The sequence below is a fragment of the Mytilus californianus genome, unplaced genomic scaffold (assembly GCF_021869535.1).
Source record: "Mytilus californianus isolate M0D057914Y unplaced genomic scaffold, xbMytCali1.0.p SCAF_4, whole genome shotgun sequence".
NCBI classification, from domain to species: Eukaryota; Metazoa; Mollusca; class Bivalvia; order Mytilida; family Mytilidae; genus Mytilus; species Mytilus californianus.
The window spans coordinates 56,920,122-57,055,118 of record NW_026262690.1 but is presented as its reverse complement, the minus strand read 5'-3'; the positions used below and the strand labels follow the sequence as shown (position 1 = coordinate 57,055,118).

The 134,997-nt window shown below is 32.5% G+C and overlaps 3 protein-coding genes across 3 annotated transcripts; 2 read left to right on the top strand and 1 right to left on the bottom strand.

Moving 5' to 3' along the window:
- Positions 1–58,521: 58,521 nt before the first annotated feature.
- On the top strand, positions 58,522–69,406 carry LOC127736986 (uncharacterized). The gene is made up of 9 exons (XM_052247542.1): positions 58,522–58,796; positions 59,070–59,213; positions 63,281–63,416; positions 63,903–64,064; positions 64,576–64,724; positions 66,145–66,309; positions 66,983–67,023; positions 68,341–68,454; positions 69,342–69,406. Exons 1-9 carry the CDS (start codon positions 58,522–58,524, stop codon positions 69,404–69,406), a joined length of 1,251 nt encoding a protein of 416 aa, XP_052103502.1.
- Positions 69,407–77,974: 8,568 nt separating this feature from the next.
- Positions 77,975–115,682, bottom strand: LOC127698447 (codanin-1-like). The gene is made up of 27 exons (XM_052201900.1): positions 115,596–115,682; positions 112,742–113,412; positions 110,698–110,952; positions 109,705–109,886; positions 107,927–108,025; positions 107,234–107,312; positions 105,616–105,736; positions 104,567–104,679; positions 103,992–104,157; positions 103,490–103,587; positions 99,891–100,050; positions 98,177–98,242; positions 97,769–97,912; positions 95,785–95,951; positions 94,365–94,446; positions 93,530–93,625; positions 92,891–92,945; positions 90,830–90,957; positions 90,335–90,535; positions 89,380–89,462; positions 88,885–89,030; positions 87,951–88,120; positions 87,223–87,321; positions 84,522–84,585; positions 83,708–83,853; positions 82,346–82,453; positions 77,975–78,817 (listed from the first exon to the last, which is right to left on the bottom strand). Exons 1-27 carry the CDS (start codon positions 115,677–115,679, stop codon positions 78,650–78,652), a joined length of 3,951 nt encoding a protein of 1,316 aa, XP_052057860.1. The 5' UTR covers positions 115,680–115,682; the 3' UTR covers positions 77,975–78,649.
- An 11,174-nt stretch (positions 115,683–126,856) lies between these two features.
- On the top strand, positions 126,857–132,756 carry LOC127698494 (deoxyribonuclease-1-like). The gene is made up of 7 exons (XM_052201999.1): positions 126,857–127,057; positions 127,297–127,385; positions 128,061–128,144; positions 128,908–129,011; positions 129,504–129,774; positions 130,753–130,849; positions 132,565–132,756. Exons 1-7 carry the CDS (start codon positions 126,917–126,919, stop codon positions 132,706–132,708), a joined length of 930 nt encoding a protein of 309 aa, XP_052057959.1. The 5' UTR covers positions 126,857–126,916; the 3' UTR covers positions 132,709–132,756.
- The last annotated feature ends 2,241 nt before the right edge of the window (positions 132,757–134,997 follow it).

Here is a 134,997-nt window from a genome sequence, read left to right as displayed (position 1 = left end):
TCTTCCAAGGTTTATCACTACTTTTTAGATACACAAAATATAGTGCATTGATCATAACATTCTGAACATCCCATCCATGAACATTTCCAGAAATTTATCAATGAAATATATGCTCAGATATTCAAGTTACAAAATGATGTTATACTTGTGAAGAAAATTACATAACTTGTGCAAGGTGCAGGAATCTTATCACTATATATATATAAAAATATCAATTTTCGCGAACCATTTTGGTCACGGAAATTCCAAAATTTCCCAAGAGTAAGGAGAGTTGTACAAATGATGTGAGTACACAGAACCCCGATCCAATCCATCTTTAATAAAAAGAGTTAATTATTCCCTGTTTTATATCTATTTACAGCATTCCGTTTTTTTATAATTCCTATTTAATTGTGCAAAATACTGCATTAAAAATAGATATTCCCAAAGTCAAAATTCCGCTGATTGGTTGAACTACTGAGGTGATCCCTAAGATTCACAAACATAACTATAAATACATTTCATCCGCTGAAATGTAATTCTTACGTGAAGCTACTGTAAAGGTAATATATTAATCCCGATGTAATCTTCGATATCAATTGAAGCGGAAACTGTATACCAGAAGAAGAGAACACACTGACAGATTGTTAAAAGAACGTCTATATAATGTTGTTACATAAAATCCGATAGTGAGTAAGGATCTGTCCCGCCATAAGGAAAATTCCATGAAGGATACTTCTTCGACTTTGAAAACGGAGAATATTATCTGTTTGTTTTCAGAAATTCCGTTGAGTATTATTTACAATTCATTTGTATTGAATTTGGGTGCTGTTGACTTTTGTCGTTGAGGGCGGTAAGTTACAATCCCATTTCTTAGAAATGTCAACAATGGACAAAAATGTGAACCTTGACGATATGGGTCACTGACATTTTTCTCTGATTTTAATATCTAACCATTTAATAATTTCTAAATTATCTGTATTTGCAATATCTTTGTATTTAACGTGTAATCATATCTGTTCTAAAATATTAATGATGTCATTAATATTGTTAAAGTAATCTTAAAAATTGGAGTTATCTCCCTTTGTCCATAATTGTAGTTGAATCAACTACAACCGATGCTTTATACAATGCAATGTTTAATTTTACTTCCCATTGATAAATTAAAGCAATCTTTACCCTTCAGTGCTTACACGCACTTTGATTTATAATGTGAAATACTCTCTTATGAGTAATAGGATAACTATATTTGGTGTATGGGCAGTGGCGAATCCAGAACTTTTCATAAGGGGGGGCCCCGCTCCAGTCATGCTTCAGTGATTCCCTATATAATCAACCACATAAGTGGGGGGCCGTCAAACAGGGTTCACCTGTCCTTTATCTCATAATATGGGTCAGTGATCCAGGTTAAATGGTCTATTTGTCAGATTCTATAAGCAATAGGGCAACAATATTTGCTGAATCGAATGATTGTAGTGAGTAGATGACTGTCTGGCAGGTTTCATCTTACCTTGACCTAATTTTCATGTTAAGTTTTCATGGTTTTGCCATTATTTGGTGTATGGAATGATCGCATGGTATAAATGTTGTCAGGTAGGGTTCATCTGACCATGACCTCATTTGCTAATTGGTCAATGTTTATTTTTTTTGTAATAAGGTCTGTTTATTGGATACTATAAGCAATAGGCTAACTATATTTGGTGTAGGATGTACATGTCTGTCTGACCTTGACCTTGTTTACATTAATTGTTGATAATGTTAAGTTTATGTGATACTGGTTGTTAAACCTTCATATTACACACTTTCAACATAAATTCAATCTTGATGAGCAAAATATGCAAGACATTTTAGATTGTGCACTCTTTTCTTCTGGGAGTAGGACAAAGGTCAAGGTCACAATGACGATAAATAGAGTACAATTATTGATTGACTACTGTTATGAATTGAGTATACTTTTTCTGAACAATATCTAGTGAGCTTTATATCAGAACTTTACCAATCTTATGCATGACTGCCTATCATCATGACTTTTTTTGTATTTAGACAGAAAGTTTTAGAAAAAATATCAGCAGTACAAAGATCAAGAAATGACCTAAAAGATACGCAAAAATACCAATTTGACTGATCATGAAACCAATAATTGACTCTTGATAGGATTTTTGTTCATAAAATGATATTTTTTATGGGTTTAAGGGCTTTTGCCTGCTATCTTGAATCTAGATAGACAAAAGTTGATGAATGCCCAGCAAGTCCAGATTTTGCGGATGCCCTAAATGTAGATTTTATTTCCAACACAAACATGTTTGCCCGATATCTGGCAAACTTTTAATCAACACGACAGCTATGACTTAAAATATAGCAAATGATGAAAGTGTAAATAAGCGTTTTCTATTACAAGTACCTTGAAAATACAGTAGGTAGGGAATACGCTAGAAAAATCAGGATCAATTGTAAATCTGTCAGTTTTTGTTTGGTTTATGTTTTTTGGGGATTTTTTTTTTTTTTTTTGGGGGGGGGGGGGGGGGGGGGGGGCTTTTGTAAATAATGTTTTTAAAGCAACAGACAACTGGTCACAATCGTAAATATAACAAATTTGTACTGTCGGCACTGCTATATATAAGAATATTTCATCAGTTTGTGTATTATATAGAAAACGTAGTGTTGGATAATTTAGATTGAACTGACCCATAAATGCAACTTAACGAAAACAGTTCTGAGAAATAAAAGCGAGATAATATAATAAAAATCTCTTTCAAATATCTGATAGTTGCATGCAGACACTATATTTCAATTCATGTATTTCAAGCCTAGCCATAAATTAGTCCAAAATACCATTGTCTTATTTTTTATCCAATAAAACGGGGAATAATGTAACTGTGGTATATTGGATATATAAGAACCATACCTATGTCGTACATATTTCACTACTTGTACGATCTGCCGGAATGTTAGGTTGCACGGGTGTCATTCGGTATATCGAGAAAAATGATTGCGAAAGAATAACTAACGGTGGTCAAGCACTGCGATTGGATCGTGAATGCAATTAAGTCTTATTCTACTTTAAAATCTGTGAAAATCTGCTGTATTTTCAAAAGGTGGAACACATTAGACTGAAAAAGAAAAATGCCTGTCAAAGTGATTCAACTTTCTTCATAATACTGTGCACTACGTTAAAGAAAAAATACATTCTTTTTAAGAAAACACAAAAGGCGACACAACTTGTATCTATAATGGTCACATTCCAATATATCATGATACATTTGAAACTTAATCTTAAGTGTGTCAGATAGTCCAGTAAAATTAAATTATGTCATTTTATTACTTGAAAAAGTTCATATTTTTTTTGAAAAAAGTATAATTTATTGATTTTTAATCGAAATTGATAGTGAAAGATCAGGCAAATCAGTTTTTTTATCGTGAAAGATCAGACAACTCATTTTTTTTTTATTGTGAAAGACAAGGCATGACCAGGCTAAATGACCAGAAAACAACATTCATTTTACCAACTGATATACTTGTAATTGGTTGAAGTTTGTAATTAATTACAAAGAATTAATGCATCCTTTTGGGGGAATATATATACACATATATACAAGTCTAAATTGAAAACAACGTTCAAACCTATGGTTGCGTTGGATAAAAACCGCAATTTTTATACGTGTGCATGCAAAACAAATTTCTTGGTAGAGGGGTCTAAATACAGCACAAACAACATTTTCCAAAAGACCAAATGAGTGAAAAAATATATTTTAACAAAACGCATTTGACTAGCAGGTCGAACAACTGATGTTCTTAAACCCTGCTGACTGCCATTGGCGATTGCCAAATAAACGGATCACAAGATGTAACAAAATAGATCTTATTATTAATTTATTACCAAACAGAAAACAATAAACTTGCGGAAAAGATGGTATACCGTAAACATGAGGTGCAAAAATTTGTACACCATATTCGGATTTCGACAATTAATGTCTCTTCAGTGATGTTAGGAATCGAAACGGTATTTGGAAGGCCATATAATTTACCTCAATTTAGGATAGACTCTTGAATTTTGAAAGAGTCAAAATAGCATGAACGGATCATATAAACCCGAAGGCAAATACAATACAAGCCCAAACGAAAAAATATAAACAAGTCTAAATTGAAAACAACGTTCGAACCTATGATTGCGTTGGATAAAAATCGCAATTTTTATACTTGTGCATGCAAAACAAATTTCTTGGTAGAGGGGTCTAAATACAGCACAAACAACATTTTCCAAAAGACCAAATGAGTGAAAATGTATATTTTAACAAAACGCATTTGACTAGCAGGTCGAACAACTATGTTCTTAAACCCTGCTGACTGCCATTGGCGATTGCCAAATAAACGGATCACAAGATGTAACAAAATAGATCTTATTATTAATTTATAACCAAACAGAAAACAATGACCTTGCGGAAAAGATGGTATACCGCAAACATGAGGTGAAAAAAATTTGTAAACCATATCCGGATTTCGACAATTAATGTCTCTTCAGTGATGTTAGGAATCGAAACGGTATTTGGAAGGCCATATAATTTACCTCAATTTAGGATAGACTCTTGAATTTTGAAAGAGTCTAAATAGGATGAACGGATCATATAAACCCGAAGGCAAATATAGTACAAGCCCAAACGAAAAAATATAAACAAGTGTAAATTGAAAACAACGTTCAAACCTATGATTGCGTTGGATAAAAACCGCAATTTTTATACGTCTGTATGCAAAACAAATTTCTTGGTAGAGGGGTCTAAATACAGCACAAACAACATTTTCCAAATGTATATACATATACGTAGGACTCGGAGGTGCGATGGGGACGCTGAAGTGCGATGGTCACGCTGAAGTGCGATGGTGTACGCTGAAGTGCGATGGTCCTTTCGCTGATGTGCGAGTGGTCCGTCTAAGACGCGTGATGGCTATAGTTAAAATCTACAGATGTTCAATTATTCCAATTATAATGAGATTTTGTTTTTTATTAGTTATTATATACTAGTAAGTACGGAGCATTCAATATTTTCTCCTGTTTCTGTAAAAACTATTTCGTTCCTTGTTCTAATTCACATAGATTTTCCGCGTATTTTGTTCATTCTGACTAATCAAGTAGTATTTGCATTTCAAATAACTTCTACGTTTTTCAGTCATTGCAATAAGTACCGGTTTTAAAGGAAAATAACCTTTTGTGTAGACTAGCGTTTATAGTGTTCAATATCTAAACGATTGTGTGAACTATAATAAATAATTGCTTTTTTGTCTGAAGCTATTTACAAAGTACACTACAACTTTACAGTTAGTATATATAAATAAGAAGATGTGGTATGACTGCCAATGAGACAACTATCCATCCAAGTCACAATGTGTAAAAAGTAAACAATTATAGGTCAAAGTACGGCCTTCAACACGGAGCCTTGGCTCACACCGAACAGCAAGCTATAAAGGGCCCCAAAAAGACTAGTGTAAAACAAATAAAACAGGAAAACCAACGATCTAATCTATATAAAAAACAAGAAACGAGAAACACTTATGAACCACACCAACAAACGACAACCACTGAACAACAGGCTCCTGACTTAGGACAGGTGCATAAAAATGCAGCGGGTTTAAACGTTTTAACAGGCGCCAACCTTCACCCTAACCTGAAACAGTGGTATAACATTACAACATAAAAAGACATAATCAAATATCAATTGAAATGGCTTAACTCGATCAAAAAGACAATACACAAAAACAAGTAAATATACACTGAACGAATAAGTTTGATCTATGACACAATATAAATAAAAAGACAACTTTAACCTAGGACAAAATGGCGTTAAATAAAGTAACGTACACGGGTAAATTTAAATATAAAAATTTTGTTGTTAGGAGTACAGAAATTTTTTTTATAAAATAAATTTGTTATTCGTAGTACTAGTACAGAAGTGAAATCCCCCCCCCCTTTTTTCATACTAAATACTTTTCAAAGGTGGTACATATTAAAAATAGTAAGACGAGATATAACACCAAATAAGTAAACATTGAATAACAGAAATGCATTACAAATTGTGTCACCAGGTCAAATTAATACGAAAGTACGATTTGAGAGTACTCGCAGTTACTGAAAGCTAATTAAAGCCAAATCAATTAATAATAAAAAATCATGCATCAGAGACTAAAATCAATTAAGACACATCCTGGGCAGGGATAAGGACTGGAAATGCAATGACTATTTAGCATGACTGTTTTAAATTAAACAGGTTATGCTCTCGATGTTTTATCTTAAAAAAAAACCTGAAAAGCTACTTCCAGCAAACAATGGGTCCCAGTGATAGTCATAATCTAGAGATTACAGCCACCACAAATACAGCTTCCTCAGCCTCAATACATGAGCCTATGACTAACGAAATGATTTCAATTCTGAAATTATAAATTTTCCTCACCTTAACAGCAATTTACCAACATCCGCGTATGGATTATACTTTTCTCAACTCATACGATATTGAGGAGCTTTAAGCTGCTACTCAGAATTTGTAAAACGTCATCAGTGTCTGAGCGGAAAGTACCAATACCTAAGGGACAACATAAAAAGATCAATGTAGTCAGGGGGTTGGGGTCAAACTGGCTGCAAGTTTCGTTATCCTACATTGATTTTTCGGGTTAAAGAAATACATTTGAATCTTCGATCCTAAATGTGTTTGGACCTTTCATGCAAATAAATGAAAGGTAATAACACGAAGCGGATAGTAATTTTTTTAAGCGAATACTTAATCAAAGATACCAGGCGGAACAGTTGAAAAATGAAATATAGGATATAGATTTAAATACATATAGATCATTTTATTTACACTACAGTCATTATGGATTTTCCCATGGCCACAATTGCAGAGCCCAATCATATTTAAGTTACCATAAATTTACAGTAAAAATGGTTCCTCAGTTCACATCTACTAGTTAGAGCACTGACATAAACAAGTCAGAATCATCTGACTTCCATTGATCAAAAATAGACAATAATTTCATTCAAATATAAGCTTTAAAAACTAAATATAACAAAAACAATTCAATTGAGAAAACTAACGGCCTAATTTATAAAAAAAAAATACGAAAAACAAATATGACAGACATGAACCAACGACAACCACTGAACTACAGGCTCCCGATTTGGGACAGGCACACAATGAATGTGGCGGGGTTAAACATGCTTGAAGGCACCAACACTCCACTAACCTGGGACATTGGTGTGACAGTGAAACATAAGAACAAACTATAAAAATCAGTTAAAAAGGGCTTAACTCATCAGATCGATACAAAGCAGAAAAACATTTAACAAAAACACCAACTAGACGTGGCAGAGTATTTATACATCACTCACAACAAAAAAAACACAAAGTAAAGATATGAGAGTACTCGCAGTTACTGACATCTAGTTTAAAGCCAATAACAACTTATAAAAAAAATTCATGTATCTTTAAGATATAGCCCTATTCACAAAGAAAAGTGAAGCGGAATAAGTCGTACAAATCCAATTATTTGCTATACCAATTACAAATATAAATCATCATGTTACCCCATTAAAGAATGATTTGATTGTTTTCGTGGATTTTTGCAATAACGAATAAGTGGCAACAGGTCTTTCAAGATCCAATTCACGATCATCAAAAAGCGGTACCCGATCTTTCACGATCCGAAATATCAAATTTTTACAAATATTCCCATTCAGTTTGCAAAGTTTTAGATCAAGCTTAAACAAAATAACGTTAAGAACCATTTTAAACAGTGATATGGAATGATCATTTCAAGAGAACAGTAGTTTATGAATTCAAAATATGAAAACAAATTATGTTTGTTTACGATTTTATTTTCTTTGAGATTTCTATGAGTAATATGCCTTTTGTAGTTTTGTAAAAACGGTGTACTTTTGAATCTCGATTTTTTTCTCGGAAACTGATCCTAATTTTGAACCATTTTGACAGACAGTTTCATTTTTCCAAATTTGTCATTATAATTCATTAAATTATATTATTTACTGACGTTGCATGTGCCTTCTCGATAAGATTTCCTTCACGATCCTATACCAGATCTTTTACGATCCAATCGCAATACTCGACCACACTTGCTTCTTTCATGATAATTTTTCTCGATATACCGATTGACAGCCGTGGGTTGAGTTAGGAACCGATTAATTACGAACGTAACAATAATATTTGTGTCTATTGTTACGTTGCGATATTGTTCATTAGATTATTTTAAAACTTTTAATGCTTATAAGGCGATACTAAATAAACCTGTTTGTTGCAGATGCATAAACCGTTTTGGCTGACAGGCTTCCTGTGTTGACGGACACAATTTGGTATAAAATAAGGATATGTGGTATGCGAAGTGAGACATGACAATAGGACGTGGATGTCATAGGTACTTGGGGACAGGACATTTTTTTAGCCCCATTTTTTCCAAAATCCGATGATTTTTTTGTGTTCTTTTAAATTCAATTATTTTTGCCCTTTTCTGTGTTTTATTAACATAAATATGCTAGAAATAGCATGTATTTGCTATATAGGACTACTACCAATTCCTAATTGTTTACTATCCACAGTGGATACTGATTAGAGACTCTCTATATATATCGCTGTGAAAAGTGATAGTATATAGCAAATACATGTTATTTCTAGTATATTTATATCATTATAACACAGAAAAACGCAAACATATTTGAAATTTAAACAAAACAAAAATATAAAATTTTGGAAAAGGGGAGGGCTAAAAACATTGTCCTGTACCCAAGTACCTATGGTAGATGTAAATCCATTAAATTCATTAAATCTGTATGTATTTATGGCAAACAACAATCAACGACAGAGGCTGGACTATGCAATAAATTCTCTGAGTACAACATGCTAGTTAAAAGCACAATTTCAACTAATAATTTGACTTTTTTTTCTTAAAATAAAATATCAATCTATAGCCTTAACGGACTTAGTGTTAAAAAAAATTAAAACAATAATCAAAGATCCTACTGAAATGTTAAGTTCATATCCTCTATGCATAAGTTTGGATGTTTGGACTCATAACACATCTTAGTATCATTTTCTTAACAGTGTGGACGAGACCATTTTTTGTATAGACATTTAAACTGTGGGGTCACCAAAGGTTCTCAACGCCTAAATCATTGAATAATTCGAAAAACTGATAAAAACTAGCACAGGAATAACCTTTGTGTTTTGATTAATATTGAATACTTAAACTTTCTTTACTTGCGTTTTTGTTATGTTTTGATAAAAAATATGACTCATATCGCACGTTCTTTAATCATAAAAAATAATTTAACTAGCTTTAAAAGTTACAATGTATGTGTTGGCTATTATCTTTTTCGGACGTCAAAGAGATTAACCCATTACGGTTGTCTAATTTTTTTCACTTAGTATCTTTTAACTTTTATCTTGTGTAAAATTTTATTTTAGAACGAATGCATGATCAGCTTTCAATAGTTGTGCAATTACAAAACATAGACAAAATATACTTTCGTACGGTCTTTTTCGTACTTGCAAGATATTGGACAGTAAAAAGCTATTTGGACCAAGCCTTATGAAATTTGCATTTTACTTCACGAAATACTAGTAGGTAAAATGTATAGTTTGGTGTATTTTGGAAACTGGAACTTTTCTGCTAACTACTATACTTGTGAAAAACCCTTGGTAGCAGAATGATTATACATCGACTATTCTTCCTTTTCTTAGTGTGTGTGTGTGTGTTGGTCTTTTTTTTGTGAGGGGGGATTGGTTTTTTTCTCATGCACATACATGAACATTTTTTTTTTGATTTACAACATTTTTTTTCAAAGACCTCATTGTGACTTCGAGATTGAGTACAGCCATGACAGCACTTTTTCTTTTCTTTCCTCTGCTGTTAGTTTAACTCAGTTATTTTGTGTCATGAATTGGTACAATCTAATTAAAATATAGTTCTCTGATTTCATACGAGTATGAAATCAGAGAAACTATATTTTAATTAGATTGGAATTGGCATTGATGTCATCTCGTATGTTTTTAAATATGAAGAAAAGGGGATCCGGTTGCATGTCAATGAGACACAAACGACAAAAAAAATAAAAAAACGGGCAACAGTCATTCTTCAACAATAAAATACGTGTCAAGAAAATAAGTTTTGTAAGTAAAAGACCCAAATTCGTGAGATACAAGAATGATATATCGACGAGTACTACAATTTAGTGTATGACTAACTATCTTTGGTCAAAGAGACAAAAAGGATCACACACACGCGTAACAGTTTCCCCTTTACAAGAAAGCATTATACAAACAGAAAAGTCTTTGAATTAATTAGATATACATATAGATATATACATAAATAGAGGCAACTGAGGTGTGTAGTACTGGAATATCCAAGGCAAACTAATCATACGAGTTCTCTGTATGACTGAATGATTCAAACGATGATCCATGTGAAAAATATCCAGTTAAAAAATGATTTTTTTTTTCATCGTCGGGAACTCTTTTCACAAACAAATCCTATGCATTGAATAAATGGTAGGTTACTCTTAAATGATCACAACGTGGGAGTATTTTTTTCTTCTAAGAATTTTTGTGAATTAACCCCATCGACTTAAAGTTTTTACAATGAACACCCAAATGTTTAAATGTATTTTTCGATTTTTTAATGATATTAGTTCTTAACATCTATTATTCTCTAAAATGAAACTGTTGTGTCTGCTGATATAAAGAATATTTCAAACAAATTTCTTTAAAGTTTTGTGAAAAGAGTTTCAGTTTATGTATCGAAATGTGTAACAAGTGTTTATTTAAATCCCCACCGAAGGGCCTCTGACAGACTGAGTGAGCGTAAAATCATTGTTAAGAAAAACTATTTATTAAAAACAAATAATATATACAAACAATTAAATGAAATAAAATCTTCATTTCTTTTATATCACATGAACACAAAATAATAGATATATGCTTGTTTCCTTGCACATCAGGCGTTAAAATAAAGTAAGTTAACCTGAATCGGAACTTTCGTACGAATTTCTAGTAAAATCCTCATTCATCTTTCTGTTCATATCTTCACGGGATTTTCTTCGTGCTAGAGAATCGCATGAATCTGAATCGGAACTTCCGTACGAATTTCTAGTAAAATCCTCATTCATCTTCCTGTTCATATCTTCACGGGATTTTCTTCGTGCTAGAGAATCGCATGAACTTGATACATAAGCAGGCAACTCATCATCCTTTTTTCTTTTCATCTCTTTGTGTAGAGATTGTAAAGACTTTTCTGAAATATCTTTGCTTTTGATATTATTCTCGACAAATTCTTCATCTGAACTCTCGTAGGAATCTATAACGAAGTATTCGTCGACTTCTTTGAATCTTACATGTTTGAGAGACTCGACGGAATTACTTGACAAGTGGTTGTTTAAATCAACGCTAACATTAGTATCCGACCCGCTTAAATTATCGGTGCTTTTCAATGGTAAATCTCCTGCCAATTCAAACGACGGCATTGAAAACGAGCCAGTACTGGAATCACAATGTGTTTCTATTTCAACTTTTTTAGGTTCTGGCCATTGCATGGTTTCCTTTTTGATATCTTTAGTTTTCTTCTTTTTCTTCTTTTTTGATGTTTTATTTACTGATTTACTGTTATGATCTTTTTTGTTAATTGTTTCCTGATTAAGAGAAATTGGAGCCAGCATCCCTCGACGTTGCAGAAAACCTGGGGCTAACAAAGATTGTGACGGCGCTTGCAAATGCTTATGTACTTGGTTAAATGATTCGCAAGACCGATTAGCTGAAATACAGGGAAATGCTTGAGCACTGTTCAATATCTCGGATTTTGATATATTTGTTGTTTTCAGATGCGGTTGATTAGAAATTTCAGAATTCGTTCCGATTTCAGTGTTCTCGTTTCGGAAAGACCCTTTTGTAGTGTATGGTGTAAGAATATCGTCAAGGTTTTGGTTACATTCAGTTTGGCGAATTTTGTTTTGGATTGTTTCTCTTGCAGTTTTCCATTTTTTCAGTTCTTCTTTTGGCATATCAATAACTGAGCCATCATCAGATGTTTCGTCTCCGCCTCCATCCGTAATAACCAATGCCCCATTATATAGCACACAACTTCCTGGCATACTGACACCAAGAGATGGATCAGCCTTTATGTTTGACAGTGCATCATCGTGAAATGAACCAATAGTTTCATTGTGAATACATTTCTCCAACATGACATTTCTTTTTGACAGGCTATTATCTGAATTGCTCTCCATTTGCATCTCTCTACCTACAATTATAACATAGATTTAAGCGTGCTTTAAGATTTTGATAAAAAAGACATGAAAAATGAAGTCCTGAAGTTCAACTGAAGAATATATTGCAGGATTGTTTATTGTAACATTAGACATACAAGTATATGAAAAATAAAAAGTTGTGATTCACAATCGAGAAAATAAGACAAGATTGAGTTTACGTCAACAGGAACAAATGCATAGTTATTTGAGACACAGATATTCCATAACAGTCAAACAACCCATCATAGCGACCTTCAAACTTTTAAAGGAAGGACTACCACTTTACCACTAGGAACCCTTTGTTCAATAGCTTTCCTGAAAGCAGCAACTCTCTATCAAGAAATCATAAATGGAAACATAAACTATATTCTTAGCTTCTCTTTATCTAACGATCCAACGGAGAGAACTTTATAAATAAAGGTTTTGCAAAAATAATTAGGAAACAGTAGGAAAGGGCTATTTAAGTAAGAAAAGATATGATATATTCAAGACGTGAATCGCACAGAAAATTTTGGTTCTTAGGTCAATAACTCATCAAGTATTTATACAGTCCTGGATTTCAAATTAGGATTGCGACCGATCCTTATGAGGTTAAATCCAGAAAAAGCCCCCCCCGGACGCCCAAAATTTAATGTGTTATTTTCATTAACACTTTTTTTAAGAAATGATGTTGGTTGCATACGTAAATTTAAAAAAAAGAGATCTATATCTTTAAATTTCTTTTTCTCGTCTTATTAAAAAGAAGCATTACTCACTTTTATGATCTATTAATCGGGGTTTTTGATTTTGTCGAATGCCATCAATATCATTTCCATGTTGCTCACATGAAACAGAATTCTCAGTTGATACATCATCACTGCCAGAAATACCTTGGTGCTTTTCTGCTTCTGGTTTATCAAATTCAACGCAATCATTCCTTTTTATAAGCTTCCTCTTCTCGAACTTTTCATCTGTGAATTATGAATGTTGCAATAAAAAAAAACAACAAATCTAATGTATTCTAAAATGTTAAATTCAAATCCGAATTCAAATATCAATAACATTTTTGGCATTTAATTTTTCCAAATTGAAATTTTTCCATTTCAGGAAATATGCAAATAAGCGGTTGAGCTATGTAAATAAACAAATAAACCTTCTTGAGAGTGTATTGCCGGAGTTTTGATTGGCTGTCAGTGTTTACACAATATTCTGTTTTGTATGTTTATTGTGATTTAAGTTCGTTAAGATGAAAACTATATTGATTATGATCCATTTAATAATTTGTTGAATGTTGAAAAAAAATTCATATTTTACATACCTTCATTTTTTCGCGAGAGATTATTATGTCCAATCCGTCTTTGCCTTACAGACTCCATAACCGTTCCAGTGTCACTATCACTTTTAGTTGTCATAGGTATTTTTGATGCATTCTGTTTTAATGGCTCCTTTTGATCACCACTTTCAATGTTGCTGTGACTTTTTATTAATCTGGATATTTTACTTTCTTTGGCTACCACATCAACCAGGTTTGTTGCACTTTGTTCGGTAATGCCTGTATCAGAATGACGTTCGTTGTCGTTCATACTCTTATTTATTTTGGACGAATTTATTTTCCTGTTATCTAATCCAGTACTTCCATCACTACCATTATTGCTATGCAATTGAGTTTCTGTAGATGATGCCATTTTATTCTGCTCTGATGACATTAGTATTGTTGATTCTTTTAGATGATGCTTATTGGTGTTGTTTTTACTTTCAATTACCAGGGAGGCAGATAAGTTCTGTTTTGTCGAACTTATATTTTCGTCATAAGCAATTTCTTTATCAAATTTAGTTTCTGTGTATGGTCTCTCCACATGGTCAAATGACATTTCTTTTGTCAATTTTTCATGTTTCCTTCCAGAGTCATTCTGTTCTAGTTGTTTTTTATTTGTACTTTCATTAGATTTTGACCTCAACTGAGTACACTGCAAACTAATGTCTGGTAATTCCTTTCTCGTTTCTACAAAAAAAAAGATTATTGAGTTGTTTTGCGTTATTTGTAAATGAATTACAAGTTTCTTATTGGATGCATGGAATATATATTTACATAAATCGGAACATATACATAATAACACTGAATTAACAATTTTCAACAAATAAATTGTATATATTGTAATACTAATATGAAAACCAACCTGTTAAGAGCTCTGCTGATTTTTCATGCAGTTTGAAACCTTGCTGTCTATTGTCTATTGGGACTTCATCATTTTCGTATGGCATATCATTGTTTCCATCATCTGGATCATCGTAACCAAAAAAACTGTCCCATGACGCTTTACTAATAGTATTTAATTCTTCGTCCATTGTGTTTTCCTCTTTTTCTGAATATTCATTCTCTGAGAAAAGAGCTCCATTGGCAGCTGGAAAATCACTCTTCGTGTATATATCCTGCAATCTTTGTTTGTCTCCTGAAACAACAAATCAAAAACAAATTGTTTAAATATGACACTTTTAGTAAAACACTTATCTTCGGAATTGTTTCGTGCATTAATAGAATGAGTTATTACAAGATGGTTTTTTTGTGAGACGTTATCTCAAAAGTTACGGTAAAAATCACGATATATCTATTTCAAGAGACAATTTGCTGATGACTTAAATTTTTGGTTCCTTTCTGTTTTATGAAGATTTCTTGTTTCTTGCTCTTTAGAATTCAATAATTTCGTATTTTCTTTATTTAGTTTTGAGCATCGATAACGAAAAATTGTACGATTTTTAATGTGTATGCATAAAATGCGATTTCAAAATAGTCAGCAATGTTAATAGAAATACATAGTTCGTTTAAATGTAGAAGTAATATTTCGGATTTCGATACCTTCTTTGTTTCTCAATTGGTTATCATTTCAAATCTGTCAAAATAATCCACAATGCTAATAGAAATACACAGTTCGAACTTCTTTACCTTCATTTTTTCTCAATAGGTTATCATTTCCAAACTGTCTTTCTCTTAAATCGTTGCTTATAGTTACAGTACCACTTTTAGTTGTCATGGGTATCTTATCGTTCTGATTCGATGACTGCATTTGATCATCAGTTTCAGCGGTGCTGTGTTGTTTTATTAATCTGGATATTTTACTTTCTTTGGAGACCTTCTCATCTAGGTTGTTTGTACCCTGTTCAGTAAAGCCTGTATCATGATGGCGTTCGTTGTCATTATTACTCTTACGGCTTTTTGGCGTTATTATTTTCTTGTTATTTAATCCCGTGCTTTCATCGCTATCAATGTTGCTATGAAATTCAGTTTTTGTTGGAACCTTCTCGATCTGCTTTAAAGGGGGTAAGGTTGATCCTTTAATATGATGATTTTCGGTATTGTTTTTACTTTTGGTCTCCATTGATGTAGATACATTCTGTCTTGTTGATCGACCTTCATCATCAGAAATTTCGGTATCAATTTTGATCTTCTCTTTATGCTTTAATTGGTTTTCTTTTGCCAATCCAATTTGATTAGCTCCAGTTTTATGTTGCAATTGCTGTTTTTCACATGTACTTTTGTTAAACTTTCCCCTCAACTTATCATCTTGCAATTCGATGGCTGGTGGTTGTCTTTCAGTTTCTGAAATTAAAAATAAGGAGATAGGGTATGATTTCCAAAGAGACAACTATCCACCAGAGTCCAAATAACGATACCAGATTGTTATCGTTATTATCGTTTTGATAAACAAAAAAGAGGCCTTGATTATACTGAATTTATGTATAAATTACTTGTCTGTTTTGGAGCTACACAAAATAGCATTGACAGAAATTATCACATGCTAGAAATGAATATATATATTGCAAAATGTAAACCCACCTGTAATGAGTTCCACTGATTTTTCATTTATTTTGAAACTGTGCTGTCTATTTTTCATTAGGATTTCATCTTTTTCGTATGGCATATTATTGTCTCCTTCATCTGGATCATCGTACCCAAAGAAACTGTCAAATGACGCACTACTAACAGTAAATGATTCTTCATCATTTGCATTTTGTTCTTTTTCCAAATAAACACCATCAGAGGACAGAGCATCGTTGTCAAAACATTGGTTTGCAGCTTTGGAATTATCAATAGGATACATTTTATGAAAGCTTTGTTCGGTTCCTAGAAAATCAATGACAAAATGTTAAATTATGTCAATTTAACTAGTATGATAGTCTACTGATGTGGTTGGTTGCGCGCACTGTAACAATGAGATGATGGCTTTTATTGTGAGATTCTATGCCGTTGCAAAGGTAACAGATGTCGATTTTAAAGACTGTAAAAGCAACGGATGTCTTCTCTACAGACTTTTTACAATGATTTTTTTAGATTTTATGCATATTGCTTCTAGATATTTGTTACGATATACAATAGGGTTAACAAGTATCGCCAATATATATAACAAAGTACAACAAACCATATCACCCAAAAATCACCCGACTCCTTAAAAACCCAAACATAATAAAAGGCAAACAACGAACAAAACCAGTTCCAGATAGCCCTACTTGAGGCAGGTACAAACTGGAATGGGGTAGTTCCGATATTTGATTTTAAACATTTGATTAAAACTGAATTTTCACAATGCGCGCATGTGGTGCATTAAATACAATATGACATCATTTAATTTTATACTTATACTACTGTAGGAATGTGACTACTTGTGGAATAAAGGACTCCAATTAATATGTTCTCTCCTGTTAGTACTTTGATATTGATACTTTTTCTTTTTCTTTTTGAGTTTACTTTGGTGAGTGCTTATAACCTCTGGGTCGACAACACTGCCGGTGAATGCTGTAGTCCTGGAGTCAGCACTTTCATTAGTAGGGTAATACTATGTTAATTTACTTTTCGTTAAGGTTGTTTCAATCAAAACACAAAGGTTTTTTTTTTCATTCCCAAGCATAAAAAGACCCAGCCAGATTTGGGAAAACATCAAAGACATGTTTGACCCTCAATGTTCTTCATTTCCGTAATTAATCAACTGTTGATTCAATGTAATGTTTAAACTGATGTTCAAATGACTGTGTCTAAAAAATATAAAATTATCCAAACATGTCTCATACCTAATATACTATTTCTAGTTTTAGCCTCATCCGCCTCAGACAAATTCATTCTTGTGTAGGCATAAGCTGTTGGTTCACTATCGACTGTTTTAACGCCTTCAACCATTTGTACGACATCTTTCAACATTTCCGTTCCATTTGTTTTGCTTTCTGCATCTTTTTCGGGATTATAAACTGAAACTTGCTTTTCGTCACAAATATCTTTTTGTGCAACAACTAGTTGACATGTAGTAGTTACGTGTTTTCCGGAATCACCTTCCTGAAGTTCTTCACTGAAATCAGATTCATATGAAGGATATTCAGAAGAAACTGTTTCTGCGGCAGAGCTTTCTGTATTCTCATCACTGTATTCCTCCTCACAACTTTCTGTTCTTTTTGAAGTTACATTTTTGGCATATTCATTTGTTTTCGTTTCTTTGTTTCCTCTATCTTGATTATCTTTTGGTGTAGCTTTTTCTCTGAGAACATCTTGACTTCTATGATAGCCATTGGGTGGCAATGGTGGTTTTCCAAATACGATTCTTTCCACTTGTTCTTTAGGTTTTGTTGTTTTGTTTACATACAAAGTTTCTGGTTGTTTTGTTTCATCTGCAATAATGTCCTTTTCTGGCAAATCAAATCTGGATTTATCAGTCAACTTATTGTCAATTGTAGCCTTGGCGGCATCTCCCTCGCCTTTATCAATATCACTTCCTAAGATAGACGTTATGTCAATATCTGTGGAATCCATACTGCCACAATGACTGTTAGGAAACATGTCACTTCTCTGGTCTATAATTTCTTTAGGCTGTTCAGCGTCTCCTATGACCTCTGCAAATTTTCGCTCTTCTTCATTCAATTCTACATCACCCATTCTACCTAAATGGTCTTCTTTATCTTGAGAAGTATCTGATTTTATCAATGGTAGCGGTTCAATATCGGAACTGCTTGTAATACTTGTACCACTTGATCCTAAGTCATATTCACTCATATCTCCAATCTTGAATAAGCTCTCGCTTTCCTTCAGTGCTTGTTTCCTTTGCAAGTAAATATCAACGGCTCGAACCCAATTAGCCGCTTTTAGTATTCGTCTTTCTCTATCTGCCTCTAATCTTGGACCTATATCCTCTGTGTCAAAAGGAGAAGATTCTTCGTTTGCAGTTGCAATAACAATTTGATTGCTAATTTCGCCATTTACTGTTTTCTTACGTTTAGCAATTTGAGGTTCGACGTTACCCTCATTGTCTCTATTCTCTGTAGTATCATCAATATTTACAGCAAGGTCTGTTTGTGTTGTATCATAGGCTCTTTTTAGCATTTCAAGATTAATAACTTTGTCTTTTTCCTGACTATGATAATTTGTCATAGTTATCAATGCTTCATCAATTGTGTCATAGTTTATTTCTTCGGATTCTGCAAAATATAATCGGTATTTTTTTTCAGCGCAAAATTTTATCTCCAAAATTTCAGTTTAGAAAATATCTAGAAAGTTAAGAGCAGGTGGCGCATATTCGCCGTGGACACAAATTATTCAAAATTCATGACGTAACCCAGTGTACTATCAAAAACTAAATTATTCGTGATATTTTTTTTCTCCATGTTTATTTTAATTATTTTTGTAGTTTCAATGCTAATGGTATGTAAAGCTAGGATGTGTGACATTTTACCAATATCCCCATATTTAATGGTCATTTGTTTTTTCATGCACTACTTACAAATTTAACTGTTGCATGCATTATTTTATAGTATCATGCAATTGGATCAAAGATAAGCATCACTTCACAAAAAAAAAATATGTAATTACCTTGCAATTTTGTAGAATCAGTTTCTTCTGTAAATGCTGAATCTATGCTTGCCTTAGACAACAAATTGCATGCGTCACTTTTATTTATTTCCTCTGGCTTATAACTATCGTCGGTGTTAAGCCAATTTTTAAAATCGTCGTATGTTTCACAGGAGCTTAATACTGATATTGACCTAAAAGTATCAAGTGCATCAGACTGAGCTGTATCTATATTCATGCTCCTTTCAGTAACTATGTTTTCATCAATCTCAGCCATTTCTAAGACGTATTCTGTTTTCCTTTTCTCGTTTAGTCTTCCTAGAATCCTACGTTTGACATCTTGTTCTTTTTCATTTAATTTCTGTCTAATATATCTTATCCTTTGAACTGTATATTCTGAAACAGAATCATTAATATCATCTTTCTTGTCATCTTCTATAAAAAAAAAAGCTATTCTTATGAAGAAAAAGATGCATATCAAAAAAGTTACTTACTTTGGAAAACAAGACGGAAAACAGATTGAAATAAATCAAAAAAGTTACTTACTTTGGAAAACAAGACGGAAAACAGATTGAAATAAGTAGCTGTAGTTTGTTTGTCTTTTAAATGTTAATTAAGAAAAAAGTGCATGCTAGACAAGAAACTATTAGATACGGTCTTTCAAATATTAGATAAAGACAGAAAAATGAATGTCGAATACGAAGCCATTATTCATTCGATTTCAAAAAAATAAGATAATGAAGAATTGGAATAACGTAAGGTACCTAAGCACATACAATAAAATCAGTACAGATAAAGCGCTTAATTATGTGTTGCCGGTATAAAAGTGTAGGTTTTCAGCAACTGAGATCTATTATATTAAAATCAAGTTTAATTCTTGTATAAAGACACAGTTCGGTTTTTGCTTAGTGTGATAGGATGTATCAAAAGAATTAACTGTCAATAATGCAATCAGGCTTTGAAAGCAATCTGGCAGGTAAAACTTGTATTTATACTAAATCATTTGCACAAACTAGTTTGTATAATATGTATTGAAAATTACCTTTACAATATGAGTCATTAAAGGACATTTTAAAGCCCTCATCATCATTGGAACTCTTCTTCCCCCTCGGAGCCTTGGGAATGGACGAGGATATACTGCCTGAATCTTCTGACATGTACATGTCATTCTTTTTCAACCAATTCTGAAATGCTCTCTCTGATTCACAAGGGCTGAATGACCATATGGAACTGTCTGTGTCATGGTCGGATATCACCGGAGGATTGTCATCCATAAAAGAAAGATCTAATTTAGGAACAAACAGCTTTTCTCTAAGGTATTCATCGTCCGCTATATCATCATATGGGTCCGGGGCATCGGCTGCCCAGTTGTAAGGAATGGCACTAACTGGCATATAGTAGGAAAGGGTTGAAGGATGTGACCAGGATTCGGTAGGTGGGAAGTCGCCTCTCTGAACATTAGTCCCATGCATTTGGCGTCCCGATGAGTGATATTCGAAAGTTGATGGCATTGAGGTAATTGTAGAATCCATTTGATGAATATCTTTATCCCGGAGGTCACATTGGGAAGCAAAATATTTAAATGTGGTCGGTGGTGAAACTGATATACTCTGTATATTTTCATTCGTGTCATCAATTCTATATCCGTGATTTTCTGGAATAACTGTTGCAAATCCAATCAATTCATATTGACTAATATCTTCCTGTGGGGCATGTCCATATTGTATTGTTTGTGCTTTGTCTGGATTTTCCATGCCGTACATATTGGTAGAAAATTGTTTTTGGTTCCACTCACATCTATGGTTGACGATGCTTTGGTTCGCTCCTAAATGGTCGAACATCATTTCTTTGAAAATACTGCGTGCCATGCTTTCCATTCGATTCGTACAAACATCAATTATTTCAGCAATAATTGGTTTCATCCGCGTTTCAAAATCGTTGTTGTCATCCATAAAGTTTGGTTTACTGAATCTGTGACTATTCATTATTTCTGTATCATGACATGGCTGGTCAATCGGATTTGTCTATAATGCAACCAATAAATTTGTATGAATTAAGGGAGATATTTGGTATATGCCAATTAAACGCAAAAACTAGTTATGCTAACATTTTATCTGGTAAAAAACCCGTTTTTATTCAAATGTTTCTGCATGTGTACTTGTTATGTCTATAAGACTGTTTATACGACATTTCCAAAAAAAACAAGATTGTAAGAAATTGTTTACGTATACAGTATTTCATGTTTTTTGTACGGTTATATCGTTAACAGAGAAAACAAGTTTAAAGATTTCCATTTGACTTCTCTTTTTCCTCAATAAACCTAATAGCATAAATCAAGGTTCAAGCTCCCCTATTTAAATTATAATTTTACACCTTTAATTTGGACTGAGATATACTATGGTCATTTTGGGAAGCTTTGCCCTGTTGCGTATGCAATTTATTAGTAAATACACAACCAAAGTAGACATGTTTTCTATATTATCAAATACATTTCTTTGCGCCATCTTTCTGTAACTGATGACCGGATAACATTCTTTTATAAGGTGTAATTAAGTATTGGTGTTAATGTAGATGATTGGTTGTTTTAATTGATACCGATATATGTGTTCAGTTTTGTTTTTTTTGTAGATAGAAATTAATAGTTTTAACCAACCACATGATAATGTGCATATCTCAAATCGTGAACCTTGTTGCTAGTACTAAATGATACGTCTATTTAAGAAGTTAGCGTTAGTGGCGGATCTATAGCAGATTCTGCTTATTTCATTCACAACGGTCTATACTAGCTTGACTTATTATTTATATGGGCACTTGTCTTTCACTAAGGAACACATTTTGTTTCTATTTCATTTTTGTTGAGGTCTGTCTTATCTCTCTCTTTCGACGCACAACTATGTGGGATCAAATACTCTTACCAAAAGTACGGCCAAAGAAGTATGTTTGGTCTTATTTTGACATCAATAAGTAAGCGGTAAAAAACAGCAATACAATATGGGTTAAGAAATGAAGGAGGAATGTCGCCAACAGATTTTTAAAATCTCAACCCTATCCCTATTTTGTAACTACATACAAGTCTAGTATCAACTGCTATCTCTTTAGTAGTAAAACAAAGGATGTGGGGTATCCATCCATGACACAGTACGTCCATAGCAAAAAAAACACAAAAAGCAAAGGAACAGAGCTTTTATTTCTGTTCTTCGGTCTATCCTAACAGTACTTCCTATTGTGAGTTGTTCCTTTTGTCAGATGTATGTCTTTACTTCGTCTATTCTATTCCTTATCATTTTAGTAATTATGTTTATTTTGATTTATAGTGTTGAGTGCCCTTAATCTCTTAATGCATTTTTTAGATACTATAATATTCTTACCATAGTGCTATTGTTGACTATTCCATTCAGAGATGATTGTAGGAAATCTTTTATATAACCAACTGCCTGGTCTAAAAAAATTAAAATAAAACGGCTTTCTTATTGATTATCTAAAAAATCTTGAAATTACAAGGAACAAATTCGACTATATGCAAGAAGAAAACGACCAAAAAAAGCTTACTTATCCCAATCAAATGTTGTTTTTTTACAAAACGGGCCAATCTCAGTTGCCCTTACAAATGGAAACATTTTAAAATTCTGAAACAAAGAAGACAAACGGTATTGATATTATGGCAAAATCACAGCACAATCACAGAAAACAAACAAGAACAATAATATGAAATTAAATCAACCTTAGAACGGAGGGTGAGAACATCTTAGTATTTGATGTAATTATTGTATTAATAGTACCTGGTACTTTAACTAAAGCATCTCCCATCAATGTTGTCAACTTGTCGGTACTGACTGTATTCTCGCTTTCTGTTTGTACAGATGTATCGACAGCATACGTTTGATCAGTTTGGGTTTTTTTATCTTTCAATTGACGAACGAAGTATTTCGGAAGGATATCCTGCAAGATTGCTGTTGCTTTCAACAACTTGTCTCCATCTGACTCGTCGGCGGACTCGTACTTCCTATTTGACTTCAACTGATCCTGTGAACGGTTCTCATTGAAATCCTAGAAAATAAGAAAAATATTAAAATATTATTTTATAGTACAATGACTGCACTGAAGTATATCCATTATTCATTTTTAAACAATTTTAATACCACATAAAGTCTGTCGCATTTGCGTATCTCATACATAATCAAAAGCTCATAAAATGTTGCATCGACTAACGAATGTTGAAACACCAATTGATACCGCTGTCATAGGAAAAATGAACTATTCTATTATCCATGCACTGTTCGTCTTAAATATTGAAAGATAAACTTTTCATTATTCATTGGTCATTATCAAAAAATATGAATAATGAATATTAAACATTTTTATTTACTATTTGAATTTTGAAAATTGAAAAAAAATAAATAATGAATGCACTTCATATCATAGCTGCCTTGGAGATAAAACGTAAACTTTATATTACATGGACCGTATTATATCTTTCATCATATAACTTACTAGATTTAGGCATTCTCGTGCTATTCTTTTTGCATCTGCAATTTGCTGTTTAAACTCCTGATCCCTGATTAGAACTTGAAACATACTCAGTTCTGTAACAACGAAAATCGAAGCAATGTGTTAGTTATTATTCTTTGATGAATCTTGTCATAAATTAAAGATGTGCGACGAAAAAAGTAATATAAAAAATGTTTGTGTATTAAACTTTGTCTTGAAATGAAGCTAAAAAAAGAAAGCGAGATATTGTTTAAATCACTTGATGAATCGTTGAATATCTTAACAAGACTTGCAAGAAGAAGAACAGTAATATAGCTAAATTTCCTAAAGTAGATATTTTCAGTATTATTTAAGTTGTAAGTCGAAAACGTCCTTTTTTTATTCACAGGGTCGGGTTGTATTTATCGTATGCCTTCCAAAAAGTAGCGCTTATGGCGTTTAGAGGATGAAAGATATTGCTTTTATGTATTTAACATTTAAATATGAGTACATATCCCGAATTCAAAAGCTTTTTGCCATTATTTTCATAGAAAACAATCTTAATTATCTTATATAATTGTTGTTACTGTTCGGGATATATTAACATGTGAAGCATGATCAGACTCTAACTTTCGTTTCTGGTTGCGTAGTAAAGTTATATATGTTTTGAGTTCATACTTACGTTTTGGTGTCATAGGACCAGTAATGTTCATGATATCTATTAGATATCCAGAAAGTTTACAATGCTCATGGATATCTAGAAAATATAATGATACATAGGTAATTGTGTCGAAAGAGTGGGGGGATGCAACACAGTTTTTGTCAAACTCCTCAAAAATTTAAACGAAATTATTGAATGATAATTGAATAAGGTTATACGATGTGTATTTTTCGATTTGTAATATATCTTACTTTTCTGTTTGCAGCATCATAGTTTAGGGCAAAAATAGCACATCTTATCACTTCATAGAACTAATAATTTTGCAGTAAAAGAAGTTACTTCAACAATTTGACTAAGATGAAACATATCACAATTAAAAAAAAAACATGCAAATTATAAACGGTTCAATACTATCAATTTTTTGTTAATCATTACATTTTGTTCGAATCGGCGAAAAAGATGGGTATGTAACTCAAAATCATTCAATTATATCAAAACAAACAGATTTGTATGGCGATAGCATTTTACATAGAAGTATTCTATACAGAATAAAAACTATTCTTATACCTTCACAGCAAAATATGTCAAAGAGAACAATCTAATATCTTATCGTATCCAGACACAAAATGAAATGAGTGGTTTTTGTGTGTGTGGCAGTATCAAAAATATTTTGTCGGTCATAGATAAGTGAAAAAAAGACCGCCTTCATATGTAAAGTATGAGTATCGAAAAAATATCTGAAGCAGTTTTGTTTTTAGTTTTTTTTTTTATTAATCTTGTTTGTTCATATTTGCACATTAGCTCTTAAATAGTATGCATACATTAGAAATAAGTTTGAAAAAGCTAATAACATTATTTTTGTGGATTTTCTCTATAACACAAGCCTTTTTTTGTGATTTTTCTTTAAAAAAAAATGGAAACCATAGTTGGTAACAACAGTATGTTATCATCGAATATCGATGAAATATTGTATAACTGAAAAAGATACGGACAAGATAATGCATGTAACTGAATAAAATATATTAGGAACTCACCCATTGTTGATTTTCATTCACAATCGGATAGTGTGTCATACGATAATTAACGATAAACGATAAAAGATCGCAGAGTGGGTTGCTAGAAATCTGTACGCCATGACGATTTTTTCGCAAACGACTTGGGCGGAAATCGACGTTAACTCGGAAACGTTCTATGACGTTGCTTCATTGTTTGCGAAGAAAACACCTTAGCCGTGAAACAATTCCTTAATGGTACGAGACCTCTCTCGCTTAGCCTCTGTAGCATCCCTTAACGTTGCAGAATTGTTGTAGAATGATAAAAGTCGTATTTACAAGGGAAACGGATTGCCATTCGTAAATGTTTCGGAATATGATTGACAATATTTTTTATGGGACAGACATAATGACAATACGTAACCGTTGTGGAATCGAGTAAACTTAATTTATTTGTATAAGAATCATTTCTATAGTATGAATAATTGCAACATGGGGAATAGAGATTTATAGCAACCGGCAACAATAAATTGTTTTTATATCAAATAAGATTTTTACAGTCATTATTGTCATATGTACTTGTTTTGTAAATGACCCCAAAACATTATAAAACCTTCTTCTTTTAAAGACCCAGTCTGCCATAAAACCATGCAAAATCCCAAATATCGTCCAAATTGGTAGTTAAAACTTGGCAAAAAAAATATTATCTTAAACTGCCTTCACCGAAGGACAGCAGATATTGCCTCACCGTCAAATAAATCTAAGGAAATAGATAACTTGTCCAGAAAATGAGTATTAGTTGGTATAGGTTCTATTTCAAACAAAATCTATCATTACCGATTCACTTTGGGAGGCGGTTTTCGGGGAAAGCAGTATTAATAGTCAGAACAAACATAAATTTTGTTTTTCGTTTATGATTTTGTACATAAACCAGGACGGCGGTCTTGTCGTTTGAATTTGTCGTGTACGGACAATTTATAGCCATATACGGTATGGTTTTTTTCTCGTTGGTGAATGCCGTGCGGCGACCTCTGTTCGTCATTTGGTGACTGGTGGATAGTTGATTCACTGGCAATCATACCACATCTTCTTATTTTTATATAATGCAACGACTAAAAAAATAAAGAAGTCAGAATTTTCATTTGAATATCCATGAGGGCCATATGAGTTGCCCACCTTCTGTAATCAATTACTAATCGACAAAAACAAACTTGACCTCCATGTTTCGAGGTAGACTTGATCTTACCTCAATTTTGAGGTTTCTTGATCTACTCCGTTTCTTGTGCAATGCACACAGAAAGTTATTTTAAGCGACCTGAACATTTTTAGCGAAAACTTCAATTCTTATTTTGTGGCGATTCTTTTAGTTATATAACAAATGTTTATAACTTGTACCAAAATTCAGCATTAAACAATGAAGCCGCCTCAGTTAAAAGGACACATTTCGTGGAAAACTTGAATGAAAATCAAAATGATCAAAAAACCAAGTTCACAACATGTTTATAAATGATATTAAAATGTATCTACTTTTTCTAAAACAAAATTATTTTTTTATAAAGATAACAATATTGTTTCCGATAAAAAGACTGCATTTACAAAAGTTTTTCAGCAGAAAAGCTGATGTCTACTTACAAAACTCTCATAAATTAAAGAATGTATAAATTAACAACCACAGCCGCTGCGTTTTCCATGTAGTCGGATGGTGATGGGAGAATTCGATCTATGCGTTTCATTTGAATTATTTGCCATATTCATGCATTATATCCTTCAAACTCCTTGTGGCACTCCGGCCTTGTCTAAAGGTTTTAATTGTCTTTCTATTCAACATTGAGATTGTGACAGTATTTTTAATATCTTGGCTCATTATAATCTGGGATTTATCATTACTCCGTTATGCGTGCTTCAATACTACAGGTATCAATACTACATATCAAATAATTTTATACAAACCGATGCTAGACACCGTCTTTCATAGGGAACGCAAGCTCTGGGATCTTGTTTTAGCTGGAAGATATCTACATGTATCTATCATGATTTCCTTGATAGAGGGTTGCTGCTCACAAGGAAGTTATTAAACCAAGAGTTCCAAGTGTTGAAGTTGAAATCATCCCTTCGTAAATTTTACGGACGCCGTCACGTGTTGGTTGACCGTTATGGAATATCTGTTTCACAGATGACGACGGATATGTTCCAATTGTCGTAACTACAATCCCGTACCCTTCCCCCGAATGTGACCTACCGAATTTGACATATCACCGGGTTTGTACTTACATGAGCATCACGACGGGTGCCACATGTGGAACAGAATCTGCTTACCCTTCCGGAGCACCTGAGATCACCCCCAGTTTTTGGTGGGGTTCATGTTGCTCAGTCTTTAGTTTTCTATGTTGTTTAGTGTACTGTTGTTTGTCTGTTTGTATTTTTCTTTTTTAGCCATTGCATTATTAGTTTATTTTCGACTTATGTGTTTGAATGTCCCTTTGGTATCCTTCGCCTCTCTTGTATATACTATAGGTGGTGTTGAAATGATAATATATAAAGACGAAATAGTTGTATCCCAGAAGTATGACAATGACAAAATTTTGATATGGATCTGAAAGGTATACACGTATTGGAAACAAAATAAGAATTTAAATAAAAGAGTCAAAACTAGAGAGTATAACACGATTACCAATTTTGACTGTGCGGTATGGGCTTTGCTCATTGTTGAAGGCCGTACGGTGACCTATAGTTGTTAATTTCTGTGCCATTTGGTCTCTTGTGGAGAGTTGTCTCATTGGCAATCATACCACATCTTCTTTTTAATAATAAAGAGTTAATTTGTCATGTCTATGCTAACGTGCAAATATGACACAATAGGGCACCCGTTGTGTTGCTCGTTGTGATGTATCTCATTCGATGATGTTACAATCGAGAAAAAAGAAAACGGGATTGTGGTTGCGACAATTGGAACACATCCGTTGTAATCTGTGACACATATATCCCATATCGCGGTGGCCTTCGTAATACTTTGAAGGGTGGACTTCAACTTTACCACTTGGTTCAATGGCTTCCTTGTAAGCAGCAACCCACTTTCAAGGAAATCAGTGGAGGAATCGCAAGCTCTGGCATATCGTATCAATTGAGAGATACATATTCTATATGCAGGCGCTTCTGGAATGTTGCTACATAGAAATAAAACGCTTAAATAAAAAAAAAATGTAAATATCTACCAAAACAAAAATGAATAAAAAATATCTTGGCATGTGATTAGTGGATGCAAACATGCCAGGAATAAGAGTCTTTTTTCCTAGAATAAAACATTTTACCGATTTGTACAAAAGCGAATTCTGTTTTACAATATTTGCCTCCCAAAACAAGCTTGCGCAATCCTCAATATATTCCAATTACATTTCACAATTTGATTATGTACTATATGAAATAATACAGATAAAAATACCTGTATTTTTCTTCTTTGAAACAATTATTACTTTTAGGTGTTATCACCTCTTCAACGTTTGTATTAGGTTTTGGACTTTCAAATATTTAGATCTCGAGCATAATAATGAATTTGAAGGCGCGTTAATTGTCGAAATACCAATCTGGTGCAGTAAAATTGGTACCGTTAATGTTATTAGAAGCATCGTTAAAAAAGTTGGGAAAAAAAGGTGGCACAAACTGAGAGGGGGTCATAAACGAGGAAAAAAGAATATATTTCGGTTACTTTTGTTCCTAAATACTTTTGGTAAATATGCTAGATATTAAAAACGGCACACGGCTCGGATGCAAATCGTATTTGCCATAAATCTTGACAAATTTCTTATAATATATATACAAGTACACAAGACTCGCGTTTCGTCTACATCAGACTCGCCAGTGGCATTCGAATCAAACAGATGGAAGGCTAACTCAATTAAAAAGTAGAAGATGATTCAAAAAGCCAAAATTGCACAAAAAACAGGATCGAATTTCAGTCCTATGTTATAAATTACGGGCATCATCAACCCTTGGATCTGTACTGTACGCAAGTCAGTAGCTCCTTCTTTTCTCTGTATTTTATTAAGATAGAAAACCACCATTCCTTGTGATCTGAGATCATTCTCAGTTTTTGAAGTATTTTCGGACATTTCACGTGATACCGTTTATCTTCTCTTTTTTTTTGTTTTGTATTTGAAAAGGTTTGTTTTTGCCCCTTTGTATGCATACTTTATAAAAAAAATACACCAGGACAATAAAGTTGTCTTATTCATTTTTAATCTATCTCAAATTTTATAAATTTTTCGATACTAAGCATTTTGATCATTGTTGATGGAATGTTAACAAAGGGTAAACATTGTAACATTATTGTATCGTCAATGGGTCAAACAATACAGTATTTCGAAAGTTTTAAATCAATTTGGATGTGTAATGGAGATTAAAATTAATTGAAAAAAAATGCATTTAACGACTAATACAATACCACTTTTTCATTGAAAATTGGAGTTTTATTAAAACTTTTATACAAAATTTTTGACCGTTTAATTCAGTATGTCAAGTAATCAAAATTTATTAAAATCAGACTTGAGTTTTGCAATTTTGAGAGGGGAGAAATTGTATGTATCGTAACAACAAAGTAATGCACATTGTGCAAGTTATATGTACACAAACGTATGATACTCAGTTCAGCACGCATGACGTGTTTCCATTACAAAATACTTAGGAGACCTAAAGTTTGTTGAGCCAATTGTATTAAACCTTTGAGAATGTTAAAAGCAAATCAATTTTGCCTCTATTCTTTGCAAAATGTCTTTATAAAACAAGAGGCTCATGATAGCCTGATATCGCTCACCTGCAATTTCAGTTTCAGGAATTTGACTTATTTGTAGATCTTTCTTTGCTGAACAATTTTGTTATTTACACTTTCTCTCTTTGTATAATAATATCAAAGATAATACATAACCCAAAACTGTAAAATTTCCTAAAAATTAACTATTTCTGGACAGTAACCCAACAATCAGTTGTCCTATTGGTCTGAAGATTACTTGACAGGTAGATCTAAACCTGTTTAACACTTTCACCTATGTCAGTTTTGCTCTTACTGCTTTAGTGTTTGAGATGAAAGCCAAAAACTTCATTTGACCTCTATGTTCTATTTTAAGAAACTGCCGCCATTTTTTTAAATGGATCAAATCCCCGAATACAATCTATAAACTTAATACCCTAAGGAACATTCAATTAAAGTTTTTATGTATTTGACCAAGTAGTTTCAGAGAAGAAGATTTTTGAAAAAGTAATTAGACTTTCACAAAAAATGTTAAAAAAAAACGTTTTAAGGGCAATAACTCCTTAAGGGGTCCATTGAATATATTGATCATGTTGACTTATTTGTAGATCTTACTTAGCTGAACATTTTTTATTTCCAACAGTAACCCAACAATGGGTTGTCGAACTTGTCTGAAAATTTCATAACAGATATATCAGGACCATTTATCACTTTAACTCCTTTCACTGTTGCTCTAACTGCTGTAGTTTTTTAGATATAAGCCAAAGACTGCTTTTGTCCCCTATGTTCTATTTTAGCCATGACGGCCATGAATGTTGATGGATCAAAACTTCGGATACAATCTATAAACTAGATACCATAAGGAACATTCAGTTAAAGTTTGGATATATGTGGCATAGTAGTTTCAGAGAAGAAGATTTTTGAAAAAGTAATAGACTTGCACGAAAAAATGTAAAAAATAAACGTTTCAAGGGCAATAACGCCTTAAGGAGTCAATTGACGATTTTGATCATTTGACTTATTTGTAGATCCTACTTAGCTGAACATTTTTGCTATTTACACTTTCTATCTATCTATTATAATATTAAAAATAATAACCAAATTAACTATTTCTGGGCAGTAACCCAACAATCAGTTGTCATATTGGTCTGAAGATTACTTGACAGGTAGACCTAAACCTGTTTAACACTTTCACCTATGTCAGTTTTGCTCTTGCTGCTTTAGTTTTTGAGATGAAAGCCAATAACTTCATTTGACCTCTATGATCTATTTTTTAGAAACTGCCGCCATGTTTTTAAATGGATCAAATCCCCGAATACAATCTATAAACTTGATACCCTAAGGAACATTCAATTAAAGTTTTTAAGTATTTGGCCAAGTAGTTTCAGAGAAGAAGATTTTTGAAAAAGTAATTAGACTTTCACAAAAAATGTAAAAAAAAAAACCGTTTTAAGGGCAATAACTCCTTAAGGGGTCCATTGAATATATTGATCATGTTGACTTATTTGTAGATCTTACTTAGCTGAACATTTTTTATTTCCAACAGTAACCCAACAATGGGTTGTCGAACTTGTCTGAAAATTTCATAACAGATATATCAGAACCCATTTATCACTTTAACTCCTTTCACTGTTGCTCTAACTGCTGTAGTTTTTTATACGACCGCAAAAAATTTTTGCGGTTGTATATTGGTATGACGTTGGCGTCGTCGTCGTCGTCGTCGTCCGGCGTCGTCCGAAGACACATTGGTTTTCGCACTCTAACTTTAGTTTAAGTGAATGGATCTCTATGAAATTTTACCATAAGGTTCAATACTACAAAAGGAAGGTTGGGATTGATTTTGGGGGTTATGGTACCAACAGTTAAGGAACTAGGGGCCAAAAAGGGGCCAAAAATAAGCATTTTTGTAACTTCCAGACATAACTTGTGTTTTAGTGTATGGATCTCTCTGACATTGTACCACAAGGTTCCATATCACACAGGGAATGCTGGGATAGATTTTGGGGGTAATTGCCTCAAAACATTAGGAATTAGGGGCAAAAAAAGGGGCAAAAAACAAGCATTTTTCTAGTTTCATGACAATAACTTGTGTGTAAGTGTATGGATCTTTCTGAAATTGTACTACAAGGTTCCATATCACAAAGGGAAAGCTGGAATTGAGTTTGGGGGTAATTGCCCAAAACGTTTAGGAATAAGGGGCCAAAAAGGGGCCAAAAATAAGCATTTTTCTAGTTTCCAGACAATAACTTGTGTTCAAGGGTATGGATCTCTCTGAAATTGTACTGCAAGGTACCATACCAGAAAGGGAAGGCTGGGATTGAGTTTGGGGGTGATGAATCATAAGGGGGTTCAAAAAATTTGGGGGGGGATTTTTTCTTTTTTTCTTTTTTTTTTCATTTAAAATTTTCCATTTTAAGTTGGTTATTTCTGTTTTATATTTAAAAGCAAATAATAATGATATGATAGGAGATACACACCAAACAGGATTTGTAAATTATTATATAATAAGTATTGAGCAATAGCAAGAAATTTTCAATTGTACAGTATTGCACAATAGCAAGAAATCTTCAATTGCACAGTATTGCGCAATAGCAAGAAATCTTCAATTGCACAGTATTGTGCAATAGCAAGAAATATCCAATAGCACAATATTGCGCAATAGCAAGAAATTGTCAATTGTACAGTATTGCGCAATAGCAAGAAATATTCAATTGCACAGTATTGTGCAAAAGAAGATACTTCGTATAAATTGCTTATTTCTTGACCAATTTCAATGGGGTTTTATTCTTGAATTCTTGGGGTTCTATAATATGCTGATTCTAACCATGTATTAAGTTTTTGGATTTTGGGCCCCGTTTATAAATTGGTCCACATTGAGGTCCAAAGGGTCCAAAACTAAACTTTGTTTGATTTCATCAAAAATTGAATTATTGGGGTTCCTTGATATGCCGAATCCAACCGTGTATTTAGATTCTTAATTTTTGGTTCGGTTTTCAAATTGGTTTACATTAAGGTCCAAAGGGTCCAAAATTAAACTTAGTTTAAAATTGAATTCGTAGGGTTCTTTGATATGCTGAATCTAAACATGTATTTAGATTTTTGATTATGGGCCCAGTTTTCAAGTTGGTCCAAATCGGGGTCCAAAATTAAACTTTGTTTGATTTCAACAAAAATTGAATATATGGGGTTCTTTGATATGCTGAATCTAACCATGTATTTAGATTTTTGATTTTTGGGCCCCATTATCAACTTTGTCCACATTGAGGTCAAAAGGGTCCAAAATTAAACTTTGTTTGATTTCATCAAAAATTGAATTCTTGGGGTTCTTTGATATGCTGAATCTAACCATGTATTTAGATTTTGGATATTGGACCATAATAGGTGAATGTCCAATTTAAAATTTTTAAGTTCTTAGACCACATTCATTCTGTGTCAGAAACCTATGCTGTGTCAAATATTTAATCACAATCCAAATTCAGAGCTGTATCAAGCTTGAATGTTGTGTCCATACTTGGCCCAACTGTTCAGGGTTCGACCTCTGCGGTCGTATCAAGCTGCGCCCTGCGGAGCATTTTATTTAGATATAAGCCAAAGACTGCTTTTGTCCCCTATGTTCTAGTTTAGCCATGACGGCCATGTTTGTTGATGGATCAAAACTTCAGATATAATTTATAAACCAGTTACCCTTAGAAACATTCAGTTAAAGTATTAGGCCCAGTAGTTTCAGAGGAGATGATTTTTAAATGTTAGCAAACATGATGAAGAAATTGTGTAAAATTGTCTTTAAAGGGCAATAACTCCTTCAGGGGTCAATTGACAATTTTGGGCATAAAATTTTTTTTGTAGATCCTACTTTGCTGAACATTTTTGCTGTTTACAATTTATCTTTATCTTCAATAATATTCAAGATAATAACAAAAAAACTGCCAAATTTCCTTAACATTACCAATCGTGTCAGATTTGCTCTTAAAGCTTTAGTTTTTGAGATATAAGCCAAAAACTGCATTTGACCCCTATGTTCTATTTTTAACCATGGAGGCCATATTTGTTAATGGATCAAAACTTCGGATACACTTTATAAACTAGATACCCTAAGGAACATTCAGTTAAAGTTTGAAGGTATTTGGCCCAGTAGTTTCAGAGGAGAAGATTCTTGAAATAGTTTACGACGACGACAACAGACGACGACAGACGACGGACGACGACGGACGCCAAGTGATGGCATAAGCTCACATGGCCCTTTGGGCCACTTGAGCTAAAAAGTACTGGCAAAAAAATGAAGTGTGAAAATTTAAAAAAAGATAAAAAAATATATAGAATAATGGCATTTTTGTTTCTGATACTGACTTTATCAGCAATAATATTAAGCGAACCCGCTAGGGTAAGCTGATGAAGTCAGTATCAAAACATTAAAATGCCATTATTCTTCTTATCCACAAGTTGTATTAACAATATGTTTTTGAGATTGAGAATATGACCAAAAAAAACTGAAACAGTTCGTAAAACTATATTTACGAGTACAAAATGTCGTTATATAGTTGTTAAGTTGTATGAGTGATGTCGCATTTCATTGAAACCACGTATTCGTATTCTAATATGGTTGTTTTACTGCTGAACAAAGTCATTCGTTCTAATAAAAAAATGTCTTCATATTTCTGTCGTCCATATTTAGTCTTAAACAAATATCTAGTTTTGAACATTTTTTTTTACTGTAAAGTCGGAAGAAAAAAATACAGATTTTCGATTGGACCTATATAGACCTGTATAAATACGTAGAAAAGTTATGAACCATATGACCAATGAGACATAAACAGAACAACCAAATTCATCGTAGGTCAACTTTGTCTGATTTGCCAGTTATTTTAAAGCTTTAGTACAGATCTGAGAAATCCAGCCTATTTCAATTGACTTTTACAGTCGTAATGTTGTACTGCTGCACCAATGTCCCCCACAAAAAAGATGAGCGCTTCAAACATGTTCACCCATTCTATATTCTTTTTTGTTTGTCTCAAGCTATATGATAGAAGTCCAGCTCTTGCAGTCGGTTTTTGACTTCCATAATTTCTTTTTGTTTTAATACTATCAGCTGAAATTTGTCTATTTGGTTTTCTCTTTCGAAATGTTTCTCATTTGGTTAAGCCGAAGACTTCACTAGCTTACTTGGTGGCATGTATACACCACTTATGATTGTGAGAACTGTTCGAGTTTTTTTTTTACACTAAACGAATGGGCTTATTATTCAGTGCAAGTAATTGTGTACGTGCTGTCATTTTTTTCTTATAGTTGTTTTATTTTCATTGATGGAGAATTTAAAATTCAAAATTCAAAAATTCTCACTTTCAATGTTTTTTTTAGGGAAACTTTAGTAAAATTTAAAATGAAAAATGTATAATTTTTCTGGTTTGTTTGTATTGTTCATTTACTGCCTCATTTACAAACAGCCTAGATATCTTGATCATATGATAGTGAAAGAGAATAGCATCCGAGATCGCATTGTGGAATGAGCAAAATGCATTATTAGTCAATTACCATGGGGGATGCAAACATGTGTGTTTAAGTACATTTTTATCAATTTCACTATCCCCCTTTATTTATCGGTGGGCGTTCCGCATCTTTTGGAAATCTTAAACCGACTACTAGTATGAAGTAATGAATGTATAAACGTGAAAAAAAACATTGCATAAACTCGCGGCTTCCTTTACACACACTGTGCAGTAGCTCGTTGAAATACTTTTCCTGAAATCATTTTAAATTTTGTTTTTGGAAGAAAGAACAATATAACAATATGATTAGAATTCTCCTGATTGAAGCGTATTTAGTGAGGATAGTGGTACGGTACAGTGATGATTGAAACAATGTAATTTATAAAATGACATTGTCATAGTTTTAGGACGTTGCTATATCAACATCAAAGCGTAATGTACTTCATTGTCGAAGAGAGGCGAAAGATACCAGAGGGACATTTAAACTCATAAGTCGAAAATAAACTGACAACGCCATGGCTAAAAAAGAAAAAGACCAACAGACCAATAATAGTACACAAAACACAACATAGAAAACTAAAGACTGAGCAACACGAACCCCACCAAAACTGGGGGTGATCTCAGGTGCTCTGGAAGGGTAAGCAGATCCTACTCCAAATGTGGCACCCGTCGTGTTGCTCATGTTAGTACAACCCCGGTTATAAGTCTAATTCGGTAGGCCACATTCGGGCAAATGGGACGGGATTGTAGTTACGACATTAGGAACATATCCGCTATCATCATATATATTGAATCATATAAAAGTGCTTTGTAATCGCTAAAAAAACTTCAGTATAATAATTCTCAATCTGTCCAGAGACATGTATATTTCTTTGATCTGTCACATTAAATTTATAGTTCGAACATTGATCGAAATGTTTAGTTTATTATTCAATAATTGACAATCCACATCAGTTTGAGTATATCCTTATGACATCACCACCCCATTATAAATGCCAAATTATTTTTCTTTAACTGTAAATATTTTAAAGTTTTTCGTTATTGCAGATCAAATCAAACCATACTCAGGGTCTATAAAAAATAAAAACAACACGTTAATAATTCCATGCGTCCGAAACGCTTTTCTGGATTTACTTGCATCAGGAACGCTCAAAGCCTAATATTTGAAAGCCAAGCATGTATAAGAACCGAAACAGTTGAAAAGTCCACTAGTGTCCAAAATTAGTTTGTTTATAGATATAAGAAGATGTGGTATGAGTGCCAATGAGACAACTCTCCATCCAAGTCGATATTTATAAAAGTAAACCATTATAGGTCGAAGTACGGTCTTCAACACGTAGCCTTGGCTCACACCGAACAGCAAGCTATTAAGGGCCCCATAAATTACTAATGTAAAACCATTCAAACGGGAAAACCAACGGTCTAATCTATATAAAAAACGAGAAACACTTATTAACCACATCAACAAACGACAACTACTGAACATCAGATTCCTGACTTAGGACAGGTGCAAACGATTGCAGCGGGTTTAAACGTTTTAATGGTGCCAAACCTTCACCCTTATCTGAAACAATAGTGTAACATCACAACATAGAAAGACACACTATAAAATATCAATTGAAATGGCTTAACTCAATCAAAAGACATATTAACACCAGTGAACATACACTGAACAAATAAATTTGATCTATGATACAATGTAAATACAAAATAAAAAAACTAAGGGAAGAATAATTAAAGTAACATGTTATACCGCTGTGAAATGTTAAACAATTTAAGAAAAACAATATGATTGAACAAAAATATCAGCCATTTGCAATTACTTTAAACACAGTAAAATGAAAATAATTTAGTTGTAAGGTATACGTGTACAGTTCAAATGGAGAAAGGAAATATTTTTACAAAATAAATAATTTTGATGTTCACAGTACGAAGAAGTGAAAATTTACAGTAATATCCAACACTTATCAAAGCTGGTATATAGACCAGATATAACCCTGAATAATGCTTTGCGTTGGAGAAACCAACAGAAACACCAAATATTTCAAAAACTGATGCCGGTTGTCCGGCGGTATATTACAGAATATGTCAAAAAGAAAAGACACAATCATGAGAATATATAAATCACACGGAAAATAGTTCTAGAGAGATAATTCGCCTTTTCTTTAAACAAACTACAGCTAATCATTTGTCAAAATTCAAGATAAATCGGTATAAAAATTACAATACACATCAAACGATTTTTATTACAGACAAATTAAAAACTAATTGTTTACTAAAAATCTAAGGTAAGTGAATAAGTAACCAACATAAACAGGTGAAAAAATTCTATCTCAATAATATGCGATTCATTTATTTATTAACTACAGAGTCTAGGCAAATAAACTTGATCTTTGGTATTTGAATATAACAATTCATTCATTTGACATACAGACTGTTTGAAGCAGTATAATTTATCAAAAAATATTTTGTTAGGTAACATTGTTTTTGGAGTAATTGACATATGTATACTTAAGATGACTGAAATGTTGTTAACAAATATCATATGCTTCTTAACCTTTCATTCCACTTTACTCAAAGAATACTGGTTACATTTTTTTTTTATTTTCCCTGTAGAAAGTTTCTTTTATTTATCAACCGTTTTTTATTTTTTTTTTTTGGAAGAAGCAAATTATCGCATTGTATTCCGCAAACATTCAACAGACATCGTTAGTGTCACGAGTTGAAAAAGGAAGGTAATTTCATCTGCTGGTTAGCGGTATAACTGTCAGCAATAAACCAACAACTCGAACCACATGTAGAGAAAAAATACAATCTTCGTTTGGCTTTTTTTGGTCTTCGTAACCTTGAATATGTACACAAAAGTATCAAACTCTAACTTGAAAATTATACACAATGTATTTAAATGACAATTAGCTTAAAAATTTCTGTCATCTAACATATCGTTTGTTTAAAAGTTTAAATATACAATTATGTTCCCTAGCATCTACATTGAGAAGTTTTATAGATCCAACTTATATTTTGTTTAACTTTAATGCTGATTTTTACAACAATGAATTATATAAGAACGGTGTTTGATTGACGAAATTGAAGAACTCTGGGAAATTTAATGTTTATTTGTCTTATTTCACAAATTATAAGTTTTGCATGGTTCTTATCTAACGAATGTATTTAAGACATTATAAGACAAAAATATTGAAATTGATTGATTAAATCTAAATCCCGTTCTGTTTTTTTATACACATCCACCACAAAAACTAAAACATGAACCGATCAGCAGAACAAGAAATTCTCACATCTAGATGTGTAATAAATCATACAATTGTCAACGCTTAGTCAGTAAAAATCGAATTATGACAACTTAGATTCACTTAAAAAATTTGTATCTGATAGAGTATATTTTGCAATTTTGACGAATTGATCAAAATGTTCGAGGAGTCCCCCTTCTAAGTGATTCACTTCATTATCAAATAACGTTATCTGTGGCATGTTGATATAGCATGAACTATTTGAGTGTATACTTCGTGCATGCAAATGAGGTTTTCTTGTTTGTAAGCTGAGCCACGATTTTATTATTAGCTCTTATTGATTTCATTATTCACCTAAATTACAAGCAAAAAACCAACTTGAATTGTTCTGTGTACATATTTTGCCATGCAGCCATTATTTCAATATTCGATATATGTTATCAAAATTTGCTCGATTTACCCGGTCAATGGATTCCTGAATGTATCTTCTGCTTCAGATATCCCTTCTTAAAAATATCAACAATTGTTTGGTCCAATCTGATTATCTACTACAGATTGTTTTAAGTCTTATGTGTTATTTTTGTTAACGATAGAACTTCATCAGTACGGCGCAGTATTTACTAACAAGAATGAAATAAAATAAAGTAAAACAATAGTTAAAGAAATTAGATGAATAAATAGTATTATTTCTTTATACATCGGTTTTTACATTTTCTAATAGGAAAGGCCGTTAAAGTTTATTTCAAAGCTGAAGACATATTAGTAAAATATTCTAATGTACTCAGGCGTGGTTGTGAAATCATCTTAAGGATTTCCTTTTAATCATTTGATTGCATTGTTTGATAAATAAATTCCTAATGTTTGTCATATTTTGATTCAACTGTGTTTTAAATAAAAAAATGCCACTGCAAAGGGTACTTGATCTTTGACCTTAATTACAATATACTATTCATTTGACAAATCAAAGTTTTAAAGTGTGATATAACTTTAACGTTTAAAGTTCTTCTGTTTCAATTATCATAATCTTCAATGACAAAAAAAAATTAATAAATAAATTGAATAACTTATATAACTAGCATCTAACTAGACATGGAAAGTGAACATAAACTTTTAAAACTAAACTAAAAGTGATCTGCTACCGAAATCATAATAACAAAATAGTATCCGAATTTTTTGTCAGCAAAGTGAAGGACCAGTTTCCCATGAATTTATTTCTTTTTTGAATATAGCGTCACTGACGAGTCTGACCACCTCCGGGTGCGGAATTTTCTCGCTGAGTTGAAGACCCATTGGTGGCCTTCCTGCTGTAATCTGCTCTTTGGTCGGGTTGTTGTCTCTTTGACATATTCCCCATTTCCATTCTCAATTTTATTTTGTAGACGAAACACGCGTCCGACGTACAAAATTTTAATCCTGGTAACTATGATGAGTTTATTCACATTAGGATCGCTTTTTAAAAATCTTACAATCTTTATTTAAATTCCCAATATTACAGCTCCATGTGTGTACTTTGAGACAATATTATGGCTTATTTCTAGGAGAAATGATTACCCTGTCATCTCACCCAGTCTCGCTCCTTATTGGAGGGTATGCGATTCCCTCAGTTTTAGTTTGTTACCTTGATATGCCTTTAACTAATCGATTTTCGAGATTTGAAAATCGGTAAAATTATTGAAGAATGCTTTAATTATATAATCCTATGTTTATACCGGTTCGTGTGTTGTTGGTGTTAATAAAAGGATCAAGTATAAGCAATGTACGCTAATAAACACTTTTGGGAATCCGAAGGTGAGAAAAATAAATTGATTTGTGTCAATATGTAGCATATACATAACTATTTTATATTTGAAGAATACTTGATCACTATGATAATGACAAAATCTACTCTATTATATATGTACATGTCTGCTTTGATGTTTCAACACTTATTCTATTTCAACAAGGCGTACAAAAATGTAGCATGACAGCATATTGCTTTCTTTATTTTTTTTTTTTTTTACGTATGTGATCTTGTATTCAGACATTTGAATTTGACAATGAACATTATTTTGTTTTTCTTGTCAGATTTTACACAAAAAGCAAAATACATTTAAATCATTCTTGCGAGTTTCTAAACTAAATATTGACGTTCAATTCATTTGACGGACTATTTCTATTTTTTTTTCTTCTTTTGTATTCCAAATGAGTGTTAAAATGAACTTTTATGCCTCTCTTTCATGTTTTCTGAAAATGCTAATACTTTGAACATAGGAGTATTAATTTCAATTTGAGCTCTGGTATAAATATCCTTTCTTTCAATGTATGATCATTTCAAACTAAAAATAATAGTTCTTAGTCGCAATTTTATTTTATTTTGCAGAAATTAATTGTCACATATAGAACAACGTTGGAGAAAAATACAGGTCCATGTAGAATATCTTGTTCATTATTAAATATCAACACACTGACAGTTTCAACAGAATTTCAAAGCAAATGTTGGCAAATAAATAACTGAAAACACCACATCAAAACAAGTTATAATCTCAATTATTATTTAACATCACTAAATGACAATCGAGATTATGAACAGGGCAATAATAGATTCATGATGACAGGAACGAAAAATGACGACTTTGCAATCAGGTATTTTTTTACGATAGATTCTTAAACAAGACAGTTTGTATAGTACGTCTAAGCATTATTGTTTCTTTCAATAATCGTAATAATTCGTGAATTTTCACATGATTCTGACTATGTACACTTTTTTGTATAAAACCATTATTACGATGAAAATATTTTTTTTTTCACAATTAAAGGTATGTTATTATTGCACTTCATAAAAGATGTCCGAGACATTTTACTACTTTTGTTATCTTGAATTTAAAATTCTTATTTTCATATTGTTTTAGACAAAATTCTGTAAAGTGGACCTTCAATCAACATATAACAGTGTGATGTTAAAGACACAAATGACATCCGGCAGTAGAAACGATACTGGCCAGTCAAAGGAAGTCCCTTTGTGGCACTTCCACCATACACGGGGAATACATATTAAACATCCTTCTAATTTTTTTAAAAGTTTTTCATACTATTTAAAATCAAAGATCTTTATGCAAGATATCATTAAAATTTTACCTAAATAGAAGTTATGAACATAAAACAATTTAAAACTGAAGAAGTTATGAACCTTTATATGAAATTTTGATGTCTGCGATTGCATTCCTGGCTGAATCTTTTAATATATATTAGTAAATAGTCTGTGTACATTCTATTTTGTTATATATTTGTGCTGTTTATCTCATGAAGCTTCTTGATACTATTTTATTAAAAAATGTTTTTCAGAATAAAGATATATAAACATTAGATTCGTATTGGATTGTTTCCGCTTTTCGGTATTTGTAATTAAATTTAATGATGTTCTTTCTAAAACTTTGTCGTAGATACATTTTTGCAAGTCTGTGTCAGTCAATTTGCTACCCAAAGAGAGGCGGAAGATACAAAAGGGATATTCAAACTCATAAGTTAAAAATAAACTGACAATTCCGTGACAAAAAATGAAAAACCAATAAAAAACAAAATACAGCATAGAAAACTATAGAGAGCAACACGAACCTCACCAAAAATCAGGGGTAATATCAGGTGCTCTAGAAGGGTGAGCAAATCCGTCTCCACATGTGGCACCCGTCATGTTGCAAATATAATTTGGTAGGTCGCATTCGAGGAAAAGAGGACGGTATAATGGTTATGGCAATTGGAACATACTCGTCGTCATTTGAGAAAATAAATATTCCATAACGGTCAACCAACTCGTGATGGCGTCCGTAAAATTTTCGAAGGGGTGATTTCAACTTCACCACATGGAACTTTTGGTTTAATAGCTTCCTTGTAAGCAGCAACCATCTATCAAGAAAATATTAAAAGGAAATGCAAGATCTTAAAAATCGTATCAACTGGTATATATATGTAATGCATAAGCAGGCGCTGCTGGAATTTTGCTACATAGATATGGAAAGTTCAAAATTGGTTAGCTGAAAAAATCGCTTTTGTCGTAAAGTTTTGTTCACAATCGTTCCTCAAAACATTTTCAAGATGTCAGTCAAGATATGTGGCAAACTTAAGTGTACCTGTTGTATCCTTCGTTTCAAGTTCGATGGGATTGTCATAGAATGGATAATTCAACATGAAACTGTCGAAGAAGTAATAATTTTATTAACTGATCCAGATGGTGACATGCTAAAATACAGATGATAAAAAAATTGAAGAATGTGACCAAGCATGCTCTAATTTGCCGCATGCTCAATTAGAAAAGGGGAACACACAATAATTCAGTCGTCTTGATATAAAGAAACAAGAAACTTAATGACTTTAGTTTCTACTTCTTCGCATTAATTTCAGAAATAGTAAAAAAAATGTGAAGTTATTGTCAAGAACTTTTACAACAGTTCATCAAAGAGATGCAATCGTTATGATAATTAATTCAAACAAAGACATAGTATGTTAAGAATTTTAGTTCCGTTGTGTTTGGAAACCAAATAAAAAAAAAGATAAAATAGAGTCATACAAGAAAGTAGCCATTTTATCAAGCTCGATTTCGACAGTATGAGTAAAGTTAGGTTGTCACAATGATTTCAAAACATATATTGATAATTAATCGTAAAAAAAATAATTACATAAGAAAGATGACAAGCATTTGTTTTGGCGATTTAAAATATCAACAAACTGTTCATGATCTCATCTTAACAAATTACGCATACATAACTTAAAACAATTTGTTACGCGTTTCGAATATATGAGACTCATCATGGCACTCGAATCAAAAGTTGTAAAACCAAAATCAAAACCAATTTGAAGACCATTGCAAGCCAAAATTCCCAAAATTTTGCCAAATACGGCAATGTCAAAATGTGCCTGGGGGTAGAAAAACCTTAGTGTTTTGAGTAATTAAATATTTTATAAACAGAAAGTTTATGGAAAAAAGGACAAAGTGCCAACTACTGACTATTCTAGGGGACGATACATCCACCAGCAGTGAACAATATACATACGTTGTTCTGATACAACAACAAATTATATTTTCTTAATAAACAAGTGTGGACACAGATGAATGTGGATAGTATGTTTGGATGTTTGACAGTGTTTTATATGACAAAAGGAGTTCTATGTTTTTCCTACATGTTGTTATTAACTGTATGGCACGATGACAACCAACCTGAGCATGAGGAGTGTTGTTTATTTAATATTTAGATTTTATGTTCAAGACGGTCATGGAAGAGACACTAATTGCATTAATTACCAAATGATTATGATAGAATATTTTCCACATCTTTGATTTTGGATACATTTTGTAGCTAGGAGAGTAACACATAATAGGTTCATTTTTTCATGTGATTTTTTTTTAAATGGGATATGATATCTGAGAACATGATATCAGGAGGCTGTAATTCAGTGGTTGTCGTTTGTCTATGTGTTACATAATATTTGTTTTTCGTTTATTTTGTGTACATAAATAACATAAATGACTATGTGTTATGGGCTTTGCTCATTGTTGAAGGCTGTACGGTGACCCGTAGTTGTTAATTTCTGTGTCATTTTGGTCTGTTGTGGAGAATTGTCTCATTGGCAATCATACCACATCTTTTTTATATGTATTTGCTCAATATTTGTATGGTTCTATTTATATTACTTTGTGGTGGATTTTAAGTATCATCAGTAAAATATTTTGTTAAAATGCCGAAATTGTTTCTCAGATTAGAAGACATTTATTGGTTTTTAGTAATGACAATGCCTGACATGATGCTTGGGGCTAGAAGAGCTAGAAAGTAAACTTCTGTGTTGTTTTTTATCAATTCTTTGATAACATCTCCTCCAAAGCTGGCAGAAGCAAAAAAATGTTTTGACCAATATGAAAATGATATCAACAAAAAAACCTTTGTGAGCATGCTTCAAAGACTCATAACTGCTCCAAAAGTAATCTGATAGAATTTCAATCATGTCAAGTGGGTATTATGAAAATCTACTTAATATGTCTAAATATCAAAAAAGTTATAGTATTCAATATGAAAAAGGTATTGCAAAATTATTCTCTTTTCAATTTTTTTTGTTATATGGATACAAATATAAATGATACCAATACAGTTTTTGTTGTGGTATGAAAGTGTAGTAATTAACATTTACTGTAACAATGTTAATTCACACAAATTAAAAAATAAACAAATGAATGAAAAATGTTGAACATGTACAATGAAATATAGTTTTAGAAATCAATTAGGCTAGATAGGCCTTATAAATTTTGCCCTTTTTTTTTAACATACTGAATGACCATTTACACTCAGGACCGAGTCATCAGTAGGCAGTACAGATGTATTAAAACAACCTAGCATCATATTGCTAGTAGCCAGTGTAGCATTGTCGGGTAAATTTGTTCTTTTTTTTAAATTTGGTTAATGGACAAGAAATGTTTGGTTCAAATCATAATAAAATGCTTTTATCTCCTTATTACTTACATTGTACATAGAATGGATACTACCTTGACAAATCCTTGTACATGAGAGTTGTCTGTCAAATCTTTATTTCACAAAGAATGAATTGCATAACAATGAACTGAGCTCAAAGCAAAGCACTTTAATAATACACTTAGACAAAGAGCTCAATCCAGTGATATACTTTGTACTACAGGTCCTTCATGAACATCCTATCCACCAAAACCATATCTCACAAACATGCCATACTACATGGTTGGATCAGAGGTCCTGAAAAAGACATGAATTTTATTATCGTATTTTAATTATATATACACAGGTTAAAAGTTATATACTCCAATGGCAGTCTTTCCTGCTAAAATGTCATGTGTAGAATGTGATATATCATTTTTGGGTCTATATGGGTACTGTTCTTTATATTTATTAGGTCATTTTGACACAGCAAAATATATAGAAAATGTTAACTTTGATCTGGAAATTGAGTTCTTTTTCGCAAAATAAACCCACTAAAACTAAACTTCAAATGCAAAAGACCCCTAAATGGCTAACAGATATTGCTATAAAGAATAGTCCATGATGATTCTTGTTATTAAAGAGTTCATGAAATGTACACCGATTCTGTCAGTTGAATGGACTAGAATGAGATAAGTTAAATAAACATAAAGGTTTTTTCAACAGTTGTGGTGTAAATTAAATCAGTTTTATTGTATGGTTGACATATTTAAGTATATATGTAGATCATTGGCTTTTCAACACATTGATATTTTACAATATCGATTATCTATTTATTGTTATGTTGTTGGTATTTTTCACCTTCCTAAAACAGTTTTAACGCAACATGAACACAAGCTTGATAGATCTTGATAGGGTGTCCTCACATATTTTGACGTTGCTGAAAAATTTTGGTTGACACATGTATCCTCTTCTCATCATTTTTCGTGCTATTAAGAATGCATACTGTCGTCACAATTTCCATTGAAAAGGCATGCATAGTACAAATTCATATGACGTTCGAAAACATATGATCTGACCATATACATGTACATGTATGTATAGGTTATCAGCTTTTCTACACATATTAGCCAGTAAGCCGCAATGAACCTATTATGGCGAGTGAGCGCAGGTAATGAGCTAAAATGAATCAAATTGTGTCCTCAGTGGGGGATATTTTAAGGGATCTATATGAAGAAAACCTGATCATCTGTTTATCGTTCTATTACTGGCTTTTTCACCTCCCTAACTTGGCCTGAGACAGTTTTTACAGACGAAAGGAAGCTTGATAACTACTCCTCACACACATGTATAGATTATAGGCTTTTCTACATGAGTCATGAATATCGTAAAATGTTAGCCAGTGAGCAGGCCCGCAATGAACCTTTTTAGCGAGTGAGCCCAGCTAATGAGCTAAAATGAATCAAATTGTGTACTCAGTCACAGTTGGTGATATTTTAAGGTATCTACACAAAGAAAACCTGCTTATTTAAATCTCAGTGGCGGATCCACAACTTTTCATAAAAGGGGGGTGGCCGCTGACTGACCTAAGGGTTGCCCACTCCCGTCATGCTTCCCCAGTGGCGGATCCGGGGGAGTGTTTCGAGGGTTGAAACCCCCCTTTTTTTGGACGATCAATGCATTTGAATGGGGACACATAGTTGGAACACAACCCCCACACCCATTGTCCTGAGTTGGGAACCCCCCTTTTATAAAATGGCAGGATCCGCCCCTGCTTCCCTATAAAATCAACCAAATTTTCCCCACCCCCTGGATCCGTCTATGTAACTGTTTATCGTTCTGCGTAATACTGGCTTTTTCACCTCCCTTACTTGGCCCTAGACAGTTGCTTATCTCAATATCTGTTTATCGTTCTGTCACTGGCTTTTTTTAGACTAGAGACTCCATGTGTACAAACCTGACGTCAAACTCGTGTACTATAAAAGAAGAGACAAATGATTTCACATTAAATCCTGTAACATTACATCTAAAGATAATTATAATCCAAAGTAAATTATATTACGATGTCAATGGACTAAATTCCCGCGCAAATGTCATCACTGGGATAGACCAAAACGAATTTTAGGTTTATGTATCATTCACATTCCGATCAATTTACTCAGTTACATAAAATATATGTGTTAACTATTTTTATATTGGTTTTGAATTTAGTTAATATATCCGAAAAAAAGATTTATTTCTCGCAGATAGCCCTCAATACTATACACCAACTCGACACTGAAGCTAAAAAACCCTAAAACATAATAGTATATGGAATCGTCCAAACGGATTACCTAATATTGATATAGGTGAAATATGTAGATTCAGAATTGTGTACACAGAAATAAGATCAGAAATAAAGCCCTATGCAGAGACATATATACACATGTGTATATATGTCTCTGCCCTATGTAAGGTGAAAACAATAACACAACTGTATAAAATCATTGTTTATTAAATTTGCTTGCATAAGAACCATGAAGTTAAAATTTATAACGATTACGTTTATCCTGTCAACCCCTTTTCTTCATTGCATCAAGGCTTCCGTTGCTTTACATCGAGCATCAATTCAACCAATCGGGGAATGTTAAGTTTGGACATACCTCTATTTTTGGAAGCGTGATCTTTACATCGAGGCTTGCGTTGCTTTACACCGAGGCCACAGTAGTTCGACCAATCGGGGAATGTTTATTTGGGGCATGTGACCTATTGAACTGCAGGTTTTATAATATTTTAATCGAAATTGTAAAAAAATGAAATGTTGTTAGTACATACAAAACAGAAAATGATGAATACTTTTAGTAAAAGATAATTTGGATCCGGGTTCTGTGTATTCACATCATTTGTACAACTCTCCTTACTGATGCCATTTTTTGGAATTTCTGTGACCTAAATGGTTCGCGAAAATTAATATTTTATTATATAGTATATTAAAAAGACAGTAAAGGTTGAAAACATGCAAAAGAATGGCCTTCGTGTGTACGAGTTTCTTGTCACAGGGAGTGACCAATCGTTCTTTGATTCAAACAAAAAATTCTCTGAAACTGACATTATCAAGATGCTTGATTTCTTGATTGATAACATATTTGTTACTTTTGGAGGTCGTGTTTTTCAACAAGCAATCGTCATTTCCATGGGAATCAACTGTGCTCCTCTTCTTGCCGACTTGTTCCTTTATTCATATGAGGCTGACTTCATACAGGAACTTGGTTAGCAGTATCTTTTAACTTCACTTTCGGCTATATAAATGATGTTCTCTCATTAGATAATTCAAAATTTGGTGACGATGTTGAATGCATCTATCCCATCGAACTTGAGATAAAGGATACAATAGATACAGTTAAGTCTGCCTCATATCTTGACTTACATCTAGAAATTGACAATGAGGGTCGGGTGAAAACAAAACTTTACGACAAAAGAGATGAGCTTTCCAATTGTGAACTTTCCATTTCTATGTAGCAACATTCAAGCAGAGCCTGCATACGGAATATATATCTCCCAGTTGATTCGATATTCCATTCGATAAACCAAGAGTTCCAAGTGGTGAACTTGAAGTCATTCCTTCGTAAATTTTACGGACCCCATCACGAGTTGGTTGACCGTTATTGAATATCTGTTTAACAGATGACGATGGATATGTCCCAATTGTCGTAACTACTACCTCGTCCCATTTCCCTTATGTGGCCTACCGAATTAGACATATCATCAGGTTTGTAATTGCATGAGAAACACGACAGATGCCACATATGGAGCAGGATCTGCTTACCCTTCCAGAGCACCTGAGATCACCCCCAGTTTTTGGTGGGGTTTGTGTGGTTCAGTCTTTGGTTTTCTGTGTTGTGTTTTGTGTACTGGTGTTGGTCTGTTTGTATTTTTCTTTTTTAGCCATGGCGTTGTCAGTTTTATTTTTCGACTTATGAGCTTGAATGTCTCTTTGGTTCTAATTCTATCCTTTTTTGGGGAAATTTCAGAAATTCTAATGTGACGTCACTTTTTTTGCGTTGATCTCTTTGGCTAACTCGACTATGAATTTTTATGTGCTGGTTTATGTTGTTTTATGTATCCGTTTTTATTCTGTAGTTAGTCACCACTTCGGTGTTATCATGTTATCTATTATATAGTCATTTTTATAAGTTTACTGTTTGCAAAAGTATGAATTATTCTTAATACTAAGGATTTTCTTATCCCAGACATATAACCTTAGCCGTATTTGGCACAACTTTTTGGAACTTTTGGTCCTCAATGCTCTTCAACTTTGTACTTGTTTTGGCTTTCGTACTTTATTTATCTGAGCGTCACTGGTTAGTCTTGTGTGGACGAAACGCGCGTCTTGCGTATTAAATTTTAAACCTGGTACCTTTTGTTAGCTATTATTCGTATGTTTCTCTGTCCTATATGTTCTCCCATTTATTTGTATTGTAGTCCTGTCATGTAATGTTGTCATTTTAATGTTATATTTAACATTGCCATACAAGCGGGAGGTTTGGCTAGCCACAAAACCAGGTTCAACCCACCATTTTTTTCTTAAAATGTCCTGTACCAAGTCAGGAAAATGGCCATTGTTATATTATAGTTCGTTTCTGTGTGTGTTACATTTTAGTGTTGTGTTTCTGTTGTGTCGTAGATATCCTCTTATATTTGATGTGTTTCCCTCAGTTTCAGTTTGTAACCCGGATTTGTTTTTTTCTCAATCGATTTATGAATTTCGAACAGCGGTATACTACTGTTGCCTTTATTTGGTATCCTTCGCCTCTCATTCACAGTATGTCGTAGAATGTAAAGAAAATGTTTTATATCTACACTAGATTAGCTTGGTTGTGACATTTGCGAAATACCGTTAAATCTACTCTACTATAAGTTATAAATGAAACAACAAATATATTCTTACTGAAAAAGAAACGTCAAAATTTACAATAAATGTAATTCAACATTAAATTCACGAGTCAATTTTTGTCAAGTAGAATGTTAATATTGATTTGATTATTATTCATTATTAGTATATATCAGAGTATGGTATTATCTCAATATTAATACATATGTTTATCGTTTCTGAGTGATTTGCACTTTGTCGGAAAATAATATGAAAGTAAAAATTCCAACTGCACATAAAAATCTCCATACGTAACATCAGGAGGATATAAATAACGTATATCAGAATCATTTGTTTAAAAACAGATATAACCAATGGATCAAAGGGTTGTTATTTTTGGCATGCTTCCATACTTATTCTTTGTGAAAGCACATTTTCTCGGCGGTACGATAAGCTGGAGAGTTATTCCCAAGCATCATGTAAGTATCGATGTGAGATAAAAAGAAACTATTAATTTGTATGTAACATTAAAGTATCTTAAATTAATGTATATTATGTTGCCTATTTTTTTTATATATATATATATATATAAGAAATGCTATATATAAGCAAAGACGGTGGCTATTCAAAGTGATGATATCAATTTCACAAGCATAGACATATTATTGTTCTTTCTAACTACTTAAACTAAACGTTAAATACCACTGTTATGTTGAAAAATACTATTTAGTTGTTTGACAATTTTAGTAAAAATAGTTAAAGAACATAATTTATTTTTCTTTATCTAAAAGGAATTCACAATTCTTCTTGAAAACAGTTAATCGTATTTAAGAAAAAAATGTATAAAAAAAATACTGAACTTCAATGTAGATTCAAAAAGGTTAAAGTCCATAAAACATGACTGACAAAAACAATTTTTTTCGTAGTACTTGATATGCCAAGTCACATCCAAACTAATGGAATTCAGAAGGATAACCAAAAGTGTGTTCTTTTTTTTTCTTATTTGAAATTAAGATGCCGAAATTTAGTGTTTTTATAATCTTGCCTTGTATTAACAAAAACAAAACAAAAAATCTCCCAATTTGTCGGTGCATATTGAAATTCTGGGCTTAGATTAGATTTTTATAGTTTTAATTTGTTGCATAAAAATAGATCAGCCAATTTTTTCATTAATTATTTACTGAACTTTGATAAAAGCTACAAGTTCAAATGATATATATGTTAAAAGTATTTGTTTCCAACAATTTTTTACATGCCCGGTTTGTAGTCATCATTCTACCCTTCATTTCTAATTTGAGCTTCACGTATATACGGATATTGTTTTGCTGTTACAAAATTATGGAAGTTATCTTAAATTTAGGATACATCTTCCTCAATCAAAGCTCTGATTCTTTGCCCGACTTTGTCTATATTTTTTGTCCTTTTTTGATTTGATCAACTCGTCAATTTTGAATAAGTTTTTGATTTAAAATATTTTGACCTCGAGCATCACTGAAGAGACATTAATTGTTGAAATGCGCATCATCTTGTGCATTTTAAAATTTGCACCGTTAATGTTACTATCATCGAAATCATATAATCACAATTTTTTACTTCCCAAGAGCAACACAATGGTAGCACTAGTGGAATAAGAACTGCATACGTTTCCCACCAACTAGAGGTCGCTTTCATTTTGAAGGGGCTCATGTTGATAAATCTTTTTGTATGTAGTGGTTTGTAAGATGTCGTCTTTTGTCTTTTTTGTTTGGCTTTTATGGTGTTGATATCAAAGTGATCATCTTTCTTTTTCTATTAACATTTCCCCTAAATGACCCTTTAAAAAAGTTGAGTTTGTCTAAACCTCTAGGTGTAAAATAAACTTGGTAACATATACTTCCATTATTAATATTTCAAATAACATTTATTTTGACGAAGTATAATGAGATTAATTGATCTAGAATATATCCCAATATACCTTTATGTGTTTTCTCCTTTCTTTTTTTCTTACTGTTGATGTTCATATATAACGTTAATATTCATAAATATATAAATTCTGTTTCTGAAGATGTAATATTCGGAAACTTGTCATATACACCTAAAAAATAATTCCTCGATTTCTCTTGTCATTCGCTTCGAGTTTGTTAAATTGTTTTTACACCAAGTAAAAAGTAGATCGTTCTTGTGTTTATCTAATTCATTGGCACAATTTATATCAATTTTGACAAAATGATAGTGGCTTTGATAAAACTTCTATTGTGTCTTTTTAATCACATTTGTCTCGATACTTCATAACGAGCTAAATCTACTGAAAATATTAAAAATCTTAAAAACAACTTTTAAACGCAGTTTTTCAAACTGGATTTCCTATTATAACAATTTCCAGAAAGTGTTTATAAGCTGGAAGATTGAATATATAAAAACCTGGTTCCCTGATATCTCTATTTTTCGACTCATTTTATGGCGATTTTATGTTGGGTATTTTTAAACCACAGTTTGAAATAATTTACCAATAGTTATTCAATATTTGCTATTGAACAGGGTTATCTATTTTGAAAATAAATTTTAGTAACATTTTAGAAAATTCCTGGCTTACTGATAATATATGTAAAGTTTTAAAGTAATATTAAAAATGTCACATTCTTTATTCAAAATGGTTATAGCACACCTTAAATTTTCTTTCATAACATGCTAATAAAAATAACCTATGTTAACATTGGTCGTGCCTGGAGTCTTATCCACGAATACTGCAGGGGTTAACGATTATTTCTTTATTCAAGTGATGTCAAACAAAATTACATATATTTAATAAATCTGTTGATCAACAAAAATGACAAATAATCCCTTTAGTGACAGACACGAATGGCTTAAAGATAATATCAACCTTATTAATTTATCAAAAGTAAAATCTTCATGTTTGAATTCGTCATAATACATTCAAATTATAAAGAAATGTGACAAATAAGGACGACTACTTTTTTTTCTTATTTTGGTTTAAGTGAGAAACTTATTGCATCCTTGTATGCATATCACACGGGTATTTTTATGGTACCATACCTTAGCTAGTTTATATGATAATTCTGAAGTTGAACTGTCACTAAGTTAAGATAAGTTGATTAGTTATCGCGCTGGGATATTTCAAGATCCCAGTCTATAATCTTCTTTCATGAACATGATACAATCCTGATAAAAGCTTAAAAGAAAAAAAAAACGAATGCAGGGTTTAAAGTGATTTTATAAACAGTAAACGATATAGCACTTCTGTGAAATTGTACAATGATGGCTTTAATAGTACAATACTGTAAAATTGTTCGAAGCAAAATATGTTTATAATATCGTTTTCATTGTAAATATAACAGAAATGTTTTCTAATAAAGACTGCACTATTACGAAAACCGGAGCACCTGAAATCACCCCCAAATTTTGATGGAGTTTGTGTTGCTAAGTATGGCAAGCCGTTCTCGTCAAAACTATGTTTAAACCATTTTTCGAACAATTTACACACCGAGAATTAAATAGAAACACACTGAGATTACAAAAAATGAAAAACACACACTGAGAATTGAAAATTACACACTGAGAATTGAAAATTACACAATGAGATTTCAAAATGCCACACTGAGATGAAATAAACTGAAAATCACACACTGAGAATTTGAAGTTACACACTGAGAATTTAAAATTACACACTGAGATTTGTGCGCACTTTTTATGCGCACATATCTAATTAGCATACTTAATCTGAATCTATTACAAGCTTAAAACAACTAGGGTACAGAACTCGTTAGCCCTTCAATTTGGCGTTCAATGTTTTATAAAAAAACATTAAAAATACAACGTATAGAAAAGCTACGTTATTAAAGACCAATAGAACAAGAAAAATACCCACCTACTCTCATTACAAAATATAAACAAATGGTGAAAAACTTTATTAAAATTATAAGAAAACATTGGACATTTCTGCAAAAATACAATTAATTTTTTCCCAAGTGCCTATTATAGCATATTAACATGTCAAAAATATTAAAGATTGCCTTGCAAAATCAGGGTAACAGTTGGAAGACTTTTGAAAAGGGACCATGCTTAAACAGTTTTAAGCAAAAAATACCGATAAACTGTTAGTAATAATCTGAATTATAGGCAACAAACTTATGAATATGAGATAGAAAAAAAATTTAATTAGTCTTGAAATTTAGTACGAATGTTGGTTGTAGGAACCGCATTCCATTATAATGACAACAGTTCGGGACACCAAGATATTAATCTGTTGAATTATTAATCTCATGAATATTCATTAGTAATTTGCGTATTAATCTTAGTGTGTATTTTTGAAATCTCTTTGTGTAATTAACAATTCTCAGTGTGTGTTTTTCAATTTATTTCATCTCAGTGTGTCTTTTTAAAATCTCGGTGTGTAATTTTAAATTCTCAGTGTGTATTTTTCATTTTTTTAAATCTCAGTGTGTTATTTTAAAATCTCAGTGTATAATTTCGATTTCTCAGTGTGTTATTTTCTGAAGTTATTTTAGGTTCTTAAATCTCAGTGTGTAATTTTTTCGAAAAAATTGTTTTAACAGAGTTTTGACGAGAACGGCTTGCCATAGCTAAGTCTTTTTTTTTTTTTTTTTTGTAGGCTTGTTTGTCTTTTTGTCGTTTTTCGTTTCTGTGCCATGGAATTGTCTGTTTGTTTTCGACTTTTTGGTTAGAATGTCCCTTTGGTATCGTCCACCTCTTGTTATATTTATGTTTTTAATACTGGTTATTGAAAACATAACATTGTGTACTGGCTGGTCATTATCGCGTTTGATACGATTTTGACACGTCTACATAGATATTGAATATTCACGTGTAGCCAAAACTGGGAGTGGTAGATCTGTAGCGTAAATGCATATATGTAGTTTATAGAATAGAAAATAAGAACAGAACTTACAGAAGTATAGTTAATAATCATTTAAAAGCCAAGCGAGTAAAACACGGATCTATTATGGTGGAGGACGCGGTCAAAGTTTAATGGTCAAATTTGACGACCAATGGTATCGAACATCTATGTCTGGATATTCACAGAGAGATATTAATGATGTTGTAGTTTCTACAGAATGAGTTCTAATGAGCTTTGGTGGGTTAGGTTACTTGATTTGTAACTATAAATGTTATGCACACTTGTCATTTTGACAAATCAGATAAACAAAGTTTAAAAAACCGAAAATTAAACTGCAAGTTAATTACGTTGTTTAAACCATGATCATCAGTACTAATTAAATGATTTTTTATTGCTTTCTGTTTTCGTATCCATTTTGTACATAGTACTTCTTTTAACTGCATATTTTTGTGAAGAAAAAGAAAATTTTATTCAAAATCTTTTATATATATTGTTTTTATTTTTGGTCAACAAAGTTCGTACAAGTTTTAAATTTAAAAAAATAAATTAGAAGTACCTATCTTAATATCGTTTTTTTTTAGTATGGTGTGTATACAATTAGTTTGCTTATAGATTGTTTCAGTTTTTTTATTATTGTTGATTATCTTTATATACAGATTTTATTTACCAGTAGGAAATTTTTAGAAATTTCTAATTTGTGGGAGGGGATTAGAGGAGGGACGACACTCTGCACACGGCACGCAGATTTGTCTTATATTATCGATCGGTCGCGGTGGTATTGTGTCATTTATATCAAACTACTCGTGTTGTGGACATCACCGTTAATGATACCTGACAAGCGAAATTTGTTGAATTAATTAAAAAAACAAGTAATATACAGAAGGGCTGGTCATGCAATATACATATACTTTGTACATACATAATAAACAAATTTGTAAGTTATTTCTTGGCAATAAACATATCTATATCCAGGCTGACTGTTTATTACCAAGGGCAAATTTCGACATCGATAATCACTGAATTCTCACTTTTTTCAGTCGGTTTAAAGTTTCTAATCGGGACAAAGTTTTGTAAAATAGTAATTTTTAAATATTTCATTATTTCGTCATTTCTCAGTAAACAGAACAGAGATAACACTAGAGAGAAGGCAATTAAGCAAACCAATACACATATAATGCACGATTCAATTATAAAAAACTATATTTTTTCATGATGGTTATTCCTAAGACAAAATTTTCATTTTGTTTTCAAAATAATTAAAATACATAAGAGTTTATATGCCTAAAATAACATAATTAATCGCGGATTTAACAAATATTTTGGATATTTTACTTACCGGAAATCATATTTTAGCGACTTTTTACGAAGCAACGGCTGGAGACTTAAGGAGACTTAAGAATATTTAGAATGTTAGAATAGTGTTCTTTAATTGACATAAATTTGAATGATTTTCACGTGCTGACATTTGTAAAATTTACAAAAATCTGTGCCTCGTGATTTCGCAGAGACCGAATACAATTTCCCGCCATTACAGTGCATTTCTTTATTGATAGAATTTACTTTAAAAGAAAAAAACATAAAGAAAATAATTCATATAAAGTGATCTTCTATCATTGATTAATCTTTTTATTTCATAACTTTCTATATTTTCTGCGAGTGCAAGAGAGTATATTTGATATAAAAACATGAACAAATCGATCATTTCCAGATTCAAAATTGTCGAGGGATGCTAAAATCGTACCACGTGACCTACAAAAATTTGTACACAGCACCTAAGGCTGTCGCCCCACCTCTGGGCGGGGATGTTATATTTATCTTTTTAAAGGGGCATTACCTACGAGATATAAAAAAAAATGATACAGGATTTTTTTTTGTTCAATCATTAATGAAAGTGTAATAGTGAAATAATAATTTGCTTTTAGCACCAATTTGGTTCAATTTTGTCAAAATAAGCAAAGAAACATCGCTGATGAATTATTCGCTTTGCAAGTGAATAATTCGACCTCATTGAATCCGTATTCATGTGACCTTCTATTTAACCCCTTAGCTAGAGATCGGTTACGCATGATTTAAGCGTGTTCACCTATTAAAAGGAAAAGAATGAGAACATTGCAAGTGAAACAAGGATGAACCATTTGCTTGAATGATTCGATCTACCAAAAATTATTCTTATACAGGTAAAAACGATGATAAACATACTTTTTAACCTATAATATGAAATCAAACAGACCTAGAAAAATCCGATTGCACGTGGTCGCGATCCATTTATATTTATCGAGTCCATGCATTATCGATTGTTTATTTTAGACTTTTTTGTAAATCTGATATATGTTTAAGTATGTTATAAATCAAATATGAGAATTTGAGTCAAATAGGTGAACATGAATTTGATAGCTAATGTCCCTTTAATACTGGTTAATGAAATCATAGCATTGTGTACTGGCTGGTCATTATCGCGTTTGACACGCCTACATAGCTATTGAATATTCATTACTTGATAGATAAGAACAGCACGTGTAGCCAAAACTGGAAGAGGTAGATCTGTAGCGTAAATGCATATATATAGTTTATAGAATAGAAAATAAGAACAGAAATATAGTTATTAATTATTTAAAAGCCAAGCGAGTAAAACACTAATCAATTACTCTGATTAACTTTGTTAAAAGTAAATACCGTTGGACAATATCAACTCAATAATCATGTGGCGTTTGTACCAAAAACCGTTGCGTATATGTACGCTTTATTACTATCACTGGGGCGTTCCCGAGGGAGCATTTCGCCACTCGTCATTACTTCAGTACCGGCATGCTTAAGTTAATTCATTATTTTCTGTAAATTTCAAGTTTAGGAATTATGTAATTGTACTAAAACTAAGATAACAACTCCGTCCGACGAAGACGTATGCCATTATCTCTCCGTGTACAGCACGTGTTTTGGGATAACCTTCATCGGAAAGCTAGATACCAACATTTTTGAAAGTCAAAGATATATAAACAGATTTTGTTTTTGCTTTTAAATATTTTGTGTCGAGCGAAACTTATGAATATAATTCTAAAAACTAAATTAATCAGATGTAGCAGGATAAAAAAAGTACGCCAGACCCGAGTTTCGTTACATAGGACTAGTTTTTGGCGCTTGAATTTAACCCGCTGGATGGCAAAAATCGAGTACGAGTTGAGGAGCATCAGAAACCGAAAATTCCGAAAGGCTTTTGCCAAATACGGCTACTGCAATTTATGCTTGTTGGTAGAAACATTATTTTACTTCGAATAATTTAACATTTCATAAACAGTAAACTTTCAGAAAATGAACACGTCAATGGTATTGCATGTCAAAAGTGCTGACTATTGGGCTGGTGGTACATTCGTGGACGAAACTGCCACCAGCAGTGGTATTAACCCAGTGGTTTGAAACACTCATCAAAGATATCAGGTTCATAATTTGGAATGCCATACGCGCGTATCGTGTACATAAAAATCAACAGTGATCCTCTAATCCAGTAGGAAGGCTAAAATCAAATACGAAGTAAGAAAGAATTTAAGACACAAATTTTGTACGCCTGGAAATCTGCATCACCATGTTTAATAGCTACCACTGGGGTCGGTACTGCTACTAGTGGACTTTTAGTATCCGAGGTTACCAATAAATCTCCTAGAAGCAATTGCTAATTGACTTATTTTTTAGCCTTTTTTATTTTTGGATTGAATATGGTTTTAATCAATCATTATCTAATTGTAACATTATGGATTTTTTGCAGCAAATACAGTTTATATGTAGGACAACATGGGAGAAAAACACAGGTCCTTGTGGGAATCCTTGTTCATCATCAGATATAGGAAAGACTAAACCATCTAGTATCTATGACAACATTTTCTGGCAATATGACAATGGAACAATCACAGATACAAAGTACAACCTAAACTATGTTTTGACCACAGTTAGCAATACTCCATCATACGAACAGGGAGAAAACAAGTTTTTGATTCCCTTGTCAAACATACCCAGATTTACGTTAAGGTATGGTATTAATTGAGTGAATAAACTGATTTAAGGTTGAAATGTCAATCTAACAAATCTATTATCGATGAAAATTTGATATATATCAATGAATCAGCAAAGAAAAACAAGACAAGTTTACCAAAAATACCCATTTATTCATATAATGAAACTTTACTACGACAACAACTGATATTCGTATATTGTTATGGGACAAATAAAAATTGAAAATGTGGTGAAAGCTTTGTTTAAACTGTTTCAATAAATAATAATCTTATTATCATACGCTTTTAGGCTGAATAATATTTCCTGGATATTAACGGGTACTGACAAGACCCCAATGAGTGTTGTGCTGAAGATTGCAGTAAACACATACATTAGAAATGATACCAATATGCCAAATGCCAGTCCTATATCTGCGTCGCCCCCATATATAGGGTAAGTTTTCAATTCGTTTAAAAATAGTTTGAAAAATTTAAGTTTATTCAAAGCAATTGGACGTTAATGTTAGATGAAAAAATGGACTGCAATAATTATGAGCTACTGGAGTTTTTCAATAAATGATTTAAATAAAATTCTAGGCAATTTATATTACTTTTTCGTCTAAGCCTGTCACATATAAGTATTTATATTTTTGAATTTTGTCGGCAATATTTTCTCAAAACTTTTAAATTTCTTGTACCTAAATAAAACTGCGAAAATGTCCTCATTTTTAAGAGTTAAACTTACCTTAAAAGCTATTATGGTACAAAAAGTCTTGTATAAATACGTTTATCTTTTTAGGTAAGGCTTTTAAATATATTTAAATGTATCCAAATTATATGTAAAATGCCAATTTATGATCAAATATGTCAACTTCGACATGTTATTGACGTCACAGTGACACAACAAATTGCATTTTCTTCTAAAGAGAACACATCATCCTTTCAATTCTGAATAGAAAAAAAAAGATATTGATAAAATGGTTCAGAAATATAATATTTTTACTCTTGATTATCTTTTTAATTGAGAAATGTATCTCGTAATTCAGGACACAATCTCTTTCAAGGGCTAGATAATATAAGTAAAACACTATTTAAATATTGAGCGTCTGAAAAGTTTTTTCTTTATTTTTCTTGACCAAAATATGAAATTTGAAAGAAAAAGATGAATACATTCTTGAATACCTATATAAGTGTAGTATAAGGACATTAAACGAATAGCCAAAACCACCAATTCAATCCTGACTGGTTAAGAAACGTTATATATAAAATATGAAAACAACACGTTATCAATTTCATGCGTCCGAACCGCTTTTCTGGATTTAGGTAGCAATACACAGTTAGAAGTTTAGTTTGACATTTTGGCCATGGTGAATTTTTTAAATATGAAAGTTTTTGTACAATAAAATTGATTTTTAGATAGTTGAAGAATGATATAGCCTTCTAAGTGGGTTTATATGAACATCAAGATTGTTTTTTTGCATCTTTTATAGGCCATTTTTCTGTTTGACAATCTGTATTTTCTCATCCGTACCGCCCATAGGTCCAGAAATTATTGTAGTGTTTTTCAAAAAAGATTTGACCCTCGAACTTTTCAATTCAGTTTTATGGAAAAATGAGCAGAAATGCATATGATTTTTTTGGACCTCTTGATAGATAAATGTCTATGGTTTCAGGAAAGGTATCACTCTAATGGATTGAAATTCTCCTTTGGACTAAATTTTGGGGACTTTTGTGACATTTTCACCCCCTTTTTGCAATATTTTGTATTAAATAAATGCAGAATGTTGCCATGGTTACACTAAAAAGAGATTATATTTCACCATTATAACTATTGGAAATCAAATCTATGGAAAATGCTCTTTCCATAAATATACACATGCATAACACAAATATTAGCCTTATTTGTTAGAAAGCAAGAGAAAGAGGGTGGTTAAAAATTATGAGTGTTAATTTTAAGTTTTTTTTCTAACTGTGTATTGATACCTTATCTTCGTCGAAAACGCTATAAGCCGGATATTTGAAAGCCGAGGATGTATAAGGACCGATACAGCTACAAAGCTATATGACCAAAAATTTCCTAAAAAAAATAGCCAAATTCATCTAAGGTCAACTTTGCCTGAGGGAGTTGGAACCTTATATATAACTTGCAAAGCATTCAAAATAGCTGGACTAATGATACTCTCGAGGACTAACAATCTACCAGCAGCGGGATCGACCTAGTGCTAGAAAATTAAATTTAACTAATGTGATGCGTCTGAAAGTCTTTTTTTTTACTTACCTTAGAGCATAAGGAAAATATTTCAGCCGCAGCAAACAAAAGAGAACACTAGCGCGAACATTTTGCCCTTTTTCTAAGTTGTTGTCCAAAAACTCACCAAAGATACCAGGCTTATATTTTTTTACGCCAAATGCGCGTTTCGTCTACAAAAGACTCATCTGTGAAGCTCGAATCAAAAAGTTATGACACAAATAAAATACGAAGTTGTTGAGCATTGGTGGCCACAACATTTGAAAGGTTTTGAAAATCTATGACAAACGGGATGATTTCAACTTCCTAATTATCAATTTACCATTTCTCAGCAGTAACATACCCTCTGCTCCGTCGTATGGTGTTTACATATCTGAAATGATACGTTATGTTCGTGCATGTTCACACTATACTGACTTCATATACAAGAGTGTGCTCCTTACGCAGAAACTGCTCCAACAGAGTTATGAGGAGGACAGATTAAAAATGACACTCCGTAAATTTTATGGACACCATTACGAATTGGTTGATTTATACGATGTATCTGTCTAAACTAACTAATGACGTTTTTACCACGTCTTAGATTGTGGTTTAACATCTAGGTTGTCAGTCTCCTAGTACCGCACGTGACCTATTCCCGAATATGACTGTTATACCGAGTGTGAATTTGCATTGCTATACGACGTGTCTCGGTATTTTGTACAGCCAACATTCATGTATCAATTTTTGGTGTTTCTGTTATGGTTTTGGTTGATTAATGTGTTATGTCTAATCGTTTGTTGTCCAAATAATTATATAATTGCCTTTCAATACCATCATTGTCATATTCCCGAATATGACTGTTATATCGAGTGTGAATTTGCATTGCTATACGACGTGTCTCGGTATTTTCTACATACAACATTCATGTATTTATTTTTGATGTTTCTGTTATTGTTTCGGTTGGATAATGTGTTATGTCTAATTGTTTGTAGTGCAAATAATTATAAAATTGCCTTTCAATACCATCATTGTCATGAAAATTGCTTGGACTAGTATTGTGAAAATAATTGTATAAAGTTCGAGATTGCATGTTAGTTACGTAAGCGCGTCACTGTTTTTGATATCCTGTGGTGTCTGTCGTTGATGGAATATGTTCGTTGATGTTTGCATGTTGTGTTGACTATTATATTATTTGTTTGTGCGTTTCTCTGTGATGAATGTTCTTACGTGTGTTTGTGCTGTATTTCTGTCACGTAGTGTTGTCATTTTAACGATATTTTTATGCATTGTCATAAAGCGGGTGGTTTGGCTAGTCATTAAAACAGGTTCAACCCACCATTTTTTTCATAAAATGTCCTGTACCAAGTCAGGAATATGGCAGTTGTTATGAAATAGTTCCTTTCTATGTATGTTGGCGTTTGTTTTTCTTACACTTCAGTGTCCCCGTTGTTCTTTTGTTTTTGTCTTGTAGTCGATGTGTTTCCCTCGGTTTTAGTTTGTAACCCGGATTTGTTTTCTCTCAATCGATATATGACTTTTGAACACCGGTATACTACTGTTGCCTTTACTTGCCAAATACAGCTCCAGTAATCTATTTCCGGGGTAGAAAATCCTTAGCTTTTCGAACAATTCAAATGACATGCTTAGTAATATTTCTTTTCCATCGCGTACAAATCATTTTTTTTTATATATTTTGTTAGTTCTACATTACTTCAAAGGACTGTGGATTCACCTAGTAATATATTTTGATCCCAAATCTGTTCAGTTATTAGTATCTGGAACATGTAGTAATGTTATCTAAGTTACACCTGATGATCTGACTTCTATAATTAAATGAAAGCATGAACATGATTTTACAGTGCTGTGTCTTTAGCTTTTAGTATAGCAGTTAACTCCTTACAAATGCCTTGACTAGTCAGACAAGTCTGTAAATAATAAAAATAATCCTTAAGGTTTTTTGTAAAGTTTGCAAGTATGTTAAAGTACAGCACAGTAAAAAGGAGTAAGTTTGGAGGTTTGAGGGAGGGGCAAAAAAACTTTCAGTTCAAAAAGAAATTTGAACACCATTTCCAAATAGACAACATGACATAAATAACGAATATTACAAAGTGTTGAGTTTGCTAAATCCAACGCTTCCAAATGGATTTAACGACCTGATATATTGCATCGTCCTTAAAATATCGCCTAAAAAGAAAAATTGGGGGAAATGTTGACCCTGTTTGCTCTATTCATCTGATCTTACCATTTACTCATCATATAACTTCAAACATCACAATAATTTCATCTTAAAGAATACAGCACAGTTGTCAGACAGTGATAAAAATACCTGTAATTGATCCGGATGATGACAGGGTGGCTTGCAGATGGGCGGAATCCAAAGACTGTGGTCAGTCGTGTACAGACTTGCCACATGCTGAATTAAACCAGGTACACAAAGATGGTAGCTAAACATTTCCTTATCTAAAGTTGTTTGACAATTCGCTTTAAAATATGCTGTTGAACTTTAACAAACAGGAAGCTTTTCTGTGTTACTGCTATTGAAATGTTGAATTATTCGTTCCCCAAGATATGGATTGTCTTAGCCTTATCTGGAACATTTTTTTTTAATATTTGGTTTTGGCCTTCCAATCATATTAATTCAAGCGTGCTGATGAGTCTTCTGTAGACGAAACGCTCGTCTGGCGTACTAAATTATCTGCCTGGTATCTCTGACGAGCTTTTTCAAAATAGACAAAGTATCACTAGTCAACTTTTTTCAAAATTATCCGGACACTCTTTTGAACTTCGATAATTGATAAGAAGCTTTTTTACCTTTGTAAAAAATTTACCTGTGAAGTGTTACAGACTGTTTATATTGCTTTGTCATAAATCTAGTTGTTTTAGTTTTTACATTTGAATATATATATCTTTCAGAAAGCATGTACAATTGAGCTTTACGCTAGCACTCGAAATGGTTACCAGCCTGGTCAAAGGTACCGCGTTACATTAATGGTAGACGATTTCCCAAGATATGGTATTTTCGTGAATAATAAAGCTGTAACACCACAACAAAAAATAAGTAGCACTCCTTTACAGGTAAATAGATGTAATTGAAACAGTAACGAAACTGGAAGCAAAATATAGTATCAATAATTTTATATTTTCAATAGCGTTCAAGAGTATACAAGTATTGTTTCTGTAATTTCGTAATAGCCAATATCACTATTTTTAGTATTTTTAATGAACTACTTTGACCTGAGTTTCAGTTTTTTTTTGTAACCATTTTGGTACGATATGTGTAGTATTTTTGTTGTCGCCTGTAACATAGGTTTTGATTGCATTAATTGCCTTTTCACGTGGCTGCTATTGAAATGTAGGTACATTTGTTAATTCAACGGATTAAGACATGATGTCCCTGCTCTGTTTATAAAAAATTGTCAAACTCCATTCAGAGCTTGACATATGGTATGGAAAATCCTATTTTTGATCGCTGTCTCATGGATGTGTGAGTCACGTATGCCTTTTATGAAGTTAAAGATTATACTTCACAAACACCAATTTTACATTTTTATATAATAAATATTTATTCTGATTTTATTTCTTACAGTTTACTATACATATTGTAAATGGACCAACCAGTTGTGATACCAATATGAAATTTGTGTCATTGACGGTACCTGAAAACCTTCGAGTACCATACCCTACAAATATGCCACAACTTCTTAATGGTGTATATTTGGAAACGTTAGATGTAAAGTATGTGTGTACAACTATTACGGTCATATAGCCATTATAGTTGTAGCGTATTTACATATCCGTGGCTTTCAAAAACACCTCACCAAAACTACCAGGCTTATAATTTTGTACACCAGACGCGCGTTTCGTCTAAACAAGACTTATCAGTGGCGTTCGAATCAAAAAACGTAAAAGACCGAATAAAGTGCGAAGTTGAAGATCATTGAGGACCCAAAATTCCGAAGAGTTTTGGAAAACACAGCTAAGTAAAATAACAAAAATACCGAACTCCTATGAAAATTCAAAACGGAAAGTCCCTTATCAAATGACAAAATCAAAAGCTGAAACACAGAAAACGAATAGAAAACAATTGTCATATTCCTGATTTGGTACAGGCATTTCCTTGTGTAAAAAAATTGAGGATTAAACCTGGTTTTATAGCTAGCTAAACCTCCCACTTGTATGATTCATTATATTGACAACAATGTATGAGCAAATCAAATAGACATAATAGGTAAAATGTAAAACATTTTGGTACAGCAGTCAACATTGTGTTATAATCTTAATCACTATAAAAACAAACAACTATGCTAAAAAAGAAAAACAAAATGGCATATAGACACTCTATGGACAAAGCACATAAGCAGAAATGAAAGACAAGAATACAAAAATGACCATAGCACAATAACACAATGGCGGGTTGTATAAATACCGAGCCACTCCAAAAGGATATTACCAAAAATGGACTTAATTGTAAAGGTTAAAAATAAACACAAAGCCAATAAAAAGATCACTATAGCACCAAGTCAGAAATATAACAATTGTTTTTCTTTCGTTTGATGTGTTTGAGCTTTTGATTTTGCCATTTCATAAGGGACTTTCCGTTTTGAATTTTCCTTCGGTAACTTTTTTCATTACTTAGAATCTATACTTTAAGACCATCATGTATTATTTGTGAAGTTGATTCGGAATATTTGTCAACAAGGTCTTTGTATCTTCCGATGATTTTTTTTTAGAAAAAGGACGAGACGTTCTTTGACATAACCCTGGTTCATCAACTTTCTGCTCAGACACTGATGACGTTTTAGTTTGAGTAGCAGCTGCAAGCTCTTGAATATCGAATGAATTTGGAAATGTATATCCCATATGCAGGTGAAGTTGGTACATTGCTGCTGAGGTGGGGGAATTTATAATTTCAAAATTAAAATCGTCTCGTTTGTCATAGCTAAGTAATCTTTTCCTGGGGTAGAAAATCTTTAATAGGTTAAGGTTTAGTGTTCCTGATAAAGGTATATGTCTCTTCTTTGTAAAGAATTAATCAATTCTAGTGAATGAAATTTCTATTTAAACTCAATTTAAACATAGAAAGAAAAAAATGTGTGATCTACTAATCATAAAAGTTTTAAAATCAAAATGATTTTTTTATTTGTTTGCTTTTTAGCAATACATCTTTTCTGGTTAGTTTATCTAAGGGTTGCACATACCAGCAGCTACCAGATGACAATGGAAGAAAAAATGTAACCCGACTTTACGAGATTTGTAAAGTTACCCCTAGAGACATGATCGGTGATGCTTTATTTTGTGTCTGGGGTATGAATAATTACGGGTAAGTTTTGAGTATTCATTATTTTGTCTAAACACACTCTTTCACTAACTTGTTTTAGCACACAGGACTGGTGTCCTTTATTTAGCAGTTTATTTGAATGTTGATTGTATATTAATAACAGTAACACATAGTTACACTACATATTATGAAAAACAACGTGAAATAGGTTCTACGTAAAATATCTCTTTATTAAAATTTATAAAGTGGGAAATATCTTTCTTTGAAGGTAAAAACGAAGTTACCACGTGGCTTTAGCAAAAAAAAGATAGAAAAGCTTAGTTATTGCGTGCCTTTTTGATTTGTTTTCATCAGATACGATCAAACAACAATTATGAAAAGACATTAAAAAGATTCGGAAGTACAAAATCCAAGAAGCACCCCCCTCCCCCTCCCTTACAAAAAAGGGGAGATTTCACCTTTACAAAAAAAGTATCGTGTTGATATGCCAGAACTTACAATGATTAACAATTCTGATGACAAATTGTCAGATCAGAAGTCAGTGTATCTAATAAATTTATGGCATTTTCTTGACTCGCCACATATATAATTCGAACTTGCATATCATAGATGAAATCTTATTTGGAATACGAAAGAATAATGAATTTTCATATAAGAATTATTGTTGGGTTTCCTTTTTTTAATGAGAAATTTGATTTATATTATTTGTTTACAGAATAACAAGTCAACCAAGGTGTGTCGATGTAATTGTTGCTGGTAAGGTTTTGTGTTCCCCCATAATACTGATGTATTAGGTATTTGAAGGAGTGTTTTACTTGTGTGTTGCATAGAAATTTGTTTGTGTTAGATATGGATGGATTGATGGAATTGATTTAATGAATGAATGAATGGGGGATGAATGTATACACAAATGTTTTGATTTTAGCTTCTGAATGATTGTTCCCGAGACTCTCATTGGGGATAGGCGAAATTTATTACATTTGGTTATGATCTTTTAATATACTTTGAGTAATTGTAAAGATGAATAGCATCAAAAAAATCACAGCAATCATAAAGCAAAATTAAGTCGGTAGAATTATACAGATAACTGTGATAAAAAATTGAAAACAACACGTTTAATAGTTTCATGCGTCCGAAAGGCCTTTTCTGGATTTACCTTCATCAGGAACGCTCAAAGCCAAACATTTGAAATCCGAGGATGTATAAGTACCGAAACAGTTGAAGAGCTATATGACAAAAAATACCTTAAAAAATAGCCAAATTCATCTAAGGTAAGATTTTACATGTTAATCTACTCCTGCAATGCTAGTATTATATCGAGCACTAATGGCATATAAAACACCAATTGAAAGGTTTTCTGCCAAGTTTACACATAATCTCTTTCAAAACTGTTAAAATTGAATTTGTCTATTTTAAAGAAGGACTGCAGAAATATTTAAACTTAACAAAACCCAATGATTTATATTTTATTCTCGAAAGTCGCGATAAAAAATGAAATTAACTATTTATGAATTGCGTGTGTCCGGAGCGCTTTACTGGATCAACCTTCGTCAGGAACGTTCAAACACAATCATTTAAAAACTAGGGATGTATAAATAATAAAAAACGTTAGGAGCTATATTACCGAAAGAGACATAAAATAGAATAGCTATATTCATCTCAGGTCAACCAAATTTTTCACAGTTATACTGATATGCAAATGGAACAAGTATAAGTAAGAAGCAACAATATTTTATCGATGTTCAAATCCATTTTGAAAATACAAAGTGAAAACAACTGAAGGATTCGCATGAACCCTAAAAGCAACGAGACAAGTGCATTGACAGTTTAGGCGTCGCCTGCTATAGACGAGTAACATGTAAGAATTGTTTATTTTTTTAACCGACTGTTAGATACTGTTGGTTTTTGGAATCTTTGGGCAATGTATATTTTTGGGATATGTCAACACACTATATTCATAGGAACATCAAATTAAATTTTCAGAGGAAAAACACAATATTTTATTTTTAATGATGAATACTAGTATCGAATCTCAGACTTTTCTATACATTTAATTGAAACATGTTTCTTTAGGTCGAAATGAATGTTCTACATCACCATGCACGGGAAACGAAACATGCTACAATCTGTTTATGAGTCATTCCTGTCGATGTAAAAACGGATACAAACGTCCATTCTGTATACAAGGTTAGTTATGGTTGTTCGTGTCATATTGTCCCAAATAATCCTAAAATCTTTCCAGAGGTAAATTGCCGATTACATCTCAACGTATGTGGTATATCTGTTCACCAAATCTATACTAAGATATGATTGATTAATGTCGCTGGTCGACGATAATTTGTTTATAAATTGTGAAAATTACAATTCATTCCGATATAACAAAATCATTGTTTTTTTACAGCGTTGGGATTAAGATAATGTATATAACTTATGGAAGGAAAATATAGGGAATTATCATATTTGAAAGTGAAATTAACAGATAGATATCTAACACAAAGTGTATTCTCAAAAAGTTTGATAAGATACCTTTTCTTTTTGTCTTTGAGATTTACTATGCATTTTGCTTCATACGATTAAATAAAACCAAACCAGGCGGTGCACACTTAGTACCCATAGGAATATCGACTGTTTGTTTAAATATCAACCCTGAAAAATGTTTTTTTCTAGAGTCGGATCGATTTAGCGCTTGACATATCATATAGATACTTGTGTATTGTTTAAGACCGTCTGTTGACTTCTATAGTGACAGGTTTAGAGGGTGCCTCTGAAATTGCTAACATGATTAATGCAGAACCTTTTTTTCGTTTTACCATTTTTGCTCTTTTGCCTTTCTGCTGCAGAGGTCTTTTTGTGTCGCTATTTTATTGGAGTCATCAGTAAATTAATAAAGTAATGAAAAATGTTCAGTCACAAAGAAGGAAAGAATTTTACTACTATATATATAGACATAGTACTTGAAAACTGAAAATTTCACTGTTGTAATTATTAAGCTCTATACATAAATATATTTTCTTTAAAAATGTAACAGTTTTCTAACACTCAGATATCAAAGATAAATCATTCTTAATTAATAGTCGTACAGTGGCTGTTGAGTAGTGAAGTTAAAGATATTTTAAATAAGAAAAGTATTTACCTGTAAACAGTTATATGTTCCGCAAATTTTAATATGTAAGTGAGGGTGGATGATATCAAACATTTGACAAATTCTAAATGTCAGTAAAATTCTAAACAAATATTCTCTTTTTGAAATATCTCACTGAATACAAAAAGTATTTGGAATTGTCTGTTAATTGTCACATTCAAAAAGTCTTTTTAACGGGTTATGTTCTTCTCGTATAATTTATGATGGCATGATGCTAATTTCCTATCGGGAGGGATTGTGCTTGGTTTTCATATGATGAAGACATAATCTTTCGATCAGTTTAATTGAGGGTTGGAGCTGGCATATAAGTTACTGGTAGTAGTCCTTTGTTAATTTATGTTGATCATTGTCATTTTGCTTAGGTTCTTCTGTTACCTATTCTAACATCGGACTCGGACTTCTTTTAAACTGAGTTTTACTGTGCGTATTGCTGTGTGTTCGTTTACTCCGTATTGGTTAGAGGTAAAGGGGGAGGGTTGTGATTTCACAAAACATGTTCAACCTTGCCGCATTTATGCGCCTGTCTCTAGCCTTTGCTAGTCTTGTGTGGTGTGGATTTTCTAGCTGCATTGAAAACCCATTAGTGGCCTTGGGCTGTTTTCTGTTCTTTGATCGGGTTGTCGTCTCTTTAAAACATTCCCAGTTTCCATTCTCAATTGACAACAATTTACAGTAATGTTTTCTTGCAAATGAAATTTATAATGCTCCCAAACAAAGATTGTCTTCAAGTTCTTACATAAATGAGGTAAAATTATTATGATAAAATGACATATAAATTATGTGTATGTAAAGCATCAAAGAAATAAATGTTTCAAATTGTTTAAATTTATATTTTTTTTCAGAACCAACACACGTAACGGTAAGTAATACACGGGTTTATATATAAGTATTTAAACCTTGAAAATAGTAACGATTCATGTTTTAGTAATATAGTCAATTTGAATCTCTATTATCTCCAATTATTTTTAGAATAGCTTTTGCTTTATGCTGATTTCAAAATAGTGTTTATTTTGATTGTTAGATTCTATTTCAAGCAGATGTAAAGGTCACATAAAAATTGTCAAATTTTCTACTTGGAATATGGCATTCAGATCCTTAACGCGAACATAACTACCCAGTATATTAAAAAAATAAATCTCTTTTAGGAACCTAAAATTACTATACCTTTCATAACTGGAATCACAACTGGCAGCATAATTCTTTTGGCACTAATGACTGGACTGATGTGGTATTTGTACAAAATCCATAAACGATCCTCCGAAACAGGACCAGCTAATCAAGAGACTTGGGCTAAATAAACAGGAATGTAAAACTATGGATATTAACAAGATTAAAGACAATTCTTGCAACCGTAGTCTTTCGATAATGAAGCTCGAAATAAAAATGAATCAAAAAGATGTATCTGATTTAATATGTTTAGTTGCTTGGGGAACTCACAAGTCTCACAACACAGGTAATGAAATTGAATGCTAAGTAAAATATTAATTGTCACAAATTTGGAATCAAATGAGCGAAACAACAAAAAAAGGATTGAATGTAAACATGGGATACTGGTGTCGATGTGTATGACACGTTTTTATGGAAAAGCCTTCATCGGGTACACTAGAGAAAAGTTATTGCAAAGCCCAACATATACAACACTCGTTTCAATTTCAAAATTTATCAGTCAAGTTTTAGGGTTAGAAAATTTTCCATGACCGATGGTTTAAATTTGGTGATGTTTTAAGGTTAGATAAGAGTCAATTACCAATTCACTATTGCGTGAAGCCCAATCTAATAACTTAAAATATTTTCTTGGAGCATAAGGACGGATTTCACAAGTGAAGCAGGATCTGATCAACCTGCCTGAGATCACTCCCAGTTTTTGTTATGGGTTCGTGTTGCTCAGTCTTAAGGTTTTTAAAATGTTAGTCTGTAAACTAAAAGTTTTTTGTCTTTCGTCGTTGTCGTGGTATTGTCAGTCTCTCTCGAATTTTGATTCTGCTTTTGGTTTTTTCAGCCTCTTTTTAAGAGAGTAAAAACGAAAAGGTCAACCATTTGACCATTTGCGTAGAGTATCGTAAAAACGGAGCTTATCAAGAAAACTTGACGTTGATCAATGAACCATGAAAATGAGGTCAAGGCCAGTTTACCTTGCAAGTACCGGTAATCTAAATACCAACTATAATTGTAAAATTATTCGTTACTGAAGAAAAAAAAAATCATTCGTTTTTTTTAAGTGTTCAGTGAAAAACTAAAAATGAAAGTCAATAACACTTGACATATGCAATATGAAAACCTCACATCTGTATATACCAGATATAGATTATAATACTCTTCTCCAATCTGAAATCTGAAGCTTTATACAAAGCTCAAACACCATAGGACTAGCATCAATATGTTCCACATGCTTTAGGCCAGACAAAAATGAGTAAAAATCATATAGACGACCAAATTAAGGAAATTGTACAAGGATATAGTTCATGAACCTAAAATATCAAAAGCACCAAAAAATTATCAACCTGGACATTTTTTACGAATTAGTGAAAACTTAAATGGCGTCTCAGTTTACACAAATTGGGAAATGGACAAATAGACTCCCCTTCTATCAAAACTCATCGAAGATACCAGGCTTATTTCTGTTTTATGCCAGATGCGCGTTTCAAATATTTGAAAAATTTGAAACAACAAATTTACATATAATGATCGAATCATTGATATTCATGTCAACACAGAAGTGCCGATTTCTGGGATAATGATACCCTCTGGGACAGCAGTGGTATCGACTCATTGGATGTAGAAATTAACTCCTCAAAGATACCAAGCTAATATTATATACTAAAATAGTACGTTATATGCGCATTTCCTCTAAATGAGAATCATCATTGGCACTCGAAACAAAACAGTAAGAGGGCCAAATCAAATTGTAAGTTGAAGAGCAAAAAAAGTGCCAAATACGACTAAGGCCATCTATTGCCTGAGGTTAGAATAACCGTAGTGTTTTGAAAATTTAAGTTTTCTTAACAGCAAATTTTAATCAAAGAGCTGAAAGCTCTGAGGAAAAATGACGCCACTGTCTCTAATATTGTGATATTTTTTATGCAAGTCTTGATTTTCACATACCGTAATTAGTTTAACATTCCAACATGTCTCGTAAGCATATAATTGATATTCGTATATGTGTGTGTTATGTGAAGATGACAACTGGCTGTTTTTTTAGTACAAATGTATAGGTCAAGACTACCTGAATGATCTACAGTATCCAATGACTACTGGCTGTTTTTTTCTATAAATAAATAGGTCAAGACTACCACAATGATCTACAATATCCAATGACTACTGGCTGTTCTTTTGTACTAATAAATAGGTCAAGACTATTTGAATGATCTACAATATCCAATGACTACTGGCTGTTCTTTTGTACATATAAATAAAGACTACCTGAATGATCTAAAGTATTCTAAGTAATGTGATTTTTGTCTTGCAATTACATTTTTCTAAATCAAGAATATAGACTACTAGTATCCTTTTCAAACCAAATGATTATGAAGAGCCTGTTGTTATCAAGCTCTTATACCCCACATACTCATTAAATAAGTACTAGTGACCTAGTTATTTCTGTTACTTGAAGCAAATTATATTTCTGTAGATTTAGACAATAGTATAATATTGTTTTACTAGTTTTATTTCACCTTGAAGATTAGACAAATAGGGATACTCCTTTGAAATTCTATTTCATGTCAGTCAGGTCGCTTTATATGAAACTTGAAACCACTTTTCTGCCATATTGTTATTTCATAACAACTCTGCCCTTGACCATGTTGACCCATGTAATTGATATTCATTCTTTAACCATATATCATAGTCAGTTAGTTTTTGGTTTTGCACTCCCACAACACCTTTCAGGTCAAATGTCTGTCTCCATTTAAGTTAATGACATTGAACAATCATGGTATTAAACACAAATCCAATAGTGATAATGCTGTTCTAGTAGGTCACCATATATTCAACTCGGGTAGCATTCCAGTTATTGAAATTTGTGTCAGATTAGAACAATGATCTAGACCTTTAGGAATGGATCTTACAATTTAATATGGAGCCATAGTATGGGACCCCTACACGGTAACAAAAAAAAACAAGCTTGAAAAGATACAACGTCAAGCGGCAAAATCTATCACCAGAAATTACAAGTCAAGAGAGGATGGACGGGATACGTCTCTAAAATGCTTGCCTAACTGGAACTACAACAAGATCTCCAGACAAGACGAACAAGGAGTTGAAGCCAGAAGTTAATATTTATGTAAAAAGTAGTTGAGGGGCTGATTCCCGCTATTGAACCATACTGTCATTCTATAATATTATTGCGTAAGTATTTCTGTATTGTCCTTGTTATGGGTCCATGTCTTGGTGTATTGGTCTGAGGCGAAGCCAAAGGCCAATACTGAAGGCCGAGGACCAACAATAAGGCCAATACAGAAATACATGTAATAGTATCTTTATTAATTAACTACAGTGTTACAATATTTTTTTATTTCATTTCACAAGAGATAAACATTTTTACCTTGAAGTGGAACTATCCAAATCTCAGTTTCTTTTTATAAGATGCAATATCTAATGATTTGGTGCCGTTTCCATGTATCTTCAGCCTTTTCTCATCTGATGAATTTTTCTACCCTTTCGAGTCACTATAAAGTGTTACAACTTTAATTTAGACACAACACATAAATAGTAATTGGAAAGGTACTGCCATTGCAATTGTGTAATGCAAATATATTTAAAAAAAAAATAATGTAAGAGTTGAAATTGATACAACTATCCATAAGCCAATTGACCAAAGAACGAAGATTTGCGCAATTACAGAATGCATATGCCTGGTTCGGGTTTTAAAATAAAAGACCGTTTACAAAACATGAGAAGCGAAAGTGAACAGTAAAAATCGACATGATGAAATTATGAGGTCGTCAAGAAATGAATTTTGTGATAATTTACTCGTTCCCTAAACCTGAAATAATCCCATCGTCTACTTTCAAAATGCTTTTCAAATGAATGGGACCGTCTTAAACCTAAAATATATGCCATACTGAACGTTTCAGCTTGTTTATGGTGAGTAAATAAAAACTGCGTCGTACAAACAACTGGTTTTCCTTTCAGTTTGTGTTTATCGTGACTTACGATCTAAAAACTAGAGACGTTCCGAAATCCTGTTTTGGCCGGATCAGAACTCGGCCAATACGGAAAAAAAATCTGTATTGGCCGAGTTGACATCTTATATTGCATATGCAGTTTTCATCATTTTAAGTACAATAACAGTGTAGTTAATTAATAATGATACAGTTACAGACTCTGCTGCTATAACTTTGTGAACAAAGATTCATACGCACCGCGTGGGTATAACCGTATTACTAATTTCCGATTATTAAAATCTTCGTAAATCTGGATAAAGACCAGTTTCTATCCAATGGATATCAAAATGATTCCGATTATTACTTTTTTAATGATTGTAAAGTTGAAATGGCATGAAAGGCTGACATTATTTAGGAGAACTATTTTGTCTAGCGATTGCTGATCATTGGAGGGTAAAAAGTCCAACACCATAACAAAACGGATCTATTTATCATGTATACATACCGATTGTTTACGATTGTAAGACATGTGCATAAAAGTGAAAGCTCGAATAAATATGAAAAATATAACAAAGGGATAGCTCCAAATACCATTTAATAACAAAAAACATATGGACAGGTCAAGATATCTTTTTGGTAAATAAAATAACGTATGTAAACTGGTTCCCGTCCGACTACAACACTTTAACAAAGACTTTGTTCGAGTGTAGCGTAATACAAGCAGATTCCAGTTAGTATGTAAAATAGTAAATATGAAACCGAGTGCGGTAGGCGGAGGCATAATCAACTTCCGTTAGTTCTGGTCAATGGTATCGGAAACATGCCGCTGATAGCGTCATTTTCCAAAAATTGACCTCATAATTGATATTTCATGTCAACAAAAATACTGATTACTGCGCAGTGGTAGGATACCCTCGGGGACAAAACGTCTACAAACAGTAGTATCGACCCAGCAGTTTTAAAATTTAATCAACATTACCAGGTTTGGGTTTTTTTTTGGGACACACGAGCGTTTCATCTACAAAAGACTCATCAGTGAAGCTCGTATCAACACCATTAGAAAGCCAAACCAAATTCGAAGTTGAACAGCATTGAAAAACCCAAAATTCCATAAAGTTGTACCATAAACGACTGAATCCTCCCGTGTCTGGGGTAGAAAATCCTGAGTGTTTCGAATATTTGAAAATTTTACCAACAGCAAATTTACAGAAAATGACCGCATAATTGTACTTCATGACAACACGGATGTACCGACTGTTACGATGGCAATACCCTCGAGGACGTCCACCAGCGGTAGTATCGACCCAGTGGTTGCAGAAACTCTTAGAAACCAGGCTTATATTTTTTAAGCAAGATGCTCGAATCAAACCAATTAGTAGGCCTATCAAATACAAATTTGAAAAGCAATGAAAAACCCGAAATTCGTTGCCAAATGCGCACGCAACTTTGGACAGCATGGTTTTATGGAGATCTTTGTAATAATTTACATTGTTAGACAAATAATACTAGTACCTATGTCTCAATTCACTTTTGTTCCATCCATTTATACCTGCATCACCAGCAGCTCTAGTTACTACTAATTCCCATTTATGACTGTCTAAAATAGAGGGTATCTAGTATGTGTCATGTGCTACTCCAAAACTTTCTTTCCAAATTATTGATACTTTGCACATGTTTAAAATGTGCACCTATTTTAAACACAGTTGATACTTTTTTCTCAGATTTTCATGTGTGGAATTCGTTATCTTCGTCACTGCATGGTATAGAGGATACCATGGTTTTGTCTCTAACTCGAACTTAACTTTCCACAGTAATTGCAAACAAATTGTGATTAGAACCTTTCATTTTGACAGATTTGATTTTATTTCTTCTGTCTGGTATGTGTAGAACCTAGTCATGTTTTGTATACAAAGTTATTTTCGTATATTACTACAACAGATTTCTTCAAGATTACTCAAGCTTTGTACTTGCGACCAAATTTAGACTTTATGATTTGTCATAATGATAAGGATCATTTATGATTTTTATTTCAATTGCACTGAAACTTTTTTTGGAGTGAAAAATAATGATAGTCTTGTTTTATATATTCCTAATTTAAATAACAAACTAGCAAAACACTTGCCCAAATTTATTTAAGAGCCTTTAACAGGCCTAGTGTATTGTAGTAAAATTAAATTCATATACCTAACAAGAGACTGTTCTCATCCAGTTTGAATTTGAGTTTAATAACCTTTTTCTGTATCATCAATAGTAATACACTTTGTTTCCCTACTATTACTTACCAAAATGTCCAATATTTCAGCACATAGCAAGAAAAAGAGATGCCTAAGAGCTTGAACCTGTCACCTGAGAAATTTTGATATTCATTTTAACCTTTACGGCAATCAGTTATGGTAGCTTACTTTAAGATCTTATTTAGTAGCACTTAGGCTTTGTATTGATCATTTTTGCTAATTACAGTTTCTATGCCAAATAGATAAAAATTTGTCAAAATCATAATTTAAGGGCAATAACTCCTTAAGGAGTCATCCAATGGTTTTGCTTTTTTGCCATATTTGTATATCTTATATTGCTGATCACATTTTGCTTTTAGATGTTTTTATCTATCTTTAATATTTTAAATAATAGGCCAAAGACATGGAAATTTGACAAAAAACATATTTAAAATATAAAAATAAGAAGATGTGGTGTGATTGCCAATGAGACAACTCTCCACAAGAAACCAAATGACACAGAAATTAACAACTATAGGTCACTGTACGGCCTTCAACAATGAGCAAAGCCCATACCCCATAGTCAGATATAAAAGGCCCCAAAATGACAAATGTAAAACTATTCAAACGAGAAAACTAACTACCTGATTTATGTACAAAATAATGAACGAAAAACAAATATGATATACAGCAACAAACGAAGGCAACATTTCCAGTAAGGAGTTTTCTGATAATTTTGGTGCAAACATGAATAAGGTAGATCTTGACACACAGGCCATTTTTGCAACTGTTAGACTTTCTTTTTTACTTTTCAAAATATACAGACAATGCATTTCACCCTTCTGTTCCATTTTTAGCTGTGGCCACTATGTTTGTTGACTGACAGGAATAAAAAACACAAACTTTAAACTTTATACCCTAAGGATCATTCATTTCAAGTTTGGTTGAAATTGGTATTTTTGTATTTCAAAGGAGAAGTTTTTTGTTAAAAGTTTAGGACAAGGCATCTAATGATGGCTTTAGCTCACATGACCTTTTAGGCAAAGGTGAGTTCAAAAAGGGAAATAAAGGATCTCCCTGTCTACAATATCTCTCTATAGTGAAGAGTTCTGACAAAATAATTTTGTATCAGAGCAAGTGTTGTATTGTTATAGAAAGTTTAACTCATAATATAAAAGTTTATGCCAATAAGCTATATTTTTAGTTCATCACTGAAATAACGTATGGACATCAGAACAAACAAACAAAAATACCAAGAATTGTATATTTACAAATTGTGTAGTTAATATATGAATGGGTCATGTTCTTATCACAGTAATTATCAATAAATACAATATATAAATGTCAAAACATACCATTCATCTTTAACTATTTCCCAAAGTGGCAGCTATAAATATTCTGAAACATGACTGTATTACCTTTTTCAATTGTCTCAAGATGGTATTACATTTAGTACTTCTTAACAATAAGGTGATTGTATGCTAAATAAATCTTACAGTTAAAACACTTAAAGACTATATACAAAATGTTATATTGCACTATTTCATATGACAGCACCAATCTAATTTACCTTGCTAAATGCATGCTGAGGTAATAAGAATACAATTATTCTTTCCAGAGCCTTACCCCATTGTCATAAAATGGTCTGCAGTTTCTTACAAGCAGGTTTGTTCAAATGTAAAATCCCAAACAAACAAAAAGTTTGAACTTGCAAACGATTGCTGGTTTTATATAAAATTAAACTAGATCTTATATATATTTTTGTAGTATTTTGCATTAAAATCACATTTCAAAATTTCTATAAATGCATTATGAACAAATGCTTCAAAATTACACTATCCATAAATCTAGTTCCCTTTATTATTGACATCACAAAATTACTTGCTGGCCTGATAGCTGACAATATTTTGAGGAATCATTTAAAACTATGACACAGCACTTGATAATAGTTTATCCTCTTTGGAGTCACCATCATGACTGCAAGCCAAGGTTAATAGCCAGTCCGTAACTTCAGAGAAATCACAGTCAATCTCTGTATCTTCTAAACCTTCTGTTATACACTGAATACAGAATGATAGGTTTTCTAAACATTTCTAAAACATATAAAAATAATATAAAAAGAAGCATAACATTCAATACATTGGCAATTACAAAACTAAGAGTGCTCTTAAAACGTTTTTAGTCTTTTGGTTATGTTTTTTTTACGTGCTTAGTGTCCATTTAATGAGTCAAGCCTTTTCCAACTTATTTTTATAGTTGTTTCACCACGGTCCCAGATTAGGTGGAGGGGTTGAGCACTCACAAACATGTTTAACCCCACCACATTCTTTATGTGCATGTCTCAAGTCAAGAACCTGTAATTCAGTGGATGTTGTTGGTTGCTGTCTGTCATATTTGTTTTTCCTTGATTGTTTTTATCATGAATCAGGCCATTGGTTTTCCATTGAATTGTTTCACATTTTGACTTGTTGGAGCCTTTTATAGCTTACTATATGCTATGCTTTTTCCTCATTGCTGAAGGCTGTATTGTGCCAAATATTTGTTTACATCCTCATCCTTGTGTGTCTAGTGGATAGTTGTCCCATTGGAAAAAAATCATATCATATCACCCTATTTATATACATAAAGTAAGAACAGGCTTTAAAAATGACAGCAAACCTATTTTTAGGTCTTTCCACTTTTCCATGGAAAAACCTATTGATTTTGTTCTGATTATTATTACCATTATTTTTTCTTTTCTTCTTCTTCTGCCAAACCCTTTTCTTGTGGTATAAAGTGGTTTCAGAAGATGTTGCTTAGATGTTTTGGATATTTTATAGAACAGTCATTGCGCTTTTGAAACTCACCCTTTTTAGTCAAAGACTTTTTAGTGTAAGAGTTATCTCCCCTATCACTGTTTTTCTTGTGAGTGTATCGCCTCCATAACCAAAAAAGATAATGACAAAATTCTTTTATTATTTGTTTGTTACATCCTCAGGAATTTTTGGCTGATTTGGATGGAAGCGATCTGGTGAAATTTTATAGTTGTAATCTACCTTTACCAAATAAATTTGTCGTTATGTTTTTGTAACTCATATACCTAGTCTTTTTATTTGAGGTCCTTGGGTCCTAAATTAGAAAATGGGGTCAAGGTCATGTTCTCAATTTTGACTTTTGCTTGTTTTTGCATTTTCTCTAGACACTTTTAAAGATACATACAAAAGAACTAGTGCAAAATGTTTGCTTCATTGTGATGAAGATATGATACATTTGGTCTGAAACAATCCATTGACATCTTATAGGAGTTAATCCGCCAGAAATGTTTTAATTTAAGGTCAATTGATTATTACTTCAACTTGGTTCATAATAAAGCCATAGGATATTTTGAAAAATGTTGGGTGACACATGACCTTGAAAAATGTCAACCAGAATTGACCTTGAATAAACCAGAAGTAGCCTTATTGCACTTTTTTCATGGAAAAGTACTTAGAAACCATATATCTTTTAAATAGGCATACATAAACCTATCATTTGAGACCAGATTTGACCTTCAATAAACTGGAAGTAGCTAATTATCTCCCTTATTAAAGGCAAAAAGTATTTAGAAACCATATATTTTTGGAATCAGTGTGAATAAAGCTATCATATGCGACAGGAAGTGACATTTTCTAAACCGGAAGTTGGCAATTATCTCCCTTTTTTCAGGCAAAAATATATAGAAACCATATATTTACGAAATCAATGTGAAAAAAGCTATCACATGTGACCTGAAGGAACATTTATAAACCGGATGTAACAAATTATATCCCTTATTTCAGACAAAAGTATATAGAAACCATATATTTATTGAATCAGTATGAATGAAACTGATTGGACACCAGTAGTAACTTTGAGTAAACTGGAAATGGCAGCTTATCAATTATTCAGAAAATTGATGTGTTCTCTTAACAATTGGTTTTTAATTTTTCTTATATTGTTTCCATTTGAAAAAGAATGGAAAGTTTCAAGAAATAGTTACTGGACAAGAAACACCTTCAACTATTTTTTGTTAGCAGATATTATTATTTCCATGTTATGCTATGTGGAAACTAAAAAATAAGTCATTCTAAAGCATTATAAAAAAAAGTGCACAATACAGTTGTGTTAACCTGGTTTTTAAAATCCTCTTAGTTTATTATGAGGAGTTACAGATACCAAGGCAAAACAAGAACAAACTACTGGACAGACAAACTTTTACTATACATCCCAATGTTGCTAACAGAGGAGAGTGTTTTGCAAGAATGTCAACAATCACATCTGTTTTGTTACATCATTTTGATACCATTCAAATTATTTACTAATATTCATAAATTTAAAGAAATCAACAAGCCCAATATCAATTTCAACTGGAAACACAAATTCAATCTGTATCTTCTAAATTTTCTTCAGTGTTTTAATATTGTATGTTTTTGTAATTTCTGCATAAAAATACCCCACCATGAAAATTGTTTTTTGCCAAGAACAAAACCTTGCCAGGTTTATTCTAGGGAATTGTCTTGTGATCATTTGCATGAGAGATGAACATGTAATTTGTAACCAGTTGGAATTGACACAATATCTTTCAACACATCTATATTCTGCCTTCATCAACACAATTAGATGTATTCCATATCAGTTTTCTGACTTAACAATAGTTTCAAAGGGACTGTCTTTAAAAGGGGATATGTTTTATATTTGGAACACATTTTTCAACAAATTAAAACATTTCCATCACTTTCACATACCAGACAGACTGCCCTTAGTCACATAATCTCTTCTCTGTACTGGACCAATACTGTCAGATTTTTAAAAGCAATCTCACAAGAAGGGATGTCAACCTACCAGACACATTATTCAGACTCTGATATAATGTTTTTGCACAACCTTTAAATGTTGCATGCTAGGAGATGAGGAAACTCACTTATGATTGTTCTCCTGTACATAAGGGGAACATGATACTGACACAACCAATGCAGTTAGATAGACAAATAAATTTAAAAATAAATATAACAAGCATTCTGTGAGTATTGCCTGGCAATACATAGTCCCTTACCGGTTAAAAATTCATTGTACTGGAACAAAATGCTAACTTGATCTATAATTTGTCATGGTGTAAACTATATAACAAATATCAAGTCAATATCTTCAAGCATGACGAAAAAAAATGTGGAAAATTGATTATTTGAGTGAATTTTCTAAGTCCAAGGACCATAACTCTTGCACAAAATCATCAGACCGGAACAAAATTTGAACTTGACCTGTAACTTTAATTGTCATGATAAAACTATATACCAATCATCAAATCAATATCTTCAAGCATGACAAAAAAAAGTGCGGAAAACTGATTATTTAAGTGAATTTTCTAAGTCCAAGGACCATAACTCTGCACAAAATCTTCAGACTGGAACAAAATTCGAACTTGATCTGTAACTTATCATGATTAAACGATACAACAAATATCAAATCAATATCTTCAAGCACGAAGAAAAAAAGTGTGGAAAACTGATTTGCCGGACTGTCGGATGGATGGATGGACGGACAGACAGACAGACGGACGCGTGCAAACCTAAAGTCCTCTTTGACTTCGTCGGTAGGGGACTAATAAAAACACATTTGAAAAATACCTGATTATGAGAAATTAAGCTAAGGAAACTTTTCTCTAAAACTTCACAAGTCAGTAGTTCTTCTTTAAGTAATGATGCAAGTAAATGAGAATATTTCTTCCATGATTCCTGAAAAAAAAAAATATAATACAAATGAATAGACTTGGCAAGACATTTGTTTTAATCAACATCAGCAGGTTATTTATCACTCTAAGCAAATCTTAAAATCTGAATCTGATTACTGTAAATTCAGAAATTATTGCGTGCATTTATTATTGGATTTATCAAGAATGGACAAAAATGCGAGATTAATTATTGCGATATCATGAAAATCTGCATACAGATATCAGAATGCGAGTTCTTATTATTGCGATAGTCACCCAGTCGCATTATTCGCATTAATAAAAACCTCGCAATAATTTCTGAATTAACAGTATCTAATTCAAAACTTTAACCATATTAATCAAAATAATTACATTTTTACCTTTTTAAAAATGTATGCTCATATAACAGTCTGCAGGAAGACATATGATACTATCCAGAACATATTTTTTTTGTCTGAACTGACCAGGTTTTTGCTGTGGCATACTTAGTGGTGAAGCAGTCAAAGCCAATTTAAGTGTCTATAGTTTGACTCTAAGAGAGAAACCCACAACATACCACACTCGAGGTGGGCAGGGTTTATTACTCGTGCTGTGTGGATGCAGTAGAATGTGTACCCCATGCCTATAGTTTATGCCCTTATATTTTACAGTAAGGGTTTTTTGCTTGTTAGAAAGCCTCTTGTAGCTGACTATGCGGTATGGGTTTTGCTCATTGTTGAAGGCCGTATAGTGACCTATAGTTGTTAATTTCTGTGTCATTCGGTCTCTGGTGGAGAGTTGTCTCATTGGCAATCATACCACATCTTCTTATTTTTATATTATAAGTTACAGAGAGGGTGGTTCAGTAAAAAGGGATATAACTAGGTATTTGGGTTATGATCAGACTTTTCTCAATATATAATGAATGTTGGGTTTACTGACGAAAATAATAGTTACACTTGTAAATGCATTTTCACACTGAAAACCCAATTGCCATTTGATTTGTAATCATTTATTCCAGTCACTCAATTGCAGTTAATTCAATTCTTTACAGTTACATCCTGCAATGTGAATCTATATCTTTTCCATTGATGTTGAAATCCTGTAAAGAGCAATCATACTAAACCTTTAACATTATAGTATCAATGGCCAACAATTGCTCAACAAATTCTTGAAAAATTACCAAGAATCTGAACAGAAATATATCAATGTTCCTTTTCAGGTTTCAACCATTTCAGTTTAACTCTGATCAAAACAACTCTTTCAGTATGAAAATCCCAATACAAGATTTAATACAAACCGATGGATTTTTAGAATTCTCAAGTAGTTGTACAATAAATGCACAGATACACCTATTAAATGGAGTGACAGGCTTCAACTCTTGTTTCCATAGTGACATAAACATTTCTAACTGGGTTTCCTCCCATTTATCTGTATCATTTGCCACTGAAAAATAAACATGTTTAATGTAACCTTTATTCATTGTTAAATTTGCAAAACTGTGAACTTTTGAAAACTGCATTTACAAAATTTTTAAGTAATTTACATTAAAACAAATTCATAATTCTTTGAAATGGTCAATTTCTTTTAGCACTTAAAAAGATTTTTATTGCAATAATCATTCATTGGTGTGTACATGTGCTATCCCTGAATCATTCAGAAGTCTTCTAAATTTTTATCTAAAAAAGTTTTTGATGATGAAGATGGCTGTTTAACTTAAACTTCAAATGGATTATTAAATGCATATTCAGGACGAGAAAATGTTAATGGGATATGAATATGAAACCTGCTTTGTACAAGACAAACATGATTAACTGATTAAATTGACTTGTTCACTGTAATTGTCAATCAACCATTCTGTCTGGAATCTGAATATTATTTGTCCTGGTGTATAAGAACATAACATGAAACATTGACAGAGCAATTATCAAATTTTTGTGGTGATTGCAACAGTTATGGAATGGGACCTAATGCTTCATTCAAAAGCACTTAACTTTGGATAGAAAACTAAAGATGGGTTACTTTCAAAAGATATTCCTTCTGCAAATGTAGCATTTCTGTTCAGACCTGACTAAATTAGTTAGATAATACAATTATAAAATATCAAATCTTACCTAATGAAACTGCCAAATCAAATACCAGTCTTCCCAAACAGTTATATATACTGGGTATAACATCCTGTTTGAAAATAGTAATCTTATAAGTAAATTAAAGAACCTTAGTGAGCGCGCTCACATACCCCACGTCCCCACATTGTCACTGAAGAAAAAAAATAACTGTAAGAAAAAAAAATGTATAAGAAAAAAAAATTGAATCATAATTTCCTGTTGATATGCACATCTACATAGTATGTCCTTATTATCTACAAAGTTTCGTGAAATTCTGTTGTGTGGTTTCAGAGGAGTAGCAATGACAAACTGTTACAGTAGTATATTGAAGCAAATAAGTTCAAAGGGGCGTAACTCCTACAAAAAAAATTGAATCGTAATTTCCTGTCGATATGCACATCTGCATAGTATGTCCTTATTATCTAAAAAGGTTCATGAAATTCTGTTGTGTGGTTTGAGAGGAGTTGCAATGACAAGAAACAGGACTGACGGACGGACAGACGGACGGTTCAAAAACATTATACCCTTCGCAAAAAATTTGCATGGGGTATAATAAATATCAAACTAGTCAGGAGGAAATACAAATCTAGCTACGAGTTATTCATTGGGACAAATAAAATTGGTCATTAAGAATGAAATTCACAAGTCATTGTTTCATGCACCTCAAATGTTTGTTACAACAATATTTTTCGCTAGATTAATTTTTACAATATCTGCATTTAAAGTAATTTCTGATTCACTCCCTCCCCCTCAAAGAGTCAAGTTATAGAGTAAAAAAATATGAAACAAGAGACAGACAACATGATTAGATACTAAAGATTAATAAAAAATTACAGTGAAATCAAGTCACTAGTTTAATTTGAGTTGCTGATAAAAATGTACTGACATATGAACTCATTCCTTGCCTATTAAGCAACATGTCTTTTATGTTAAATTGTGTATAATTTATGTTTTAAGACATGTCCCATGATGTTTATTTGATATTTTTCTTGTCTTGCCTGTTTTACTGACCATTGATTTTAAGTTGAAAGTCTTAAAGATAAAGGTTTTACTACAAGTATCACATAAACTTAACATTTTTAAAGATACAAGACAATGAGGTCAAGATCAGATAAAAAATGTCAAACAGACATGTACACCTTACAATCATTCCATACACCAAATATAGTTGACCCATTGCTTATAATAATTAAATAACAGACCAAAACACAAAACTTAACGTTAACCAATGAACCATGAAAATGAGGTCAATGTCAGATGATACTGGCTAGACAGACATGTACATACTAACAATCATTCCATACACCAATTATAGCTGACTTGTCGATATTAGTATTTGAAAAACAGACCAAAACACAAAAACTTAACATTGACCAATGAACCATGAAAATGATGTCAAGGTCAGATGACACTGGCTAGACAAACATGTACACCTTATAATCATTCCATAAACCAAATATAGTTGACCTATTGCTCACAGTACTTGAAAAACAGACCGAAACACAAAAAATTAACAATGACCAATGAACCACGGAAATGAGGTCAAGGTCAGATGAAACCTGTCAGCCTGACATTTACCCCTTACAATCATTCCTTTAACCAAATATAGTTGACCTATTCCTTACAATACTTGAAAAACAGACCAAAACACAAAAAATTATCAATGACCAATGAACCATGAAAATGAGGTCAATGTCAGAAGAAACCTGCCAGCCTGGCATGTACCCCTTACAATCATTCCATACACCACATATAGTAGACCTGCTGCTTGTAGTATCTGAGAAACGGACCTAATCATATAACTTTAACCTTGATCACTGATCCATGTATTGAGGTCGAGGCCATGTTAACCCTGTCTGACAGACATGTAGACGTTGCAGGGAACCCATATACCAAATATAGTTGTCCTATTATGTATTACTCATAAGAAGTGAGAAATTCACATGACAAAAAACTGTAATTTTTTTTTCAAGCAGTCGCTGAACCATGAAAATGAGGTCAAGGACAATGGGCATATGGCAGACGGAAACTTCGTAACATGAGGTATCTGCATACAAGATATGAAGCATCCAGGTCTTCTACCTACTGAAATATAAAGCTTTATACAAATAGTTTATGCCGCCGCTGCCAAATAGTAATACCTATGTCTCGCATACTGTGACTTTCGTCGCAGGTGAGACAATAATATTACCAGATTAATGTATGTGAATTATTTATAGATGTTACACAACTGACAATATACATATAAACCTCTGTAGTAATTTGCACATATATAACTTCACACTAACACAATTTATCGCACCGCGGGTAAATTATCACGTTGTGATTGGTTTAACACCGTCACGTGGTGACCCCCTATGGATTCGTAGGGGGTTAGTAAATTTCATAGGGGTTCATGACGTCACGTCTACTGTTAATGGTGATGTCATCTAATAATGTTGTTGTGTTTCATTGCTTATTTTTCTACAAAACGCAACAGAAAAAGTCCTGCGTGCGATAAATTCGTTATACGGTTCACTACTGACCCCTACGGACCATAGAGGGTGAATAAAATCCATAGGAGATTCGGCCTTTAATGTTCAAATATAATAACATGAACTGAATTACAAACTTACTGTGTTTTTATTAGCAATACAGTAGTCTGAATGTAATATATAGAAGGAACAAATTAGTACTTACAAGCCTTTATAGCAAATTATATTTATACCTGTCTATTATTGATGATATCTTTGACTTCCATCAGCGTTAATGATATCTTATTCCATTCAACATGACATCCTTTAACAAACAATTCTCTAACAACTTCCTAAAAAATAACAACTATTTTCAGTGGAAGTTTTGAAAAAGTTAACCAGGTCTACTGTGATAGCACAAGACTGGCTTCCAGCATAGCAGTGCACTGTCATTCATAAATGCATCGCATTAGATTCTTTTCAAACTATACTGTTATCATGTAATATATCTCTGTGATTTCAAACTGAAGTTGGTAAGAGATTCTTACTAAGGCATTATGAATGAAATGACATCGCATTAGCTTGCAGACACCAATAGAGGAGACAATCACTACTCCATCCAAACAAAAATATAATTTTGAGTTTTGTTCAAAAACTATTTTTTTACATCTTACCAACACTAAAAAGTTCACTAATCAAAATATCTGTGTACTACTGGATTTCATCCATACACATAACTAGCCTTTAAATTCACAAATAATTCCCAAATAAGAATATCCCTAGATAAAGTTTAAGAGCCTATCCAACTGTTCCATACATTTATAAATTGCATTAGAATTGTATTAAGTTATTCAATTAATGTGAACAGGAGGGAAGATTTATTTCGTAAAAATTACAATAAAAACCAATGTCCTTTCAATTAAATACAATTTACTCATGATTTTTGCAGAAATAATGAGACTTATTAAGTTGAAGATCTTACTTTTAAATCAATTAAAACTTCTGAAGGATGTCTGACATTATCATCATGCTGCTTAGCAACTGATATAAAATCTGGTTCCTTGACTGGTTCTGCCTGACAGGACTCACTTGGGTTTGTGATTCTTTTGAGAATTTTATCATACTCTGTATGTAAATCATTCTGGTACATATCTGAAAACCAAATTGAAAACATTACAAATCTCATTTAAATGTCTTACCCAGAAATTATTACCTTTTAAAATACATAACATTTGGTGCAGGTACTTTAGTTGAGTGCACTCTTCTATAAGAATAACTATATATATATTATTTAGGCTTTATTTCAGTTTTTATCTTGTTTTACTCCCTGTTTGCTATATATTTCTAAGCACCAGCTACAAGGTTATATACTTATTGATTTGCACAATAAATTTTACTGTCCAGAATAGTGTAAAGGAATCTAAAATTAACACCTCAGTTGTTCATTGAAGTAAACCCCATATCTACTTATATCCAATAGAATACTTTTTGTATTACAAACTAAAGTGTTCTTAATTTTTCTATTAATTGATGGTAAAACCCCATACCAACACATAAACATTTTTTTTATTGCTTAGGTCACTTATGATACAACCTCAGTCAATATCATAGGACCAATTCATGACAGGATACCTAAAATTGTGAATATTATTGCCTGTAGTGCCCCCAATGTAAAAAATGACAAAAATCACTGATTTGTACTGGTTGACTATTGAAATGACTTGCTCATTGTAAATTTTTCATTTCAGCAAGCCCTAAGAGCCAGTCTACTGAGATATGATATTAGCTGTTAATGACTCTTTAATTGATGCAACTAACAATTATGTGTTTATTCAAGAAGGCCTCCTATTTATTCACTGACTGATCCTTTTTTCAACAAGTCAACTAGACATATGTAACAGCCATGGCAGACTTACTTGCTGTGATGTGTTTGTTAATCCATTGACTGATCCTCTCCTCGGCCAGTCTCCTGGAGATGTCTACTGACATGGCTTTAACAGCTTTTGTTTGCTCCTCTGGTAGAAGTAATGGTAGGATGGCTTCAACTTTAATTTTGCAAAACCTAAAATCAAAGAAATTTGCAGCCATTAAAATTTCTTACATTGGGATCTATTTCAGTTGTTTTTTTTTTTTTTTTTTTAAGTAGCCAGTCACTTAGAGATCCAAGTCTTTATCTTATATGTTTGTGTATATATCTACAGCAACATTTAATTTCATAGAATTTTTTCTGTCCCAAAGCTTATGATGATTTATCATGTTTTTATCCTTTTTTTTAATCTAATTTTGTATACATTCACTTATTTTCTCTTCCTGAATAAAAAGTAAATTGCTTTATATTATTAACTGATATTTCTAAAGAACATTTCATTTAATACTGTAAAAGCTTCTTCTTCCAATTTATATATACAAACCTGCTTGCATCTTCAAATGTAGCAGATTTAAGCTGGCTCACAGATTCCTGAGACAGTTTTACAATGTCTTGCAGATGTTTATCCTGTAAAATTGAATAAAAAGATATTTGGAATAATTATCACATAGACAACAACCAAGCAATCAAGACAAAATAACATACATCTAGAGGTAACTATGCAGTCTTCAATGATATAAATAATATTTTATTTATGGGTAATTTTTGTTTTCAGAGTGATTTTCAGGGTGATTTTTGTTTTCAGAGTGATTTTCAGGGTGATTTTTGTTTTCTATTTACTCAAATTTCAATTTTCTCCGGCAGGTCAATCATAATTCTTGAAAATGATATTGCGGATTCATTGTTATTATGCGTTTTTTTTTGTTTTGTTGGCAAAAGTATACCATAAATTCAAATGTACAACAAAGTATAGATTTTCTTAAGGCTTGTACCAAGAATTTGACTAAACCACAAAATCAATTATTCACAAAATACAATTTTTCCTCAATCCACTAGAATTGGTATCCAAGAAAATAAATATGAAAATGAATCCAGAGTTATTATATACATCAACAGTTTGGAAAATTGGTCTATCAGATTTTGTTTTATTGAATTCTTTTTTTTTTGGCAACCATGTTGGTTCGATGATGTGATATCGGACACCAACTTCTGAAGTGAACATTCAAAGGATGATGCCAGTCAACTTTATTTCTAGTTGATTTAGGAGTCCATTCTTTTTTTTAATTTTAAAGATCTTAAGTGATGTCAAAAGCTGACAATGGTCCTTTGAGCAAAATGTTCAACAGCCATCCATCATCATGATGCTTTTGGGTCAGGTGAGCTTAAAAACATTGTTTTTGTCATTGGGAATGGGTCTGCATGTCAGACCTATTGAATGCTAAAAAAAGTGAATGAATCCATAAACAGAACAAATATTTCTAATATTATCTAGTATTTACCTTAGCCTTGCTACTAGGAGAGCAACTAGCATAAGATTCCATTAATTTCTGAAGTGCTATTCTACAGGTTGCTATTGATTTCTGTAAAGCAGCAGATCTAAATTTCTTTATGAAGTTTGATGCTGTCCTTTCTGCTACAAAGTCTACAATTCTCTTCATTGAGGCAGGATGGTTGTGGAAAAAGTTTTCTTCTAACTGAAGCTGTACAACAAATAATGAAGGTTATATTAACATGTTCAAACTGATTTTAACATCATGTATCAACATCACAGGAGTTATATATAAAACAATTTTATGCTATTTTAGTACACCATCACAGTTCAAAGATATCCACTGTTCTCAGAAATTAATATCATCCCATCTTATAGTGAATACATTTTCCCAAATATTTACTTTATAAATATGCAAATCAGGGCCAACAAAAGCCCATCTCCTCTGATCAATAACAACGGATAAAAGGTTTATCTGTAATCCATTGGAAGTTAAATATTTTACCTGTATCTGTCTATCAGTAACAGACTGTGGTGTCTCTGTTTCGGCAGATACTGGTGTTATTTTCCTAATGGTTGCTGTTTTATTACTTGATCCTATTGTGTACTCTACCAATAATGTCTTTATTTCACCTATAAAACGATGAAATATATTACACAGTTCTAAGTCTAATTGTACATCATATATCTGCATATAATACCAATAACAAGCTGTTCAAATCAAGCATGATACAGCAAGGTCTACAACTCAACAATCATAAAAGCTCAAATGACCTTCATTTAGTCACAGGAAACAACATATCAAATTTTAAAAGATTTTGTCATAGAGTTTTCAAATTACTGCACAGACACTGTTCGGCAGCTGCCCACCCGCTGTACATCACCAAATTAATAACCAATATTTTCCTTTGGAAATCCAGTTAAAAATCATAAGAATTGAAACGGATCTCGTCTTCATAAAATATTTTTTCATAAAACTTTTTGTAAAGATAATAAAGTATATATTAAAGATATACTCAGATGGACAAATAAATTGACAGATGGATAATGGTATATCATAATACATCTGTATTTGATTTTGATTTTGATTTGAATTTTGGTGTTTTAACGCCACTTTTAAGCTCTGCTTTTGGGCTATTTCGTGGCGGCCAGTTTTTATTGGTGAAGGAAGCCGGAGTGCCCCGAGAAAACCACAACCTTCGATAGAAAAACTGACAATCCTAGTCAATTAAGATTGGAGTTGAGTGCACCCGCACGAGCGGGGTTCGAACTCACAACCTCAGTGTTGACTGGCTAGTGATTACAGTAGTAACTACTTAGACCACTCTGCCACCGAGGCCCCTCATCTGTATTTGATAAGTTCCCACAAAATAATGTACTTGTTTCAGGCATATACAAATTTTCAAGTTTATTGGGACTGAAAAACTTGCATTTTGATAAAGTGTAATCTACAACTTTACTGTCACTTCGCTTTGCCCGACCGTCAAAAGCGAAATCTAGTCGCCCTGTTGTTCACGATACTCGCTTTCAGTTGCTTTCGTTATTGGCAATATTCAATTTTTAGTCGATGAAACAGCAATTTTTCATTTAAAAGTAAAGAAATTCAAAGACATAAGCAATTAATTTACTTCAGAAAAGAGGTTAAAGCATTGATTTTAAAGTTAATTGCATGTTATTTCATAAAGACAATTTTTTATCACTTCTGGTACTTGTTACTCAAGAATGTACATCAGATCATTCTAACTTTCGGCAAAATAAGTTTGTTTCTTCATTAAAACGTGATGAAATTTGACTTAAGTACATTTGTTATCCATGTATTGCATTAAAAACGTCATATTCCTTTCCAAATAGCGTGTCAAACATCGTTTATTTTTGTATATTTTCTTCGTCGGCCATTGAAATATTGTAAGAACTACTGATCGAAGTCCGAACTAGACCAGCTATGATCGAAATCCTGATTCTCACGATAATGACTACGGACGCATGAATGGCACAGCTGACAGAAGAATATTGATCCCAAAAGGAAAAATTACTCATTTCACGCGCATTAATATACTTTTGGTTAGATCTACTTGATAAATGTATATATTTCAATGTATATGCATTGTTTCAGTTTATTAATTAAAATTGCTCAACTCTGGGACTATTATACTATGTCCATTAGCTTAACTTAAAAATCTTTTTCATGAGAAACACTGAATTTCATAAACATGATAACAGAGTACATTTTTAATTGAATTTTAATTGATATAACTTTTCTTTTCATTTTTGATATAAAAAAAAAATCTTTTTTATTATTGCTAGATATTTAATTGTTTTTTTCTGACAAGAGAACTAATATGATTGTGCAACTAGATATGATAAAATTAAACAACTTTGAATTTGAACTTTTACTTTTATTGTAAACCTAGGGACAAATTGAACAATATAAAAAAAAAAATACATATGGCCCTTTGTATTCTAGTAAAAACCAAACATTGTAGTGCCACGAGCTTCTTCTTTGGAAAAAAGTCCATGCTCAGTGTGTTACAGCATTATTTACACTATTTGATATATGTAAACTCACCAACATAAGGGCAACATGTGTAATATAACTTTTGGTCAATAAATCCCATGGTATCCTACAAAAATAAACATACTTTGTCACATGATTAATTTCTCATACTCATATTTATAAACCCGTACATTTCCTCTCATGCATTACCTGCAAGGAATTGAATCAAACAAAAATTTGAATCTTAAAACTTATTGGTATCAACAGGCATGTGAAGACTTGTAAATAAGTTTTGACTCGTATTAACTTTTCAAGTAATGCAATTAGAAAAATTAGTTTTCAGAATTTCAAAACTGAATTTGAGATACTGTTTCAAGGAAATTTTTGCACATGGGATATTTTTGCCTATTTTACAATCACATTGAATGTTCTAACATAACCCCCTACCCACAAATAGTTTGTACAGATCAACCCTACACATGTGAAGGTGCAATTACCATTTGATATGCTAGCTTAACCTAGATGAACAAAAGGTTTATGTATTGAAAATGTGATGTGTGAAAAAAATCCATGTTTACAGTAGAATTTCCAAATGTCTTTATCTGACTCCAAATGTCTTTATCTGACTCCTAATGTCTTTATCGGACTTTATTGATGACTCACAACAGCAGTCTTAACATTTTTTAGTATGTATGAAATAAAAGAACTTACCAATGTTTGATCAGACTTCTTCGCTGATTGACTAAGTATAGACTGAACACTTTCTGGTATGTCAGAGAAGAAGTATCCTTCTGGTATCACAGCATTCTGTAAGTGAAAACCAAAAACAAATATTATCATTGATTGATTGATTGATTGATGTTAAATGCCACTTTCAACACTATTGGCTATTTCTTGGCCGTCAGTTTATATCGGTGGAAAAGGCCTGAGTGCCCAGATAGAACCACAACCTTCGGTAGGAAAACTGACAATCCTTGTCAATTAAGAATCGGAGTTGGATCAACTGCCACGTCAGGTTGGAACTCACAGCCTCAGTGTTGACAGGCTAGTGATACAGTAGTTGGACTACTGAAAGACTACTAAGCCAGTAAGACCCTAAATAGTATTAAAACACTAACCTGTATTCAAGACAATTTAAGGAAATGACTTTAAATAAACAATGATGCATGTACTCGTGATCACATAAAAAACAAAATAAGTAACTTGACAAACCAGAATAAGACTTTACAGCTGTTATCTTAATTCTAGTAAATTAAAGGTTTGGTTTGCTTATTGAGATCTGATGTCTTACCTCCAATAACCTGAATAAGACTCTAAATCATATTGAGATCTGATGTCTTACCTCCAATAACCTGAATAAGACTCTAAATTATATTGAGATCTGATGTCTTACCTCCAATAACCTGAATAAGACTCTATATGATATTGAGATCTGATGTCTTACCTCCAATAACCTGAATAAGACTCTAAATTATATTGAGATCTGATGTCTTACCTCCAATAACCTGAATAAGACTCTAAATGATATTGAGATCTGATGTCTTACCTCCAATAACCAGCTGATCATTGTAATGACTAGTATATGACTGTAATATGTATTACTGCTGGTCATCTCTTCCCACATAAACCTGAAATATACACAATCTATCATTATGGTCAGTCATTTATTGCCAAATTTACACAAAATATACACATTATATCAATACAGTTGGTAAGTTTTTCCAGATATACTTAAATCATTCATGGTTGATCAAGACAGTCGTTTATTTCTAATTATCCTGAATGTTTATATAATAAATGCAGCTGGACAATACAAACAACAATCAATCATAAATATTTTTCTAAATAATTTTCATAAAATGTACAATCAGTCACCATGGTCTGTGATCTCTACCCACTCTTCAGGAGTTTATAGGTGTCCTAATGAAAGGAAAAATTAATCTTTCTTTTTTACACACTTGTACCGAAAATGAATGAAATATTTGCCATCAGATGTACAGTATACATTTTTGTATGACAAAAAGCTAAATAAAAACTAGGTCTCTCAAATGAATAAAATTGAGAATGGAAACGGGGAATGTGTCAAAGAGACAACAACCCAAGGCCACCCAATGGATCTTCAACACAGCGAGAAAATCCCACACCTGGAGGTGGGCTTCAGCAGGCCCCTAAACAATAATGTATACTAGTTCAGCAAAAATGAACGTCACACTAAACTCAGAAACATATAAATGAACCAAAATTAAAAAAACATAACAAGACTAACAAAGGCCAGAGGTTCCTGACTTGGGACAGCAGCAAAAATGTGGCAGGGTTAAACATGTTTTGTGAGATCTCAACCCTCCCCCTATACCTCTAGCCAATGAGGAATAAACAAACACGCAACAATACGCACAGTAAAACTTTGTTCAAAAGAAGTCTGAGTCCGATGTTAGAATAGGTAACAGAAGAAACTAAGCAAAATGACAATGATCAACATAAATTAACAAAGGACTACTAGCAGTTACTGACATGCCAGCTACAGACCTCAATTAAACTGATTGAAAGATTATGTCTTCATCATATGAAAATCAAGCACAATCCCTCCCGTTAGGGGTTAAAAATCATACCATCATAAAATATATGAGAAGAACTTAACCTTGTATCATGCCAACAACTGGTTTTAGAATAAATGTGTTTATTTCTGATGCAAAGACCCTATGAGTGAATCAATATTAATTCCAAAAATGCCATCTTTAATGAACTGACAACAGTATCGTAACTATATCCCTTCTTAACAAGTATGTTTAAAGGTTTGGTTAGCTTTTGAGGTGAATGACAACATTTTTGTGCTTTGGATACAATATTACCATAAAAGATGGGATGTGAAATACCTAAACGTATAAAAAAACAACTTCTCAACATCTGAATAAAAAAAGAAATTTTGTGAACTGCTATATAGTACATACTTTGATATCACTAATTACCTGTGTATAAACAATAACATACAAAGTACAAGTTGATAATAGTCCAGATTAGGGGCCATTAAATCCATCATACTAAGGAACTCTACTATCCATGGAACTGTTAATGTTAGATGTCGCATATAAACTGCAACACGTAAACATTCATGCAAATCTATTGGTGGATGTTCCTAAAATAAGAAAGAAAAAGCTTGCATACAGTTAAGAAATAAGAATGATTTTCAGTCAGCATCTTATAAAAAAATGAATTAAACCATAGGTCTATATTTTCACTAACATATATGATGATGGATTGGTGTTTTAATGGCCAGTGTCAAGTATTACATGAATATGTGTTAATGTGTTATGAATATGAACCCAGCTTTGTACTAAATTGACAAGCTGAGTAAGATTTTTAACGTGCTAGTTCACATGGTAATAGTCAGCTAGAAGACATGTCACTTCTCTCGTACACTTTATTTTGTCAACCAGTCATTGCTCTTACTCCTAAATGCACTGTGCTCAGCAGAGAAGCATCTAATACAAATTATAATGAAGCGAAGAAATGACCTCATGCATTCAAGGACACCATGCAACTACAGAGGCTGTATAATAATATATTTTAACAAGAATGTGTCCATAGTACACGGATGCCCCACTTGCACTATCATTTTCTATGGACAGTGGACTGTGAAATTGGGGTCAAAACTCTAATTTGGCATTAAAATTAGAAAGATCATATCATAGGGAACATGTGTACTAAGTTTCAAGTTGATTGGACTTCAACTTCATCAAAAACTACCTTGACCAAAAACTTTAACCTGAAGAACCAAAAACTTTAACCTGAAGCTGGACAGAAGGACGAATGGAAGGACGGACAAACGGACACACAGACTGAAAAACATAATGCCCCTAGGTGGGGCATAAGTGTTATACCGTAGAGAGGCTTGTATAGTCCACGGTTTTTATTCTCCAAAATTGGACCTTCCAGACGGGGTGCGGACTATAGAGTACAATAAGCAAGAAATAAGAGAAAAATTTCAATTTCGGGGGCGAGGTGGTTTGTTTACGTTCCGCCATCTTTGTTATTTATATTGTAGAGGGCGCTCTTATCATTTTTCAAACTAATAATTTTAACTCATCCATATTAATAAGTTATTTCTATTCAATATCAAATTAATACTGATAAATATAAAAACTAAACCTTTCATTACAAATTTCTCGTTTCTTTTCAATGCATTGGTTGAAATAAACTGGTATCTGCTTGATTGAAACGATACAAACAAAGTGAAAAAGACAACCGTAAACCAGCTTAGAATTTGTAAACTACAAAACGTAATCGGTTATTGTTCGTTCCGTTTTGGTGTTTCATACTGACTAATATGGTTTGTATTAGCTTAAGACCCTTCAAACATTAATGTGATAGATATATTAAAGACTGTTTTACAAAAGGATGGAACTGTTTTACTTTCAAAGTCGTATTATAGTGATATCTGTTATGTACGGATTTCGACTCTCACCAGTTAATTTCTTCTTTTACACGTGCTTTTTAAACTTCCTGTTTAAACATACACAAGTTTCTAAATTGTTTTTTAAGTGAATTAAACTTATTTTAACAATCATGAAGCGTTCTAGAATCATTTACAAGCAGTTTCAGCTTCTGTTTGATGATGGAAAACAGGTTTTTCCAAGAAAATACAGCAAAGGACCTCACAGGATTTGAAATTACCGGAGTTTCATTAGACCTTTTCTAACAGTTACAAAAAGTTTTTTTACCTAAAATTTCGTGGGGAGAAGGGGGTGCGGACTATGTACCAGTGCGAACTATACAAGCCTTTCTAAGGTAGATAGCAAAACAATTTTAGTCAAGGTCAAAACCTAAATACAAATTTGTCATTATACTGAATTATTCAATTAACATTACAAATATATTTTATATATTAAATATCTTTCAAAGCATTACATCAAAAACTCAATCTTCTTACAAGGTTTCAGATGAACAACTTACATGTTTCCTGAGTGCCATATAAGCTGCTTCAGTGTCATCAGGTAGTTTAGATGTGTTCTTGTATGGTAGAAATGTCACAAAGCCTAGAAACTTGCCTACCAGTCTTAGTGTAAGTAAAATAGATATAAACTTCTCTTTCTGGTCCTGAAAGGAAAATAAAATCCATTAAGTTTTTTTTCCTGTTAAAAATGCATAAGGTAAAAAAATACATTTTTACAAAGCAATGTAACAGGTTTGTTCTATGCCTTTATTTGTTTCTTTTCTGACTCATTTTCTTACATTTTAACCCTTAAAGTATGACTTCCTGAAATAGTGCTTACATGTCAACCATTAATATGTATTTCTCTCTAGAATATGGAGCATACACGATATTGTTTTACAACATACCAAGTTTAATGTTAACATTACCTCATCAGATTCTTGCTCTGTTTCTGTTTCCTCCGACAAATTGGACTCAAAATCTGTACTGTTTAACTAAATAGTTGATGATACATTAATTTTTGCATCAAATTATTTATGAAAAATTTGTTACATATTTTAACATTTTCAGCCATTATATTTAAAAGTTCATGAAACATTATGTACATTTTTAACAAATTATTTCTTGAAGTCATATGATACTTCAAATTCAACAAAAATCAAAAGTGCTGGATAGCACCTGTGGAAAGTTTGCAACGGTAGATGTGTATTATTTCAAATAGGTTGTAGATGTGTATTATTTCGAATAGGTTGTAGATGTGTATTACAACAAATAGGTTGTAGATGTGTATTATTTCAAATAGGTTGTAGATGTGTATTACTTCAGATAGGTTGTAGATGTGTATTATTTCAAATAGGTTGTAGATGTGTATTATTTCAAATATGTATTTAATCACAGCTTTGGTGTTTTTCCCTAAACCATTGTCTCATCAGCAATTATCAAAAATCACTTTTTTCATGTGTTTGTCATGTAAAATTTTGATAATTTCTATTGCAACCTTAAACTGTAGATTTAAAATAATCAAATATACAGCAAGCTCTGTTAATTTCTTTCTGTGCCCATCGCATGTAAAGGGCCCGTGATTAAGTATTTTTTATTGATTAAGGTCTTTCATATTTGTTTGTAGTAAATTGTATTATTACTAATTAAGCAGTTAGTTTTCTTGTTTGAATTGTTATATATTGAACAAACTCGAACTACGATTAGTAGATTGTGTGGTTAACGGTTTTTTCCGACTTCTAAAAATGTTTACTTAATACAAGAAATAATTGTAACAGAATGCTGTTACGAAGTCTCCCAAACAAAGCTCCAATAATTAGTCATTCCCATGGTCGCCTGACATTGGGCAAAGTCCAGTACAAATTGGTTTGGTCTAGTAAAGTGATATGCGTAAGTGATGTCTAGGGATTAACCCTGAATGTCATTCAAATCTTCTTGAAATCATGTCTTGGGAATACCGATAAAAGCATAACATAGAAACTGCTGTCTCGTGTAGATGTGTATTGATTTTAATTTCCGCGCAGCGCAGATCCGCGAAGTAGTGTTTGTGATAGCCATTTTCAAAATGAAGTTGAATTCATTTGAATTATCGATGAACATTCAGTACATTTTAATTCAAGCTGTAAGCTAATCAAAATAGAAGTAACTCAAAATTTCAAAAGCATCTTCTTAGAATTAGTATTCAAACACTAGTACTACATTATCTAGGAGTAGAACATTTGCGATGGTCTGTCCAACTTCCGGTTTGAGGCTGATGCCTTAGGAAAGTATATTGCTATAGCAAGCCATACCAAACTTTCCAAAAAATGAATATGTTTTATGTACTTGAATGGGTGTAGGACACCAAACTGCAGTAATTGATTAAATAAGGAACTCTCAGACTAAGTAAACCTTGTCATATGTGAAAGTGACTGGAGTGAGATGAGAACTTAACCACACTGATGGTAGGCTGAAATCATCAGCAGGTAGATGTTCACCAACTACACAGACCAATCAAATAATTTCCTAATACCCATTTGTATGATACTGATCTTTTTTTACCTTTTAAACTTTTAACTACCAAAAATATCTCCTGCAACAATTTACTAACCCTACACCTAAGACTCTCCCTATGAATATTGGGGCGAGTCTACTTATTCTTACCTCAGAAACTTTCCCTACAAAAGTATTGGTAAGATGCTGATTAAACACAGGACATGATGCAGCTACTATGAATTTATGGAAGAATTCTTGACAACCTGGAAATGATGGTTCTGGACAAGGACCTCCAGAACTAGATGGCTTGATAAATCTTTCCTGTAACCTTAAAATAAATTAAATGTATTCTGCTAAAAGTCAACCGGCAAAATATTCACTGCATATTTTGGGTATTTTCCGTTACGTGTGGTTACTGATTGAAAGTGTATGAATATATATTTCTACATAGTGTTTTGTTATTGCTGGAGTTCCATTTTTTCCCATTTTTGTGGTATTTAAGTATAGTACATAAATTACCAATTTGTCCCCCATTGCAGAAAGTGAAACGCTTTACTAGCAAACTTAATTTTAGTCTAATAAGATTTCAGAACATGAAAATGATCTATTTCAGTACAAAGGTTAAATAAAACAAGAGTGCATACACTGAAATGTCTCGCCTGCTTTACTGACCATTGATTTTATGTTGAAAGTCTTAAAAGATAAAGGTTTTATTAAAAGCATCACAGAAACTCAGGTCAGATAAATCCTGTCAGACAAAAATATACACCCTACAATTTTCTTTTACACAAAATATAGTTGACCTATTGCTTATGATATTTGAAAATAAATGTGGATAGTGTCCACATGTGGACACAGATGATGCCCCCGCTTGCATATCATATAGTTATAAAGGGACATAACTGAAGAACGGTAAAAGTGATGCTACCCAAAAATTTTGTGGTAATAAGCATTGTGTGTAAGTCTCATAACATTTGGTTGGGGCTAACTTAAGTAGAGAACAGAAACTAAAAATTCAGCAATTTTTCTATTTGTAAACACGCATAACTCTAGAACAGTTGTGTATAAGTTTTATAACATTTGGTTGAGACAAACTAAAGTTAGAGAACAGAAACGAAAAATTCAGCAATTTTTATGTTTATAAAGGGACATAACTCAAGAATGGTAAAAGTGTCGCCACCAAATTTCGTACTTAATCTGTATTATGTAGTAATAAGCATTGTGTATAAGTTTCATAACATTTGGTTGAGGCAAACTAAAGTTAGAAAACGGAAACAAAAAATTTGTACTTGATCTTAGTTTTGTGGTAATGAATATTGTGTATAGGTTTCATAATGTTTGGTCGAGGCAAACTTAAGTTACAGAATTTTGCAATTTTTCGATTTATAGAGGGGCATAACTCAATAATGGTTAAAGTGACACTACCCAAATTCAACTTGATCTGTGTTTTATCTGTGGAAGTCAAAATTAAACATTGCATTGTATAAAGCATTGATTGTAGTTGATTCAACTATAATCATGGACAAAGGAAGATAACTCCAATTTTAAAAATAACTTGATATTTAGAAGAAAATAAAAATTTTGCAATTTTTCCATTTATAAAGGGGCATAACTCTAGAACAGTTGAAGTGACGCCACCAAAATTCAAACTTGATCTGTGTTTTGTGGTAATAAGCATTGTATATAAGTTTCATAACATTTGGTTGAGGCAAACTTAAGTTAGAGAACGGAAACTAAACATTTTGCAATTTTTCCATTTATAAAGGGGCATAACTCTAGAACGATTAAAGTGACGCCACCAAAATTCAAACTTGATCTGTGTTTTGTGGTAATAAGCATTGTGTATAAGTTTCATAACATTTGGTTGAGGCAAACTCAAGTTAGAGAAGGGAAACCAATTATGGGACGTACGGACGGACAAGGGTAAAACTTAATGCCCCCACCGCTACGGCTGGGGCATAAAAAGACCAAAACAAAATAAGCTTAACATTGACCAATGAACCATGAAAATGAGGTCAAGGTCAGATTATACCTGCCAGACAGACATGTACACAATCATTCCATACACCAAATATAGTTGACCTATTGAATACAGTATTTGAAAAACAGGCCAAAACACAATAAAATGCTCCGCTGGGCGCAGCTTGATACGACCGCAGAGGTCGAACCCTGAACAATTGGGGCAAGTATGGACACAACATTCAAGCTTGATACAGCACTGAATTTGGATTGTGATTAAATATTTGACACAGCATAGGTTTCTGACACAGAATGAATGTGGTCTAAGAACTTAAAATTTTTTAATTTACCTTTTCAAACCATATCATTATTATTTGCTTTTATATATAAATCAGAAATAACCAATTTAAAATGGAAAATTTTAAAGAAAAAAAAAGGAAAAAAAAATTCCTCCCCCAAATTTTTTGAACCCCCTTATGATTCATCACCCCCAAACTCAATCCCAGCCTTCCCTTTCTGGTATGGTATCTTGTAGTACAATTTCAGAGAGATCCATACACTTGAACACAAGTTATTGTCTGGAAACTAGAAAAATGCTTGTTTTTAGGCCCCTTTTTGGCCCCAAATTCCTAAACGTTTAGGGCAATTACCTCAAAACTCAAACCCAGCTTTCCCTTTGTGATATGGAACCTTGTAGTACAATTTCATAAAGATCCATACACTTACACATAAGTTATTGTTCTGAAACCAGAAAAATGTTTGTTTTTTGGCCCTTATTGGCCCCTAATTCCTAAAATTTTGAGGCAGTTACCCCCAAAATCAATCCCAGCCTATGATACCTTGCAGTACAATTTCAGAGAGATCCATACACTTGAACAGAAGTTATTGTCTGGAAACTAGAAAAATGTTTATTTTTGGCCCCTTTTGGCCACTTATTCCTAAATGTTTTGGGCAATTACCCCCAAACTCAATTCCAGCTTTCCCTTTGTGATATGGAACCTTGTAGTACAATTCCAGAAAGATCCATACACTTACACACAAGATATTGTCCTGAAACTAGAAAAATGCTTATTTTTGGCCCCTAATTCCTTAACTGTTGGTACCATAACCCCCAAATTCAATCCCAACCTTCCTTTTGTGGTATTGAACCTTATGGTAAAATTTCATAGAGATCCATTCACTTAAACTAAAGTTAGAGTGCGAAAAACAATGTGTCTTCAGACGACGACGACGCCGCCGGAGATGACACCAACGTCATACCAATATACGACCGCAAAAAAACTTTAGAAAATGAGGTCAAGGTCAGATGACACCTGCCAGTTGGACGTGTACACCTTACGATCATTCCATACACCAAATATAGTAGACCTATTACTTATAGTATCTGAGATATGGACTTGAACTTGTTCACTGATCCATGAAATGAGGTTGAGGTCAAATGAAAATTGTTTGACAGACATGAGGACCTTGCAAGGTACGCACATACCAAATATAGTTATCCTATTACTCATAATAAGAGAGAAATTAAAAATACTAAAAATCATAACTTTTTTTCAAGTAGTCACTGAATAATGAAAATGAGGTCAAGGACAATGGACATATGACAGACGGAAACTTCATATAATAAGGCACCTTTATACAAAGTATGAAGGATCCAGGTCTTCTTCCTTCCGAAAGTATTAAGCTTTCTAAGAAGCTTGTTAACGTGGCCCCTGAATCACTATCCCTATGTTTTGCTTTCTGCGACAGAAGTCGCAGGCTTGATAAAAATAGATCATCTATCATTTGACTGAAACCTTCAAGTTTACCTTTTAAATTTTTCTGGATTGGCTTGTTTCAGCTGACTAAGTAATAATATATTATCTTCATCTCCTGACATCCTAATGCTACCATCTCCTTTACACATCTATGTTCAAAACATAAAAATGTGAAAAAAATTATGACATATTCTCAGTATCTTTTGCACACTTCAAAATTACATATACAAATAAAAAGAGATGTCAGGTATACATAACTCAGACAGCAACCAAAAGACATAAAGAGGTCAAAAGTTTTCAACCTGATATTGGCAGTCACCTGTGTTTAAACTTTTATTTGTGCAGTCAATTTTCATTACATAATAATTGATCTTTTATCAAATTCATAAAGGGTTCCATGGAATCCTGTGTCTTGCCTGCAATTGCTGCTGTCAGTGTAACAGTGCAATGTTGACTTCAAAAAACAAAGACCATTTATCAGAATTTTTTTTTATATCAAGCAAGAGTTTTTGTATTTGTAAAATATTTCAAGCACAATTGAATATAATCTTACACTAATCAGCTGTGACTGGAATAGTCTGGCAAAGTGTAGATGATTGGCTAATTCTGTTTTATAACTGACTAGAGCTCTAATTCTGTCCCCCATCTTCCCTGCTATTGTCCATCCTGGAGTGTGATGATTTGTTTCCCACTCTCGTAGTAGTTCATAGAATGCATCTCTAGAAAATTATAAAATGCAAAAAAATGTTAAAAATAAAATCAACTCCTATTACTATCAAATTCTTATCACATCTACCAATTCAGTGATTGGGTATGAAAAACATCTGTTAATTCAATAATGGTCTTGGTAAAATATATGCATGCATTTCATTGATAAATACCAAATTTGTGATAAATCTAAATTTTACAGAAAGTCAAACTTGAAACTACAATGTATGAATAATTATATTGAAGAATAAATATAGTGTCCGTACATTTTACGATTCCTCTTAAATTCTAACATAAATACATAGTTCAGCAGGTATTTATAATTCTACCAGGAAATTAAGGCAGATACTGAAACCATCACACAAATTAGATTTAGGTTTTCTCAGTTTGATATACAATTAAACTAGGTTTTTAATATACCTTTGCTTTTTAAATAAATGAAATGTTCTGTCATTAGGAAAGTTCTTCCTGTTGTCTGTTTCTGCTTGGAATGAAACACTGCCAATTGGTGACCTTGGGTATACTGGTCCACACTAAAATAATAACTATATTACTGAAATTAATTTTCACAATCTTTAAAAATAATCATTTTGTAAATTAACCATACTGTGGATTCATTATTATCATGAGATACCAAATTTTTGTGGATTTCGTGGGTACAGTAGAACCAAAATTTAAACGTTCAACCAATTACAAATTTTCTATAAGCTTGTATGCAGCCTATGGCAAAACCACTAAATCAAGTATCCACAAAAATGCAAGTTTTCATCGATCCACGAAAACAGTTGAATCCACAGTATATGCCTCTTATATATACACGTTAGTATCAAATTCTAATCATTAATCAATAATTAATTTTACCTTAACCCTAAATTTGTGTGTATTTTTGGTTTTTAATTACGAAGAAAACACCTATCAGCTCTAAGCTTTGTTTTAAAACATACTTTACAGGTAAGTTGTTATGGATTTTCCAGCAAGTGTGTACTGTAGAAACTGTTGGGGAAAAACTTAATCCACCCGACCTGTCTTATGTGGCATTGTATCTTTATAATATTCTGTTTATGCAGTGCATTGATAGGAAAATTACATGTTTATTGAACGTTCTATTATTAAATTATTGCAATGACCAAGATAGCAAAGGGAAAGAAAAGTGTTCAAAAACTACTTAAACCCAGCCACATGTAAATGGTTCTGTCAAAAATTAGAAACCTTGTCAGTGTTGTCTTTAGTAACATATGTATCTTGGTTTATATATCAATTAAGGAATTTGTATTCATTGCAAATTTTGAAAAGCCTAATCAATTTATTAACTTGTTAAGACTATGGGGACATGTTAAAGCATTACATTTTAAAGAATTGTCTGTAAGACTTCTTTTTCTTTCTTGATGTGTTATTGAGGTGTTGTCTCATTAATGCATATCCTGTAACTCTTTTTATTCATACTGATACATATTATAACTAATACTTACAAAATCTCCTGAATCATTACAAAGATCTTTCAGTCTAGCTGCAAGTCTTGGTGTGAAAATAACAAGTCTCTGATTCTCTGCTAAAAGTCGTAATGTTCCTTTGTCTATATGCTGTAAAATGCTATAACCAAATTGAAAAATTTTGAATTTTTTTTATCAAGCAGGTAAAGGAAAAGACAAACTGAATGTACAAATTTATTGATAAAAAGTAATACGAGTTTCCTTCCTATTTTAGTGCAAATAATGAATCTGTCAATTTTGCAAGTTTTTTATCTACTAGCATCAATTTTCAATGCTTATGGTCTTTGTTGACTATGATATAATTTTGTGGATCTTCTCATATCTCTCTCATTTGTTACTTCTGGATTATCTAATTCACTGCTTCGGTGCTTGGTGAATAATAATTAATTTTGTATGACATTGAATTTCTGACATGGAATAAACCACAAAAATCAAAAAGATGCACCCAGATAAATAGCAATACTTACATACAATGATATGAAATACATTTTCATAAAACAGTCTCCTTTCATAAGTAGAAATATCATTTAATTACCAAATTTTCTTTAAATCAATATGTCATGGGTGTAAAGTGAATACTTTAAGTTTTGAGGTGAAAATAACTTATCAAAAGTCAGTTTATCATGAACAATTATGAATTATTAAATGATATGAGCAAATCACCCCTAATTCGGATAAATCAGCATGTGCAATACTGATGACGTTGCCCTGTCGATATAAATCAAGAGTTAAAATTGCTTTTCGGACAGGACCAATACGGAAAAAACAGGGCCAATACGAAAAAAAAGCCGTATTGGCCCATGGGCTAATACGGGACGTTCACTTCCGGTTTCAATTTTCTTACGCCTTACTTAACTTTGGACATATCGTTATGCATAAAAAACATTTGTATTATATTTTTTTAACTTAAAGTCATAAAATAAAAAGTTTAAATGATGTTCAGTGTTTTGTAACGTCTTGAAGTCTTGAAACGGAAATATTTCACAGCCTTTTCAAGTACGACTTTCGATTATTGACACTGTTTCATTTCTGTTGATCAATCATCAGAACGCAGACGATCCATGAGTAAGAATAGTTAAACTGTCTGATTTATTCTTCCCAGCTACTTTATTTTGCTAGATAAAATGAATTGCAATAGCATAATATTAAGTACTTGGACGAGAAATCAGAAATTACATCTGACAATGTTGACAAAAAATCCATGGTCGTGAATGCAAACAGACAAGTTCAGATATGAAATTCTGTATCTTCTTCATGGTAAGTTTCTTAGTTTATTCTAATTAAAAGAATTAAAATCATTTAATAAAAGTGTTATGAACTGGTTGTTTCTGTATTGGCCCTGTTATAGATTCTCGATCAGCTGTATTGGCCCTAGACTCTTTGAGTCTCGGGTCCCATACAGCTTACCTCGAATCTATAACAGGGCCAATACAGAAACAGCCAGTTAATAACACTATAATATTTGCTACCGGATATTAGGAAAAACAATCAATCAAGTAAGATTTTCTTTATACTTTGGAAGATACTGCTGTTTCTTCTGTAAAAGTTTTTTAGATTAGTGAACAAAAAGTAAAGCAAAGTTAGCCTGTGTACTTACCCAAACTGATTTTCAAGAACTTTAACAGAAAAGTACACTGCATTATGTATGGAGGTAAAATAATTCTCATCTATTATATCTGTAAATATTATAAAGCAAACAGTATCACAAAGAAAATCACCTTGTAGAACTTATATATTGGATATATTGTCAACTTCTTCTGATCCTGAATATGCATGAAATATTGGCCACATGACATTTAGCAAACATCAATCAATTCTCCTCTGAAACATACATGGGATATTGGTTTTGCTCATTGTTTAAGGCTGTACAGTGACCTATATGTCATTATTTTTATATGTATACCTTCCTGACCAAATATTCTATCTAAGAATAATCCAATGGAGTAAACATTTTCCATAGCAATATTATACTTTTTTAGATAGTAAGAGAAAGGACTAAAATTAACACAAGTCAAAACTGCACCAAAGTTGAATCTAGTTTTACATTTCTCCAATTTATAGAATCAAATGTTGAATCTAAGTACTTCAAAAGAACAACTAGACTTTTGCTGTCTATTTTTTTAAACTAAATTTAAAACAGGAAACTTGCTTTTGTCAGAAAGAGTCAAATGGTTAACATACTTCACAATCGTCATGTGGTCTTAATCATCCAGAATCATACATTGTATAAATTAAACAAACTGATAAATAATAAAAGAACCACTGTTATTAACCAGCAATATAAACTTACCATCAGTAAGGTCATTGATTAGGTCCAGGTCAGAACTTTTTGCTGTCAACAATTGTATTATAAAATACAACTCAACTATAATGTTAGGCAATAAATTTTCTGAAAAAAAATCCTTGTATCAAAATCTGCTTATTTCCATTAATTGTGAAGACAATTCTACTCAAGTAAACACTAAATAAAGTCAGTCTTGGCTTATCTCTTATTTACCGGTTTATTGTCTATTTAATCTATATGTCAATAGTATAACCAAATACTATTCTCATAGGTCAATTCTATCTTTCATGTATAACATTCTGATGATAAATCTTCTGATAAAGAAGCAAAGACTGCAGTGTCAAATTCGCAATCCTCTGATAAAGAAGGAAAGACTGCAGTGTCAAATTCCCAATCCTCTGATAAAGAAGCAAAGACTGCAGTGTCAAATTCTCAATCCTCTGATAAAGAAGCAAAGACTGCAGTGTCAAATTCTCAATCCTCCAAAGTGGGAGATAGAAATCCCACTTTGGAAAATAGTGTAAAAGAAGATTTTTTGTAAAACCAGTTACCAGTCAAGGGTGCTACTTAAACAAGTGATTTCATCATCACTTATTTCAGTGATTTGATAAATTCAGTTATCACCTATTTAAGTGATTTTAGTGTTTTCTTTGATCTTCAAATGCTAATTTCATTGATTTTCCATATTTTCACAATCTTTTCTATAATTTTCCTACATAAATCAATTATCCCTTTTTCTTTGTATATTAATTTCACCAGTGCGCTTGGGCAGTAAGTTAGTGCGCTAAAGCTTTTAAAAGTACCCTTGGGAATTTTTCTGTAATCAAAAATTCATTAACTACTCTTACTATCAGACAAAGATCAACAATATTAGGTAACCTGATTGGTTTTCTTAAGAGTTAGAATGATCTACTTCAAGGTTATGACCTAATCTACAAACTATTCCAGTTTTTGCATATTTTAAAAAACTGTAAAAGTGTCAGGCTTATCAAGCAAAAGACAATTTCTGCATATACATAGTTGTTTTTTCAATGGAATTGTTGTCTTTTTACCAATAAAAAAATCAAGCTTGTGGGAAAAATATCAAGAAAATGTTATAAACACTTATTAAAGTGATTACATTTTAACTTCTAAAATTACTTGTTTCAGTGATTTTAAAAAGTCTGTGTGAAAATTTTTAATATTTCACAGCCAAAATCACTTGAGGGAGTGATTCTGAAATCACTTGTTTAAGTAGTACCCCTGACTGGTTACACTTGGTTTTTCATCATATTTAACCTAACCTTTTGCAGTTAAAGTTTTCTTTTTTTATAAATCAACATTGAAATGAATCATCATTAAATAAGTAGCTACAAAATGTCAGTCAGCTTTAGCATTTTATATTGTTCAGACAGACTAACTTGTTTAATCCAGACACATTCTGTATGTGCCTGTCCCATGTCAGGAGCCTGTAATTAAGTCATTGATGTTTTTATTGTATATCATATTTGTTTTTCGTTTGTTGTATCGTACATAAATGAGGCTGTTGGTTTTCTAATTTGAATTGTTAAACATTTTGTCATGTCTGGGTTTTTGCTCATTAATGAAGGCAGTACAAAGACTGATAGTGGCTAACAACTATGTCATTTGGTCTCTGGTGGATAGTTGTCTCAGTGGCAATCATACCACATCTTTAATTAGCTTTGACAAATTTGTCAATTTCACTTCTACTACTTGATGTAGGCATATGCATTTATCATGCAAACTTAAAAAACACAGATTTATAACCCATCTATACAACAAACCTTTCAAGCATGAGGAATAAATACTGGCTAAAATATCCAGCTTTTCTGTGTGTGTGACCTTTGACATTTCAGCCAAAGGGACCTCTACAATACTACTGGATCTTTCTAGTCCTGGTTTGGTTGGTGTTATAGGTACCATCATATCAGTACCAAAATCTTTTAATATCTTTTCTCTTTCTAATCTGTAACATTCAGTAAATTGAAAGATTGAATTAAATTTAAGCTTCTTTAACCAAGCCGCTACAATTACATTTTTGCACAAGTATTCACCAAAACCCAATTGTCTCTAAAAATATTATCAAATATCATAAATTTTGAATGGCATTGTTTTAATTTTATTTGACATCCTTGCATAAATCATTCATGATGTGTTCTTCATCAGTGTGAGTTGCATATCTAAGACTTAGATTTTTATGATCTTCCCATACTTGAAAATGACTTTTCAGGTCTATTCCTTTCCCTGTTTAGTGTTCAGGTCAGAGTTTTGAAGTCCAAAAATATTTACTTATAAAAAATAAATCTAAAGATTGATGAAATACATAAAAAGTACATACAGTTTAAATTGACAAATTATTTATATATGATTAATTTACATCTTTTCAGGTCCAATTCATCTCTTTAGTGAAATCTTTCTTTTTTTCCTATTACTAGTCTGACCGAATTTGCCTCCAGCACCTTACTTTTAGACAAGTATTATTGTCTAGCCCTGTTAACATATTGATGAAATCAAAAGAACTACATGTTTCTGTTCGCGTTTTTTCATGCAGAATGCTTCTCCAGAAAAAATATATGCAAAATGATTAAGATTTTTTTGAAAACTCTTTAAATTTTCATATTTTCATGTATCTTTCTTTCAAACAAATTTTTGTTTATAGTGATTTATACTACAGTTGAAATTGGCTACATGCTTTTGAAAAATCTTTTTACAAAATATCTAAATTCACCACAAATCTCTTCCCATTTCAGAATTCCTAATGTGCAATATCCACAAACCTTAACAATTCCTTTTCTGGTTCTAATATCTCCCCATTCTTAGGTTTATTGTTAACTTTCTCCTCTGCCTCTGAGAATACTTTGTTATGCTGACAGCCTGTGACCTGTGTTGGGTTTATCCTTCTGGTAGGAGTTTTAGGTTCAGTCTGTAAGGTAGTAAAACTTATCCGTCTGCTCTTGGTGATTTCTATATTTTTCGTAGGTCTTGGTGTTCCCATTTCAAAATTAGGAGATTCGAGCATATTCATGGTTGCCCTGCAAAGTTAACATCATATAAAGCATGTAGTTCAATAGTTACAATACATGCTATATTTGTGTGAGTTTTTTTTTTAATAAAGATAAACAGGTTTTAACACTTTTAAGTCTATAGTAATGCGTAGGACATAGCATACTGAAATGAGAGTATAAGAACTTATGCAAAAATAAATGGAGAATGTTTCTATGGGCCACAGATGCATGAGTCAACTTCCACATACAGATGCAGGATTCCCGTAGTTAAGACCGTTTTGTGATTATAAGCATGGTGTATAAGTTTCATAACGTTTGGTTGAGGCAAACTAAAGTTAGAGAACGGAAACGACAATTTAGCAATTTTTTCATTTTTAAAGGGGCATAACTCAAATGCGTGAAAGTAAAAGTGACGCCACCCAATTTCAAAGTTGATCTGTGTTTTGTGGTAATAAGCATTGTGTATAAGTTTCATAACATTTGGTTGAGGCAATCTAAAGTTAGAGAACGGAAATGAAAAATTCAGCGATTTTTATGTTTATAAAGGGGCATGATTCATGAACGGTACAAGTGATGCCACCTAATTTCGTAATTGATCTGTGTTTTGTGGTAATAAGCATTGTGTATAAGTTTCATAACATTTGGTTGAGGCATACTAAAGTTAGAGAATGGAAACAAAAAATTTAGCAATTTTTATGTCTATAAAGGGGCATAACTCATGAACAGTAAATGTGATGCCACCCAATTTCGAGCTTGATCTGTGTTGTGTGGTACATCTAATAAGCATTGTGTATAAGTTTATAACATTTGGTTGAGGCAAACTAAAGTAAGAGAACGGAAACCAATTTTTCGGGACGTACACGACGGATGGGATGGACAAGGGTAACACCTAATGCCCCCTCCACTACAGAGGGGGCATAAAAATTCCATGATGTTTGAATTATTATCTTAAGCTTCAATTTGTGTCATTCATTTTTGCTAAATGTATAATAATTAAGGGGAGGGGTATAAAAATCTTTTTTTTTAATCTCCATTTCAATGTTATTTGAATTATAGCTGCACTGTAAATTCAGAAATTATTGCTTGCATTTATTATTGGGATTTTTAAAGAATGGACATAAATGAGAGATTAATTATTGCGACTTCAGGAAAAGCTGCATACCGATATAGAATGCAAGTTCTTATTATTGAGATACTCACCCATTCGCATTATTGGTATTAATAAAAACCTTGCAATAATTTTTGAATTAACAGTATATTTTATAAAATTATTGTTAAAAATTGTTTGTTTTCACAATATAAACAGTCCATAATTTAGTCCAAAGTAAAAATACATATCTACTTTGTTTATGGTAAATTACTGTTATCCAAATTATTTTTGCATTTAGCTATTTTTAGTTTTTTATGTTGAAATTCTTCTATGTGATTTCCAAACATATTTTACATATTCATATAAAAGAAAATTCAAATACCACACATTTGTGAGACTTCGTTTTAGTATATAAATTGCTGAGGTCAGTTAATAAATTGCAAAACTAGTTGGTCTACAGTGTTGACAGTACACTGTAAAAAAACTGGGTTCATTTGAATGTTACCTGCAAGAAGATATTCTAATATTTATCAAAAAAATGCACATCTAAAACTTAGAAAGGGAGACTTAAAAGGTAAATGCAATTCTATTAAAATATTGCAACACAATTAAACAACTCTCTATTAATTATACTATAAAAGTAAACTTAAGATTACATGTTATATCTTATGAGTTGTGAATATCAATCTTAATTATTTTATCAGACTAGGGATACTGAATATCTACCTGACAGCGAGACCGGGTTCTCCTCCCATAGGAGGAAAATCACTCACACTAGCCAAGCTAAAGACAGGTGCAGGACTCTTTTGATGTAAGTCATTAGGATCTAACGAATGCTTCCGTCTCCCACCTGACCTATGAGTAATAGCTGGAGATGGTGAATTGTCAATAGATCTATTTTTACTGCTTGATGAATAAGGAGAATTCTTTTTTCTTGTGACTTCTGGTGAAATGAATTCACCAAGACTAAATTTTTGTTTTGATTTTTGAGCATCACTCTGATATTTGGCATTGTGAACATTTTTTGATGAACTGCCACTTAAAGACGACCTCCCTTTTTGTCTGACTTCTGTAGCATGTTTGTTGCTTCCAAGATAAGATGGAGAGTCAAACGAAACATTTGGTGAAAATACAGATGCTGAGGAGCTTTTAATATCTTCCAACCCATCTCCAGGACTGGCACCAAACAGTTGTACACGTTTGCCACTTTCTGATTTTGATGACCCATTTAGAGATTTTTTCAATTTTTGTGCAGACAGTGTCTTGGCTGGAGAATTTGCAGCAGATCTGGATGACTGAAGTAGATGCAATGTCTGATCCCGAAGATAGTTTAGAAAAAAAGGAACAAATTCTTGCTGAAGTTTTCCAAAATCTTGAAGCTGTCCACAAGAACTATCCTGTGTAAAATAAAGAAAAACAATCATACATTTCAATCTTGTTGGATATTATATGCATGTATGGACTCTAGGATTTTCAGTACAAAATATATATCTTGCAACAGAATTGTAAGGTTATTTCACCATTATATCATATATGTGTTATTTATGTTGATACATGTATTTTTACACCTAAATAAAATTGAGAATGGAAATTGGGAATGTGTCAAAGAGACAACAACCCGACCATAGAGCAGACAACAGCCGAAGGCCAACAATGGGTCTTCAATGCAGCGAGAAACTCGTGCACCCGGAGGCGTCCTTCAACTGACCCCTAAACAAATATGTAAAGCATAGATATATTTACAGAACACATGCCTTGTATTAATGTGTACCTCCTGTTACAGCATATCTTTAATTAGACATTCTAGTGGAGGAACAATGTTATGCTAAAGATATCCTTGGTAAATATTGCACTATTCAAGGAAATACTTGATACATACTTATGTACATATTTGACAGCCGATTTGATGTTTACATCATTTGTGCTTAGCCAGGGACCCTATTCTCTCAAATTGAAAATAAATTAAAGTGAACCTCATTTTATTTTCTTTCGAACTCATTTTAAGTTTTTAAACATGTGATAGCAGTGTCTTTTAGATGTTAAAACATATTCCAGCATGTTCTATCTGGCAACTAGAGTAGTACACTGGCAATTTTCCTGCAACATCTTATTTAGTCCAGCTTAGCCTCTACTTTCACTCAGACCTATGTGTATTTTTTAGTAATTTTGTTCAAGTAATGTCAATATAAACAGATTGCAAAATTTTAATAACACATGTATCATTGTGCATCATGGTATATGAAAATAAAAATCCCCATCATTTATAGCTGTGTAACCACAACTTTGATAGTCCTTGTGATATTTATTTGACAATGCAGAGCTCCAGATAAAAATTCACAAATTTTGGTTTTTTACCCACCAATTTTGATGTAATTGAGTGAAATAGTTTTTTCAATTGCATTATTAATTCCAATTCACCCCTCATGCAAATATCATATTGGGTTTTTCACCATCAAGCTCCTGAATGTATTGTTTTTTTTTCATCATTTAAATATTGAATTGAGGCATGTCAAAATGTAATCATCAACTGTTATCTTAAATATATAAAAAAGAAGATGTGGTATGATTGCCAATGAGACAACTCTCCACAAGAGACCAAATGACACAGAAATTAACAACTATAGGTCACCGTACGGCCTTCAACAATGAGCAAAGCCCATACCGCACAGTCAGCTATAAAAGGCCCCGAAATGACAATGTAAAACAATTCAAACGAGAAAACTAATGGCCTAATTTATGTACAAAAATGAACGAAAAACAAATATGTAACACATAAACAAACGACAACCACTGAATTACAGGCTCCTGACCTGGGACAGGCACATTCATACAGAATGTGGCGGGGTTAAACATGTTAGCGGGATCCCAACCCTCCCCTTAACCTGCATGACCTGGGACAGTGGTGTAACAGTACAACATAAGAACAAACTATAAAAATCAGTTGAAAGAGGCTGAACTCATCAGATGGATAAAAGTACAAATACTACAAATACAAGTGGACTTGTAAATCCAAACAACAAAAAGACACTTAAGTACAGATCTGAGAGTACAATCACTTTTCCATTGCGGCGTCAGATATTTTGTATTATGACATCAAAATTTTACGGGAACCTGTGTGATGTCCATTAATGGCAGACAAATAGCGATAAGGTGTAGCAGTTGTTGATGTAATGCCGAATTACTAACAGTTAGTGTGCCCATGATTAAAATTACCACTTAGCCCGGTGTTTACATTTGTTTTCTGCACACAGTATTTAGATACCCAGGTTTTACAAATTAAGTATACACATTATCGCTATTCCCGGCTGGCCCGAGAATCTGTCCCGCTTGAACTATTGACGTCATACAACAATCACTTTTCCATTGTGGCGTCAGATATTTTGTATTATGACGTCAAAATTTTACGGGAACCTGTGTGATGTCCAGTAATTGCGGACAGATAGCGATAAGGACTAAGGACTAAGGTGTATGAACTCCCCTTTATCTGAAGGTGGGATGCAGTAGCTTATATCATTTGACGTTTATATTTAAAAGAAATTGAAAAAGATCTGGTCCCAAAACTTCATAATTAATTAAATACCAGATAAGACTTAAATTTGATCCAATGGACAACTGTATTCGGCGTTATATCGCCTTTCAACAGAAGTTCCAATACAGCTGCCATATTTTTAAATTCCCGCCATGTGGATAAAGTTATTTCCGGTGTAAACATTAAGACGATCAAGTCTATTACCACTAAAAACTTTCAAACCAATAACTAACAGGGAAGAACCATATTTTTTTACTAAGCAGTGGTATTATTTGCTAAAATCATTTATTGACTGGTTTTAAAATTTACACCACTCAGATTTTACTGAACGATTCTTAGTTATGAAAGCCACTACGTCAGGAAACAAGTTTTGAGCTTACTTCATATTGGCCGGCTACCCGCCGGCAAGTCACAAGGTTTACTAGATGAATAAAAGCAAGGCTGACTATATTGGTCCTTGAGGTGGAAGTGACAGTGTTACAGTATTAAAATAAATGTCCCCTATCTATTGTTTCCCATGGAAGGAAGTCTGTTTTCAAAATGTAACTAGTAAATTAAGTTCCAGGAATAAATTTTCTAGGGAATGATGAGTCTAGACAGGGACAGTCTATACTAATAGTATGGACTGTCCCTGTCCAGAATTATTAAAAGAAGCCTTCTGAAAATGAAGTCATTATGAAACAATTGACCCCCCCCCCCCCATTCCTCTCAAAAAAAAAGAACCCAAGTTCAGATTCCAATAATTATGCAAAACTTATTTTATTATAACATTCATGTGCTCACATTTCATGTAAATATTAGTTTCATAATTGTTTTCTTATATCATTATTGGAAATATTTTTACAAAAATGGAAAATATGAAAGATAAATGTACACCTGACATAACAATACAACATTTCATTGTTTACAAATGACTTATTACAAAAAGGGATCATTCTATGGCATTGACATTTTTTACGAGAAAAATAAGTCTGTGGACTTTTTTAAATGACATTGGACTTAAATTGTGCATATTCAGGAACAGGCGCTTCGTTTTGTATATAATAATTTCTAAACCACTTATTAAAAATATACTGGAAAAATCAAAATTACCGTCGTTAAAAACGTTGTATAATTTTAGATATTAGAACTGTGGAGATTTACAAATACCAAGAACTACAAAGTATGGTAAAAATTCTGTTAGTTATGAGCCAGCGCGAATTTGGAATGCACTGTTAAATGAGGCCAGAAACTACGGCATTATTTGATCAGATTTAAAATTACATATCTAGCTGGTGTGATGGAAACAATGTTATTGCAGTGCCTGTTAATACCAAAATCTGCTGTATCGTGACTTAATTATATTCCTGCTTTCTGCAATATCTGTTTTAATTTTGCTACCTGCTTAACGTTACATGCTTATTGGCTACATAGTTGGCTAAAACATTTAGCGTATGATAGTGCTTGTTGCGTGTTGTGGATTTTAAAATGCTCTATATATAACATAATTGCTTTGTTTCTTATTCATTATTTATGCGTTGATAAGATATCTTAATAAAAGTGGTTCTGACCTATATATATATATATATATATATATATATATATATATTCTTTCTTTCTGATGCTTATTTCATTTGATGCTTATATGTGCTAATCTTGTTTGATAATTATATGAGCTAGACTAAGTATTGTGCTTATGTGTAAAAAGATTGTGATGTCATCTGCACTTTCATCAACAAAATTCATATCTTTCTCGAGTGCAGGAGGTCGTCGGTTCGAACCCCGGCCAGGTCAAACCAAAGAATTTAAAATTGGTATTTGCTGCTTCTCAGCTAAGCACGCGTCATTAAGGAGTAAGAGCAAAGACTGGTCGTCTCGGAGTCCGGATAAGGTGACATGTCTACCTGCGGACTGTTACCTTGTGAATTAGCACGTTAAAATCGGGCTCAGCGTGTCGGTCTAGTAGAAAGCAGGGTTAATATTCATATTACATTAACATGTTCTCGTCCTGAATGTGCATTTTAATTTGCCACTGGGCGTTAGGCAGCCATCCATCATCATCACCATCATACCTTAGTTTTTACGCAGGTATCATTTGGTATTTCCATAATCTAAATGGGACTATACTAGAACAATACATGATTTTTAACGTGTATGTTTTTAAAAATAAGGAAACGTGGTATGATTATCAAATCAACAACGTTCTATCCGCCAGAAACCAAAGGACAAGAATGCCGGCCAGCAACTTTAGGTCACCGCACGGCTTTCATAAATGAACAAAACCCATACCGTATAGTAAGCTAAAACAAAAAGGTTTGTCTATGTCACTAGAAGTTTAACTAATTAGACTAAGTAATTCTATATATTATTGGCTTCGTTCATTTTACTGAGAATATGTTAAACAAATTTACGATCCTGAAAGGTAGCTTAAAATAAAAATAAGGAGATGTGGTATGATTTTTACCAATGATATGAGAAAACTATCCACCAGAGTTAAAATGACGTGGATATTAGCAATTATAGGTCATCGTACGGCCTTCAAAGATCTTTTTCTTGCCCATCTTCATTGATCTTTGAATAGTTTATAGTATAAACTTTTTTAAGGATTATTTTGTGTTGATGCAGTCTTATTGAAATTAAATTTCACATCCTATAGATCATTTTGTATGACATCGGATTTAAATTGATTGATTGATTTTTTTGTGTTTTAATGCTAATTTCAGCATTATTGGATATTTCGATACGGCCAGTTTTTATTGGTGGAGGAAGCCGGAGTGCCCGGAGGGAACCACATACTTTCGGCAGGAAACTGGCAATCCTGGTTAATTAAGATTGAAATCGAACGTACCTGCCATGTGCGGGGCTCGAAGTCACAACCTCAATGTTGAGAGGCTGGTGTTACGGTAGTTGAACCAAACATCGGCCACCGGGGCCCCATTAGATTTGAAAGTTGATGTATAAATTCGAAGGCATGTGAATTGGATTATTTTCATTGTCAACTGATAATGAACTTCTCGAATGAAATGAGTGAACTATTATGTCAAGTTAAATCCACTTTATTTCGTTTATCATGGACTCAATGTTGCAAGTCTTAGACCAATATCATTCTCATTTAAGAACATTGTGGTTGGGTATGTTTTTAGTTTTAGTCCGTTATTTGTTTCCATGTATGCATGCATGTATCTCATTGTTATTTAGTGCAACGCATTGCAAGATAGTACAATACTCATCAGTCCAACGCATTTATTGCAGGTTAGACCATTGGTGAATAGTCCAACTCTTTGCAGGAAATGCCAATACCAAAGAGTCCGATCAAATTTACGCATTAGTTGATCGCACTTCACGAAAGAAATGAGAAATTGACCACAACCATTATTTATATAACAGTATTTATATTTTTGAATATTACCTTTCATACTTACTTGAAAGCACTTCAAACTTTCTAAATTTGATGCAAAACTGCAAAAAAAACTTGATAAATTTTTGAGATTCCATTATTTTTAATTATTCATAATGAAAACGTGCTACACATCTTTGGATGTTAGAGATAGAAAACGTGCTTTTTAATTGTCCTTTAGCTAATCAAACGGTATACTTTAATAAAATCTGACAACTTTATTTGCTGGAACTCACATAAGTTCTTCTACTGTAAGGAACAAGATAAACAGGCTAGACATTTTGTTATTTGTTTTTGTGCTAAGTGGTGAATCGGACCCTTTTCGAATGACTCTTGCGGTTTGTTCCTGTTTTGTGTAGTTGCATCACTGTCTCCGCTTGGTAGAAGGTTGAGCGCTCACGGACATGTTAGACCCCGTAACATTCTTTGTGTTCATGTCCCAATTTGGAAGCCTGTGATCTAGTGGTTTTCTTTGGTTGCTGTCTATCATATTTGTTTTTCTTTAATAGTTTTAGCATGAATCAAGCCGTTGGTCTTCTCATTTTGGTCTTCTCTAATTTGTTTTATAACCTAAATGCATTTGTTTTATCCTACATATCTTCATATTTTGTTTCCTGGATGCATTCATTTGTTTCTATACTCATTATTGAAGCTGTCTTTACTCTTGGTAAAGGTGGTTTAGAGAAATTTGACAGTCTAATTTCCATGTGAAGTGTAACTTTGTGTCATGCAACTTATAAGAAGGTTTCTTCTATTTTGTTCTTGAGAGTAACACACAAGCTTCATTAGGATCTCTTGTATACTAACAATTGTTTTTGTCTCATAAAACATCTCACATTTTAAGGATTTCGTGAAGTTACTTAAATCAATTCAAATATTTTACAGGAAAAACATTTTTTGATGAATGAGTGTGTATAGATAGACCCACTCACGTGGCAAGATTAATTCTGAATTGGTACCAGTTCGAGCTTAACTGTTTTGTGATCTAGAAGTTGTTAATCTTCACTCTCCTGGGAACCAGGGGGTGGTGCGAATATGAGCCGACGTAATTGGTGATCATGGCCCTCGTTCTCTTTAGTATTTAACCTTGAGGAACTTGAGCATCCTTTGTCACCAATGGTGCACAGACTTGTCAATTAAATCAATTAATTACGTTGGCATTCTGCTATCATGTCAGACCTCGTCATTCGAAGTGAACTGTGGCCGCTATTTTCCACATACATCATTTGTTTGTCTTAAACTTGGTTCTTTAATTAATACGGTTTATCTCATTTAAAAGATAAACCGTAATATATAAGAAAATAAACATCCTTACAACTTAACACATAAAAAAAGAGCATGTCTCACACATACCGGTATTAGAGTTATATAAAGCAACAAAAGGACCACTTCTACCATAAATAAAGCTAGGGCTAAGAATTTAAGGATTGGGGGGGGGGGTATTGATTATTTGCCCGTTTTTGATATAAACAAAGATAACGCTATAAAAAAGTTTTTCAAGCACACTATCAAGACTTTGAACCGAATATCAGATTATCAGTGGCTATACTTGTACATTTTAAGCAGGTTTTGATCAATATGGAAATAATACCAGAAGACAGGTGACGAGCCCATCTTGTACTCTTGTTTCGGGCCAATATTTTATTTATAAAATGATTTTGTTATACCACTGATAATCTATGTATATGTTGGCTTACACGTGTAAATACACCTACTGTTATCATGTTGCGTAATAATAAAATAACGACATCTAGAAATCAATAATCGAATTCGGCTTTTAAAATATAAAGACACATTTGAATTAAATAAATATACAAATTAAAACCAAAGTAATGTTAATATTTAGCACTTTAAGAATTCTTATAAAAAGTTCCTCAACGTCATTTTTCTCTGGTTATATTTACATACGTAGTATATACGATTTTAGAATTTCGGAACTAAGCAAGGATTTATAACAACCTTGGTTAGAAAATTGACAAAAGACCAGGTCCATTAAGCACCTTTTCTGGCTCTATATTCCGACTCAAAGATGCTATCGGGGTGTCTTTGTGCGGTCATTTGCAGCTGCTACTCAGATTTTGTAAAACGTCATCGGTGTCTGAGCAAACAAATAATGAACCAGGGTTTTGCAAAAGAACGACTCGTCCTTTTTTTCAAAAAGTTCACCGGAAGGTACTATTAAAGACATAATAGATAAATATTCAGTGTCAATTAAATTCACAAATAATACAGGATGGTCTTGAGTTATAGATTCTAGGTGCTGACGTTGTGTGTCATTATTTACTTTGCAGGTTTAAAATTTCCCTTGATTTGTCTTTGTTCTATTACTAGTCTGTTCCTTCTGATCGTTTTACTCTTGACGTGGCTCCTTATTTCTGGTGTTTGGCCTTTGAACGTTCCTGGTACTGGCGCGTCCAGATGTGTGATTCGGACGCATGACGTACTTATAAGCATTATTTTCATTTAATTTACCCTTATATTTATATTTTACTTAGTTTGAAATTGATTGGGAAAGAGAGACGAAAGATACAAAAGGGACATCCAAACTCATAAGTTTAAAATAAACTGACAACGCCATGGCGAAAAACGAAAAAAAAAACCAAACAAACAAACAACAGTGTACAAAACACAACATAGAAGACCAAAGACTGAGCAACACGAACCCTAACAAAACCGGGGTTAATTTATTTCAGGTGCTCCGGAAGCTAGGGTAAGCAGATCCTGCTCCACATGCGGGAAAGCGTGTATATGTCGTTATGTTTTACTATACTGTACTATCAACTACTAAAACTTTTTTGTTGTCTTCTTTGTTAAATTTAATTGTACTTTTGTTTGGATTCTTAATTAAGTTGTGTTGTAAATTTATGCAGTATGTTTACACAATTTTGGCTGCTGGATCCCAGTACTGTCACGTTAACCAATAATGTCTGTTTGGGTTGATCACACAATTTTGTCAGACAGTATAACAGATCTATAAACAACTGTCATACAAGTGGGAGGTTTAGCTAGCTATTAAATCAGGTTTAACCCACCATTTTTCTAAGGAAAATGTATGTACCAAGTTAGGAATATGAAGCTGTTTTCTAGTCATTCCATTGATGGAATAGCCGAGCGTTTGCTTTTATCAGATTTTATGTACTTCCCCCTTTTTGAATTTATCTTGGAGTTCGGTATTTTTGTTTATGTATTTTTTTTTTGGCATATAAAAGTATACAAAATTCGACAAATTTTATAAAATTGACAGATTAAGTAATAAAAACAACATGGAACCCCCCCCCCCCTTTTTTTTAAAGATTTTTTTTTATTAAACTATTTTTATTATTTCAACTTATTTTCCTTTTTTATGGGTTCTTGCTCTTATCCATACAATTATACACTAACTGTAGTTTTACGTGCTACTCCTCTACTCTTCTTGCTCTTGTATATATGCATATCATCTTAACTGTGACATAGGCGTTAAGAGTTTATTACTGTTGCTTAGAGGGTTAGAGGGGGCAAAGCGTACAAATTACATTTATTGTTAGGTGTATGAAAAACGAGAAGTCTAACGTATAGAAAGACCTGATTTTAGTTAGATTGATACTTCCTTTTGATTTGATTTTAGATACGATGACTTCTACTAAAGACAAATCTGTTATATATATATATTATATATATATATATATATATATGTTCCAGACCATATGAGTATTTGGACCATACGCGTATGGTCATGACCATATGCGTCAGTATACTCATATGGTCCGACCATACGCGTATGGTTGGACCATATGAGTATATAATATATACTCGTTTGGTGATTAACGGGCCGGACCATATGGGTATTTTTACCATATAGGTATTTTTTTAAACAATTAAAAACTTCACAAAAACTTAATCTCCAAACCTAAAACAGCTAAACAGTTACTAAATGATTCCTTTACCATTGATTTATTGTCTGAATCTTGGTGTATTTATCTAGCCTTCGAAGGAGTCAATTTAAAGCCCTTTATCCTGTCAACTGTTTCTTCCGTAAGTGAACCCACAGGCCTTGTTGACCTTTTTTCTTGAGTGCTTAATTTTATTTTTAAAACAAAATTCTTCTAATTTCTACTTATTTTTCATTCCATTGGTGTGTTTTCGCTCCGATTCATACCATTTTACTGTTTAACTTAGATCGTATTAATGAGGGGGCTGATGGGTTATTTTCGTTCTTCGTGATCGGCGCATTTCGCTATCGTGATCCATTTTTCTACAGATTTATTATTTTTTTTATATTTTCGTGATCCGTGATCATGGAAATTTATTTTCTGTGAATCGTGATTGACAAAAAAATCAACTCGTGAATCGTGAAGAGACCCCCCATCAGGCCCCTCATTAATAGGAATCAGAAATCATGAAATAACTTAAATTATATCAATTTGAAATATTTAAGAAATTCTAATTTACTAAAAACCAATTTAAATACCAAAATAAATGAATTTTAGAAATAGATGATTCAATGTACTAAGTGCTTGCGAGTAAAACAATTGACTTCTTGGTCAACACGTCAGTTAGATATTTCTAGAAGTTATTTTCCAAAGTCGACATTTCTGTTTTGTAAGAACAAATCGATAATGACCACGCAAAAAAGATTATACTGTAATATTTCTAACTTGTGAATAAAATTCACTTTGTGTCATTAATCACAAGTAAGTAAAGTAAGTAATTAAATTTTATTTATAGTCGGGCATGATATGTACAATTCAACAAGGTAAACATGAGCTCTACCGACTTGATATTTAAAAACAAATAACAAATTATAAGCACATTTGACAAACTACACATACAAATAAAAACACATGCATAATATATATTAATAGCTAAGCAAACATGCATAAATCAAAGCAAGCAATCTAATAAAAAAAAGAAAAGCAAATTTTGCTTTAACTGTCATAAAGAAAAAAGCTAAGCAAATAAATAAAACAAAAGCAAACAATAAACAAAAAACAGAACACAGGGCCAGAAGATTCCAGCTGTGAGACAGCAAAGTTATTGTCTACATAAGCTACAAAAGCAGTTTTCTGAAGAACACCATGCTGAAATAAAATGTTTGAACTGTTCCAAAGTTGAGAGGCTCCTTGCATGGTTAGGCAGGGAGTTCCACAACTTTGCTATCTCAAAGCTAAAACTCCTTTTGCCATACCTTGTAGTTCTAGGTTGTGGCAAACCAACTGTGAGTTTATATCTAAAATTATATGAGTTATCTTTAAAATTTAATATATTGTGTAAGAACTCTGGACTGGATTTTGTCAAAATTTTGTAGGTTTCTAATGCCATGGTTCTAATGCGTCTGATTTTAAGTGTTGGTAGTTTAGATTGTTCAAGTAATTGTTCATATTAGTTATTGTAGTCATTCTTGCAGTTTTACATTTTTTTTGGTGTTGCGCTCGCTACAAAAATGCCATGTGAGTGGACAGTAACTTAGGTTTGACATGATGAAAGAATGGTAAATTGTCATTTTTGCCAGTTTGTTCAAGTGTGTGATCAAATTCTTTTCAGAACGTTTAACTGTCTGGCTGCTTTTTTGCAGATGTTAGATATATGTGTTGATTAAAGTCGAGCTTAAAATCAATGGTTACTTCATCATCGCATTTGATGTTGTTTCCATTTAAGTTGAAGACTATGTTGTTTTTATGTGTTTTGCTGCCAATCGCTATGGCTTGAAATTTTTCTGGATTAGCCTGCATTTTATTTTGTGAGAACCATGAAATTAGTGAACCACTGTCTTCCTCCAAGGACTTAATAACTAATGCCAAAGAAGAACCAGATTTTGAAAGGGTATTGTCATCTGCATAATTGTACAAGTCACAGTTTTTTACAAAGAGAAAAATATTGTTTATAAATATATTAAATAAAACTGGGCCTAGTATAGAGCCCTGTGGTACACCTTTATAAATGTCAAGCATTTGACTAATATTTTGACCAATTTTGACACATCGTTTTCTACCAGTCAGGTAACTATCTAGTAATTGGAGAGCAGAATCACTCAGACCATAGTGTTTCAACTTCATGAGTAACAAATCATGAGGTAAGCAGTCGAAAGCTTTACTAAGGTCCATTAAAATTGCTGCTAGGTATTTGTCATTGTCTAAGGCTATCTTCCAGTCCTCGGTTATCCTTAGTAAAGTGGACTGGCAGCCAAAACCTGCTCTAAATGCTGCAAGAAATGAATTAAAAATATTTTTGAAATGTTCAGAAAGTTGCGTCTCTATGGCTGTCTCAAAATTTTTTTTTGGATATTGAAGGAAGCACACTCACTGGTCTGTAATTACCCTTTTCAAGTACACTGTTTTTTTTATGAATCGGTGCCACCTGGGCAATTTTGAGTGAGTCTGGAAAGACTGAGGTAGACAATGACAAATTTACAAGATCAGTTATTGGCTTCGTAACTACAGGTTTAGCATAGTGTAACAGTTTTGGTGATATTCCGTCAATACCTGTTGCTTCCTTGACATTTATTTTATTTATTCGTTTCAAAACAAAATTTTCGTTAACTGGTTGAAAACTTAGTGCTAATGATGACAAATCTGTATATTTTTTTTATAATTGCATCAATTCTTGGATGTTTGTCATCGATAACGATGTCGTTATCTCCAATATTCTTCGCTACATTAACAAAGAAATTGTTAAATGTCTCACAAATTTTTTCCTGGTTTGTTTCTATAGTCATGTTTTCTTGTAGAATGATGTCTTTGGTGTTGGTGCACCCTTTATTCATAAGAAAGGGTTTAACTGTAGGCTAAAAATCTTTTGCCTTGGGGCCGCCAGAACATCTTCCAATGAAGTAGGTGTTTACAGATTGTTTTTTTAATTTGGTTACAAGATTTCTCTGAGCTCTATAAGCTTCCCAGTTTTTTGTTGTTGTTGTATTTTTTTACCTTGTTATATAACATTCTCTTTTTATAGACTGCTGACTTCAGCTCTTTATTCATATATGGTATTTGTTTTGGTAAAATTTTCTTTTCTTAAAAGGTGCGTGTTTGTTAGCTACCTGAACAAAGCTTTTGCTAAAATTATCATATGCATTGTTAACATCAGTAAAATTATCAATATCCCAGTTTATACATTGCAGATCATACAAAAAATTCTGCTCATCAAAGTTTTTGAAACTTCTACATTTTTTAAACTTTGGTTTACTCATTGGTCGATCACATTTAACTATCACGGCAATCATATTGTGGACATCGCTTATTTAAGCCACTGCCAAAATTACAGATCTTACCACATTTGTCTTCTATATTAGTTAAAATAACATCTAAAAGTGTTGCTTTAGCATTTCTATTAAAACAAGTAGGTTTTTTAACTAAATGTTTAAGATCAAAAATCAGTGTCACATGTATCAATTAAAACTGAACTTACTCGATCTAAATCATGTAACGATGGTTACCATATGATTGTATAAGTGAAAAATTCATTTTTAGAAACACTTTATTTATAATAACACCTTTTCAATGTCCATCATGTTAATAACCCGGACCATACACGTAAGGGCCAAACACTCATATAGCCGGAACATATATATATCTGCAATAACGCATTTTAAAAAATTGTGATACAATATTTAGTATAATATCTGAAAGCCCCTGAAAGGTCTATTATTTTAGTTCATTGTATAGAGTGTTTCTTTCTTTCATTTTCATAATCGTTGTTCAATTTCAGATTTATTCTAAATAATATAATTTTTCGTTATAACAAGTAGCCTAAATGTAAAAAAAGCAAGACCTAAATTGGCAATTTCTGAATATTGCTGACCCCATTGCTTTTAATTTTTTTGAAGACGTGGAGTACAATATTTCGAATTCGCGTGTCTATTTTTCATAATTTCTTTATTTATAGTTACCGAGCAGGTACTTACTTAAAGCTTTGTGCTCAGTGTTACAAAGTATAATAAAAGAACAATTAAATTCTCCCACTTTAAACCGGACGTGGATATTCAAGTACATTAAAGTCACCAAAGAAGGAAGAAATATGCAGGATGAACACAGGAATAAAGTTGTTAGTGATTTTTCTTACACTAACAGAAGGATCGTGGTCATTTAGAATTGGTGCCTTTAATTTAAAAGTGTATGGTCGAAAGAAAGCGGACAATCAACAGGTGCTTGGATACATTGTGGAGGTATTTAAAAAAGTTCAAGATAGGGAGCAGTTATATTTTACTTGTTTTTCACTTAATGTAATGCTCATTTAAAAGCTCTTCGGCAATCGGCCCCGTTAGTATTAACGTTGAATTTATATTTTAAAGAATACATAAATAAAGGTTTGTGTATGTTACAGATTTGTATATTCATCGTAAACCAAATGCTAGTATTAGCGTCATTTTTTGTTTCATAATATTTATCACATCCATTTTTTCAGATTTTAAAGCGATATGATATTATCTTCCTTCAAGAAATCAGAGACAGCAGTGGTGATTCTATCACAATACTAGAAAACGCGTTAAACAGGTAGTTAAAAATACTTGAAATTTCTTGAATATTTGATTTTCTAAATACGTTCGAGAACGATTACTTGAGGGTATGTCTAAGAACCCGAGAAGACTTACCGAGAAAGGACGCAATTATTATTCATGTTACGTAGGGATCGAAAAACTGCAATTTGGCATGCAAAAGAGCAAAAGAGAAAAAACCACACACAATATCGGTTTTCCAATACTAAACAAATTATTTTCAACTCTTCGAATGTGAAATGAATGCCGCGAGTTGTTTTGCTATAAAAGTCTTGGTGAAAAAGTATGACTATAGTCTCCCGTCATAAGGAATTTATAACTATCAATTTTACAACAACAACAAAATTATTTAAAGTTTGCTCACAAAGACAGAAGTATATGTACGTCTGGTACTAACCAAACACACATATATATATAGACATTGTGACATCATGGCAAACTCTCTTTTTTGTTTTAAACCAAATATATTGATGAAATAGATCGTAGTGAGAATAACGTAAATTTATATAATAAGGGAATTTCTCATTAAGTTAAACTAAGCAGATATTGAAAGTTTTGAGAGTATCGATGAAGATTTAAAATTGAACTAGAATTCTTCTTATTGAAATTAATGTATTCAAAGTTATATATGCAAACATAATGTGAATGACAATATTATACCCATGATTTACAGAGCACCAGGTTTTAAGTATGACAAGATCGTTAGTAAAAGACTTGGAGACACCATGTCGAAAGAACAGTACATTTTCCTCTATAGGTGAGAAATTTTAGACTGATAAATGGCTTTAAAATATAAAAGTTTGTTTTCTTCATTGAGTTACATTGAACTTCATAATTTTATTCAACTGTTCTTTTTACAATAATAAATTATAACTGCAGAGCAAAGATATACCTCACCTCGCAATTTAAATACCCAAGGAAAATGAGAAATTGTCGTATTATTCAACTGATATATGGGAGATCATAACCTTACAAGCTCATCTGATCGGGAAATGTAACGGTGAACAATTTAATTACATCTGACTTGGGCCTCACAACTCTCTTAAAGGGAGATTTCAAATGCTAATAGAACAGTTTTCCATCTATCTATGATCTACCAGGCATGACACTTTATACGAAATAATGATAAGAAAACCTAATATTTAGGCAATTTTAATATTCAAGTTTCATCGAAACAATTGCATGAATTTTATGATGACAGGTATCTAAGTTAGCTTTTTATGGAAATGAACTGATCAGTAATTGGCAGAATTTGATAAATTCAAATTGGTGCGAAGAAATTTTACATTTTTCAGAATTGCAGCATTGGTGGAATTGATATTTATTGACTGATTTTCATATTTCATTGCTTTCATGTATAATAGATTTGTCCATTGTTTACCCATCTACATATCAATTGATTTGTATGTCAACTTTTTTCTAGTTTCTCGTTTCAGTATTATGATGCTTTGAACTTTCGATCTAAGATAACTAGTTTAATACTCTTATTAAAAGTCTATTGTATTCATCATTGTTTGCAGGAGACACAGTGGCATTACGGTCGTGTCATCTTACGTGTACCATGACCCGCAAAATGTGTTTGAACGTGAACCATACATAGTTAAAATCAATTGCACGAAAACAGGTAAGCTATTTAGCAGTCTTTAACATTTGGAACTGCAAATTAATTACTTTCTGTAAGACTCCGACCATTTATTTTTGTCTGTGTGTGAAGGGTGTACATCAGGACAAACATTGTTTTCTTCAAATTTGCTAAAAACCAAACAAATTTTATAGATATATAGGACAAAGATTTTTTTAAAGGCAATGCTGTTTTTATTTTTTAACATTTTGATTAGAAACACATTTTTACTTACTTTTGAGAAATTTATAATCAATAAAAAAAAACACTCCTCTCCCCAAAAATGAAAGAGAAGTCGGTGGCTTAGGTGTTTCAATATTGGCTCAAATGGCTTGCTCCAGTTTTCTCGCGCATTTGTATGTATTAAAAAAAAAACCCTGCTAATTCATATTTATGAGAGTTATAATAATAAAGACAACGCACATTTTATAAACTTTCTTCCGTATCAAGTAGTTTGTGTGTTGATATGAGTGATGCAGAAATTTTCTGTTTCAGTTCTACCAGAGTTTGTTCTTGCTGGAATTCATGTTAAACCATTAGAAGCAATACAGGAGATTACTGCACTAGAAACCGTCCAAAGTGACATTGTATCAAAAATGAAAACTCAGGACATATTATTTCTTGGTGATATGAATGCCGAATGTAGTTATGCCCCTAAAAAGTACCTCAATCATATTCCAATTCGAACATCTAACAAATATCATTGGTTAATTAGTGACAACATTGATACAACGGTTTCCACGGGAACAGATTGTGCATATGACAGGTAACAAATAAAAATACTGAATGTTTGAAACGCGGAATTCAAAGTTTTAGTTCTCTAAATAGCTAGTAGTATTGCAAATTAGTTTTTTAAATAACATGTGTTACGGTATAAAGATAAGAAGATATGGTATGATTGCCAATGAGACAATTATCCACCGAGAACAAATGACGTAGATGTAAACAACTATCAATAGATTACCATACGGCCTTCAACAATAGGCAAAACCAATACAGTATAATAAGCTATAAAAGGCCCCCAAATGACAAAATGTAAAACAATTCAAACGAGAAATCTAATGGCATAATTGATTTACAAAACAATAAACGAAAAACATATATGATAGAGAGTGTCAAACGTCAACGACTGAATCAAAGGCTCCTCACTAAAGACCGGCACATGGTATAGCGTTGAATATGTTAACGAACTCTCAACACAACCCTAACCTGGTACAGTGCTTAACACCTCAACATAAGAACTCATTTGAAAAAAAGGCTTGACTCATCAGATCTACACAAACCACAGAAACAACTAACAAAAAGAATAGACACGAAGTGCCGATCTAAGAGTACTCGCAGTTACTGAAAGCTAGTTTAGTTTTAATTGTAAATAATAACTGAGATGATTCGATTATGTCTGATTCTATATAGTGTCGATATCGAGCATCTACTAGACTACTCTTGGACATGTATGGTGGAAACGTTTTATAGTAGTGTTCTGATAATACGAGTTATGATTTAGTTTCTACAGTAATCCTGAATTTTAAGTCTTCGAACTAAATTTATTTTACGGTTAGGCGGTGTATGTATCAAATCATTTCCTTATTGCAAATTGATCAAGATAATAGTTTGCCTTTTATGTGTTTATTTAATACAACTTCTACATGAAATATTCCACTATATGTATGCTGATTTAAGAACTTAAAATCATTTAAATCTTTTACTTGTGACCTTTTTTTTTTCTCCTTCTTCATACATTTAGATTTATTTTGCATGGAGATACATTTTTGTACGCCATAGTGGAAGGCAGTAGCAAAATTTTTGAGTTTGATAAAGAATACAGATTAACAAATACAGTGGTAAATTTGACGTTTGATAAAGAATTATAGAATAACTAATCGAAGAATTCAAATAGAGAAAAATATTCAACGAGTGACCGAACAACACATTAATTCACGAATGCGCGTAGCGCATGAGTTAATTATCAGTGTTGTTCGGTCACGAGTTGAATATTTTTCGATATTTGAATTCTTTGTTTAGTTATTCTTTTTATTACATTGGCAAATGCTTTTTTTGTGAAATTAAGTAGAAAATGTAAGGTACTATATCTTTTTCTACGCATTCACAATTTGTTTTGATCCGACGTTGTCGACGTCTTGACAACGCCTGTTGTTGTATGACGTCAGAGGAGTGAAATAACCACGTTTATTTCACATGTGAAATTATCGGTTTTTATTTCACTGGGAAATCAATGTAATTCATTGCAACCAATGTAATAATACAGATTAACAAATACAGTGGTAAGTTTGACGTTTGATAAAGAATACAGATTAACAAATACAGTGGTAAGTTTGACGTTTGATAAAGAATGCAGATTAACAAATACAGTGGTAAGTTTGACGTTTGAATAAGTAGAGTGTGAATTTTAACTGTGATTTCGATTATGACTAAGGTGAATAGAAACGGAAAAGGAAATAACATTGAGTTATATTTGACTGTATGCACTACCGACATAAATTTTCATGCAAAACAGGTAATTACATTTCAATCAGCCAACTATTGTACAAAAACAGGTACACCACAAATAAATGTTTTCTTTATTTTCATATGTACTTTGGGACAGGACAATTTTTTTAGACTCCCCCACCCCACCCTACCCCCTTTATTCCAAAATCGTTACTTTTATTTTTCTTTTAGTTTCAATTATTTTTGCGTTTCTCTGTATTATATTAACGTAAATATACTAGAAGTAACATGTATTTTCTATACTTTCAATTCCTTGTTTACTATCAGAGTTCTCGAAAAAAAAATCCTGGTGGTCCTTGAAGAAAATCTGGTGGTCCTCACTATTATTCTATTACAAAATACCAAAATTGTGTTGGTCCTTTGCAAAATTAGGCGGTCAAAACCTTCGGACTACCACTTTTCGAGAACTCTGTACTATCCACAGCGGTCACCGATAATAATACTTGTACAAATAAAGTCCCCTGTTTCTCAGCTTCCATGTTGAGCAAACGGTAATGTGAATGTTTCTTTTGCGTGACAGTTCACTTTCGGGTCCTCTTTGCGGTCTGCGTTCAAACTAATGTAGATTTCTTTGAAAATCAGATACAACTATTTGGATTTAAACAACTAAACTTTACAGTGCTGGGTGTAAATTACAAGATAAAAACAATAAATGTACATTGTCTGAAATATCAAATTTATTTGTTCTCGCTACGAAACAGGAAAAAAGCTCAGCGAGCCTAGCTTTTCGTCCTGTTTCTAAACCTCATACAAATAAATTTGATATTTTCCGATAATGTATATATATTGTTACTGTATATATGCAGCTGATTTTCGACCATATCTGATATACAGGTTATTCCAAATACACATGTCTTGCCCCCTGCAATCATACATCTGCATTAACTAATACATGAAAAGAATTGACTTATGACGGTTATCAACCGGTTTTTTTACATATTAAAAATGAATGATTTATTTTTCATGTATTTTCACGCTTTTTCTACTGTTATAACCCGTTTTATTTTACATATTAAGACTGAATGATTTATTTTTCATGTATTTTCAGGCTCTTTCTGTTAGTGACCACTACCCAATCGAGTTGGAAATGAAAACAGTAACAAGTTCCGCCCCATACATTCCGTTTACAATGTTCACAACTGTTTGTTTTGGATCTGTTATTTGTTCATGTATTTATTGTTTACGTGGTTAGTGTTGTACGGATTTTATTAGTTTGATAAAATTTATGTTGTGAGTTTTATTAACGTTCATTATTGAAAAATAAAAATAAGAAGAAAGTGAAATGAAAAGGTAGTATTCAGGTATGACATTTTTTGGAATCTGTCAGCATATGTTAGTTTCGCAAGAGTACAAAATTAAAGGGGTAAAACATAAACAACAACAAAACAAAACCAACTTTATCTGTGTAGTAAAGTTTCACGGATGACATGCCTAACTGCCAGGTCGGTAAATATGAAAAATGGCGGTGACAAATAACGTTTCGTATGTTTTCATCGGGGTTCGTTTTTTTTTTCAGCGTTTAAAAAATTTTGTTCTCGTAACCATGCAAACGATTCGAGTTAATATAAGCAAAATGACAATCATACTCGGAAGGTATAAACAAACCAAAATGAAAATCTTACTCGACAGGCATTAAAACAACCAAAGCAACCTTACTCGGAAGGCATTAAAAAACAAGATGACAATCTTACCCTAAATGCATAAAAACAAAATGACAATCTTACTCGAAAGGCATAAATAAACCAAAATGACAATCTTACTCGCAAGGCATAAAAAAAAATGACAATCTTACTCGGAAGGCATAAAAACCAAAATGACAATCTTACTCGGAAGGCATAAAAAACCGAAATGACAATCTTATTCGGAAGGCATAAAAAACCAAAATGACAATCGTACTCGTACGGCATAAAAAAACCTTTATGACAACCTGTCTCGCAGTGGCGTAACTAGGCCATTTTTTAAGCGTACGTCCGAACCTCGGCGATGGGACCAGTGGCCACAACATGCCCCAGCTGGTATAAGGCTTTTACGGGGTCCAGGCCCCTGAAGTTCACGCGTTATCAGAAAGAGATACCATTTCATCAATAGCAATGAACTTTGGAGACTAATCTGTTTATTTTCTGTGTTTAATTTATCCATTGTGTTGATTTGGAATCTAATGGTCAATGGTTTTAGAGAAATATGTCCAAACCAGTTACTGTACATCATGTTTAAAAGTAGATGTGGGGTAAAATATCAATCTACGAAAATCAAAAACTTCAGAGATAGTAAAATAAGCACGTCTTCATTTCAATACTGTCGTTCTATCAATTATTTTTACTTCATCTATTTTCTCCCCTTTTTTATGCGCAAACGTTAATGGACATATGGAATAATTAATTTTCATAGATGACCAGGTGTAATATAAAAATTCAAACCTTATTCAAGCTTATTGATCATACAATAAAAGCTTTGCCTTATTGAATCCTCAGACTGTCAAGCACCGCCACCCTTCATTGTTAACATGATATTATAATAAATGAATTGCAGACTTTGAATGAAAATGAACATATAATATGATACCATTTGATTAAAAAGTAAATTTCGTCACTTTTATCTTCAATTACAAGTGATTGCCAAATTTGAAGAAAGAAGAAAAAATTACAAGGCTCGTGTGCTTTCAACCAATTCATTTATTTTTTTTTGTCTCCAAAATGTGTACGCCCGGACGTTTTGACAAAAACGAAGCTACGCGCCTGACTCGGCAGGCATTAAAACAACCAAAGCAATCTCATTCAGAAGGCATTAAAAACCAAAATGACAATCTTACCCGAAAGGCATTTAAAAACAAAAAAGACAATCTAACTCAAAAGGCATTAAAAATCAAAATGACAAACTTACTCGGGAGGCATTAAAAAACCAAAATGACAACCTTACTCGGAGGGTATTCAAAAAACCAAAATTGCAATCCTACTCGGAAGGCATTAAAAAACCAAAATGACGATCTTACTCGGAAGGCATTTAAAAACAAAAGACTCGGATGGCACTTTACCACAACGATGTGAAATTATAAACATTATTATAAACATCTCTATAAAACCAGAGATAGGCAATTTCAACAGTTGTCAGTGAAATAAAAGTCAACAGACGCGGTCACATTACCTTAAACGAGAAGTCCCGATAGCATGATTCCCGCAATTTAAAACTGTTGTTAAGACATACGATTGTTATTTTTCAATAAGCGTAGATAGTTAACCGATCACGTACAACATACCATGGACATGCTTCTTGTAGAGAACGATTGCATTTAATTCTGCATAAATAGTGATACTAGGATTATATTCAGTGGTACTATGGTTTATACGGAAATATCCTGTATTCCTATGGATTCTATTTATTGGATACGGTGATATAAGATAGCTATCAGACTGGGAGTGTACTTCACATACACTACATTAATTCACTCTGTTTATTTAATCGTGGTAACGACCAGTTATATATT

Coding starts and splice junctions, on each gene's coding strand:
- LOC127736986 (XM_052247542.1), top strand. CDS start 58,522: ATGGATTTTTTGCAGCAAATACAGTTTATATGTAGGACAACATGGGAG. Junction 64,065..64,575: donor TAAGTAGCACTCCTTTACAG/GTAAATAGATGT, acceptor TATTTCTTACAG/TTTACTATACATATTGTAAA. Junction 64,725..66,144: donor TTGGAAACGTTAGATGTAAA/GTATGTGTGTAC, acceptor TTTGCTTTTTAG/CAATACATCTTTTCTGGTTA.
- LOC127698447 (XM_052201900.1), bottom strand. CDS start 115,679: ATGGCAGCTGTATTGGAACTTCTGTTGAAAGGCGATATAACGCCGAAT. Junction 113,413..115,595: donor TCAAATTTAAGTCTTATCTG/GTATTTAATTAA, acceptor TATTTTACACAG/GATAGTTCTTGTGGACAGCT. Junction 90,958..92,890: donor CACATGTTGCCCTTATGTTG/GTGAGTTTACAT, acceptor ATCGTTTTATAG/GTGAAATAAAGACATTATTG.
- LOC127698494 (XM_052201999.1), top strand. CDS start 126,917: ATGAACACAGGAATAAAGTTGTTAGTGATTTTTCTTACACTAACAGAA. Junction 127,058..127,296: donor TGCTTGGATACATTGTGGAG/GTATTTAAAAAA, acceptor CCATTTTTTCAG/ATTTTAAAGCGATATGATAT. Junction 129,012..129,503: donor AATCAATTGCACGAAAACAG/GTAAGCTATTTA, acceptor TTTCTGTTTCAG/TTCTACCAGAGTTTGTTCTT.